This window comes from Agelaius phoeniceus, chromosome 1 (genome assembly GCF_051311805.1).
Source record: "Agelaius phoeniceus isolate bAgePho1 chromosome 1, bAgePho1.hap1, whole genome shotgun sequence".
NCBI classification, from domain to species: domain Eukaryota; kingdom Metazoa; phylum Chordata; class Aves; order Passeriformes; family Icteridae; genus Agelaius; species Agelaius phoeniceus.
Genome location: NC_135265.1, coordinates 71605414 through 71719454, shown reverse-complemented (window position 1 = coordinate 71719454; position 114041 = coordinate 71605414). Strand labels below are relative to the sequence as shown.

Below are 114041 nucleotides of genomic sequence, written 5' to 3'. Positions count from 1 at the left end.
GCTCCAAATGGACCCTTTCAGCTGTATGACCAGGACCTTTTCTGAGTCCAAATTTTCACCACAACCAAGGCATTGAATTCCCACTATTGTGATTGTGCTTGTAGTAAGAGTTCTGGAGGACACACACAGAGGAGGGCAGGCTGATGTGTTTCTCCAGGATATCCAAGAGGTAACTCAGTACGTTTAATATGAGTTGCATAGGTCAGTACCAGAATAGGTACTCCCACTGGAGAAGAAGAAGTGAACTAATCCAGAAACACTCTTCAGTGTTCTTGTTGCTTCAGGATAGCAAGGAGTGTGTTTGCACTACCTTTTAGAAGTCTTAAAAAAATTAGATACACATGCTTTTAACTGACATGTATTTATCCCCGTAAGATTTTAGAGATCCATTCTGGATATTTTCAGTACTTGTGCTCAATTGTAGTGGGAAGCAGTGAACTACAGCCTATGATGGGATGCTTCAAGAGCTGCCTTGTTGTTTTCCCATCTGAGCAAATCAGTTTCTTGCAGTGCACAAATCTTGACTGCATTGTCTTTTGCCCAGGGTAACATGTCCTCAGAGGCAGATCTGGATAGCAAAAAGTTAGCTCCAAGCAGAAGGCTAAGGTCAGTAGTTAAGTGAAACTTAACGTGTTCCTCCTCAGGTCAGTCGTTATGTGAAACTTAAATGCCATGCAGCTGGTACCCAGCCGTTCATAGTGGAATGAACTTCACTTTCTACCACTTGTAGACTCCCATTAAATATTTAGCAATTGAGGAGGACAAAAGCAGGAGCTATAGGTATTATGGGATGGAGAGCCTGCTGCTGCAGAGGGACAACTGCACACCGCTGCTCGTGCAGCTTCAGTGGAGACTTACAGTGCTTGAAACCACTCGGGAATGTTTTGAGGAGGGAGCTTTCTGGTTTTGGCCCAGCAAAACTTTTTTTTTAGGGTGCTCCTACCTAACTTTCAGACAGCCAAAACCCACCTTAGTTATCAGGTCTAAGGGCTCATTTTGTCTTTATCTGGACCTCTTCTGTTCTCCCCATCTGCTCACTGTGCTTGGTCCCAGTGGTAAGGTAAGCATTTAACCCCAGGTGCTGATCTGTTAGCTTTTAAGAAAAATGGGAGTTATCTGAGTGGGCATAAAGAGAAGAATCCCTGAACTAATTTACCTGGTTTTGCTGAACTCCCTTTAGAAACTTAATCCCATCTTCCTTTGTTAGGTTTTAGCTAGAAAAAATACAGTTCTGGGGCTGCTCTCCTCCAAGACCTTGTCTTCTTATTTCACAAAATAATGGCAGAGAGAAATGGTAGTACCTGCCCTACTGCAATGTGGTTTACCTTCTACTTTGCAAAGGTTTAGTAACCTTGCTCTCTGCTGGACAGTTAAATCCCAGAGCCCAGAGGACAGAGTCCAGCATTGCATTCTGTTGTGTTGCCTCTTCTTTCAGTTTCAGGCTGATTTCCTTTACCTTCTCTGTCTTCATGGACACAGAGGGGTAGATGTTTTGCACATGCACCTGAGTTATGCTTGAAAAGCATTAAACTGTGAACTTCAGGCCCTCAAAAAAATGTGTATCCATGATGTCACAGTGCACTCATTTGGCTACAAAACCTTCTCAAGAAGCTGGTTAAATTCTTAAAGCAGTTAAATACTCATTACCTGAACACATTTAGCTATGTTCTACCTGAGTTAAAGCCACAGAGGTTAAAAGGCAACCCCTGTGAATCAAAGGTGAGTTAACAGGAGCCTGTAAGAAGCAAAATACCTAAACACTTTTTGGAAACTTTTTGGAAACACTTTTTGGTCATAACTGTAGGAAACCTTCAGCAGTAACAAAAATATTTCTGTTGCTCCTGTTGAAACTTGCTAATGTGCATTTCCAGCTTGTGGTTACAAGAATGAAAACCATTTTTAGCAAATAAACAGAAGAGCCTTGCTGCACTTTCTGCAAGGCATCAAATGAATAGGAGGGCAGAAAGGGTGACACTGTCCTTGGGTCCCAAAGCGCAGACTGCACCTGGGGGCTGCATTTCACACAGCAGCAGCTGCTCAAACCTGGGTCACTGCATCTTTGTGAGAAAGTACTGGGGAGTACTGGGGGAGTACTGGGGAGTACTGGCCACTGCTGAGCAGAACAGGTGAACAGAACCATCAGGAAGGAAACATTATGTGTCATTTATGGGATTACACCCAAAATGACAGAGTGGCTTTTTATTGACAAATCCTAAACAATGCAAATGCAAAACAAGTATCTCACAGTGTGCTTTTATTATTTTTTCACAATATAAACTAGACAGACATGGAAAGTTTAATGGCAGCATGTTCTTATAACATTTTAAAGACAAAGAACAACATAATCATATTAAATGATGATAAACTGACAAACTACATTACCATACATACATCATCCAAAGGTACTGGATAAACAATATCTGCTTATGTACATTTATGCTGGTGATAATTAAAATTCAAATATTCAGAAGAAAAGGAAAAAAACTGCTATTTAAATTATAAAAATATATAGTTTTTGTGTGGAACTCTTAATGCTGTATTACTTTTTGAAGATAATTTCTTTGTGTGATGAAGCTGCATTAACTTAGTATAGAAGTGTAATTTAAATGAAATACAGATTAAATTAGCTCTTTTGTCTACCTTGCATTTAGCCTTGTTGGAAAGAAAGATAGGAACAAAAAATAAAGCTGGACTTTTGCAATGAGAAAGAATTTTTATACCCATAAATTAAAATATGTATAATTTTTCATATAGTACTGAGCCATAACCTTGTAATAGAAATAAATCATTTTGTTAGTTTGTTCAGAGATAGAGAGAGGAAAAAGAAGAAAGGCTTTAAACATGCTACTTCACGATACTTTAATCAATAGGTTTGTGAAGTGCAGGTGCACAGCTAAGCAGTGTCATGCTCCAGGGTCAAAGCATGAAGTCCAGACTCTCGCTGCCTCAGCTGGGGAGACTGTGTGGACTGGGACCGTGTTCTCTGAACTGCATCACCTTCGTGTTACCTTTGCACATCTGGTTTCAGACTTCTTTTTTCATAATTTCTCCTTCTTAGTGCAAAACTACTCAGGCTATATAATCCCCAATCATAACAGCAAACTGATGAACTTTTACAGACTAGATAATTTTACAATAATTTACCTGTAATTTTGTAATTGCAGATTTTTAGTAATCATAGCCATGTAGTGCACACATTTGTAGCTGCTTTTAGTTAACAGTTATTTTCAGACCATCTTGAGTGAACTCCTGCAACATGAAGATTTTCTTACATACCAATGTCATTCTCCGTATCTTCCAGCTCCCTTTCTCATCTCTATATGTATATCCCTGTTACCTCGACAGCCCCATTAGTCCTTTGGTGGATCCAGTGCTTGTTCCATTAAGATATGTCATCTGTATCACCTCTAATTTCAGAATACTTTTGCACAGTTTTTTCATCTGTTCCTAAGTAACTGATTTATGACAGATCTCAGGTGATCCTACAGATTATTTTTTCAGAAGCAAAATACTCTTCTTCATTATTTTCTTAAAAAATAGAGTGAAAAAGAATTAAGGACACCTAAGCTGAATATAGCAAAACCCAGTACTTCTCTTTGATGCCTATGCATTTGCTGTTTTTAAAAAGTATTAACAAAGTTCTATAGTGAAAAATAATTGTGGGGTCTCGGCAAGCTTTTTCTCTGCCCTTATATCATCCTTTTTCAAGGGAAAGGATGAAAGATAAACAAATTCCAGGTAGCACTCATCTTTAACCAGGGAGATGGTTCAGTGATCTCTCTATTTCCCTCCACTTCTGACCTCTTCCTTCCTTTTTGATCTCTGGTTCTCTATACGTAAACACTTCAGAAGTGTCCCTCTTTTTAATGTTTTTTTCCTCTTTTACAATTTGGATATGGTGGGAGTGGTCAGATGTCTGTGCATACACAGTGACAGAGGATGGGTTTTCACTGAAGCGTGATCTTTGAGCGTGGAAGTCTGTAAGGCATTTTGTGGAGGAAAAAAATCTTACATGGAAGTGTAACGAAGAGTAGGAAAGACAGGAATTATTGCAAAAGAAATGCAGGAATGAGAAGAGAGGATTTTATTTAAGAAGTTCAAGCTTTTATATACATTCAATGTTTCTAAATGTTTTCTTAATAAATGTATTATCAACTATCATTATACCTAATGCAGCCACAATACTGTACTATTCTGCAGTCAGGATGGGAAAACTCCATCAGCTCTTTAATAAAATAAAATCGTCAACAGTCATCATGACTCTTCTCTTTGCCTGGTACTAACAAATACACTGGGAAGTCCAGTGAGTAGACACAAGAGAACACAAAATCCTCAGTATTCATTTAATTGTGTATCATGTGTCGTCTTCATATTATTTCTAAAGCAGCTTAAAAAAACTTTAGCCATTGGAAGGTATTAAAAACCAAAACCCCATTCAAATTATCCTGGTATTATAGCAGCACTGGAATTGATATTTTTTACTACTTTTGACAATGTAAACCTTTAATAAAACAAACAATGTTGAAACAATTTGAGGTCTAATAGTTCATAAACTTTAATGGGCATATGGGCACAAATTGAAACGAAGACTAGATTGTGAAATGAAACATAAGCTCAATAGCAGCCAATTCCAGTTGTGCAATTGGCTGCAAACAAGTTCAGTTTGTAAGCTGAGATAAAAAACAAAGCCCACACTCAATCCACAATACTCCTCAGTTCCTCTGATTTGAAATATTTTTCATAAAACCCCTACATGACCATGCCCACTTCTTAGAGAAGCACTCTGAAAGCACTGCAGTACTATTTGTCTGATGATGGGATTTTTCCTTTTCCTTTAATCAAGCATAGTTCACATTTTTGTCTTCTTAGAAATATTTCCTTTCTACATTTCTATAAAATTAAGTAATTTCAAATCTGAAATGTAAGCTTGCCCCATCTTTGCTCATACAAAGTGTAGGTGCCACGACTAAATAGCAGTAAAAATGCTGAGATGTACAACTCTTAAAAAAACCAACCAAACATAAAAGCAGCTTTGAAGACACAATATCAACTACAGCCTTAACATTGAACATATTACATTCCCGAGTTACTGGAGATATTTTGCATATAATGCCACAAAGTTATTCAGCTGAAATCTTGAGGTTGGAGCTACAGTTTATTCACTGTGTGTTTTTCACCCTTTGAGCACTTATGTATTGTACGGTACATTTTATCCAGAACTTTACAAACTTTCCTTTTATATCTGGACATCCATTTACCCACAAATCCCACATTTCAAAAGTTTCATAGAAAAAATAGAAGCGCAGGATTTAAAACGTTTGAAGCTGGACATTTCCATGCCTCAGAGCAGCCCCTGGGACTCGATGCTTCAGAGTCTTCGGTTTCCAGGGGACTCCTGGCCCCCGTTGAGCTCAGGGAAAGCCGTGCTTTGAACACAGGTCTGTTTATAAAACTGTGTTATGTACTCTGTGTTATTTCACATGCGTTGCGTTTTGTAACAGGAGCAGATGACTTCACGCCTCCCCCTCCCCCTTTTCCTTCACCCTATTTTCACTTGAGATGACAGTAGGCACCTGCACAAGAGAGGTGTCGAAGAGTCTCTGTCCAGAGAGAGGATTTTGAGTTTCTTCATCAGCTTTTCTTCTGTAGAAAGTCTTAGGAGACTATTCGCATGAAAATATTTTGAGGGCGAGGGGCAGGATGATAAATCTCACTTTCCTTTCCTGTTATGAATATGAACTAGATTTTGGTGTCCAGTTTGATAAACAAGGATAGTCAGAGCTAATCTGTAACTTAGCTGAGGTCTGCTTTTTGCCAAATAAAATTAAGATCTTTTTCAAGTTTCAGGGATTTAGAGACCACATCTAATTGGTTTCAAACCCCCAGAGGAACTCTGTAAGTAAGCAGGATTAGTTGCAGATATGAGCCCACTAAAGTGGGACACAGGTCAGGTCTTCAGACTCCAGCTCTGCTCTGTTGAAGCAGGCACTTAAGGTCTCCTGATGTTTCTGTGTCAGTAGCCACAAAAAACATTTTGCTGCTGAGAAAATCATTGGAACAGCAATTTCCTGCGAGCCCCAAAGATTTAACTTCACACTTCTATTAAAAAAAAAAAGTTGACATGTTATGTGGGTATTGTGATTATGATGTGATGGCACAGCTGGTAACTTGAAAACACGTGTTTAAAAGGCATAGGCAATCATATTTCCAACTGTTCTCCTGTAGGGATAGCAGAGTGTCCTTCAAGAAGTTTCTGTCTTGACTGCACATATGTACCATGTTGAATTGTTTACTACATCAGTTCTTGCCAGCAGGACAGGGTGAGAACATTGTTCATGCTGACCTTGTCTCTCAAATCCCTCCCAGAAAATGCTAGGAAATTCAACACAATTTGGCAGTTTTTAGCAGCTCAAGTAACTGCCCTTGTAAGTGTAAGCAGGTAGGTCTTTGTCAGTATATTCGCTCTTCGGAGATAAAATAATCCAGCCAGCGGCATTAATTAAAAAAAAAAAAAGAACGTAAAATACTCTGGGGCTCATTAAAGTTAAGAATAAAAACATGATGTGATGACAGATACAACTTGCTGAGGTTCTGAAAATAGCAGGTTAAAATGTAAATATCTTTTAATAAATAATTTTCCGGCAATGTAAAAATAAATGATATTTCCTTTGGCAGTAATAGCTGATTTAATCTTTTGCTGGGAAGTTGCTTTGCTCATAAAATATCATTGTGCTACAGAAAAAAAAATATTATTTTGTTGTTTTGAAAGACTTTTGTAATCCACAATAAACTGGGTGACTCTACTTATGTCCGAGATAAGCGCCAAGAGTGATGCAAGCTCCCACCAGAACCAGACTCAGGATAGTCTTCAGAGAGATCCAGGAGAAATCGAACAAAGGCCTCATACCATTGCCATACAACTCCACAAAGGCATCCTAGAAAGGGAAATAGTGAGAAAAGGAATATCAGAATTGCAGTTACTGTTTTTTTGGGGGGACAAGGGGAATGGGGAAAGAGAGGCAACTTCTTCACCCTCAGGGGTCACCCAACAATCCTGCTGGCACAAGAAGACCACACAAACCTATTAAAATAGTGATTTGGGAGGTCTGTTTTGTGTGCTTAAAAAAAAGTTCTCCTACCTATTTCTTTATAAATATTGCTGAAATTACTTATGGTTGTGACTTCTGCTTTAGGCGCACCCAGTCTAACAGAAAAGACAGAACCAGAATTTTAAAATATAAGTTACCACTATTTTGGGTCCTAAATGTTGTCTATACAAACACAGACAAAGGAAGTAGATGAACCTTCATTCTCCAAATCTTTCATTTCCACTGGATAAGGAGCATCTATATTGCAGGTCAGCTTCATTGAAAATAAGGCAGTATTTGTTTGGTTCCCTGGGGATGGGCTCAGAAGACTTTGTCATCTTAGCCACAGATGTTTCTTCCATATGAACTGAAGGTGTTAGGGTTGTGTTACACCTATGATAATCTTTCACAACTGTCACCAAAAAGGGTGATGCCATGGTCCAGTGCTCCAGGAAAATCTGGTCGTGCACGTAGGCACCAAATGGAAAAGCTGTTTAAATAGCAAAGATAAAGTTTTTGTGACTTATAAATACAGTGGGATTTGACTGGGCAAATGACTGGATTGGTGATACTCCGCACATAATGCCTTTCTTTCAGGCTGCAATTCCTAACGAGCATGACACTTCAGGGCATTCCTCAGAGACAGATAAATCATACTGTACGGCACGAAAGCAGTAAATAGCCAAGCTGAATGACTTTAAAAATGTGACAAAACTGATAGCATCATTTATGGCAACTCTTTTACTGTGCTGCCAATTAAGGTCTGCTCCCAAGCTATTGCAATAAGCCCATGAAACAGCTAGCTAACGTGACAGTTTCTGTCTCTACTTTTAATATCCTAGACTTCCCATTTTTGGTAGAAGATCACATTCTTTATTAAAGTTATAGTGCCTTTAGCTGTTTTGCAATGTTATTATGCTAGGAGTTGACCCGTCTTCTAATAATGCCTATCTGTCTTCTAATAATGCATATATTGTAATGGTTTACAGCAGAAACTGAGGAGAGAAAGGTGTCCATTATTAATGTAAACCTTCCAACCGAGTTAATGACAATCAAATTCTGTAGTAAAATTAGCTTCCCTCATCAGGCATCTCCAGTTGTCGTCAGAAGAGGCGCGTTTGTGGCTTTACCACGAGAGGGCGTGTAAGGATTTTTAATATTCTGACATCTATTCACTAGACGCTGAGTGAGATTCAAATAAATAATAGATATTTGCTTCCAAATGTGTTATTGCATTAAGTAATATTGGTGCATGTTGTAGGTCAGAGTGGATGTAAGTAGGTAAGGCTTGATAGCAGAACAGCCACAGGCTCTGGCCAAGCGAGTGACGTGAAAACACGTCTGCCTCTTGCTATTTCTCAGCTCAGCTTGTTCCTCTAGGCAATCATTTTCCAACTTGGGTTTCCAAAGGTATATTCTTAAGTGAATGCAGCTTAACCTTTTGTGGGGAGGATAGAATGTTTTAATGCAAACTCTTAATTTCAGAGAGAAATTGGCAACTTTTGCTTAGCTGCCTGTTTTTTAACATAGACATTTGCAAACTCTGGCCTTAATATTCTGCTGTGCTGTTGCAGAGCTGAAAAAGCACACTCAGTTTGCTGTGCAGCTATTTGGAAAGCTGCTTTTATTTCTCCTTAAGGCTATGAAGTAACACAATATCCTAAAATGTTACAGACTGGGCTAAATCCTGTTGTCGCCAGTACAGACTCAGTGACTTCCACAGGAGCCTTCTCTGTATAGGGAGTTCAAGATCGGCCTTATAAAAATACAAGGGTAAAGTTCAACACTTGGTGATATTATTATGGGTCGAAAAGAGAGGAAATGAAAAAAAAACTCATGGAAACACAAGTCATGTGAAAACATTTAAGTGTTAAGGTTTTCATGGTTTCTTTCTGTGGGGAAGGTCTCACTTCTGTATATTCATGACAGTGTATGCATACACAGTATCAATATCAAAATGAATGTATTTTGTGTTTCCCTTCTATCCCAGTTCAGGAACATTCCTCCCAGTTTTTCTGTGAGACCATTTCCAATGATTCCATAGAGCTTCTGGTACTGGGTATGGGAGATGGACAGAGGAGAACAGTAAAACTTGGACACCAGACAAAAATATGGCATAACCTATGGCTCAAAAGAAGAATGTTAACAAAAAATGTGCAGCATGCAGTACTTTTTTGTCCGAGATTACTACAACAATAACATGAACCCAACCTAATGGTGTCTGCACTATATATTACAAGTAGCTCTTTATGATCGTTCCCCCTCCCCTTCTCAAACATTCTGATTAGACCTATTTCCGAAGCTTGTTTGAACAGCCTGTCACTATTTGTTTAAGTTTCAAACCTGTTTTAAATAAACACATGTCCATTTTATGTACTAAAACAAGGGGGGTGGGAGGAGGGAAGTATGACCCGTTGCTGAAAACTATTTTAGCACAAAGAGAACCCTAAACAGAATTTTAACCTTTCATAAGGTTTTGTCTTCTCTAAACCCATGTATTTGTCACTGGATTTTTGTCACCTAAACTGCTCTGTTTAAAATAAAAGAATCTCAGCTAAAATAAATAAGATTAGGAAAATTGTTTGAAACACTCGATGTCCTTTGAAAAGCACTCTTTGTAATGAAAGCAAGGGTCCCCTTGGCAAATAGACCGAGGCAAGTTCTGGCTTGGTCAACCTTTCTGGAAGTCTTACACAATTGGAAAGAAAATCATTGCAGACCTTGCTTTTAAGACCATCAAAATTTAATGGGAACTTATATCCTGGATGTAAAATTATATCAGGGCTGTTAAAAATTATATGGAAAAGAACTCTTCATTCAGTTCTGTAACTTTTTAAAAAGCCATTTCTTAAGAAGCTTTTATTAAGTCAAATCAGTCTGTTGCTGATTTACTGTGCAAATTTGTGTTGACTGTTTCTGTGAAGCAAGAAAGGTGGTGGTGGTGAAGGGAAAGATGCTCTGCCTGAGCTCCTCTTAGGCACCAAAGCTCCTGAGATGCCTGCTTCACCTTGCCTCCTTTGATTGGAAGCCATGAGGATTGCCCCAAGGGCACCCCTCACTGCCTTCTTGCCCATTGCACTGTATGTAGGGAGGACAGAGCATGTTCCTGGCCAGAGTTCCAGGGATTTGCAGGGAGCCCAGGACAGAAGTGAAATTCGTCACTCTGGGAGGATTAGGAGGTGTAATAGTGCACTGAGTCAGGGCAGTCTCAAAACAAAGAGATCACACTATCCCACTCTTCTGCTGGCCCAAATTCGGCAGCTCTGGTCCAAGAAACAAATGTCATTAATTACACGGGCATCCTTTGCTTGTGGAATGAGCCAATTTTGTTCAGCCTCGGTCCTTCCGCAGCTCAGCTTGCACCCCAGCCCGAGAGGCAAGGCACAGCTCCTCGGCCACAGAGGAGGACGTGCTGCCCACAGGCTGAGTCCAGAGCAGCATTATGGATCTGACAGCTCCTCACCAGAAATGTGGAGGGAGAAGGCAATTTCTGCATTTCTGCCTGGCATTTCTGACCGAGGGGGCGGCGGGGAGAGCGAACATGAGGAAGTAAACGCTTCCTTTTTCTACCTGAATCAAACAGCTGGTGAGGAAGTGACTTTATTTCCCTCGTTATCATTGGTTTGGCAGGATATCCTCTTGAGCCACACATTGTATTGAATGAAGAGCCAGAGAGACTTCCATTTTACTGTACGGGAATTGCCTCGCAGCTATTTTACGCTGCCCTCTCTGTGACTCCAAAACAAACAAACAAACAAACACTCACTAGCCCCCCAGCTTTTGAAGAAACTTGTACAGGTGTGAACAAGGCCAGTTTGCCATCCACTACGGGGCAGGAGAGGGAATAGCACACACTCTGATGCCAAGGTTTGGCAGCTGAATGACTTTTACCTCACCCCTGCCTCCACACGAATGACATAAATTCTCATAAAAGCTTTTGTTCCCGCATGGTAACTCATTTCAGAAAGAGTTTGGGGAGGGAGGGAGGGAGGGAGGAAGGGAGGGAGGGGGTGGACAGAGTTGGTTAAATTGTCCCATGTTTTCTATGCCGTGAAACCTCATTAAAATGTCATCTTGCAGCTAACAAGAAAAGTTCTTGGAACACAAAAAGTAGACAAATGTGTAACTGTTCTTTTCCCAAAGAGTTTATGAGTCTTTCATGCAAGCCTAAATCGTGAGTACAAATAAGGGCAGCTCAGCCCCTGGCTGTGCTGTGCTGTGCTGAGGTGTGGTGTTTCACAAGGCCCGTATCTTTAGAGAGGCCGATATCCTTTTACACCTGGGAGTGCCGACATGCTGGTAGTCCTGCCAGGTGCACATTAACAAATTATAATGGGAAGGAAAAGAAGGTGTCACCACATAAACCCTGCTGATCATGGAAAAAGAACCGCCTGGGGAGTGGTTTTGGCATGTGAACCCCTGAACCGATTTCCATCTGGGTTTTTTTCTTTCCCTCTTCACCTTTGCTCATGGTAGGAATTGGGTCTATTTTGGAGACACAGTTCAGTGCTGAACTGAGCAGTGCTAGATTAATGGTTGGACTGGATGATGTTAGAGGTCTTGTCCAACCTGGTATGATTCTATGATTCTGTTTTGAATTCTCTGTTTCTGCAAGACCTGACACAGTCTTAGGTCTGCAGCTGATGTATTAGATGCTGGCTGCAAACAATTTTTTATTTTGTTTCTACAGTGTCATCTGAGGTTTCTGACTTTGAACAAAACTAGTTTTCATCACAGTAGTCTTGCCTAACTTCTTTGTTCCTTATCCTTACTATCTATTCATATAAATTCCTGCATCAGTGAGCCTGTGATTTTGGGGCTCTCACTGTAAGGCTTTGTGAACTGGCATTAGTAGAAATAGTATTTGCATGACTGACTAAACATGTCAGTCAGATGGAGACATCTAAGGAGCAAGGACTGACTGTGGTTAGGTTTGCTCATGAAAACTGATGCATAGGCTTAGAAATATATAAATGTGAGTAGTTACAGTAATGGTGATGACTAGTCCTCCTGTCTATGCTCCTAAAGAGTGACCTTCTGGCAGGTAGGTTTTCTCTAGACCCCTGTGGGATGAAGGGTAAATCCAGGCTTTGAGGAATAGTCAGGCCACATCTTTAAACACAGGATTTGTAAGGTGTTGATCATTCAGCTTGGATGGAAATCCATCCGGTGTTCAGACTAGGCCACATTCTTGTCAAACCAAGTCAGCATGAGAACTGTTTCAGTAATTTAGTCTTGGCATCTCTATTTAATTCATTTAGACGTGGTTCTGCAATATGCAAAAGCCCAGACCTAATGGAGGCTGCCTCGTTCTCTTATTCCTGGAAAGGCCCACACTATAAAATGAGGTATTTCTGGCATTAGGAAAACAGCTGTAATGTCAGTGCAGCAGCTAGCTGTGTTGGTATTTGATGGGTGCCACTTCTGAGGGAGCACTTTTAGCAATTATGAGAAAAAGAAGGCAAGAAGGCCTTCTGGACAAAATACTGTGTTCAAACAACACAGTCAAAGCTGCTCTATTTGATCCTTCCCAAATTTGAGATCTTTTGTAGGTTGATAGTCCTGCTCAAATAATTTGCTGCTTTATTTGATTTTATGAAGGTATCTTACTTAGAGTGCTAGAGATTGTTCTACCTAGAAAACAAATGTTTCCCCACACATGAATCTCAGTTGCACTAAAACCGAGTCATCAGTGGGTCATATTCTTCCCCAAATTATCAAACCCATTCTAAAGAGTTTACATTCCCATGCAACAGTAAATTTAGTGACATCCATTTGTGGATTTGTGAATCCCTTTGAAGGAGAGAGCAAGTGTCACAGAGCTGCTGGGGAGACTCATCTCACGCTGTAACATCGCTCTTTACCTGCATCCTCCGAAAAGAGGCTGGATGCATTAAGACCCTTGTCAAATCTTCAAGAATGGCTTAAAAAAAATAATGACAAAATAGACTTGAATGTCAATGCAGGCCTGTTTTTCCCTAAATCTTACTTAAATTCTCTGTCTTGTTTGTAACTGGCTTTCTATATGAGTGCCCTTATCCTGCAAATAGCCCAGCTAATTTAAAAGCGCAGCTCTGAAGATTTGTCTACAGTGGGTGCTGCACTGACAGCAGAGGGAAATGTGAACACATCCCCCAATACATTCCCTGCCTGCTCCAGCTGCCTGGGCTGTTCTTGAGCTGCCACAGAAGAGTTAAATCACATAACTGCCTGGGAAATGGGAAATGAAAGTAGCTGCTTGTACAAGTGCTCAGGGGGCTGTGGCACAGTGTCTGTCCTCCAGGCCACCGAGGCTTTAATTTAACCAGCACATCCAGCAGTGCCGAGCTCAAGGCACAGGTATGAGCAGAGGCAGAGAGAGGACAGCAAGGTGGCAAAGCTGTCAGCCTGGGGAGGGACCTAGCTCAGGGTGGCCTTTCCCAGAAAAGGCTGAGTGCACGTGTGAACCAGACAGGTGAAATCCAACTGGTCTGAGCAGGTTGTCCCATCGACTGCACCACGAGGGACCAGTCATGCGTTTTTCTGCTGCCTGTTTTAACATCCCTCAGGGATATGCTCCATCTCATGTTTGTTGTTTCAACACTCAGTTCTGATCCAAACTCCTTCGACTTGACAAACTCATGCTTAGCATTGAGCAAGAGTAGCACAGAGCTGGAGTGGTGGTCTGGCTGTTTCATGGTGCTCCATGGTGCTCCAGCAGCAAGAGGCCGTGCAGAAGTGCCAACCAATCCTCATGTGACTTGAGGCAGGCACTTGTTTTTTTCATAAATCTTGTGACAAGCAACTGATTTACAGGGCCTGTGAGACAACGCAGCTAACATTACGCTAAAGTAACCTCATGATAAATCCGTAATTTAATGAGTAAGTGCAAAAAAAGGCCATGCTGTAGACTTCAATGGACAGTTGCATTTCTACCACCAGCCACCTGGAAAATACGAATTTACCCATGTGTTTTCTTTGGCAGCCTACACCTCATTAGTGGCTCAGACCATTTCTGCTCACCTGAAAAAGCCTTATTTGAGGCAGAGAAGAGGCAGCATTTTTTGGTCATTTCTGTCTTTTGCCATTTCCTAAGTCAGGCCTCCCACCAGGAGCTGTGGGAGGCAGACAGGTCCTGGCAGTCTGATGGAACGCTGAAAATTCTCCCCTTCCAATGTGGTGCATGTGAGAATGGGGCCTCTTGGTGTCTCGCTCCATGCTCTCGTCAATTCACAGCTAAGTGATAATGGGAAATTAAAATAAGGGGAAGGTCTCTGCTCAGAAGAGATTGTTTTTAAATGGGTGCCTTCCCCCATCCCACTTTTTGTACTTTCTGTCCTTTTCATCACTTGCACAAAAATGTTTCTCTGGTAGAGAAACTAAGGGTGAAGGAACAGGGAAAGGAATGAGCAGAGCCTGCATAGACTGAGGCAATTAGAAATTTGAACAAAATGAACTAATTGGGACAGAAGAAAACTGTTGTCAAAAAAGCTGAAATTTTAAGCCAAGACAGCTTTATGCGTTGCTTGCTGTATAGATTGGGGGGGGGTGGGGGTGGGACTCATAGGTTAAAGTGGGCTGGTATATCTTCCATTTTTGGGTTCATCCAGAAAGTCCTTTGGTAAATGTTATCAGGTAAGAGCTAACAAGGACCACTTGAAAAAAAAAAGGACCAGTAAGAGTGTAAGAATACAAGCCAAGTCAGAGTAAAGGACTTTGTTTTGCTATTCAAAACAGCTCAAATTAGTTTGCATACACAGTTGTAATTCATTAACTATGACCAATAGATTTATTTAAATGCCACCCAACAAAACCAAAATATGAGGACCTAATAAAAGGCAAACCTCTCGACCTCCAAAACCAACACCAAAACATACAACAGGCATCCTGCAGAAGAACTGGGATCTTCTCCTATTCAAAGTACCACCAGGATGTTGGAAGGCAACACACCTCCTATCCATATCTATACTTTAATTCTTCTTGTAACAAGAAATAATGTCTTGATGATATGAGAAAGGGCACAAATTCTGCATATTTCCTTTTAGCAGAAAGCTTTAAAACTGAAAAATATTGGACACTGGTAGCAGGAGAAAAATTCTCTTCTTTAAGTAATTCAGGGGCTTTGCTGGTGTCACTGTTCTGGCCCTATTCCTTGATGGAAACATGGCTTATACCAGCTGCAGCAGTCTGCCAGCATGGCTGAAGTACCTCCCAAACAATGTGAGTTACACTGGCAAAAGGACTTCTCTCTGGTCTAAGTCTACGTAAGTCTCCATAGTGGGGAAGGGAATCATGCCAAAATAGCTATCTTTGTAGGCTAGGGATGTGATTTTTTCCCCATGAGATAGTTGTGCTGGCCAGACTTTGTCATGTAGACCCTAGGAATTTTTATTTGCAAAATAAGACTGTAATTTATTTTAACCAGATGTTCAGCACTGATCTGTGTCTGTGCATTCACAGCACACTCCAAGTAATTTTCACTGTGAAAGACATATACCTTGGACACTGGTAAGATTTTAAAAACATAATGCTGAAGCTTTAAGACTGTGGTGGGCTTTCCTCTCTTTTTGTTGGTAATGGGTAGCTCCCAATGAAGTAAGCCGGTGTTCTGGGTGTTGAGTTTTGCTCCTATCAATCAGATTCCCCACAGGCCCTGTATGGCAACAGTCTCAGCTCTCCCAGGTATCAGAAATTCACATCAATTGCTGGAGCAAGTCATGTAGTTCCTAATGGTTGCTGGGAGAATAGAGTGAGAGCTGAAATGACCTAGGATCTCTCTTTTCTCAGTAAAAAGCAGGAGGTACAAGTGCCAGTCCTCTGAATAAACAGATCCCTCTTTGTTTTCTTTCATGCCTGGTGTTCTTGAGGGGAGGCAGGGGCTGGTTCTGCTACAGGACAGTGATCATCGGAGTGGTCACGTAGCTGTCACTGGAGCCTGATGTACCAACCACTATCAACAAGTTACACATACACATCCTTGGGAACAGCTGAAATACAGCTTAGCCTGCATTCCTATGGCCAGTCATTCAAAACAGAAACTAAAGGATTTAGCTAACTGCTGCTTTTTTTTTTATAAGCCTGCATGTCCTTGCAGATCATTCACAAAGGGTTGCACATTTATATTTCCTGTTGACATCCTTTGAAAGGGAGAATGCCAATGGAAATTTGATCTTTTAATCAACAATTTTTGTGGACAGCAAGTCGGATGAAAATTTATGAAGGATTAAATTCTATCATTGTGACCTTGAACTAAGAGCACAAGGAAGGAGAATGCTGTTAACTTAGGCAGGAAAGATTGGTAATTACTCCATGTGTTGGCATTTGCAAGTAAGTGGAAATTTCATGCAAAATTTCAGATACTCAAAGGAAAGAATATTAAACAAAATCAGGACTGTCAGCCAAGGAAACAAAAAGATCATCACCTATAAAATTGGCCTTGAAAGCTTCCCCAATTTCTAAAATAAATAAGACCCCACAGATCAGAAACCACAGATAAAAACTGATATGAAGTCCTTCACAAATGTCATAATTTATTTTTTTAATACTTCTAAGAGCAGGTGGGAGCACACGGCAGAGTGCAGCTCTACAGAGGGGAAGAGAGAGCTCACCTCTCACTCATCAAGCTACCTCAGGGTCAGGGATAGGGGTGCAAACACTGAGGGTATATTAGAATAGCACTCTAGGCAGACTGAATATTCCTGCTGTGAAACTAGCACAACCACTGCTCAGAGGCAGCTCCAGAATCCCTGTGCAGCGCTGCCCTGTAGATGTGCCCCGAGGCACTACCAGAGCAAAAATGACAGATCCTGCTCCTGCTTACGGCATTGCCTTCCCCGTAGAGCAGCGTAAGCTGTGACTCCTGTGCCAGCAGCTGCTGCTGAAAGCCTCGCCTCTCCTGCCCAGCCACTTCAATGTAGCCTCAAGAATTTCATTAACACATTAATCTGCAATTAAAGAGCTGCCCTTGCTTAAGAGCCAGAGGAAGTGATTACAAGAGCTGAGGAATTCATGTGTGGTGGAAGGAGAGGCACTAGATCTGGAAGGAGGTGCAGCAATCATCTAGAGGATGACCACAAGTAACTCCTGTGTGCCACCACCTCCCACTTCTGTCCCTCTTCGGGTGATGTCCCTTGTACATCTCGATGCTATTTTCCTTGGAGTTCTGCCACTGCTGCCAAAAGGCTTCCTCTCCCCCTAGATCTTCCATCAGGAAGATCTCCTAGCCTGAATCTCCTAGATTCTATCTCCTGCTCCTAGCCTGAAGTGGGAAGGCCCAAAGATGGTTTCCATCAGTTTCACATCAACAGGGGCTTCCTGCCACAGTGGTAACTCTCAGCTGGCTCTTTATGGCTAGAATCCAATGTATAAGTGTCATAAACCCACCCAGAAGCTGCCTTCATAACCTCCTATAATTAACTGTTGCTGCTATAAGTTTAGACAAACCCAGGAAATCACATGCAAAATTCTGTCTGATTTGCTATCTAATCATCTTCTATCTAGGTTCTTCTACCACACACATTGCTGTGGTATCTGAGCATCTTGATGCCTGGATGCAAGTCAGATAAACCCTTTTCAAGCTATCTAAAGAAGCTGCAGTCCTGACACTTCTACACTCTTTTTCAGCCCACACTTTTGCTACAAGCAGACTGCAAAGAAGCTTCTTCAAAGATTTGCTGAATGTACCAGCTTCTCCTGTCTTCCTTTCCCAGATAATGTAAGGTTGGGAAATTTGCCAAGCATCATGCTAAACTGAAAGAGACATTCAAATTGCAGTGAGTGCATGAGCCAAGGGAGCCCAGCCTGCCAGAATGTTATTGCAGTGTTCTCAAGAAGTTCTCAGCATTAAGACTTCATTTCATTGTGTGCCTGTCTGGTTAGGAGATGCTCCACTGGAGACCAGAAAGCCATTGCTTCCTCAATATCAAATACAAGTGTCTCAGCCAGCTACAAACCATTTGTTAGCTTCAAACTTTTGAGTCAGTTTTGTTTGTTTTTCTTTTAAGACTGGAGGCGTTTGATCCTGCGGTTACCATCACTTGAAACAAAACTTCTGCTTTCAAGAAGATTTTAGATATACCTTTTTCTGATGACCATAGGATCGAAGCAAGAACACAGACAGGGACCAACAGTCAAAAAGGTGATGAAAAAAAAGTGTATTTTTTCTGGATGAGAAATAATAGATATGGGTTTGATTGATTTAAGAACAAGTAAGGGAAGAGAAAAGTTCAGAACTTATCTATACTTTTAACAGTAAAGAAGCAATCCTCCCCACAGGAGGAACCATTTAGACTGATATCAAAGTGTATTCTGACTCATTAACTGAAATATGTTGTGCTGGTGGGACACAGTTGTATCAGCAAGATTTTTTCTGCAGAAGGGTTCACACCACTGTAACTTATATCCATAAAAAAAGTCAGATACATCAGCAACAGGGGCACACAGTAGAGTGCAAACCAGGCATGAAACATAGGGAAGAACATGCAGATCAATGTTTTGGGCTATTTTTCATATCTGTGTTGTAAAAGTTCCTGTATGTCCATAGTGAGAGCAGTTAAAATACAAAGACCCTCAACCCCCATCTATAAAAACACAAACATCAAGAAACTAAAAGAAAAACAAAGCATCTTCCTTTTTTAGGCTGTTTACTCCCACAGCTTTAGTCATAGAGTTGGGGGGAGGGGGGTGAGGGAAAGAAGCTGAACTGAGCTCGTAATCACAGCATTAAGTTGATGTGACTATTAGAAAACTTTAATTTCAATGTTCCCCATGGCATTTCTGGTATTTATTTCCTTATTTACTTCTTGAGCCTATTTAATACTTTGACCTGAAGGAAGAAGAATTTGTACAAGCAAGAAGATTAAAGGTTTGAATTAGTTAAAGATGAAGCAAATCTATTGATTCATTACAGGCCACTGTTCTCACTGTCACCAGTGATGCCGTCATGTACTAATGCCATAATGTACTGTCATGTACTATGCTTGAAGAAGAAGGACATTTTCAAGAAAAGGTTATAGATGGCTTTTGATTGGAAAAAAATACACTGCTGCTTTGCATTCTTTTTGTCCTATCCAAATGGCCCTTCTACATATGTAAGAACCGTGAAAGGGTCAGTGATTCTCTTCTCACACCGACCTGACCTTGTAGGTTGGTCTCAGTCTAATTTTGCCATCTGTGTTCACTCCAAAATTGTACCTCTGAATTTGCATTCCTTTCACACATTTGAGGGCTTTTCATACGCTTTGTTCATGTAGTCGTTTTCCTTATGGTGCATGTTTCTTCTGCCATTTCTTGTGGGATTCCTTCTTCCTCTGGCTGTTTAACCTTACTTCCTTCATCACTTCTCTTTTCACTATTCAATTTCAGGCATTCGGTGCTGCCTCGCAGAGCTTCCACAAAGCATTTGTCCGTAGCCAACTTATGCCTTTCCTTGATGGCATACTGCTTATTCCTGTCTATGGAGCCCAAGTTAGTGGAGACAAATACATGATTGTCATTGTGCCAGCTAATCGTGCTTGAGCCATGGTCCCAGCAGGTTTTAACTGCAGCTGGCTGCTACAATGCTGAGAGTAGCCTAGGTGGATGTAATAGCCAAGTCACCGCAGGCGCTGTGCCAAAGGGACTCTTCAAGGTTGTGCTGTGACACAGCAGTAGCCTGCAGCAAGACTGGCCCTGACTAGTACTCAGTGATAGCTCAAGACCCAGCTTGTGACTCAAAAAACCCAAGTTGAGGTGGTGTTCCTCTAGAAGCAAACAGGAGTTGGGTAGGAATGCTTAAAATAAGGCTTAGTCTAACACCAGTATGCCAGGTTTGCTGTGAAGCCAACACAAAACCATGCTCAGAAAGCAGGGATACCTGGGCACTGTATGGCTGGAGAGCTGCATGCAAAAACCTCCTGTGTGGAAGGCATGGCACACCTGTATGATCTATCAAGGAGCTGGTAGGAGCTGAGCCATGTGAGAAGTTCTCTGAAGGCTTTCACACTCTTGGGAGGAGAAGCATCTCATAAAGCTGTGTTTATTACTTCCCCTCTGGTCAATTTTTAAGGGTAGATTTAGGAGGAGGAAGATGAAGTTGCTCTTTGCTGAATTTTTACATGTTAAAATACATATTTATGTCACAAAGGTTAAAGAAAACAAAAAGAGCATCACCTCAAAGAGGTGAAAGTTCAATCCCTGAACTACCATCCCGAATTAGGTTTCAGGTACACCTAAGTGTTAGTACTCACTGAGTTAGCTACAATCAGTTTGTGATTAATACCCAGGTTAAGAGTAGTTTCTTCCTTCTTTCTCTCATTTTTTCAAGATAGTGTTGTGTCAAGTGTTAAGAAAATTGCTCTTCTAATTTGTGTGCCTCCTGATTTATTTGGCCAGGCTTAGGGGAGTAGCACAAGTCCCTGTTACCACAAATCTGTTAACAATTCTTTTGAGTTCAACAATGCTCATTCTGTTTCCTTTTCTTAAGCTGGATATTAGCAACAAAGACCTGCTAATGTCTTTACTTTTCAAAAGTTGTAAAAATGCTTTGGAATTTCTACTTTAGCATTTATTTATTTGTCTTCAGAGATTCAGTTGCACAGCCCTTCCCACTTACAGTTCAGCTAAATAATGTTCATGTTATCCTTCTATACAGGAGTATTTCCTCTGCCTCTGCGGCCCAGTCTTTCTTTCCTGAAAGAAGGTAGATAATTCTGTTTTTCCACTACATTTCCCTACCACCCATGGCTATTAAAATCATTCTCCATGGCAAAATACTCTGATTGTTCTTTTGCTTTTAAGCTTGTTACATTTATCTAAATAGTTACGCTATTCAACTCCTTTTTCTGATACCTTCCCAGTTTTCCTGAATTCCCTTTTATACATTTACCAAAATTACGACTCTCCAATGGTCGTAATTGGCATCATGTTCTCTGAATTCACAAGACGCTGCCATATATACAGATGTCTTTAATAGACATATCTGACTAATATGTTCCCCAGACGCTCATAACTTCTGGCTTATTTGCAGGATCTACTTCTGTTCTGGTTCTCTCCATTTTCTAGGCTCTCCTTCACTCAGTTACTGTACTCTCTATCTAACAAACCAGAACACCTTCTTGCACAGTCTGTTCTGGCCACACTGAGAACTGGCACAGATCTCACTGCTTCATCAGACTTGCATATGAAACTGGGAACAGCTGAGTCAAAGCCATTTGCCCTTCTTGGACCAGAGTTTTCTGTCGAGCCAAATGATGTTACTTCCCAGACAATTTATCTTACTTACTGGTAAGAAAAGTTCATCCAGTGCCTCATGATATCCATTGTTTTGGCCGAAATTAAGAAGCTTGCTGAGCTCATGTTCGTCACGACTGTGTTCCTGAGAACAACTGGGGGTGTTTGCCTCACCAGTCTCATTCTGAGCAGTGGCAAAAGCCAGCTTTAGTTGCAAAGAGTCACACTGTCTGCCAGAGAAGGATGATCTGACCCTCCACTCTGCAGCCATAGGGGAACTGGCTTCTTGAAGCAAAGCCTTGGCCAGCTCGTGCCTGAGAGCCACCCTTCCCCTTCCAAATGACCTTTCAGCTTCTGAGCTTCCTCAATTTGTCACAGACATTTGTGGGACTTCAGAACATTTGAAAGTAAAGAAGCAGAAGCTGTGTCAAATCAAGGGTCCTTAAGGTAAGATATTTTAACCAGCTCCATAGCCAAAATAAGAGTTACTGTCTTTTTATCTACTTGCTTGCGGTAATAAAATGTTTGGCTTTTGGCTGGGCAAACAGGTGTCAGTACTGTATAGCCCATGTGAGTTCCTTCTCATTGTCACTGGAATGTATCCCACTCACCTAAATATTCAAAAAATATGCTTTCAAGTTAGATTCCTAAACACAGGAGAAGACACCTGAGTAGACTGAGCTTTGCAGTGGGGACCTCCTGCCTTGGTGGCCTGAAGTTAGTTAGGCACATGACAATTACTGGAAGTCTTGGGCAGAGAAATGCACTACAAAGCTACAGTCTAGATGGGGACGGAGGAAATCAGTTAAATTCCTGATCCCATTTCTAAAATCTTAATATTATGCATTAATCAGTGCACTGATAATAATTTATTAAAACTGTTGGAATTTAAGAAATCTATTCTGAAATTGGTGTTTGAATTTTCTGCACTCTTTATTTGACAGGGATCAGAGTAGAGCAATAAGACTATAAGAACACAGAAAACTTTTCCATAGGGAGAGCACTGGAACGAGCCATTTGGGAATGCAGCCATCTAACTGAACAAGGAGTCAATGAGTGACAGGGAGAGAGAATGTGCAGATGGAGATTCAGCACTCCCGGTCCTCATCATGCAAGCAAGAAACAGAGGGATTTCAATAACATAAGGAAGGACAGGAAATTCAAAGCTGGTAAGACAGCATACTTTTGCATGCCATTCTCAATTAGACCATCTTATTATATAAAGTATTTAAATTAGATAATTGCTACAGAATGCTGAGATGAGAGTTTAGTGAGCTTCAAAGAATAAGTAAATATTTCTATAATAAACAAAAGCCATTAACAGTCCAAAATAATAGGGATAGTAGTAGTAATAATAATGGTGGCAATAGCAATAATAGTAATAATAGTTGTTATTATTATAATAATTATAATGAAAGGCTTTTGTTTGAAGGATTAAATAAATCTCTGATTTTTGGGATTATGTGAGATCTTCAAAAGGACTATACAAGACAGCTACAAGGGAAGGGTGGGAGATGACATTATCCTAAATCCATCTCTTGGGGCATTTTTTTGCCTTCATTTGAAGCAGGTGGTGCCCAGTACAGGCACAGACACAGTCTGTGCTAGATTGATCATGATTCCAATAAAGATAGACAATTTAAAATAATTATGTATTAGCTGAGCAGGGGATTTTTGTGTCCTTTTGTGTTTATAAAGACATCCTTCTAATTTTTTTCATGTTCATCAAACAAAAAGACTTTGATTGAGACAAAATCCTTGGATTCCTAAAGTAAGAATTGTATAGAAATTTGAAAAAATTCTATACAAGCAACATAGTACCTTTAACTTAAGAAAAAAATTCCATTATGTTTTTTTATCTGCAAAACAAATGGTATTATTTAATATTTAAAAAATGCTGTAAGTTAAATGCAAGGCATAATGAAGGATTGAGAAAAGAAGTTGAAACCTGAGTTTTAGAATGGGCAAATTCTTTAATCTTAGAAGGAACATTTTCATAAACTATTTAATGAAAACTAAAAAGTAAACAGAACAAAATTTAGGTTTTGTTCACGTGCTTTATCCCAATGGAAGGAATAATAATTCAACATATAATGACTGCATCATAAAAGGAAGAGGCTGTATTAAAAAAAAAAAAAAAAAAAAAAACAGAAAAAAAAAGAGAAAGAAAGGATAGTTCTGGTCCTTACTTAGCTGAAAAAAAGCTAAAAAACCTGGTAACAATACAGATTTTACCATGTGCCAGGGTATAAAATGCTACTGTTTATGTAGGGCTGCCTTCACTCCTTTGTCCAGCCACAAGCACTGTGACGGGTCAGTCATGGGTTTTTAACTGAATTAATCACAGCAGGGGAGGACGCTCTTCCCGGCTGCTCTGAGGACCACCCCTGCATTCCTGCTCTGTTTGAGGTTGGAGTGAATGCTAGAAGAGGCCACAGAAGTGTGGCTGATGGTGCTGGGGCAGAAAAGGATTCACCACGCCATAGATGGGCAACTGGAGGCTGTGGCTGGAGCCAGGGGCAGAGGGGCAGGCTGAGCACAGGTGTCCTCATGGAAGGTGACCCGTAGGAGCAGGGACACAGACTGTCTCCCTTCACATGGTGGTGCTACAGAAGACAGCAAAATCACATCAGTCTGCAGGAGTTTATCAGTCTTTGCTTCTTCTCTACTCTCCCTAGAGGACTCTTCAGTTTATTTTTATTTTTCAGCCTTCCTTGAATCTCTTTCATTTCCTCCCCAGCTTAATTATGCAGCACTGTATTATATAATTTAGACAGGTGTGAGCATTTTTAATGACATCAAGTCTTTCAAAACTGCTTCATGAAAGAAAATACAGCTTGTACATCTGTAGTGTGCAATGGGGTAACACAGTAGTGTCTTTCCCACCAACAGCCCTCCCCCAAGTACTTTCACTCACCCCTTTTCAGACCACTAAGCAACCACTGCCGATCACCCTTCACGCCCCATCCCACCACTTTCACTCTCAGTCATTTGCCCACTGCCTGTGAATCTGTCAGGACTTCACCAAACCATTACAGACACCCACCCTTTCTTAATCACCTCCTGAACCCTTTCATGCGGGCAGGGATATTCATCAGTTGTTCAGCTACAGCTCTCAGTACTGTGGCCAATGCAATAGATTCAGAGAGAGAGAGAGGGAGAGAGAGGAAAGAACCAAGTGATACTGGCACTAGGTGGGAAACTCCTCAGTCAGAAGTTTAAGCAGGTATGAGTCTCTTGAAACAGTTGGGGCGTGCAGGAAACTCATCTACTTGAAGCACTTCTGTAATGCAACAACTACACCCAGAGGCAGGTCCCCTTAGGTTCAGTAATTACAGTGATTGAGAAAGAAACTCTTCCAGGTGATTCAGAGAAGTAGCCCCATAATGTGGCTATTCCCACACTGCCCTCCCATGAAACCTCTCTTCCTATCTATCAAGCATACAGGGGAAAATCCTTGCCTACCTACCTGAACCAGAATCCCTCATTTAGTCTTTGTGTCTCAGTGCATCATCTGTGGGTGGTGGTAACAAAGTGCTTGTCTGGGGCCCATGGAGAAGTGTTCCTGGAAGGTGATTGCTATGGCAGCTGTGGAGGATCACCCACAGTGGGAAATGACAAGTGCCTCTGCATGTGGGCAGAGCTGGGAAGTCCCCACAAATGCGGCATCCATGCCTGCTGAGATCAAGCACAGACACTCCTCTCTGTTTCTCTCATAAAAAGGGTCATGGTATTTCCCTTTGGGAATTGTGTATTGTGGCAAGTCAATTTCTAGCTGTGTTTATCTTAAGTGGTTTTATATTCCCGCATGAGTTTGCTATAGCAAAAGAAACTTCCATGTGCATATCTCCTCAGTTTTTGAGCAGAAAATGACAACAAGAAGAAGAAATTTCTCAACAACTCTTCAACCTGAACACTGCTTATCTTTCCTTTCAGCCTACTGTTGAATGAAGTACCCTTTTGAGCTAAGGGAAGGACTATTTGACAGAACAAAAGGTATCTCTCCATGCCTGTCAAGCTCAAGGATATCTGGAAGGTACTCTATTCAGATTTACTACCTTACAGAAGTATTATGCAGAATCCAAAGATATTTTTGCCTATAAATAAATCTAATGCCTAAATTCTGGAGATATACATATATGTATATACATATGCATATTATACATATGTGTATATATATATACACAACAATACATGTGTGTGTATGTACAATGCTGAGTAGTCGGAAGAACTAAGTGAAAAATCAAGACCCATGCAAGGAAATTAAATCCAGTACTCTGTTACTGTTTTCCCAGCTAACAACCATCCTCTAAAATACTCTGGTTCATTAGTAGAGTCCACCACTGAGTGGTTACCAAAACATCCATCTTACACGTTGTAAAGGCTCAGTGCCAGAGCCTGCACTTCCGTAAGCACCTGCTTCATCCACAGCCCCGAGGTCAACAGAAAGAGTTCCCATGCTTTCATTTGACTTTGATCAGGTCCTCAACATCCTAAAGTGAACCTTCCCACCATTCAAAGAAAGAACCTCCCAGCTGTGAAAAGGACCCCACAGCTCAGCTTGTGTTACCAGGGGTGTGGGGGCAGTATCTGCAGAGACCGGGCAGATCCTGGAAGAGAACGGTCTGGACTGTGCACTGAGGGTTTCAATTACAAGGTTCATTTAACCCAGAAAGCCTCCTGCTGCAGAAGGCCACAGATGTTTTGTTACTCCCCCTTGGTTCTTCCTATCTTGACAGACATCACAGAGACACCGTGCATAATAAGGGTTTATTCGAGTTTTCCGCTCGGGACTGTGCCCTGACCCCAGACCACTGAAGAGCCGATCTCATCCCAGCTACCAGATGCCTGGGTTTGATCTTAGAGTTCTTGTCCTTCACAAACACTTCTTAGTCCCATCTATTGCCAATTCAATCTCCCTATTGTGATGCAAAGAATGATAGCAGCATTTTCTATGTCCACACACTGCCTAAACTGATAAAACGCTCAGTATATGTTAAGAATATAAGTGTGCTCAGTCCATTCACAACACACAATAAGTGCACAATTCAATTAACTAATGCAATTCATATTTCATTAGGACAGAAGCTGTTTGTGACCTTAAACGGACAACAATTTCATGACGGCACTGCAGAATTTTAATTAGATAGAAAAATAACAAAGACAAATGAAACAGAGGGAAAACGCGCTGCCTGGCAGAATTGTTCCGAAGAACTTAAAAACAAAAGATGCAGTTGTTCTGCTAAGTTCTTCTCCTCCTTCCCCCTTACTAATGATGCAGAGAACAAAACATTATCGCCTTTCTTTGCCTTTCATTTGTAGAGAAGGCTATCCCAGTATTGGTGGTATGAACCTGGTATGGTACCGAAAGGCACAGGGAAGAGAAGTCCAAGGGCCTGGTTTAGCTTTTGTTCATGGGTACCTAAGGGAAGGGCAGCTCCTCTAAGAATAATAATTTTTGTATCAGTTTTTCAGAAAAGGCCTAAATATTGGGGCCTAAAATGATCTGTGAAGGAAAGTGGTAAACCAAACAACAACAGACATGATTAATAAAATTGTTAGTAATATTAGGACAAAATAACACACATAATCACAGTATATAAAGGACTCTGATTAAAGCAGAGAAGGATTCAAATATTAAGCTGTGATTGCTGAAATATTTCTTTTTGATCTACTCTTAAGAAAATGAGAAAAGATTAACAAGGTTAGTTATTACAGTCCTGTAGTAATTTCATACTTAATCCAAAGTATTACTATATGTGCTGACCCTTATGTGAGAAAAATGGCTCCCTACAGTCTGTAATTCGGTTTCATTATTTTACCATGCATTACCAAAACTCTATCTCATCTTACAGAAACATAAAAGGATGACATCCTTCAGTTTTTAGATACTACATTTAAAGAGATGACAGAAGGACGAAACTATAGATCAGAGTTCAAATTCTGCAGAACAGGCTCCCCCTGCCCCCTCCTTCCCAGACTATGATTTATGTTTTAAAGATAAAAACAGTAAATACATTTTGTACAAAGCTGGCCAGATTTTGTGTTAAAGGCAAGATGCTGAATAGGAAGCAGTTGGATGTGTAGCAAGATGTGTCTGTTTAATCAGGATATTTGTTGATCTGGGTCAGTAACAGGATGGTTGTTTGTCTCTGGCCAGTGGGTGGCAATGGCAGCAAATGGCTTATAGTAGACCAGGATTGATTTTGATAAACATGTCCAGATGGGTATGATTTAAATCAGTAAATATATTGCTTCATATAAAGAGATATTTTCAAATTAATTTTAAACCAATGTTTGCATCTACGAGTCAGTAGATCCTACATATACACTCTTAAAATAGTATTTGAACCAGGGGAATATCAGTAAAGAAAAAGGAAAATAGCTTTGCCTTCTCCAATTGTAACACCTCCAATGCTTTATTTTTTCACGATATATTAGATCAAAGCCCTGTTGTCTGTATATTAATATTATTTAGTAGTCATTTTCTCAAACTTATTGTGATCTGAATCTAGTTTTACTGGAAGAGATGAAGTTAATTTATCGTCAGTCTTGTAAAGTAAGTTTTTAATGCAATGAAAGTATCATAACAGCTGCTAAATGAGAGAGACCATAAAAAGGGAGTTTCCAGAACTCACTGATATTAGCTGCTCACCCATACATTCCCTTCCTCTCAAGTTTCAAGATGAGATTATTACAAAAAACAGGCTGATTTGTTACCAAAAAAAAAGAAAAAAGAAAAAAAAAAGAAACTGTCTGTACAAATCAACCAGCTTGGGGGAATTCCCATGTCTGTGTCTGACCTCCATGATCAAAAAATAAGGCATCCTTGACCCGACAGAAAATTCTGCTATTTTTTAGTACTCAACTCTTCACCTGAGGGGGTGTCTGAGCATCACAGCTCATGCTCCAGGAAAGCTGTGCTCTAACTGTGGTGGGCCCAGCCTGTGCCAGACCCTCAGGCTGGAGGGGTGACTGCTCAGGGATGAGCAGTGGGAAGCAGGGTGGTGGCCATCGCCAGTCACGGCGGCAGCGTCTCGTCCAGCCCCTGAGCACCACGCTGAGTCTCCACACCATGGAGAAGCTGGGCCCAGGCTATTTATCTGTGATAAGTGCAGCCAGTTGTGCAGTCAAATTGCTCTTTACGGCTTCCTTTTAATTTTTTTCCTGTTAAGTTTTTGGCTTGGCTGATGGAGGACGGAGAGGAAATGCATCCCAGCAAAACTGCGTCTCTTGGATTTGCGGGGGCCTTTCAGTCTGTTGTTCCAGTCTGCTTGCTGGCCTTGGGCTGACTATGAGCTGCGATTGTTTTATTTTTTTTAGCCTTTTCTACACTTCAATTTACAAATCTGATGCCAGATTCTTTTCTTTCCCTTACAGTACTGCAAAATGGGATTCACTCTGCAGCCATTCTGGGATCTGCTCTGCACAGCCAGAGATGCCACTGACAGCTTTTAGATAGGAGGAAGCTGAGGCTAAAGAGCAGAGAATATTTCTTGCCCTACATTGTTCTTGAAGACTATTTTTGGCACACAGGAAGGTCTCACAAAATTACCATCAAACTTATTTTAGCTAATTCCATACGTGACTTGAAGTACTCCAGAGGTATGTGTCAAGCCTCGGAGAACTGATGGCAAGTTTCACTCCCTGATTAGACATAGAAATAAATGTACGACACTCTTGGGGTTGCCTGGAAGTGCTTTTCTTATAAACAGAGGGGAAAACAGCCTTCAAATGATACACAAGAAAATTAATAGGAGCAGGTCCAAATATTGTACTCTAAAATGAACACTTTGATAAACATAACAATGTGGTTTGAAAAGCATCACTTTTAAAGGTCAGCTATACCACCCTCTGCACATTGAAAGCATAGCGGATATATTGAGTCATACATATTGTTCATTGTCATTTGCATTTGGTGAAATCCCTGCATTTTACCCAATTTAGTAAGCAAGCACCGCCTCGGACTCCCTTGGCAATACCTCTAAATGCAGTTACTGTTTGTTGGGCTAAAACAACATCTTGTCCCATCCTGCACCAGTAAATCACTCTTTGGTCTTTTGATCAATGTTTGCCTTTTCAAGCCTGTGAGTCATTTTACATTAATGGAAAGAGAGGGAGTGACACACAAGAGCAATGTGGGTATTTTGAGCTGCACCTCTGGGATACTTTTGTGCACGTTGCTCTGAACAAAACGACCATCTGTATCAGTTTGCTGACAGCCACTACTGCATCAAAAGATCTGACTTCCTATCTTTGTGGATAAAGACTGGCTTAATTCTACAAACACCATGCAGAGTCATCAGGCGACATGTCATAGAAAGGCCCTACTGAAAACAAGCACACTTTTTGCAACCCAGCTTTTTTTTCAAAACTGTCCTCAGCATCTGCCCTCATGGCCTTTTCCATATTCTCCTGCACATCAACCATCAATGTACAACTTCCCAATAGTCATGTCAGTGATGTTTCCAACCAGAATACGGCGGAAGATGTCCTCACCCTTCCGGGGGCTACACCTGAAGAGTAAGCAAATTTTGTGGGTGTTTGAGCCTTTTAAAATTTTCTATGAGCAATGTAAAAATGACTCATTCCTGCTTTGGCTGGAATATATAATTGGTAAACATTGGTGGGGAGCAATCATATTTCTAAATTTGTAAATATAAACAGTGCATCATGCACCAACTCTTTGGTCCTGTGTTTTTTGTGGGAAGGGCAGGGCAGGGGTTCAGCCTCACAGCTGGGCAGGTTTGGTAGCTACAGCCAACAGCAGCTGAGGGGGGAACCAAGAACTGTCCAGCAAGAAGGATACTAGGAAGAGGTGGAGGAAAAGAACAGAGGCACCTTCCCATCATAGCACTGATTGAGGCTTTAAAACCATTAAAAAAATACCAAAACCCACTCACAAAGATGCATGGCTATGCATCTTTGCACAATGGAGCTTAATCCAAAGATCACCACAGGCAAAGGAAGATCCAGGAAAGAAAAGTCATGGATGTTCTGGATTGAGTTCTTCAGGGAGGACAGTCAGAACACATGTCCCTGCAGCATAAAAACTACTTTAAAACTAGTTGGTTTGCTGACTGAAGGAGAATTTAGGCTGTGTAAAAGCACATATATAGCATGCACAAACTCATCAGGAAAGAAGTCACCTTGAAGTGCATTATAAAACCTAACACTTATACAGTGCCTTCAAAATCATAATGTTGCTAATAAGGATTTTTGTTAGTATTCAATAATTTGAACACTAACAATGATGAATTTGTTAGCATTCCATCCAAGAAGGTATGCAAGTCATATGCCTTTCCTTGTCCCTGTTATGGACAAAAGACCAGTGCTCACAGGGTTTCGTTTGGACCCCTAACCCAACCTGCACAAGCAATTCTGATGGAAAATCTGGAATGGGAACCCACTGACTCGCTCCCTTCTCTCCATTAACCACCAGAAGGAGGACACAGGCTGCTGAGGGTCACCTGTGTGTGTCCTCCCCTTCTGCTGGACTGGGGTGCTGGGCTGCCATGCCCAGCACTCTGGTCCCCACAGTTATTCACTGACTTCCCAGTCCCAGCTGAGGATTCATCTCACACAGCATTGCTCCCCTGCTGCTGGACCACAAAGTTTCTTTGAGACTCTGCACATCCCTTCAGTGACGCCTGTTCGGAGTTACCCGCTGATGAGTAATATCGTGTAAAAGTCAATTACACTCATATTCATAGAGCTGCTACTTAAAATGTTAACGATGAGGAAACTTGCCCTACAGGAATGAGGATGGGGGCAAACTTTTATTAGCCCCACATGAGCTTTTATCTGTTTTAAATGTTACATTGTCCCAGGAAAGAAGTGCCATTGTTAACAGCATTGGAGGCAGCCAGCTGCACTCAATTTAAAATTAAAAGGGGAAGAAAAAATAAATGAAAAGGGAAAAAAACCAAGGGTCTGCCTGACGCACTGTAGTATGGCAGGCTATGGGTAACTTGCCCCAGAAACTTTTTATTGAATCCAGCCTTTCACTACAAAAGAATTCATTAACCGCTTCATGATGCAAAGTCTGCTAAAGACATTACCCTCAGTGGCCAGCACGGGGCTGTTCCCACACACTGTGAGCACTGCTTTCACTGATCACTGCTGAGTCCAAGGTCACATCTATGAGTCACTGTTATCCAGTCCTGGGCACCAGTGGGATGTCCATGCCTCCAGCTCGAGATGGCTCCACATCTCTGCCCACTGTAGCCCTGCTCAAGTCAGGTCTGGAGAGCTCAGCTCAGAAGAAGTACGAAGTTGGTGTTTAAATCAGCTGGTATTGAGTCTCTTGCGGGCTGAACTTCCTCCCCTCTCTGCACAAGCACTACCAGGGGTGCACAAAACCCTTCTCCTGCCTTCCCCAGCAAATTACCTGTGCCACACACATGTTGCACAAATGGCACAAAAACCACCGTGCCAACTGTCAGCTCAATTCTGTATGGTGGGGTATACCCACCCTTGGGGTAGGGCAGCGTCTATTCTAATGAAGTTATCCCAGTGTAAAAACTCCATAAACAATAATGCTACGTGAATGTAGCCTCTGTTACTGGGGGAGCCGCACCTTTGAAAATGTTATTTTAAGGGCTGTAAAAAAGGCTGGGGCAAGAGGAGCCAGCCTGACTCTGGGAACTGCTAGAATCTTCCCATCAGTTTATGATTCCCATTCACTATCAGTCAGTTTGCACTTCACTGGTGCATGTGGTGCTGAAAGAGATGCACTAGTGGATGTTTGTTATATTTATGAACCAGGTGGCCCTAACTGCCCCAATTACACTCGCTGCCTTCCATTCATCACGCCGCCTTAATGAAGAGAGAGGCTGGCGGATGTCAAACAAGCAGCCAGAAGAAACAAAAGAGAAGCCAGGCACAGTGTCACCCGGCTTGAACCAGCCCACCGGTACCTCTCACGTGGCTGTATCCATTCAGCTCCCCTGCAAATCCCAGCGTGAATGAACACAGCCACTGCAGAGCAAACAGATAAGAGTCCAGAGGAAGTGATCGATATATTTAGATAACGTGTAACAAGAACACGCAGCAACCTGCCTCCTTTTCCAAGCTTGGATAAAGAGGAGAGGAAAATAAAAATCTCAGTATTGGCTGCTTCAGGCTGAGTCATTCTTTGACATTACGGTTAATCGACACCACTGTAACCATGGAGTTAGTCTAAGTTCAGGATAACACGGTGGCTTTATTAAGAAATTCAAGCACAGAAATACAGTTGGAAAGTCCTAGTTCTCCTCAGCAAATGAATCTTTTGAACTCAGCTCAGCCAGCTGCACCTTCGCGTTCACTGTTTTTACAGAGCAGATGCTGGAGGTGTAAAAATAATTCAAAATATGTTAGTCATGCTTGAAATGGTCAAATGAAGATTAGAGAAAAACCCAACAGTTTAAGAGAATGTGAAGGGACATTAAAAGGTATGTAAATATTTATCCATAATTTTAGAGCAGTATGCTAAATACTGTACTTTTTTTTTTGCTCACACACTGATTCCAGTGCTCATTAATTGGAATTTCTTCAACTCTGAAAAGGACCTTTATGGGATTGAGAAAAGAAAAACTAGGACAGCACCGAATACGAGCTAGCTTTTGAGACAAGAGCCACTTACGTGACCAAGGCTGTGCCCAATTGCCTTTGCTGTTTTCTTGCAGAGAAGCAGCTGAGCAGTTTTAAATAATAGAAGAAAAGAGTCTGTTTATAGAATAAGCTGGAAATGAGACTCTACCTGCAGAGGCTGAGCACACAGCCAGCCTTCCTCTGGGTTCATTTTAGTTTGAGTTTATTACAAAGCTAAGTTCTCAAGCTGAAAATAATGTTTTTCAATCTGAGAGTTGATCTTTGCTAACTAGGGTATAGTTCAGCAAAGAGGGTATAGTTCATCTTTTTCTTCTCTAAATGGTATATATATATATATATATAAAGACACATGTAGGGACACACAGGACGGAAAGAGTAAGTCTGTCTGTATAAAAACCCCTCTATCTTTAGCTGAAAAATTTTCTGCTGTGTCAGATTCATAATACAGTGCAAAACCAAAATCTAGATAAGAGTATTTTGAGACCTATTTAGTTTTCAGGGGACTTTTTTCCTTATAGATAAAATAGACTGTGAGCTCACCTGTGTCTTGTGTAAGTAAGAATCTCTTACTTTTCTGTGACTACATGTCTGTAAGACAAGGTGTTTGGCATGGGAAATGCACCAGTTACACAGACTTTTGTTAATCAAATCTTACAGAAAAACTTAGCAAATTGCCATTCCATTAACATTGTAGGATCCATGTTTGTTCAAATGTATTTTTTGTAAGCACACATTGTATTACCCACCAGAAAAAAACCTCAACCAAGCTGCATCCCAACACTGAAGTGCAAGGCGTGTACATGGGTCTCTCCCTCTGCTCTGTTCCTTTAAAAACAATTTCTCTTCAGCTCACTCAGGTACTTTATTTATAGCCAACACTTCAGCTGTGGTTTTAGCTTCAGTTTTCATCCGAGTCCAGTAGATTTCAAGCGCTGTTCTGGCCTGTGAGGTGTCCATCGTCCATCCCTTGTGCAGATTTACCTCTTGGCAGCTGGCAACAAGGAACCCTTCAATGCCAGCACCATACAGCAGGCCCACAAAGTGATTCATACCTTAGTTGTCATCTTACCATGCCAGCAGGCCCATAAAGTGATTCATACCTTAGTTGTCATCTTACCCATGCCAGCCCCAAATTTAGGCAACCCCTCTCAGTCACCATGATCATTAATGTAATACTTTTTAGGTCTCTAGGTTTGGCTGCCCATGTGGCTTTGCTCTGGCTTGATCTGGTATGCATCTACACAGATCACTCAAGATCAGGCCTTCCAAAAAAAAAAAAAAAGACTTGTGTAATCCTTATGCTGCTACTCCCAAGAATCGAGGTCTGCTCTCTCCCTTGATTACTACAAGGAGTATAACATGACCTGCAAGACTGCTCTATAAAAGAGCATCTATTTTCAAGCTCATCTTTTTCCTATTGAAGGTCTTCCATTTTGTTTTAAGTATTTAAATTAGTCCCTAGAAGATGATGAATCCCACATCTTACATTTGGACCAGCATGAGCCTGCAGAGTCAATCTGCAATGTTTCTAATACAGTTATTGCAGGGAAAATGAAACAGTATGGAGAGGAGATTACATAGATGTGGGCTTGCTGCATAATTCAGGGCCATGGGAAGATTCCTCAGTGATGGCCACTGCAGCCCTCAACAATTTCTTTGTGAAAACCAGACCAATGCATGTTGCTTATGCTTCCAGATTGTAGGATGCAACATTCACAGTAATTATAACCCTAGCATTTGGATTTGTATCAGAAAAAAATCAGCTCGTTGCCAAGTGCAATTGTAAATACCACTTACATTTTTGCAAAACCTAAGCCAACAGATAGATCCCTACAATCCAGAAAATGCTGAGCTACAATGTTCCTCATGAGCCTGCTAGAGCCAGGGATGCCGTAATACCATGATGCTAAACTGCAATCACACACTTTTCCCCCCTGAACATTCACTTTAATGAAACCTAAATTATCTGCAGGCATAGTAATGAGACCAATTGTTGTTTCAATCACCTAGGACAGGCACATTATCACCTGTCTGAGCTAACAGTGTGCACAGGGCTGGGGTTTTTTCCCCAGCTCAAAAATAAAGTCTAGCAGAAAGTACTGCAGAATGACCAACAGCTGTGACAGTCTCTAGTTAGCAAAAACTAACTCTCAGCTTGAGAAGCACTATTTTCAGCTTGAGAAACATTGTTTCCAGTCAGGTGGGGATTTGTGGGGCAATTCCCACACTGACTGAGACACCAGCTCCTTAGAAAGGAAGAAGTAGCATCACACACTAGTGAGACATAAGAGGCCTGTAAGAGAACGTCTTTTAGAAAGGACAAATTCATCCCCAAGCCCTTCTGCCTCCAAGCCACCTGCAATCCTGAGAACATCCCTCTCACACCTCTTTCACAGGACAAAGATTTGAGGAAAAAATACACCAAACAAACAAAAGCACGAGCAACCACCTTAGCTGCATCTTGAGAGAGGCAGAGGGGGATATTGTACACAGACACCCTGAGAACATCTTGCCTTGTGCAGGTGCAAAATGCCCCTCTCCTGCCCATGCTGGGAGTCATTTCCAGGGGCCTGCCCAGGTGGTTATGTGCTGCTACCTGCAGATAAAGAGCCCCCTGCTAAAGTGAATCTTAACTGCACAGCCCAACGCTCTGCATCTGTTCAGCTTGGATGGGTTCAGTGGTTCAGTTAATGTAAGCTCAGGCTAGTCTGAGCCTGTTAAGTGCTCAATTAAGCCTGATCCACTGCACCTCTTTATTTCCTGCGTAGCTGGATTCTGTTTTTTCCATGACACAAGCGTTTCCCTAACCTTTTGGAAAAGGCATTTAGTTGAAAAGCACGGAGTAGTAGGACGTTGTTTGCTCTTGGTATGCTGTGCCGGAAATAAAGTCAACATGATAGATTAGTACTGAGTGAGTGGAAGTTGTTTTTCCCAAAATGTCAGACTTGTGTTTCAGAAATGATTGATCTTGAGCATCAAATAAAGCACCAGCAAACCCACCAAAATATACATCATGTATAGAAAAACAAATGCCATAAAGAAATGTGCTATAAGCTCTTGCTGAGGCCTGCAAAGCCCAATAAACATTTGCTTGTCACAGTGCAGAGCAATGGTTACAGCATGCAGAGGAAATTATGTCTCCACCACAAGAACGTGTGTCTGGACTTAAAACTAGGTGAATGGATCAGATCTTCATCTGGTGTAAGTCAGAAAAGCTACAGACATTTCAGTCATGTTTTAGATGATTACTCCTAATGAGCTCTTGTTCCATGATGTCTGCAGAGACGCTTGGTTTACAAGGCCACAGCTTTGAAAATTCATAATCTTCCTTTTAGGCTTCTCCATCAGGAATTCCTTATACAGATTTGTTGTTTGATCCTCCACAGGAGGAAAAAGCCTGAATAACTCCTGTCTCGTTTGACTACAGCTGACAAATTGACACAGGCACCGAAATTAAAACTCTGTTCCGTTCAATTTGGGAATGAAAGAAGAACCTGCTTAGGGGTTGGGGAGGTGGGGTTAAAAATAAAGCCCACACAGCAGATTGCCTCCAGCAGCTCTCACAGGTCCTACGAGCTCCTGTGATACAGACAAACTGCATCTCCCGAAGCAGGGATGACAGGGAGCTTCCCTTGAGAGCTGTAGCTGTAGTTTATGAACGTGCAACTTCATTAGCAGCCGGTGACCCCATTAGACAGGGCTCTTAATTTCTTGGCTTGGACAAAACTCTCCAGGGATTATCACAGCTGTGTGCCGCGCACAGAGAGAGATCTCATTGCTGGGGCAAGGAAGATGGCTTTCAAAGTCACCTTGAGAAAAGCTCAGCAATTCAAAGACCATCCTGTGGATTCACAGAAAAAAAAGTGTTTAAGTTCAGATTTTGCTGAATGAAATTGCTGTAACTTGCAGGAAACCCACTTGAACTCCCAGGTGAGGAGCTGACACAGAAAATCACATGTAGCCCAACAAGGCTCCTCTTTCTATTATTAGGGAGGAGGATGAGACTATTTATTTCTAATATGACTTCATACTGTGGAACTTTTTGAGAAAAAAAATTAGAAACAGAAGGAAAGCTCATAAGCAGCTGATGACCTGCTCCATGTGGAACAGTTACAGAGGAGCAACTGTGCTCTTCACAAAGGACTTTTGATGTAGGCAGCAGGCCGTGATTTAAGACGGGCTGGGTTTGTGGAGTGGTAATGGCAGGCCCAAACTCTTGTGTCAGTTATCTCAAACCACAACAGACCTCAGAGCTCTGTTCTCTGGGAATGAGGGTGTTTGGGAAGCCCACGGCGGTGTCTGGATAGCTGGGGGATGCTGCCGAGACCCGGTGCTGTCTTATCATCCCTTTACAAAAAAGAGGAGAGGGAATAAGTGACCCGGCAACTAGAGGTCCTAGTGGGATGGATGGATGGATGGATGGATGGATGGATGGATGGATGGATGGATGGATGGATGGATGGAGCAAACTCAGCATATCAGGCACGAAGACTAGGAAGATAGCAGAGATTCAAGTATCTACTGAGAAGAAAGGAGCTGTGAGAACAGTGCGGAAGGAAAGGTCATTCTGATGTCATGTTTTTCAGTATTCAAATCTGTCGGGTCACAGAGGTTTTCAAGCAGCCTGTAATGCTTTAAGTTGGATCGCTCAATTAAGAACTGTTTACAGCTTTGACCCAAGTTTAAATTTTGTCTGGAGGGAGAAGCAACAGTAGTAGTGTTCAGCAAAAGCCTGCAGTGGTAGGAAGATGTGGTGAATGCTGTACTAACAGAGTTTAAACAGTGTGCTCTGGCTGCAAGGCTCTCATATCTATTTTGGACAGAAAGGGGATATATATGTTGTCATTAGTACATGCCATATTAACTGCTATTCCTAATGTGTTCATCTGGCATGATTTTCTGTTCCTTTCCTTAAAATCTCCTTTTATGGCTGCCACGCAGTAGATCTGTTATTTTTAAACTACTGCATTTTTTTCCCTTCTAATACTCATCTGATTGTTCAAAGCCTGACCATGGACTCTCAAAATACACATCTGCATTTTTCCACAGCTTCATGCTGAGTTCAATCTAGATTTTTATCAGCAGAAGGATTTCAGCCTGGGAGGTTTCATGGCTTCAGCCCCAGTGGCTACAGGTGGGAAGCATTGATTCATGAGCAAGCAAGTTCGAAGGCTGCAAAACAACCGAGGCTGAGCAATGAGCTATCTGATGTACTGGAGTTTCCAGTGAAAGGCATTTTTCAAGATGTATCAGCAGTCTTGAACTGCAGGTATGAGCAAAGGGTAGTTTTTTCAACTGCCCCAAAGTCTACCTTTGTCCCACTTTTGTGCTCTTGTTCTACTTGGGAAACTTTTTTCTGTAGTCGGTTTCTTAATGCCGACGCTTTCGTTTAAGAGAGCTGCCCTTCAAGGCAGCACCGTAGCTGATGCGGAGTGGTTCAGCTCCACTGACTTTTCACTGGAGTTGCGCCAGCTTGCACCACCTGAGACAGAGCCCTCCCTGCATTTTCAGAATCAGATCTGCTGTATTTAGAAGCAAAAATCAATTTCAACAGTTTCTTAATCTCGTTAGCTCTACAAAATCATGCAGCAGGGCAGGGAATGGCAGCTGGCAGGCATCTGCTACAGAACAAATTTTACCAGTGAATGGAACATCTCCTCAACCATCTGTTTGTAATGTGTAGAGAGAGGAATTACCATCATTGGTGACTTCAGCCTCAGAGATATTTGCTGGAGATCTCATGTGGTGTGGTCATTCAAAAAATACCTTAGACGGTCATGCACCCAGCACACTTGAGCTGAGTACTGACCTCATTCAGATAGACAAAAAGTAAAAAACGTTTACAGACTGAAGAATTAGCAGGTGGCTGGGCATAATGATGACCATATTAGGATCAAGTAGAATCAAACATCAATCCCAAAAATGTATGAAATAAATTTAAATGCGTCAGCATCCCCAAACTTGATGTATTAGTGTAACTGAGGGGCAACAAAAATTAACAACATAAATAATTGACAAAAAGATGGTTTTATATAAAGACAGCCACAATTCCACAGGCAAATTCATGACAAAAAAGCTTAAAAATACTAGTCTAGATAGAAAGACATTTATACTAAAGAACATACAGAAGCAGTGTTAACACAAGTATAAAACACGGAGGAAAACCAAAAAGACAAATCCAGTTAGTAAGGGATTTAGAAATCACCACAGGAGCTTGGTGTGAAAAGATGAATGCCTTTTTCCATGGTCCCAGGCCAGTGAAAGGTGCATGAAAGGCTTACCCATGGGGAAGCACCACATTTGGGAGCCATGCATGAGACTGCTAGGGTAACACAGCACAGCACAATGTTGTGTTTGTCTGTCCTGACCTGCTCTTGTATTTCCAGGCCCATAGGTAGCTTGGAATCTGCACATCACAGGAGACAAGCCTATCAGAATGATCCATCACCTGTACTGATCATCTGGACTGTATTTCTGGGCCCATCTGGGGATGCTTCATTTTTCCCTCCCTTTTTGGCTTCAAACACTGCAATATAAAATCTTTCAGGCTTAGCAAATGAACAAGTGAGTGAAACTTACGCATGACACACAGGCAAGTAGGCCAGGTGAGTTAATAGCCACCATGTCCCTAACCTCTGCAGATCTAAGGAGACTTTTACTCTTTCCCAGAGATCAGAAACAAGTTTAACTACCCTCTAGCAAGCTCATTTCCCAGCCAGGTTGCAGGTGGCAATGTAAGACCTGCTCTTCATCTCAAGGCAGAAAGGCATGCAAAGCTGCACTGGGGTTGGTCTGGCGGCTGAGGAACTGTGCCAGCCCTAACAAATGCAAGCTGCAAAGTATTTAGATACAACTGCAGGTATCACATCATAAACAGATTACTTTTACTTGACTGTTTTGCAAAAACAAAGTCCAGTATTTACAAAGCTCTTTGTGAAGGCACATGAGCACTCCAAGGAACTTTGCTGACTCACTGAGCCTTTGCAGTGAAAGGAGACCACAAGTTCTTAAGGAGCAGCATACGTGTGGCAGGAAAGCTCTTGGGTCAGTGGATGAGGATGTTTATGGCCACCAGAGTGTCATCATTAGACCTGAACCCCTTTCCAAAGGGAAAAAATCAAAGGCAAGAGATTTCAGCCATAGACTGTCAATAGTGACAGCTCTGCAAGGAGGGAGAGCCTGCTGGATGTTACAGGAGGAAGGGCTAGGCTGCTGTAATCTTAGGGTGGGCAGAGGGAAAGAGTCATGTATTTCAGAGTCTGAAAGCTGGAAGGTTTTGCAATGAACTTCAGGGTTCATCAGCTGTAGACAAGACATGGGTTGCACTGGGCCTGCAGCTAGTAAAACAAAATGCTGTGGCATGGAGATCCTGAGAAGGATTTCTCTCAGCTAAGGACATCTTCACATATCCAAGCAGGGGCTGCCAAATCCACAGGCTTTCTAATCAGCCCCTGGCACTACACATGCCTACCCACCTTGCCTTGGGAGAACCTTATTCGTGACAGCCTCAAGCCAGGAAGCATCTGGCCTTTGAGTCTGGCCAAAGCCATGTGTGGGGCTGGGGTTTCTCTGCTTGGAGCAGAGAGAATTTTAAACATTTAGGAAAAGACTTAGTAGAAATCAGCTGGCTAAGCGATGAGCTAAACCAGAGAAAATGTGGGAGACAAACCATGCCCTCACCCCAAGGCCAAAGTGTGGGGTTAACTCAGGATTGCAGAGCAATGCCTCTGTCCTCAGGGAGTTCAGACACTTACATTTGGAAGCACTTACTTTCCTTCAAAGAAAAAAATATAACCCAGAGGCCTGTGCTTTCCTCTTCCTTCCAAAACTACTTCTCTCTGATCTAATCCAGGGGGTCTGGGCTCACCCCACTCTGCAGGGATATGGGAGGACTGGGGATCGATCATTCCTCTCCCAGCCCTAAGGGATTGCAGCCCTCTCTTTCATTTCATTTCAAACTCAACACTGTGGGTTTGAATATCCTGAGGAGAAAATGCAGCAAGCCCCACCTGCTGTAGTGCTTCCACATCTCATAGCTAATTTGTTGAGACAGAGGGAGGAACAATCCCTATGATGGAGCAGCAGATGCCCTCATTGTAAGATCCAGCACGAATGGCAACAAAGAATGGCTGCCCAAACATGCATCTGTTCCCCACCACCATCCACTGGGGCAGGAATCTTATAAAGATACCACTGCTGCCTACAAACCCTACCTGTCCCACTTTCCTTCACTAGGGTGGGGTAGCAGCAAACTGCAGATCCCCACACTCCCTGTGTGGTACCTTAGCCCACAGAAATGCTGAATAATCACTGGACCAGTCCCTTTACAGGTGTGTACACTGTGCTTTCTTTCCTTTGTTCAAAAACCAGCCAGAATATTTAAAGGAAAATAATTTCTTTATCCTTTGCTTCTGCAAGTAGGATTTACCTTGTGTATCTAGAATGTCCTGTAGAACAGCATGAAGGGAATGTAAAAGAACCTCTTGCAAAAATTATTTATTTTCATATGTCTTTGAGAAAGATAATTTTGTATGTTTGTTACTTCATGTAATCACAAATATGTTACAAGCCAGTAGATACAAGCAACAGAGTTTACTTGATTTAGGGTTTTTTTAAACAATTTTCCTACATTTTTCAGGTTTTATACCTTTATACCTTTTATCAATTCACTTGGCTTAAAATTGGAACTGTTGCTCTTTCACCTAGGACTGATTTGTTTTTCTAGACTTTTGGCCTACATGTTCGTAATACAACAACCCAGGTTATCCAATATCTAATTAAACACAGGTGGAGCTTGAATTTCTTACAGGAAGGCAGCAGAATCCATTTTGAGCAGTCTGAAAGGGAAAGGACTGCGTTGGCAGGGAAGAGAAGATGGTGAGGAAAAGAGATCACCTTGATTAACTTTGTCTGCTACTAGCAAATGTATTCCTAAATAACCAATCTGTATGTGAAATTCGGGGGGGGGGGGGGGTGTTACTAGTATCTGTTGCATTGATTATTTCATTATGGGTGAACAGGTTTATCTGTAACCTTGAAGCATCCCCACAGCACTCACTTGGAAGATGTAGCCAGTTCATCTTTACCCACCCCTGCTTTTTTCTTTGTGCCTTGAATGTATTTCATATTAGGTTACTGCTCCCTGTAAAAGGCGCTGTGTTTCTCACCTTCTCCTGCCTGCAACTTCACCAATGACAAAGAAAATTTTTAGGCTTAGGGTACAGAAAATAGAAAAGAAATGAGTTCTTTGAGTTCCACTTATATATGAAGCTACTTCTAAATAAGAAGAGCTCTATTAACAACCCTGTCCCATATGAACCATCCTCAGGTTCCAAAAGTGACAGAAGCTTTGTCACTGCGACCTTGTCTCATAAAGATGCACTCCAAAAAAGATCTCAAACTCTGCACCAGATTACTGCTGTGGGGCTCAGTTCTGCCCTCAGCTCTTATAGTTTTGCATCTTTTACATATGGAACCACAGAAGCATGGAATGGTTTGGGCTAGAAGAGACCTTAAAGATCACCCAGTTACAACCCCCTGCCATGAGCAGGAACATCTTCCACTACACCAGATTGTTCAAAACTGCATCCAGCCTGGCACTGAACACTTCTGGGGATGGAACCAGTACCTCACCACCCTAACAGTAAAGAATTTCTTCCTCATATCTATCCATCACCTTTGTCCTATCCCTGCATTTGCTTGTAAAAAGTGTCTCTCCAGTTTTCTTGCAGGCCCCTTTTAGGTAGTGGAAGGCTGCTGTAAGGTCTCCCCAGAGCCTTCTCAGTTCTAGATGGAACAACCCCCCCCAGCTGTCTCAGCCTGTCTTCATAGAAGAGGAACACAGATGTAACAGCCTTAAAGACGATTGATTAAAGAGGTGACACTTTCCCTGACACAAGAGCATGGAGCTGGACACCAAATAGGCAATTCCAGAACCATGTTATGATCCATCCTCCCTGCTTCCTCATCCAAACAGTACTGGGGTGTTGGATTTATACAGAGATTACCATCACAGGTAAGCCAGGCAGGTGAACACCCCTGTCTGTTGGCTGCCAGTGGGTGCCTGATACACCTCAAGTCCCTTGACAGTGTTACATCAGTTAAAGGCACACGCTTGCTGGTGCTACAAGACTGAAACCCCTTTGTGCCATCTTGTCTTGGACTGCCTCCTCAGCATTCTCCTTCTGAGTGCAACAAAACAGCAATGGGAAGAAGGGCCATGGAGCCAGATGGGTGAAGGCACTACTGGTGGTGTGTCTTTAGCCAGCTGATGACTGTGAGGGTGATGTGTGACATGAGCTGGGGATACAGAGCTCACTGCCTCACCGCCAAGTGTCTCGTGCAGCTGGACCCAGGATACCATCCAGACAATTCCCCCGAGACCAGAGTGATACCAGCCTTCCTATGGCAGCAGAATGCTGGTATTTGAGCTTCTCTCTATAGGATCTTTGCAATTTGCTATTGCATTAGCAACACAGAAACCACTGGTGATGACAGTCTGTGTTTCTGTAAGGAGGCAGTCGTTCAACACTCATGGACACGGGTATAAGCACCAAGTATGGACACAAACTTTGCCCACATTACCCTGCCAGTGGCCCCAAGACATGAAGTTGCCATGAAAAAATGTCACTGCAGTTCCAGCCATCAATCCTTTGGGACCTCCCCCGTGCTGAGGGCTGGCCAAAACACAGGGATGCCTGCCTGGCTGCCAGGGTACCACCAGCAGCACCACCCCTGCTCAGGGTACAGAGGTGAGGACGCAGCTCTCCTGGAGTCAGGGGTGAGACCACGGGCACTGCAGAGGTTCTTCCCTCCACGATATCCTCCTGGGTGTGCAGGAAGCCTGTGTGATGCGCTGGGGCGATGCGGCACAGCAGGGCCCGCGCCTCCCCCACTTCTGAGAAGCCCGGCTTTCACCACTACCGGCTTTCCGTGAGGCCCGGGCCGCAGCCGGCACAGCGCAGCACCGCACGGCACCCGCCTGCTCTTTTCACTGGAATCCCCTGCTTTGGGCTATTTACATCCTTTTCTTAGAGAGAGACAGGAAGCCAAATGAATCAGAGCCATCTATGGTTACCTCGCCCCAGCCCTTACCAGGCACGGCTCTCGGCGGTCCCTGTGCCTTGATGGAGATGCCTCTCTTCGGGTTCATGCTCAGCCCACCGCTGAGACGGGGCAAGAGGGAAACAGAAGCACCTGTGTCATCCCTCCTGGGGCAGTGGGTAGGGACCAGGAATCACACTGGCCCTGGGGAAACGGGGTGGGTGGCAGGCAGAGGCATCCGATGCCCTGCTAGCTCCAATGGCCCTGCCAGCATTTCCCACAGGAGGCAAAAATTGGGTTCTCCTACAGAAAGCAGGAGACAGTTCAGGTCCCAGGGCAAGCCTGCAGCATTCCTGCTGCTCCAGCCAAAGTTCTAATCCTGGGTCTGCAGAGGTGTGTACCCCAGAGGAAGAGAGGAAGGATGTACGCGAAACATTTCATGGTAAAAGTTGTTCCTCTGAATGAGCACAAAGTATATGAAAACACCCCACCAGAGGAACTAAAGTATATCCTTTGCTCTTCTCTTGCAATACCTGACTGACACACAGGGTTAAACTCCAGCGAGCTCTGCTGTGCATCTTCTGTGGAGAGATTTTCCTCTCTCTGACACTTTGAACAACAGGCAAAGTGCAAAGCAGCAGTTTAAGCAGATGCCTCTGATCAAGGAAATAAACCCCATGAGTGAGGATGGAGCCCTTCCCTCCTGTAAGTGAATCACAGTTACAATCTTCTGCCATCAGATGTAGGAGGCTGCCTCTGAACTCCAGTGATGCATCCGTGCACTCACAATTGCTCTGTTTTAAATGACACCTCTTGTTTCAGGGAATCATTTTAGCTGCCAGAAAAAAAAAAAAACTGCAAGGAGAAAATGAACATAATATTTGGGCTACCTTTGTCCAATCCTCTTGTCTTAGGCCTTATTAGCTGAGGGTCAGTGCTGCAGAGGAACTCAACCCCCACTACCCTGAGCACAGCTGTGCTCAGCTGCTCGGATCCTTACAGGCCTCTTGGGACCCCCCAAAGTTACCAGGATTTCTGGCTGCAAGGCAGGTTTCCCACCAACTCATGAAGGCAGCTCTCTGCTGCACCAAACTCGCTTGTGACACATGCATGGGGTCTGGGACACTAAATCAGAGCCAGGCATCTTCCTGACAGCTTTAGAGCCAGGCTCAGCATCACCATGCCTAGTGCTGCAGCACCTGAGGTGAGGCAGGCGGCTTGCTGGGACTCATAGAGCACAGCAGGAAAGTCAGATGCCTGCAAATGCACTTGCAGAGCCTTGCAAGTAATTCCTACAGAGATCTATCCAATTGCCTAGTGGGCAGCAATGTTCAGGGGGGAGAGCAAGTGATGCTGGGAAGCTCCCCTGCCACCCCAAAAAATTCTTTGTCCTGCAGGCTGCCAGCACATGCTCGCTCTGCCAGCCACAGCTCCCAGACTTTGTTCTGGCTCACACTGCAGGCCCCAGTCTTGTATGGGAAACCAGAAGTGTTCAGGACTTCTGAGGTCCAGGCCCTTTTTGCCAATATAAAAAATTTACCAGCATGCTGGGAAGGTCGGAACAACGCACCCTTTGTGTCTCAGCTGAATCTGCAAAAAAAAGTGTATGTCTTCTCTTTTCCTCTTCTTTTCATTAAGGGAAAAAATTATCCGTAAGTTACGGCAACAGGACATCCAAAAAAACCCTCTCCAACCAAACGAAGCCCAAACTTGCAAAGGCAAGTACTCAAAAGTTCAGAGATGCCAGAACTGAGGCTGCCTGCTCAACAGCAGAAGCAGCAAGCGACTGAAATGAAGGACATTGGTCCTGCCTCTCTCACAGAGGGAAGACTGCATTCCCTGGCCACGTCGCACTGCCATAAAGTACCTGGAGAGAACAAATGGAAATATTTTCTTAAGCAGCAGGAGAATGCCGGGGAGAGGTGAAGCCAAGCAGCTCAGAGCCAGGCAGCTCCAGCCTGGATGCATTCCCTCCTGCACCCAAGCACTGTCCCACTGCGCAACCCAGCAGAGACAAAACCAAGTTCTGAGTCTGATTCAATCCTGCCTTGCTCCAGTTTTCCACCAGTTCAACACCCATTACTTGAAAACAAGCAAGCCCTTAGCCATAAAAGTCTGATTGCTTTTCTTTTTAAGGCAGGGACAGAGGAAAGAAAAGAGAATAAAGGACCCTCTGCCAATAATCCATTATATGGAAGCATTTCATGGGAGCTGCATTGCATAACAAAGCAGTGGTTTTGGTCTTTCCTGAACAGATAGAGCAGATGATGCTTTTTATCAGCATCATAAATATCAAGTTATACTTTTTGGAACTCGCACTTCAATATATTTCTACATTGTGGTGTAGTCATAACAGCTTGGGCTGTCAACTACTCAGGTCCTGTACTAATTCTGAAACTAAATATCCGTGCTTACAAACAAGCACCACAAAATACTCTGGTAGCTCAAAGTCACACAGCTATAGAGAGTGCACCCACCTCCCAACAGCTGATTATGTCACTGAAAAGGCACCGTTTTTTGGAAATTCAGGATCCATACATGTGCAACAGAAAGGGTTTGTTTCAAAGTTTCATTTGCTCCGTGGTTCCAGTCATTTGGTTTATCAGAGGGTGTGATTTATTAGAAAAATACAAACAGTGAATAGAAATAAAAAATGCAGTGACCTTTCACTGCAAGGAACAGCAGTATCACAATGCATTCCTGATTAGGAGACAACATCAAACTACCCACATGCTGGTAGCTGAGCAACTGCAAAGCTGACTTTTTGCTATCTACAAAATCATGGGATTTTTCAATTTTTTTTAAAAAAACATAAACAGTCCTGTGTTCATGTTCCCAAGTGGAAAAAGTGTCTGAGGACCTTATTTACAGACTTGGAAGGACAGCCTAATCCCTTGTCCTTGCAGCCAGTTTTAGGAACTTACAGGTTTTTCTTGGCAAATACTCAAATGCAACACTGCTGTCTTGCTCAGACTAGCTTTAGTCAATATGATTTCTGTTAAACTCACCTGCAGCGTGAATCAAGCAATTGTTTGGCCTTATTGCTACCAAACATTGCTATTTTAAAGAGCAATCCTTACAGTTTACGAAATGACAGTGGAGGCCTTGGCTTAGATATGCACCAGGAAGAGAGCATTTTCTTAGAAAAGCATAGTTCTCAGTAAATGATAAACCACAGAGCTACTGCTGTGCACATTAAACCACAGAGCTATATTTATATAGAATTAAGGGGCTGAAATCCCACCTCCACCTCCACTCCCCAGCTCCTGCCATCCAAAAGCAAGGATTTTGAGATGCACATCTGGCATTTGGACTCCTAACACAATCTCCTGACCCACCTATAAGGCATACACATTATAGCCATGGGGAACACAAACTCTTTTTCCATATGACTGTTTGATTTAAGGCATCTGAAATGTCTTCACTATTTATTATTATTGATCTTCTGGGCTATGGTGATGCCAAGAAGCCTTACAGTGCCAGCTTCTCAGCAAACTGAGAGTCCCTTCCTCACAGAGGTGCAGTCCAAAGAGACCACAGAGGCATCAGGAGTCAGAGGAAACAAGTGCTCTGATCCCAAACACGTACAGGAGGAAATAAATCAGCCTCCAAAACAAGCAAGCATCCCGATTCAGAAACACACTTTAAAAATGCCCACACTTAACCCTTGGCAGGGACCTGTGGGACTAGTGAACTCCACAAGCTACTGCTTGTCTGGGCTTCATTATATGTCCCAGGCACAACCAGTGCTACCACCAGCACTGCCAGGTTGGCAGGGACACTTCAGGCTCACTTAATTTTTCCAGTGGAGAAGCATGAATAGCCCTTACAGAGTGTTGGTATCCAAAGCTGGTATCCATAGCTGTGCAGCTGCAAAAAAGTATTTGGCGAAGCAGCTTCTGTCCTGAGGGAAAGGCAAGGCTCATGGAATGGGACAGCAAAACAGACCATGGAGATGTTTTCCTATGCCTGATCATAGAGCAGATTGTCCTGGAAACTAGACTGAGGCACATGGAAAATAAAGAGGTGGTTGGTAACAGCCAACATGGCTTCACAAAGGGAAATCATGCCTGACGAATTTGGTGACCTTCTGTTATGAGGCTACAGTGTTGGTGGATGAGACAGAGGAACTGAAATTGTCTATCTGGACTTATGAAAAGTGTGTGACACTGTCCTGCATGGTATCCTTGTCTCCAAGTCGGAGGCATGGATTTGGTGGATGGACAACCTGGAGATAAAGAACTGGCTGGATGGCTGCACACAAGGAGTTGTGGTCATTGGCTCCTTGTCCACAGGGAGACCAGTGACCAGTGGTGTCCCTCAGGGGTCGATCCTGGGGCTGATACTGTTCAGCATCCTGTTGGTGACAGGGACAGTGGGACCGAGGGCACCCTCAGCAAGTTCACTGAGACACCGACACCGAGCTGTGTGGGGCGGTCGCTGGGCTGGAGGGAAGGGATGGCATCCAGAGGGACTGGACAGGCTGGAGAGCTGGGACTGTGCAAACCTCCTGAGGTTCAACAAAGCCAAGTGCGGGGTCCTGCACAGGGTTGGGGCAATCCCAGGAACACGCACAGGTTGGGCAGGGAGGTGATTGGGAGCAGCCCTGAGGAGAAGGACTGGGGGCGATGGCTGATGAAAAACTCAGCGTGAGCCAGCAGTGTGTGCTCCCAGCCCAGACAGCCAATGGAACCCTGGGCTGCATCCAAAGGAGCGTGGCCAGCAGGACAAAGGAGGTGATTCTCCCCCTCTGCTCTGGTGAGACCCCACCTGGAGTGCTGCACCCAGCTCTGGGGTCCCCAGCACAAAAGGACATGGAACTTTGGGAGGGACACAAAGCTGGTAAGAGGACAGGAGCCCCTCCCCTATGAAGACAGTCTGAGTTGGGGTCTGTTCAGCCTGGAGAAGAGAAGGTTGCATGGAGATCTCAAAGCAAACTTCCAGTACCTGAAGGGAGCCTACAGGGAAGCTGGAGAGGGACCCTTCATCAGGAACTGTAGTGCTAGGACAAGGAGTAATGGGCACAAATTGAAGGAGGGGAAATTTATGTTAAATATTAGGAAGAAATGCTTGGCTGTGAGGGTGGTGAGACACTGGAACAGGTTGCCCAGGAGGCTGTGGATTCCCCAGCCCCGGCAGTGTTAAAATCCAGGCTGGACAAGGCCTTGAGCAACCTGGTCTGGTGGGGGATGTTCCTGCCCATGGCAGCAAGGTTGGGACTAGATGATTTTTAAGGTTCATTCCAACCCATTAACATTCAATGATTCTATTATTCTATGTGATAAACTGCCAGCAACATTACTTCTGAGGTTATTTTTTCACAATTTCAGATAGACAAGAAGAAATAGGAGTTAAGAGTGCTGCACCTGCACGATGCAATCCAAATCTGCATTCCAGAAACACAAACCCTCCTCAGGAGAGACTTGTGGGGCACATCCTGCATTTCTCCAGGTTTACATGTGTCTGACCCTTTCTAAAGAAACCAGGGGAGGAGGCAAAGGGCACACAAGTCTTGTCCCAGTACAGCTTTCTTGAAGGCATCTGGTTGAAGGAGGGAATCAGGAGGTAGAGAGACTCAGCTGAGGCTCTGTTAGCACACTCTAACACTTTAAGAGCAACACAGAGCTTTCTAGATGACTGGAAAGACTTCTATTCAGTCTAGGTTTAATCCTGCTATCACATATCTGAAGGCAAAGAGCAGCTTCACTGAAGCACTTAGGGGCAGCACTTCTCAAGAGTCAGGGGGCTGTGTGTTACCATGAACAAGCCCCACTCTCAATCCCACCTTGCAAGGACTTTGCTCTCCAGCTGACAAAGGGAAGTCAAATAAACCTTGTCTGTCAGGAGAGGCTTCAGGTGACCACAGCTGGACAGCTTCTGGCCTCCATTGTTAGGTGAGTGCCAGGATTCAGCAATAAATCCAGCAGAATTGAAAACTGTCTCAATACTTCTAAAGTAATATGTAAGATACTCTTTACAGAGTAAGGTGGCCACTGGCTGTACCAAAGCCTCAGAGCAATTGCTGAGATTTTCCTTGAATTTATTTGCGATTTTGGGCAGTATTAGCTGTAAAGTGACAACTGCCTACATCTTAGTGGTATAGAGTTGTGCAGGGTATGCAAATACTAGTGAGGCAGGGCCTGTGATAAGCAGTGAGTAACAGAAAAATCAGTTTCCCAGCTCCCTGAGCCCTCAAGAGAGTTAACAGAGCTATGATCACAGAGGACAGAAACCAAAACACAGTTATAGGCAGGACAGGGGCTGTGTAAAAGCAGGATGTGCAAGCTCAGCCTGGCAATGCTTGCCTATGGCCCGGGGCAGAGCTGGCTCAAGGAACAGCCCTGAGGAGCTATTCAGTAGTTTGTGCCATGATCTAAATAGGCTCTGGGCACCACTGAACTGCATAGTTACTAATTACTACCCTCATTGGCTTCAGTTGGGCAAAGATTTCATGCACTCCTCTCTGACCCCACAATGCTGACAGCCCTGGGAAGAAAGTGGAAAGACTCCAGCAATGACTAGGAAAAAACCAAAACCATTGAGTGACTCACTTTTCCATATCAAACATGATTATTTTGTATCTATAAAGATATTTAATCCCACAGAGACTCCTACATCAAGTTCACTCACTTCACAAAGCAGATAATAATTTTCCCCTCTCAAGAAATCTGATTTGGGGGGCACCTGTTACCAAAGTACAAAGGGCTGGAATAAAGGTGCAATTGCATGTTTGACCTAGGCTGACCAAGTCAAAATATTACACACTACAATTTTCAGGCTGCTGAGGAATCAGGCAAACATGGGTTAAAAGTACTCAACTGACCCAGTATGGAAACAGAAGTATAATTCTGGTACCAATGAATTCTGTATTAGCAACGTATTCACTGGCGGGAGGAGAGGAACATTTCTGTCACATCTCAAAGGCAAGTGGGAAAGCAGCCTTATGCTGGAAATATAAATACTGCTTCAATTACCCTTACTGTATCTGAAGGGGTTTCTGTTTGGGGATAATTATCTTTCTTTCCCTCCAGGCACGGCCTTAAGTAAGTGCTTTGAGTAACAAGGAAAACAATGACTAAAATAGTCACTGTGCTCTCTGTAAGCTCACAGTGCTCCATAAGCTCCCAATGGGAGACACTTTGGACAAGTTTTATTCCCCGATCCGCACCACCTAAAGTCAGTGAGTGCTCTGTTTCTGCTCCTCCAAGAAGAATTTCACCCATAATATTTAATTACAATGAGCAAATCCATCTTATTAGATATTGGTGGACTGGAAAAATGCCCTAGGTATTTTCAGACGGCAACCTGGAAGGACACTCCAGATCCCAGGGTTTACCGTGGCTAAGCTCTAATTTATGAAGCAAGAGTTTGGCAAGAAGAACAAAAGCACGTGGACACAGCTATTGCACATCTCATGATCAGTTCTTAAATGGAAAAATGGATGAGATACCTGAGCTTGGAATAAAATTATTCCAGCCAAAGGAATACACAAACTGAGTGGGTCTTGAAAAATTGCAAGGCATCAAGAAAACATGAGGATACCAGTCTAACGTTACATCACTATATATTACACAATTATTATCATAAGAAGGGGTTTACTAAACAAGGGAATACTTGTTTCTTTTATTCATAACAAATCAGAGTGGAATAAAAAGCCACCTAACAGATGAGCAGCTAAAAGATGAGGAGAAGATTAACAAAATCTCCTGCTCATGGACCCGAAATTATGAGTTGGATAGAGCAAGCCACAGAACCAGTTTCAGATGAGGAACCAAACAGTTCATGCTTGCCACTCAGATTAGCCTGCACTTAACATGAAAAGTTTAAATGCTGCATAAAATTAATGGGGGTGTTGGTGTTGGTGGTGCTCTAGTTTATGTCTCTAGACCAACTGATGATATGCTCTTGGCATTTCTATAACCTCAGAAACTTGCAGATATAAATTTTAAAGAGTTGCTTAGATCTGTAGAAACTTTAAAATATAAGTGCCTGGGGAAGTGAGGAATCCCTTTTTTAAAGGAATGGGATTACACAGAAGAAATGTGAAGAGCTGTAAAAGGGAAAATATCAATGGAAGAGTAGCAAAAGCCTTCGTGGTAAGTTTAGCTATAGAAGGAGTAAAAACACTACCACTGGATACATATAAAACTTTACTAGGCTGTCATAGATGTCTTGCATACTCACTCACAACCTTTTCTGGTTAGAGTTTCCTTTGTAACAGATGGATAGGCATGAAGGAGCAAAGTGTTTTCCAAACGCTTCTCTTACCAAAAAAGTTAAGGCATAAGACAGCAGAAAAACTTCTCACTCTTGAAAGAAACAAGCTGAACAAAATCCACACCACCACATGACTTTTCAGCAAACCCTACCAATTTTGCACAGAGTAGAAGAGGTAACTTAACCTCTTTGTTCAGGTAGTAACAGATGGAAAAGCTGGGAGAAGAAAAGCTACCCAGCTGTCTCTGTAAACTTTAGCGGCATCAACAAATTCTTAGCTTGATTCGCCCCCATATCACCAGCTCCAAATATTCCTTCCTTTACTGTGGCACTGGAGGATCGAAGAAAATCTCACCTCTGTACAACTGCGGCAATTGGGAGGACCTTATTTGGATTCCTCCCCCCAGCTCCACTTTGCGCTGAGAATACATGGCTTCAAGAGCATTCACGAAGGGATTTTTTTCCTCCTCTGGCTTAAACAGTGAATGGCAGAGCTCCGAGTCTGAATAAACAGTGTGGGTGGTGACTGCTCTGTGAGGCCCATGTAAAGGATGCAATCATTTTCTGACTCTGTTCAGCATTAAATCATGTGAAACTAGCTTGATTACCACACATAACATTGACTCTGTTACAGACTATAACAAACCGTGTATCCTTCCCTAACTTTGCAGGGGAAAAAAATAACAATTAATTCTCCTAGCTTCAAGTGTTTAATTGTGTATAAAGTTCATTGACCTCACTAGTTGCTGTCAGATGATCTTGCTAAGGCCTGTGAAAAACATCCCAGGAATGCAGTGATGTGGGCAGAAACAAAGTGAGTTCATGCCACAAAATGCTTTAAATGGAACAAAATCAGCAACCATCCGGAGAGCCTGCACTGAAAACAGGACTTCGGAATAATCGTTGATTTAACCTCACCTAAGCACAGCTAGTCCTTGAAAAGGGGCTATTATAAATCATAGCCTTTAAAAAAATAAATCCTTTAGGGATCCTGCATGTGACTACATGAAGTAACTTTGTTTACTGGGAAATCTCTGCAGCTGACTGGGAGGCAATGTTTTGGAATGACTGGAGAAACTGGGGCACTCAGGAGATAAGCTGGGAAGTGGGGAACCTGCTTTTGTGCCCTGTCCAGTTCCCATTAAGGGCAGTTGCAGATAAGACGTTTTGCCTCCGTGCAACTCAATTTCTTCCTCAATAAAAATGGAAATAGGTCTGCTTATCTACATGAAGACATGCTATGCTTTTTTCTGTGGAGGGAAGCCACTGTTAATTGTGTATTTGACACATACGTGAACATCCTGCATCGTTTTTGACATCTCTCTGAAATGTAGCTTCTGAGCTGTGTTTTAAGAAATCTTTCCCTCAATGACCCCAAAGAAGTGTGTTGTGTTACTCATTTCATACACTGCTTCCAAATGAATAATTCAGCATGAGTTCTGCTGGTAGTGCCCATTAAAATGTAAACTGCTCCTCTTACCTACTTTTCACAATTGACCTATGCGACTTCAGAGGGATGTCACAGCCCAATTTTCTAGGGAAGCAGTGCAAGAACCACTGATTAGATGGCAGCTTTTGTTAACCCATAAATCCTAGCACAACTTAAAAGCACATCTGCTCTATCTCTGTCCCACGCAAGGCCTTTGGGATGGAAACCAAAGGTATCTATGGACATGGATGGAATTTTTACCATCCCCACTTTCATCTCAGGGTGATGCAGCCAGATGAGCTCCATACCTCACCAGGGCTGGAAACTGAGTTCTCCCCTGCTTCTGCTGTATTCTTGGGAGCATCCAGCAGAACCTGACTGTTCAGTAGCAAGTTCTTTAAGTGTGACCAGGCAAACATCACTGCAGGGCACTTATTCATTGCATTTATTTCACATCCCCTCCGGTACTCCATTCCTTCCCTCCTGTCACCATTCCTTCCCTCCTCCTCTCCAAAGGCTGATGTACACAATGAGGGAAGACTCACAGACAGTAGAAAGGGAATTGAAAAGCTGGTCTGCAGTGATGATCATGCTTTCATCTTATCCAGAATGATGCTTAACAGCAGCTGTCTCTTTGCTTGGTGGGGGGTACCATTGGCCGAATCCTTTCCCATATACTCCTCATAATTTGCATATCTTATGGTGGCTACAGCAGATAAGCTTCTGAACAAATAATTCTGGTGAGACCATTTTGCATTTGGTTATTTGGTTCATTTTGGTGATCATAACAGGCTTGGATTATAACTTCTACCATCTGGAATTTAATCTTCTTCACAGACAGTTAAAACCAGATAATAGCCATATTAAATTGTGGATTATGATTTCTCCTGGTATTAAGTTCTAAAGTCTTGCCCCAGAAGAGTATGGGATTAAGACAACCTCTACTATTAAGTGCACTGGAAAATATGTAGTTCATAATTTCTCATATCTACTTTATCTGGTCATTATCAATGACAACAGTGGCCTTAAAAGATAAGAAAATGCTCCAATCAAGCTCTGTAACCCAAACAAAGTGTCTGTGGGAGAAGGGGGTTTAATTAAGTTATTCTTTCCATTGCCCCATTGCAAGTGTTTGGATGGGAGGGGGATAGAGAAGGAAAAAACAGAAAGTATGATGCAACTTCATGTTTATGGGAAAAATATTTGGAGGACAAGATATCTATGAAATCAATGGGTTCCAGGCCTCAGCCAGCATTTCATGCTTTTCCCAGATGGTGACATATTGGAATGTTTTCCCAAACAGCAAGAAGCCAAACTGGGGTTTTTGCAGCTGCAAATAGGTAAGAAAACTTTAACCCAGTTCTTCAAAAAGCTACAAAATATCAAACAATTTCAAGGTATGTGTGAAAGACAACTGTAATATACAATGACATACCATTCTTCTGGATTCTATTTTTACTAATAGCAGAGCAAACTACCTTAGTAGTAATATTAAGAAATAGGCTTCTGAGCAACACCCACACATTTAAAAGCAATGCTAAGACTTGGGTTTAGTTCAATCATTTCCAAAGTTCAAGATAAATAATCTTGAACAAAGGACTTCATGTAAGTGCAACCCTATTTTATTACCCAGAAAACTACACTCCACCAGAATAAACCAAAGAGAAGTTATGGAGTTTGCAGCTTGTCAAAAATGGAGAAGACATTAAACTTGCCTTAGGGGAAATACACATATGTATATATTATTCACTGTGCAATCCTTGGCCATTAAGATTTCCTCTTACCTGAAAATGCCATTCTCTCTTGTTAGGAAATGAAAAATACAACACTAGTAATCCAAGAACAGCTGGTGAAAACCAAACAAACCTAGGAAACCATCTGCATATCAATTCAGAAATTCTTATCACATCATTCCCTTCCTTCAGTTTCATTTCAGGAAACCCAACACATACTGCAAGCAGGAATTTTACCTGAGAAAATCAGGTACTTCGGTCTCATTTGATCCTAAATAGAACCTTGAATCCTCTCCTTCTATCTCCTCCCTGATGTTTAAATCCAAAATTATTTTATCAGCCCAGTAGCTAAGATTTCCTTGGACTAGCAACCCTTGCTTTGCAGATTCCAAATGCTGAGTTTCTGAACTGTATGAAGAAGGGGGTTTTTATGTCTGATAGCTCCTGACACAATCGACAGCAAAAGCATGCTGAAATTTGAATTAAGATGACAAGTATTATCTGTATATACATGAATAAAGACTTTTATTTATATAAGGTTAGTATCCTCAGATAGTATGGAGCTAGAACATTGTTTGGATAGTGGTACAACAATATAATCCCAGCGTTCCTGTGGGATCCAGCATGTGTTTCTATCCCTGGTGATTTATGAACTATTGGACCTTAAAACTCTTGCTGCTTCTTTCCTTTAGCAACCTTTCACTGGCACAGGTCCAGCTCTGAATACAACCAGTCCACAGCCTTTGACTATTAAAAGTATTTGGTGCCTGTTTGTGTCGAGGTGAGGGTCTGCACAATCCACCCTGCAAGGCCAATGCTGCACTCACTGAAACAACCCCACCATGTTCAGCAGTGATTTACACCCCTTCAGTATCTTATCCACAATCCCACAGCAAGCCATTAAAGAAACACTGAAAAATCTAAGAACAAACAAACAAATCAACCGTGCATTCCCATTAAGATAAAAATGTGAAATGAACATAAAATGAAGGGAGATACTGCTGTCACTTCAAGGAGTGAGGATTAAAGGACTCCAGCCTCATCAGATAAGACTCTGGATTTTCTTGTCTAGCACTCTTGTTTTAATCCATTTTCCAGTTCTATATGAAATGAATTATAGCTAGATCTGCATAGCGTTTAAGGACATAAATCTATCCTACAGTGTATTTGAATTTAAAATACACACAGACTAATATCTTTCATTCCTGAAAAAAATGGACGTGAAATCTCAGGGGGAGCAGAGCAATTACCTATTTCAGTCAACGTGTGAAGAATAGTCAAATAAATGGGCTAACAGGCCAACCAGCTGGAAAAATTAAACTGAAAGCCTGCTTCTGAATATATGCATTATATCACCCTTAGCCAGAATGGCTTTAATTATTCTTAAATATAGCAGTGGAATGAGAAATAGGAAAATCTTACAGCCCTTTTCTCCCACAATGGAGAAAGAGATGAAAATTGCCATCATTATAATTTTTGTTGCCATTAGATAAATGGGTAGTCTTCAGGTCATGGTAATCCTCCTTAGCTTTTCATATTATCTATTTATCCCCAGGATCCAAAGATATTTTTTTGAGTGCTTGTGGATTCTGTCACTCATACGTCATCTGCTGGTTATGGAAATAGAATTGGGCCCATTTTGCAGGCAGAGACAAACACAGCTCTGCCAGTGACAAAGCATGACACTGGCTGAGCCCGTGCAGTCAGGTCTCTGTTCAGACCATGAAGCCACTCAGGGAAGTCAGGAAAAGGAGGGTAGGATGCATTTTACCTAGCTTGAGCTGCCTTAAAACTGCAAGTCTAAACAAAGTGTTCATGTAGATTTGCTCCCTGGATGATTCATCTCATTTCTCACCACCAATCTTAGGACCAGATGAATCACCTTTTGAAAGTGTCTGTCTGTTGGATGTCTAACTTTTAGATACTGAAATCCATCCTATGCAGAAAAGCATCATCATCTCCACTAAATACTTGATAAACTCTAAAATGCATCTCTCTAAGGCTAGTAACAGAAGAGTTTTATCTAGTATTCTTTGACAGAAATTACAAAAATACTGAATGCTTAATTTTCATAATCTCAACAGTTTCTCCTGACAGAAAACAAACAAAAGAGCCACTATGTTTTAACGGAAAATGCTTCAAGAAGAAACTACTACTTTCTCAGGCACACCACACAATTGAAATCAAGTCTTTCCATTGAGAAGGTGAGGAAGACAATGCAAACACATAAACAAACTTTGCAGCCAGCACGCCTTTTTCTGTAGTTCTAGCTTTGTACATATGTCTTAGGAGGGGCTGAAGTTACATTTGTGTTTTCTTGCCAGTCATATGCCAGATGGGTTCCTTCTCAAATGTGTGCTGTTTTAAGACCCAATCTTGCCTGAAACAACACACAGCTCCTAGGTCAAGCCCACTTTGATGTTACAGCTGGACACAAATCTCTGCTGCTTCTGTCTCTGTTGCTCACTTTACTTTTAATGTCCAATTCCAAAGAAGATGGTGGAGCTCAGTACAGATCTAGCTGCAGGAATTATTTGCAGAGATGACAGAGTTTCCCCTCTCGGGGAGACTCCCCAGTGATTCCCATGTGACCAAACCCCTTCCAAGCCATCAACTTAAAAATAACATGTTGGGTTTTGGAAAAAATATAATTCCAGGGGGTTTGTGGAGTCTCTGGTTTTGACTCTTTTAGGCTGCACTGGTGTTGAGTTTTCAGAAGACTCCTCCACAACCGAGAAACTTCTCAGCAGCCAGCCCCAGAAGCAAAGGTCTTAAGGAGACAGGTCAGGATGAGACTCTGCCCTTGTAAGGAAGGCTTGGCAATGCTGCCAACACATGTGGTAGCCCAAAAGGCCTCTGAAACCCAAGAGGCCTATCTGAGCAGACCTACAGACAGATAAAAAGCATCTTTGCTCCCACAGCGACAAGTGCCTCAGGTAAGCCAACAGATAGACTGCCTCAAATTCAAACTGTTGAGTTTCTATTTCTTGACTGATTTCACTCTTATGGGCAATCCCCAGGGTAAAAAATTCTCCTTGTTTTATGCCAAACTGCTACCAACAGGTTTTAGGGAGGTTCTGCACAGCTTGGGGATTTTTATTCAAGTGTTTTAAAGCCTACATGATGAAAACCAGAGTGACTAAAACTAAAAGCCTGGGCATTCTGCACCATATGTTACTACTTTGCTATAGAAAACTTCAGGGCTTTAGGGTTGGCAACTGGGAAATGATGACCTCCTGCCTGTGAAGTTGCAAGTAATTAGTGCACTTGCACAACTGCACTGTTCATTCTTTGATTTCATAGGCAGGAGGAATAGAAGTGGTTTTTGTTGTTAAATCTCTTTCTCTAAAACAACATATTTTAAAACCTCTGAGCAAAAATGGACTTAGTGGATGTGCAGAGGTCACAGATGGACTGCTCCCCTTTGCCCCAAAGTGCAGTTTCCTTGCTTCAAACAGTCAGGTCTTACATTGTTCAGTTGCAAAGCAAAGCTTCTGGATGTGACCTGATGTGACACATACAGTCAAAAAAGATCAAAGCTCTGGAAACTGCTCCTGTTGAGTTATATGGACAACTTTATTGATAACAGCATCAAATTACTGCATTGCTGATGATAATAACTGAACAACTCCCTCGCCAGGTGTACGCACAGGGCCAGTAGCTATGGGTGAACCTGAATATAGCTATGCATCTTTCCACCAACACCTAACCTTATAATATTTTTTCTATATAAACAGCTGACAAAAAATATAGAGGCCCTGGAATCTTCCTCTGCTTAAGTTCTGAAATCTAGAAAAGAGATTATATTACATTTTACTTTACAATGAATTAACTCCTTCTCAGCATGTCCATTCCAATGCCAGGTTTGTGAACTATGCCATGATAGAAAAACTGCCAGTAAGTGCTAATTTAGTGTTAAGGAAGACATTTCTCTAAAAATGTGAAGAGAGGGTGATAAACCCCAAAACATTGTAACACAAGTTTTACTGAAGTATGTAGGTAAGTAAAAAGTAAATAAAGGGTGATAAAACTGAAGGCACTTTCCCTATTCTGGGCGACAAGATTATTTGGGATTAACTTCTGTATTGGATGGATGACTCTGAGTACACTGTGGCTAAGAAGGAAATAATACACATTCTTGTGGCTACAAACACTAAACCGAAAAACTAAACTGTCTGGCTTTATATTGCTAAAACACTGAGTTGAAGAAACATTGCTAAAGTTTTGTTGGTACAGACCATGGAACTAATCTTGTCTCTTTCTCAGTGTATTTGTCTCATGCTTTTTATCTTTACTTTCTACTTTCTCCCCCTTTTCCTTTTCTTCCACCCCTCCCTCCCCACTCAGCATTCAGTTTCTTTGTGTCTCAGGTACAGCAAGGTTGGTAAGCAAGAAAATCCTGATGCAATCGTGATGCTTTCCTGCCACCCTTCATTAGTCATTAAGGTTATAAAACCATAATGAATGACATTGTTATTATTAAAAAAATTCTGCACAGATTAGATTTCAATAGCTCAATCTTCCCCTTTTGCTTCATTCTTTAAGAAAAAAACATTTCCTTTTTCAGTACAGTCCAAGGAGGGCACAAGAACATCTACAGATTATCTCTGAACACAATTTTTTTTTTTCTTTTTGCACTGCTCAGGCTGCAGTGGTGACAGCCCATGAGGCCACCTTGGTGGCACAGGGTGCTCCTGGGATACACCTGTGGGGCATTCCACCCTCCCTTTGACCCAGTGGCACTGTCCCCTCTGGTGGGACACTGAGGTGGGCAGCTGCTTCCTGAAGGCTCCTGAGATAATGGACTGCATCCCTCTGCCTGCCTGTATCCACAGGGAGAGTGGGAACTACAGCTTTGCTGCCAGCACCACGCTCAACAGGAGGGCAGTGATGTCCCCACCCCAGGATGCAGACAGAGATGGGGTCACCATGTTTCCCTGAGTATCTGGCAAATGACTCAGAACTTCGAAGGAGCCATAAGTGGAGAGGATTTTGAAACTCAATCCAAAGCTTGAAAAAGCAGGCCCTAATATCTCCTTTTTATTTTCATCCAGTGTAAAGCTCTAAGCACACTAAGGCTGGCAAGATAAAAGAAGAGAGACTAACATACTGTGTCTACTGCTTCCCCTTTAGCACCCTCCTACTGGTTCCATACTCATTTCCATCTGTGCAAAGTGCATGTAAAACAACTTCACCCCTTGCCAGCTAGACATTGAACTGTGGGATTTGAATCCTTCTGGGTTCCTGGGCCTCCTTAGGTACATAAAAGCCGCGTCTGCGCCTCGGGAGGCGGCTGAATCGCAGCCTTTGTGTGCCGGGCACAGGGGAAACCGAGCCTGACCGTGGGCATGTGCCAGCCCCTGCCGGGTAAGAGCTGGCACTGTCTGCCCAGCACAGCCTCGGCATTTCCACCAACCACACGGAGTAAATTATCAACGGCAGGATCAGGCTGTACATAGTAAAATGAACAAATCCAAATTTGCTAAAAGAGGGAAGGTCTGTGATCAAACCCGCCACAGAAAGACCTGAGTTTCCTAGCCTGGAGCATAGGGCAGAGAGAGCAGCAGCACATTTGGAGCATCCTCAAACGCTGAGTTTTAGACCATCCTCAGCTGCAGCAACCCATGCCTAAAAAAAGGGCCAAAAGATGCTCAGCATTGCGTCACTGATGGGTGCTCAAGGGGGATGTGCCAGCAGGAGAGTTTTGAATGAAGCAGTTCTATGCAAAACAGCCTTTTCTGTGTCCTGTTTCCCATGGACAGATGCATCTCCCTGTCACAGAGTAGTGAGGGGCACCAAGCACACTCTACACAGCAAAACAAAAGCCGAGGAGCATTATGGCACACCAGCAGTTCCAGGTTACATCTTCCAGAGTAATAAGAAAGAATAACTTGTAGTCTGCTACATGAAAAAGTCTGTCAGCAAAGTTCTTCCTGCTACAGCGAGATACATATAGCTACATATTTACAGCTAAGACACCAGGGAGATAATCTATGTACGTATACTTCCAAAGTAGCTTTGGACAAGAACTGGAATTTTCCTCTGCAAGTAGCGTAACAACTAAATATTTAAATGGTTAGAAGGCCAAACAATTGCAAACAAGTCAGTAACAACCATATTTCTCTCAGTTCCTGACATCACCCAGTAAAGACAGCTGTAAGACAGGACCTGAGTAAGCTCCAAGTTATTCCTTTAAGCTGAACATCCTACCCCTCCTGCTCCTCCTCCTCATAATACTAATACTAATACTAATAATAATAATAATAATGTTCAACCAAGCAACAGCTATATGAAGTAGAAATATGTACGCCTCTCTCAGAAAATCTACAGAAAGCCAGTGCTTCAGAGAACTCACCACTTTTTCATGTAGCAATCAATAAACACTTCTCTGATAAATTGTTATGCAAACTGATGCTTGATGGAGTTTGGACTAACTAAATAGTCTTGTGTCAGAGTCAGACTCATAGAAGAGCCTTATATAGGTACCCAGCATCTCAGCAAATGCTCCCAGTGCTGTCTGCTCAACTGGTGCTGTGCCCTGCAGACAATCCATGACTGCTGGCACCCTCACAAGCCCACACGTGGTGAGCAATGGCTGAGCAGGCCAATGAGAAGCAGCCAGTGAAGTTTTGGGGTGCGTGGCTGCTGCCCTCCCCAGCCAGGGAGGGAGATGGGTGCAGGGCACAGGGAACGGCATCACGTGAAGGAAGCAGTGAGGCTCTACAGATGTCCCGCCGGGACAACGCCACAGTGTTCCTGCTACATCCCCAGCGCAAACGTGGTCTGTGTGCATTCAATGAAATTGTTTTTGTATACAAAGAGGATTTCAGCTGCTGTGAGGCAGATGGAAGGCGCTTTTGGCCGCGCTGAAATGTCTGGTACTGCCTGCGTTCGGAAGCATACACGGGGCAAGAACAAAATACACTACTGTGCAATGTAAGTTGTCTAGTAAAAAATTAATTCAGCACAGAGCTATCTGAACTACAGGAAAACAAGGAGGAGTGGATGGCTTACCCTGCCACTCTGCCCGTTCCTTTCTCTTAGAAGAAAGAGAGCTGCTCACACTGCTGATTGTGAACCCGGGCAACTCAAAGAAAGGTGAGGGGGTGGCAAGTGTCACAGGGCAGCAGCAACCACAAGAAACTTCATTTAGTTGAGTTTAAACTTGGAGTTAGAGAGCAGAGCAGAGCGAGCAGGGAGCAGCCACAAACAGGGAACCTTAACCTTGGGCAGAGCACCACTCACCTCCTGTAGTCGCTGGCAGCAGCTCTTTGCCCTGGGCTGGGGGAGGCACCTCCAGTCAGTGACTAAAGCTCCCCCTCCCTCTGTTCTCCTTTCCCCCAGGAGCTGAACTGCTTCTGCATGCCTTTCAGGGTGGCACAAAAACAGGTGAGGCAAAAGGCAGTCCTACTTTCAGAAAGTTTGAGAAACTCTTTACTAGACCAGCTAGTTCATCCTACTAGGGTGATTGCATCACTTAAATATCTGGTTTGCTAAACTCTTTTTAATTGGCAAAGTGTTTTTCTATTAAAATTTGCAGGTCTCCATAGATCATTTACCTTCCAGTACCCCATGCCTGTTAAAAATCTTTCTCCCAGCCCGGTTTTGTATGGTGCTAATGTCAATCCACATCAAAGTCCACAGGAATTCTACACATGTGAATCCAAGTTTAAGCAAGAAAAAAAAAAAAGGGGGGCTCAGATTTTTATTACGTGAATTTTATTGGAACATTCCCTTCATGTCCCTACATACAGAAGAGCGTCTGGATTGAGTTACAGCTGCATTTACTCCCACACATCTGCTCCCTTATTGTTATAGTTACCTTTTCTCAGGGGATTTAAGAAACTGCTCCCCCGAAAAAAAGCCCTTCACCTTTAGGTCCATGATGACAAAGATCAAAAAGCCTTCAGCATTCCTGCACCATGACATGAATTATGCTCTGCAGCAGTTTAAAAATTGCTTTTCTAATTTGAATGCTGCTGCCTTGACCGCTGGGTTTCCAACAGCGGCGCGAAGCAGGGCCGGTGCCCTGGCTCTCCATGGAGGTGTGCAGCTTTGCTTTATAACCCACAGCACGTCTGTGACTGGTGCTACACTGGGAGGGGTGTGAGGCAAGGTATAGCAAATCTCCCTAGCAACAAACATGGAAACAGAAAAATAAACTTTGGATGCACAACACTCAATTGATTTCACAAGTTGCTGGGCTGGCTGAGTGATGGAAAGCAATTGGAGGACAGCTGAGCCCGCCAAGAGGGAATGCCAGCCAGATTAAAGGTACCCAGCACTTAGAAACATAAGGGCCCAATTGTGTCAAAAATCTTATTTTAATGGAATAATACAGTATGAAGCAAGATACTTCCCTACTTTCCAATTGCTCTATTGTGCAGACCCTCAGGAGAGCTTTGAAGACCAGATTTTATCTTGGTCTCACTGCAAAGTTGAATCCCATCCCAACTGAAGGCAGGAGGAAAGTCCTGGTTTATTTCAGTGGTAATGAGGTTGGGCATTTAATGCATATGTTGATGGACCTCGTGCAGGAAGGCAGACAAGGATGCCGGGGACATCAGGAACGAAGCCCTGCAGCAGCACACCTAAACACACACCCTGGCAGTGGGGGCTTGGGCAAAGGGGGAGAAACCACTGCTCCACTGCAGCAATTACAAATGACAAGGCTATTACTGACATGAACAAAACCACATCGATTGCTTTCATTAGCTGGTTATGGCCAGCTAGTGCATATTTGGGGCTGGAACTTGAACTGGTTCAAAGAGAGACACTGACTGCATTTTCTATCCAGAAAAACACAAGGTAGGTCCCAGAAGTACTCATCTTCCAAGGAGACAGTTCAGAATTACTTGGTTTTAAGTATGGATGGATATGATTTCGAAGAACCAAACTGGTATATCAAGAAACTTGTGCATGGCAGGGATAAAGGCTAAGACCAAGAGAGGCACAGCTTATCTGAACTATCTTCTGATAACCTTGCTAGTGAGCTAACGTTACTGAGAGCAGAAATGACATGGGCAGATGGGGTGCAGGCTGCAGGACTGCCTTTGCCCTGCCCAGCGTGATGACTGCCCTGGGAAGATGCTAGTTAGTCTCAACAGCAATGTGCACATTATCCTCCCAACCATACAGTAGCAGTCCTATCTGAGACCTGTAAGTAAGGAGAAACAGCGTATTCCTCAGCTTGTAAATTAATTTAATTCCTGGAGTGCACTTATAGAGTAATGCCTGAGGCTTATGAAGGCAAAATGGAGCTGGAGACAGCACATTAGTCTCTGGAGAGACATACCAGCTGTTTCGTGTCCTTATGGGGGTAGGGTGGAAAACAGTTGTACACAGTCTGCACCATCCACTTAAAATCAGAGTATTTTCCCCTTACTTTCCCATACTATTAAAAATCATATACCTGAATAAACACAGGGAATTGGCAATTCACAGAGATGCGTTAAGTCCAAATCTGCACCTCCGAGGTGCAATGCTGAAATAGAAACAGCAGCCTTCTCCTCTTACAGAGTATTATCAAGAAATAATGATTCTTTCTGATGAAGAAACAGATTAAGAGGGAAATTAAAGTGCAGATTCAATTTCAATAGTAGTGCACCCAAGTCAGCCTGTAAATAAGCCAATCTCACCACCTAAATTAGGCATCAATAGGGAATTAATGCCGACCTTAGGAAAACTTTAGGCCTTAAGAAAAGGAAAGGGTGGATGAGTGCACCCTTTTCAAACATAAATCTATAATCAACCCTCTCAAAACCAGACAGGGGCTGATGGCAGGCAAATTTCATTTTAGAAGTATTGGAAGAGTTTTCATCTTACTGAAGGGGAGGGTTGGCCTTAAAGCTGGGATCCTGTTGCTCCTAAACTTTGTGGAAGCCAAAATTTATATCCAGATGTTATGACTAGCCTATATATCTTTAATAAGCTATATCAAGAGCCTGCATTCAGATACCTTATCAAGTTGAAACACCTCAGATGCAAAGCTTATCTATGGATCCCAAGTGTTGATTTCCATAAAAAATCCCCTTCCAAAAGGTTATAGTACCTGCTAGGAGGTTCTGCTTTGGTGTCCTCATTTCTGCCTCCCAATGAGTGGTGGTTGGTACAGTACTGAGTCAGAATATGATGTCTCCAGCTCAGCTTGAATCAGCCAGGTAAGACACAATGCAGCTGATCGCTGAGAGCACATAATTATAGCATCCATGAGCTGCTCGGAGGATGCTGGCACTGACAAAGTAGGAAAGGCTAAAAGCATCATATTAAAATGTCATAAAACATTCATTTTACATGATTAGAGAAACCGGTAATTAGCATTTTTCTTTTAGTGCTTGACTTTTTATTCCAGCTGCTCTAATCCAGCTTCTTTCCATGGCAATTATTGCCAGGAAAGCTGAATTTGGCATTCTTTTCATGTCCACTTTAAAACCTGCTCTGTAATCCGTCAGCTAGGCAGGTCTCACATGCAGTATTTGAAGGTAAGTGAAGGGGGTTTTCACCCTATAATCAAATTACATTTATAGTAAGGCTTAATTGTAGGAATATGTCCATACACTATTAAACAAATCATATCAATATGTTTATTCTCTGTTAGTCTAGATTTATCTTGCCAAGGCTGAAGCTTTGTGTAAAAGGACTGACCCCAGGAGTGCATATGTCAAGCTGAATTAAGGAAGAGAAAAAAAAATAGAGCCATATCTAAACTTCCTTAGAATAATAGGATGTTGATTAAATTGTTAGAAACTTAAATAAACAAGCGATTTTTTTGTAATTGTCCTTTGAATGCCTCAGACTTCCACTCTGCCTTAGCTGTCTCTGAAGGTGAGGAGGAGAAATGGCCCATTGCTGGAGGGCACGTAGATTTCAGGAGGCAGCCGCCCTGCCAAAGCTTCCTGAGTGACATTGGGTAAGTCGCTAAAGCCTGGGGCATTTTGACATCTCATTTCCATCAAACTAATTGAGTTGTTGTAGGAGTAAATAGAGAGCAGAGCCCGGGACTCCTGCAGCAGAAGGGCAAGCAAAGGTCTGCTTCAATGGGCAGGGCAAGCAGCCACGTTACTCCAGCCAAGAGCCCTGCTGGGGCCCTGGGCTGGACTCCTGGAGAGCAGGCACCAGCACCATCCTGCCAGGAGCACGGACAGAAAACCTGGGTCAGGAAGCTCTGAGAAACAAGCCATCACATGGCTTTGGCTGTGCACTGTTTCGAGAGAAAAAGACAAAAGCCATCAAGTAATCCCTAAATCTTCTGACCAAGAAAGGGTCAGGTGATATTTAGACTGGGGTAACATGGCCATGTCTGTGCCACAGACACAGAATCACTGCTGTGTGGGGTAGAGAGAGTGTCCTTCAGAGGCTTAAGCCATCATCCATCCCTTTTTGGGGTCATCACTTCTTGGTCTGGCTTTAAAAGAGCAATCTACATTCATGATTTGCAAACTCCTTGCCATCTTTCACTTCCCTGAGGAGGCAATACTAAACCCTCAAAGCCCTTAATGTAGCAAGGCACTTAAGCTAAATTTTGGCTTTTTCAATGTAATTTCTGCACCTGCTGTGCTTTGACTGTCAGACCTCATTAAGTGAGTTGTGCTAACCAAGAGTCAGTGGCTCCAGCCACCCATGGCTGAACTGCCTCCATACCACTGGAAAGCCACGCAGCCACCTTTGTGTGGCACCATGCTCCAGCCACTGTCTCCACTGCCCAGCAAGTGTGTTACCTTGGGGACAGCCCCACAATCACCCAGAGACACGGATTTTGGTCTGGAATTGACTCAACCTTCAAGCTGCCCTTAGTGGGTAGGTAACCCTGGTCAAGTGTAGGGTTGTCTGCATCCCCTCCCCATGACCCACAGCCACTTAGAAAAACAACAGGCATCTTTCCTCATACATGTCCTTTTTAGCACTCCCCCACTAACCTGCTTTTGTTCTTTCCTGAACCCCTGCAGAGCTATCAATCTCTCTCTGACAAAAGGTGTCAATTTTTCCAACTGCAGCAAAGTCATACAGAAATGCAATAGCATTTCTTGGCTCATTAATAATTCCAGAGAGGTAGCGACATTTTTCCTCTTTTGTATGACTGACAAGCTGGTTTTTCATTTCATATTAAATACCATAGGTAGACATTAACTAGCTAAACAAAGATACTCTTATTTCCCTAAAATGACTCTTTAAATATTTCAAGTTCCAACCACATTTCTGGTGCAACATGAATTCCTAGAAAAACCATTAACTAATAAATGCTCCTCTCTGATATGTTAGTATGAAGTCTCAGTATGTCCATGTGTTGCCATAAAGTTCTAGAGAAACTTAGAAAGATGCTTGCATTATTTACTCTTAAAAGAATCTCGCCAGTATTTGAGGAAGAAAAACATGGAAATCAATATCAAGGAACATAAACACAAACAAGGAAGATATTAAATTAAGCCACAGTTGAAAAGTTCCTTCTCCAATGAGTACATGGTGTGCAGCCAAAAGCCTATTTTTATCCTACAGAAAGTATTTAAGTGAGCACATCTGCAATAGGCTTCTGTGGGAACATATACGGGGGAATCTCGTTCGCACAACGCACTCAGGTGGATTCCCATTCAGACAGCAGACTTCCAGAACACTGCAAGTGGCTTCTGCCCACCACCCCTGCCACACACCACTACAGAAAACTGGCTCAGCCCGGCTTCCCAGCATTTTCAAGATCTCTACACATCTGGCAGTGGCTTTTCCTATTGCCTCTCTGGTTTTGCTGAAAGGCAGCGTGACTTCCTACACATCAGCTTTCCCCCACTACTTCCCTGTGGCAAGCAGGCAAAGGTACATCTTTTTTTGGCAAATCTTGAATCTGCTGAATGCATCTGAGGAGGGTGCCTGCCTTGCTCTCCTCCAGCACATCCTCTCCTTTTGGGAGCCCCTGGCTCTCCCAGACCCAACCCAGAATTCTGGATCAATATGAAGGACCCCTGCATTACAAGCAGCTCCCCAGCAGCTGAAATTGTTCCAGAAGAGCCAAATGCAATGCAATGCCCAGGGGAAACGGCAATTCCTGACAGATACCATCTCCTGCCTTCAGATACAATGTCAGCAGTGCACTTCTCTTATCTTAGTGACTGATAAGAGGAAGTGGCAAGGTGATGTTGGACCTCACAGGAAAAACCTGAAGAGTAAAACTTTCACAGCTGAGCAAAACCAGTCCCTTTTAGTCCTTCTTCTCTTTAGCTTGCAGAAATGGCGAGCCCTGTAAATGTTTTCAATAGACTGCAATTGCTTTTTGTGCAATTATAAATATTTTAACATATGACATCAGTACAATATGTTTTCATTGTGTTTAGATCTCTTTAATTAGGATGGGGCCTGAGTTCTCCTTGCTGCCTTTGGTACTTGGACTTGGCAACCAAATTTGTTTTGTCTCAACTTACTGTTCTTTCTTTCAGTGCAGAAGGAGCAACACGCACTTTTTTATTTATTGTTCTTGATAATTGGCTTCATTTTCAGTCAGAACTGATCTGATCATCATGGAAAAAGAAATAAAACACATAAAAAAACCATTAAGGGATATTTATCTCCAAGTTAGAAGGGTAGTGAAAATATCCAGAAGGATGAGATAAGTGGTATTTCTAATCTAACGGATAAAATCCCCACTTAAACATCTACAGACAACGATACAGCTTTCAAATGCAACTATTTATGCCCTTTTATTTCTGGACTTTGCACTTAATACGGCAGTTAATTTATTGCAAGCAAAGGCAGAATTTACAGGACTGCAATAAACCAGGAGCCCATTCCTGACATAAAAGAAGTCACTGACACACCGTCCGTTCCCTCTCCACCACACGGGCCACAGCTGCATGCTGGGTCACACCTGGACAGTGTCACCAGCTGCAGCGCTGGGCTACCCCAGGTACCCACCACCCCTTCCCCCTTGGGTCAGGACAAGAAGTGTGTTCCACCCCACCCAGTTGCTCCAAAAAGCCCTCAATTCCCTCCCAGTGACAACTCTCCCACCACCGTGAAGCCATACTGGGAAACTTTGGGATTATTCATCCCATAGCTGGAGCCCCTGTGTGCTGCTTAGTAATGTGAGAAGTGCCAGCAACGGGGACTTTCCATGGCTTGTTTAATGTTTCCTGGTAATAGCTTAGGTGACAAGCAGGCCCAGAGGCTGGGCAGAGGGGACTGCTTCACTGGGACTTATATGAATATGGGCAGGAAACTTCTGTTTGGGTACGTCTGACTACCAGAATTAGTCTACAACTTTTGCTTGCTTATTTGTGGCCATCAAAATTGAGCTGCTGCACCGCATTATTAGTCAAGGCTGATACTAAAACAACTGAATCTCTAGAACATGGAAACAAGCTAGTTAGAATGAAAGATTACAAATTAGTAAAGTACATGGAGTAAGAATGCAACTCCCTTTGCCAGCCTGTACAGCAAGGACAACTGTTTTCTTCCCCATAAGCAAGCTGATCAGGAATGCTAAGAAGGGCTCCATTTGCTCTTGAGAGAGAGAGGCTTTTAAAGTAGATTTAAATGTATTAACTAGCATACCAAGATGCTTTATGAGAAATCCTGGCAATAGAATTACTGAGGTTGACAGCACATTCGAAGTGAGAAATTAAATCATAAACGGTGTTCCCATGTCTAATCCCATTCATTTCAATCAGTACAAGAGCAAAACTTGTCATAGAAAGAAAAAGAACTAAACTATCATGATGCTTGGGGACTCTCTGGTCCTTTTCTTGATGTCTTCTAGAGGCATCAAGAGGAAGTTTCATCCTGTGACTCAGCCAACCGGCCAAAGACTGCATGTACCTGGGCCTGATTCTCTGGTCCTTGCCTTACTTCAGGCACATCAACTCATGGTCTGATCCAGAAACATCAATTGCAAGCATTTAAACAGGACATGGCCTCTTCATGCCTCTGTAAGACCCACAGTGAGAACCAGAGAGCCCAGCTGGGCACCACATAGCCCTGGAGCTAGGGAAGTTGCTGGGCTACCGCAACTTCACTTTTCAAAGCAGCCCAACCCAAGGTAGGATCTATTAGCTATGGCGCCAAAGCAGCGGAGCATCCCTACCCATGCACAAGATCAGCTCCTCCCACCTCACACAGCTCCTTTCTTTTCTCTAAGCACAGAGCAGTGGCCATCTCCAGGCCAGCAGTTAACTTTCACCTAGGGAGTGGTCCTCTCTGCCTCCAGTCTGATGGAATTCAAGGTGTCCACCACCACGGAAAGCAGCCTAACCATCTGAGGCAGGGTAGTGAAAAGAGCTCAAGTTTGGGAAAAAGGAGATAGCACATTACAAGCACCAATGAACACCAAGAGCTGAACTCAGTACTCTGTACAAGGTGCCTGGGAAATCAAAGCTTACAGCATGTTCTCCTGGAGAAAGAACAGTGCTGTGAATGTAACAAAAATACAAGCTCTGGGTCTCTTTGAATTAAAAGAAAGGAAAGGATTTCACTATACATTAAATACAAAAATATGACATGTGAAAGTACTGAAGTAGTAACATGAAAGAGATGGATATTTACATTTTAAAATCTCCAACTGTTACACAACTTTTTTTTTTTTTTTCTTTAAGAACACAAAATTTGCATACAGAAGAGGGGAAATGTTTGGGGGATAAAAATAAGGTGGAGTAACATGATCCTTAGTTCAGATCTTCCACGAAGTATTGAAAGAAACCAGAAGGAAAGCAGAGGCAAAGCTTCCAACAATACTGTAAGTTACTCAGTAAAAGTCTTCAGGACCACATGTCTTTGAAGTACCACGGGGAAGGCTCAATCCTATTACAGCCCTCCTGAGGAAGTGTTAATCTTCTAGACAAAGAAACCAAGGCTCACTTTTTATGAACTCCCATGTACTTTTGATTGCTTCTGGCTTGGTTTATTTGTTTCTTTAAGGCTCATCAAACCTGATTTTTTTCCTGAACCACTAAACCTACAGTTCAACTCAAAGGCAAATGGAAGCTGCTATGAAAAATCAGGCCACTTTATTTTGGGAAGGGTGAATTTACGGGCCTGTATTCTACTGTTATTGATGAAATGCCAGCATTGTGGAAATCAATAAAACAGCCTATCACCAAAAATGGCACTAGCACTAGGACTGTATTCTTGATTTAGAAATTGCTGGCTATGATAAAAAAAAAAAAAGCAGAAAAGAAGACAAAATGCATCAAAATGCATGTTTTGTGGGTTCATAAAAAAGGCAGAATGCTAGGAGATAAGCTATATTGATAAAATGTAATCCTTTTATGTTGGAATTATAAAGGATTCAAGGTTTATATTTCTGGTGCTTTAGACTGCCTTTATCATAAATACACCAAAGTTAGTATAACATCGTGGCACTGTCTGTTGGTGAAAATTTATAAATCTGCCCGTTTATTAGGATTACTGTTATTACTTTAGGAGGAGGGCAATAAAATCCAAACTCTGGGCTTTTTTTTTTATCTTCCAGAGACAGACGAACAGCTTTTGGTTGGGGATTTTTTTTTTGTATGAAAACCAATTACTGGTCTTGACTGAAGCTGAATTCAATTCTTTTTTTGATGTTCTGCAGTGCACTTCTGAGCAGCTTTTGCAAGCTATGACTAGAGTAGAGCATTTGCAGTCCCTCCAACAAAACAGAAAAAGTATTTGTAAGCTCATTACTACCAGAATAACAGCATAAATATGACTCACACAGTTTGTTCTTGCAGCAATGATGAAGAGAATTCACAGTATGAGCAAGGGGGAAACCACAGTGAACAATTTCTGATTTATACAATCAGTTTACGGGGTTTTTTTTAGTTTAGGTGTGGATACATTGCATCAGATGTTTTTCAATATCTCCACTTTCTTGCAGAAAGGTTGGCAAATCCAAAAGGCAAGCTGTCCCAGAGGGAAGCATCAATCTTATACAAACCCATACCCCTGCTCAGGAGGCCTTCAAAATGGGATTAAAGAATTGAAAGTCATTTTGCATTTCCTCCTCCTTTGCAAGGATCAGTGGTGCCATCTTCACCCTTGCTCTCAGTGACCAGGGATCGGCTGCCTGTGGTTTGCCCAGTGTTTCCCCCAGAGCCCAGTCCTGCTCCCAGGAACATCATCCTGCTTCCCAACCAACAAGAAATGCTGCACGCCAAACCATGGAGGAGAAGGATTTGTGACTTCAACATGGACTCTACCTGGTATCCAACACTAGGGCCAAGACTCAAAACCCAGCAACTGCATTTGCTGTGGCTCTACTGCTGTTCTGCATGCACACCGCAAGCTGCTCCAGAGTAAGTAGAGAAAAAATGCACTATGGAATTTAATTATTACATTAATTTGATTTTGTTCAACAGCAAAAGGGAATAAAAAAGGCATACAAGAGCAGCTTCAGACATAAACAAGGAGCGTATCCCATTTTGGAGCGGCTCACGTGCTGTGTATGGCACAACATGTAGTTTTCTTCTTTTTGTTTGTTGTTTTCAGTTTAGGTTTTATCCAATTATATATCTATTGTGTGACAGGCCTGGCATGAGAGATCCCATTTACAGGAAATATTTCTGAGATCACAGGCCCTGCAGGCTAAATGCAAACACTGGAGCAGATGGTAACTGATCCAGTAGAGCTGTACCTAGGGGTGCTGGAAGGGGGAAAAGACTTGGAAAGTAAAGCCGCTAACAAAATAACCTCGCATTATTAAAAACTACAACCCAAATCAGCCCAGTGAGCAGCTAGGGACCTCATTAAGGGTGCCTCTGACCACTGCTGCTGACCTGATCGTGGCAAGGGGCCGAGGGTGGGAGGGAGGGCAGGCAAAAGAGGGTGCTTGCTTGTGGAATGACTTGCTACCTGCCCAAGAGCAGAGCAAAGGGGGTGTTCTGCCCATGGAGTAATCACCACTGAACACAGGTGAAAGTCATAGAGGAGAAAGAGGAGACCTAAATGTCCATCCACTCTTTAACACAGTCGTTCCCAGGCTCTCCCTCTGGCATGGCTGCAGGATGCCGAGACCAGCCCTGTGAGAGGAATTCCCTCCCCTCCCTAACACAGTGTCTGTGTCCTGCCAGCCCGCTGATGCTCTGTTTCAAGCAGGTGCCCTCTAGACTGCAAAGCCTCTTGGGTTCACAAAGCTGTGCTGAGGCTGGGGCAGCAGGAGCAAGAGCTGACCAGGTTAACAGGCAGCTGCATTGCACAGGTGAGCTCAGGTGGTGAGCGGACTCTTATCCTGGGGAACAGTGCAGATTAAGGAAGGAAGCTTGCATCAATATGCTCCCTTTCTTGCAGCAAAAAAAAAAAAAACCAAACCCTTTTGATGATAAATCTGCATTTATACTAGGGTTGTAGAAATGCTGTTAAAAGAAATCACAGCCCTAATGAATCGTACTGTAGCAGGAAAACAACTCAACTACAGACCTGCAGATGCAGGTAACTTTGTCACCCCATATATTTAAGTAGCATCTATCACAGTGCATTTCCAACCTAATTCATACTCTGACAGTATCTCAGTATCCTGACATTAACCTGGTTTTGAACACATGAGGGGAAACTCAGAGAGACTGGATGATAAAAGTGAGATTCCAGACCAGTAAATGGGAACAGCTGACCAAAGCCCTTGAGAAACACTGACTCATTCACAATCAGTATTTCAAAGATTGTTAAAAGTTACATCATTTCACAAGGCAGAGTGCAAAATATCAGCTTAAGTACTTCACCTACTTTATTTTCTGGAGAGGGACTAATTATACCCACTTAAAACACATCAATTGCACCGTTCCATCTTTACTAAGTTGGGTTTCATTAATCTAGCAGTGATCCTTCACCTATGTGTTTTTTGTCACTTTGTTCTTGTCCCTTTTGCTCTCTGTCTGCTTCTCACTCATTTGAGGAGTTATCCTTCCATCCTTTAGCCTTCTGCACTTTCTCACAGAGCAAACAAGCAGGTTTGCTCTGGCTTTCCTTGAAGATGATGCTCCCCAAGCCATGGGGGAGTCCCCAAGACTCCCTCTCACAGTGGTCAGCTGCTTTTTTGTTCGAAGCAGGGCACAGCATCCAGCTGAGACTTCCCCAGCGTGGAGTCGCTGTATAAAGGTTTCTTCACACGTCTTGCATCTCACTCCCCTCATGTGACTTTTTCACCCTTTGGAATGCAAAAATAAGCCTTGATTTACATGAGCAGTCCAATTTTACCAGGATCCTCTAAAACAAACCTCCCTGCTGCTGCTGAGTGCTGTTTAAATCAAGAGGCCTTCACATGGGTGAGGATGTCTTAAAGAAAGATCGGGATGTAACTCTGTCACAATTATTATGATTTGGTAACATTTAGCAGCTGTGGTTTTTTGCTGCAGACATCAGTTTTATAGCTGAAACTGTTCCTTTAATTTTTTTGCAAGAGTGTTTCACTATTTTTTTGTCATTGTTGTTTCCTGGACTCCTAAATATAGCCAAGTGGAATAACTAGCACCTCTGTAAACTGTTGGTTAAATGCCACACTGAGTTTCATTTTGCTCTCTAAAAGGCCATTTAAAACACATCAGACTTGTAGAGCTCAAAATTTAGGAAATTATTTACATTCTGGGAATAACTCCTAACCATTTCCGCAGGCTTTTCTGCCTTTAATACACATTAATGCTATTCCCACCAAACAAAAGCGTGGCCTGAAAAATACCAGGTATCAAAATAAATGGCACTTCAAAGTTTAAGAAACGCAATTGAGAAACAAAAAACTGTAAAGGTTGCTCTGCTGTCCTGAGGTATTTTATCACCAGGGTGTTAAACAGCAAGTGGTCTGCTTTAGGCTTCACGGGACATTTCAGGCAAACTCACTGGTGGCAAATGAAGTCACTGCTGCTCTTAACCCTATGGAGCTGAGCTCATTTATGTCATTATTTAGTATAGAGATGCACTACTTCAAAACTAAAAATGCCACAGAACTGAGTGCCACATTCCCACCAGAAAGGGAAGTAAGACGTTCATCCCTCTTGTGTTTATGTGCCACAAGGTGTTACATGGTGAATGACACTGCTGTTGGACACAAGGCCAGGAGTTATGGAATCACAGGTTGAAAAAGAGCCTCAGGATCACCCAGCCCAACCACCACAAAGCTCTCACTCCATCCTGAAACAGAACTACACACACAAACCAGAAAGCTGAGGTATGGGGATCAGTACTGAAAAACACAGTAAGCCCTCAGAGATCCAGATGCCTGTGCTACATCCCTTTACTCCAAAGTCATTTGAAATAATGGAAGCTCTGAAGTCCCTCTGAGAATAAGACTGCCCACAGAGAATAGAACATGCTTATTTACTCAACTTTCTGTCAACATTTAAAAGGAATTATCATTCCCATTTTGCAGCAACTAAGCTGTTTGCCTAAGGTCAGAGAGTGAATTAACGTTAAACTAGATTACACAGTATCGTAGTTCCCATTCCTGTGGTCAACCAGTCACCATCTGATTAGGTCACCTCAGCACATTTAATTTAAAAAGAATGTTGAATCTAACACTTTGCCGAAGAAGTGCTTGGGTCTTCAAGAAAAAGTCATGTGAAAGAGAGAGAGAGGGAACAATAAACAAGAAAGCTTCCTACATCTCAGTAACTTGCAAGTCCAAAGAGACAAAGAGTAATTCAAAGTCCTGAAATACCATAATTTGCTGCAGAAAAAGTCACATAAAAACTCTTGGCTTTTGGGGCGGAACTGCAGCCCACAAGGCCTGATCATTGCTGCAGCTCAGGGCCAGGGCAAGCAGCTTTGGGGAGGCTGAGCTTAGGGGAGGCTCAGCAGTTACACTCCCATAGCCCCAGTCCTCAATGCAAAGGCATTGCAGCCTGCCCAGAGGCAAGATGTTATGAAAATTAGATAGAATGAATACCACTCAAAATGACTTCTTGTATTTTTCAGCTTTAAAACAAGCAAATGGGCTGCAAAACCTCTCCAGACATTCACATGAAGAGAGCCTCTCAGAAACACCAACCATCCTGTGCTGGAAGGGAGACTGGAAAGGTTTTAAATTATGAACTGCATTCCTCTTCCAGGTGCTGATGAAACCCATAACACCAAAACAATTAAGATGTTTTCTATTTTTTTTTATATTTGCTGAAAGAGCTGGAGCTTGTCAAAAGAAGAGAAACACATGTTTTTGCAAGGCCCAGCTATTCCTTCTGTTACCACTGGCAAAGCAGCAGATAGCTGCCTGCCCAAGCAAAACTAAGGCACCTCACAAATGAGCACTGTTACCCCTGCACTTTCAATATTCTCAAAGCATCCTGATCTCTGAATGTGTACTCTGAAGCAGTAGGAAACATATTATGATTTTGCTGAAAATTCAATGTCATTTGCTGACAATTCCAAACATCAACTAGCCTTCTACACCTGTGTGGTTATTTAAACAGAGCTTGTTCAGTCTGCCTGCCAAGCTAAGTGCTCCTGAAGTCACCTTTCAGTTGACCACTACGTAACATAAACTGTGACAACAGGTTTTCAGCAGGCCCAACCAAGCCCTGCAGTACATCCACAGAGTCCACTGAAAGAACAGAGCTCAGCTTCATGTGGGATGGCTGAAGAGCAGCTATTTATGAATTAAAAAAACTTCCACAAGTTGCCACTTTTTGCTCAGCAATAGGAGTGCTCTGTTCCTCTTCAGCCAATACCAGCCCTGCAATACCCAAAAGACTGTTGAGGAGCAATGTGGCCTCTTTCCAAAAGAAAAAAACTACTGGTTCATGGACTTCTTCTGGAGCAACTGCTCTTCCATACCTATTTCTGAATAACATGAGTAGAGAAATCATGGGATATCTATGTCATCAAAAATGTCAAGCTATAGTCTAGTGAGATATGTTAGTCACCTGTGCACAGGTCTCTACAAATATGAACAGTACAGGTTAACTGGATGAGCTGCATAAAAAGCTGTTAAGAAATCGGAACAGCCACCTCAAAACCTTAACAATCAGAGTCTCTGCTGGCAGAACCACCACATGTTTCCCAAAAGAGATCTCTCTGTGGTATCACCTTCCATCTGTGGTGGTGTATATTTACATATATATGTATTTATATATATATATATATATGTATTTATATAGATATATATGTATTTATATATATTTTTATATATATATACAGGGTTGCATTTCAATCAAAGAAATTATAATTATGTAAAGAAACTTTTCTTAATGGGCAGGCAGCAAAAAAAAAGTATTCATCCATCCATGTGGTCTCTGCATGCAATGTGGTCTCTGCCTATGAAAATCAGAGGCTTCACAGTTGCATGAGGAGGATGTGGGATGCCTTTCCTCTTGTCCACTTCCCCTGGCTCCCATATTCTAAAAGGTCTTAAAAAGCTCTACAAGCTTTTTAAGACCTTTTAGAGTCTACAAGCTCTACAGCTCCGGTGGTAATTTGGCCAACCAGTTTTATTGAGGCTCTCCCCCAAACTCCCACACACCAGAAGTATCTAGCCTGCATCCGCATCTTTGTGTGCTAGCATGGAAGAGAGCTTGAGAGCTACTGCTACACCCACAGCTGTTTTCCGTGAATCTGAAGAACACAATCAACTTAAATGTTTCTTTGAAGATAGACCATCCTTTTCCTGTGGCCTAATTTAGACTCAACATTAAAAGCATATCAAGCTAAAACTGGAAAATCAGTCATAATTAAACTTGTAAAATATAGAATCTATTTTTCATGAAACAATCTCATATTCTACTTTATCCCCCTCTGATTCAGACAGTTTCCTACTTCAAATGGAAAACATTATAGCAATGACCTACTCAGTTATGAACTCCAGTATTTCTGATCTGTAGCAAGTAGGACACCACCCGGGGTGAAAAAAGATGGCTTCGAATCTGACTCAAATTGTACCAAGGTCAAGTGAGAGCCCGCTAGGACTGGGATGATGCCCACAAGGACTGCAGGTCTTCTGAGACAAGAGCACGAGTGCAGAGGCAATAGCAGGAGGACAGTAACCATTGGCCTTTCGATGAAAACAAGCAGCTGTTGGGTGTTAGGATAAGCTGCTAAATAACACTGTTTACCACCAGTGAGTAAGCACTTTCAGGGCATGCATGGTAGAGGAAGTGTCATAGTGTCATAGTGGCAACATGCACAATTTTGAAACATGCGACATCTTTGATGCAGCAGGAGAAACCAAGGTTGTGATATACTCAATAACCAGTTTGGCTCAGAGCTCAGGGCCCAGGTTGAGCCCAGCTGACAATACCACCTCCACACAAAGGCCGGTGTGCAAGGTGCTCCCAAAATGCCACAAGTCTTAACGGGTCCTTGCAAAACCTGGGAACTGTGCTATCCATTCTTCAGCACCATCTGCTGGTACCATGCCCAGCATCGAACGGGTTATCTGCCTGCAGGCCACAGCTGGCACCCACTTGCCCATTCCTTCAAGACAACCATGGACCCCACTAGGTCTAGGGTCCCTCTGGCACTAACAACAAGGTGGATATATCCCAATGACACTGCTGGAACCTACCAAACTCCTTCCCAGGCTGAGACATCTAAAGCTTAGACTTGAACCATCTTATGTGATACCAGGGGCCTGGAAAAAGGCTGTTCTGGCTGAAGAAATGACATGATGTATTCCCATAATCAAGGAGTTCCTGACCATACATGTGACACTGACCTATAAATATCCTTGGCTCTGCTGACCAGAGTGCTATTTGACAAGTGCTATCTCTCTTCCTCTTCACACCTTTATCACCTTTTGGCCTTCTGTCACATCTAAGTGGCATGATCACACTGGAGTGACTTGGATGCCACTGCTTGACTCATTCTAGAGTGGCTTCAGGAAGACAAGAGTCCAAGTGCAAGGCACAGCAGCATCCCCAAGGGTGGTGCCCATGTTAATCACATGGAAACAGACCAGACTTGCATGGAGGAATTGCAGACCACCCCAGCTGAGCCTCTCCTGATTGGAAAGGTTTGTGTCTCACTATGCAAGCTCTGAGCAGTGCTCAGGAAAACAGCCCCCAGCAAATACTGCAAGTGCGGGTCACAGCTGGTTAGGCTACTTCTAGAAAGCAAAGCAGTTGAAGGAAATATTCCCATTAATAGAAAGACACTTTCTGGGGCCACGTGGACAGTTCTGGAGAGCGGAGAGCCTGTGCATTGTACAGGCTCTCATCTCTGCTTCAGTGTCCCCATGCTCTGTTGTTTCATTGCTTTAGCTAATGTTGGAAAAGTGCTGACAGGGATTTCAAAGGGAAGTTTCTGGTCTAAACACATTGTTGAATCCAGGCCCTTGGTAGTTGTTTTGTTGCACAAGAGAAAGGAGGGAAAACATTGAATAAAAAACCCACTGCAAGCACTTTCCCAGGGCATGGACACAGTCATGCCAGGGGCTGAAGCCCGGTCAGGGCTGTGCCCTTTCCAGCCCAGCCACCAACTCCTGCACAGCACCCCAACACCCCTGCTGCAGCCTGCCCAGCACCCAGCTCCTCGTGGGGACACTTCCCAGCAATGGTTACTGGGGCACTTTGTAGAGCACAGTCTGAAGAGAAGATGAAAACTACCGCTGGCAAAAATAATTCCAACTGGGATTTTTCAGCCTGTTTCGGGAAGACACAAAACATGCAAAGACCAAAAGAAAAGAATCATCTTTCTTATCTTACTGCCTAAGAAAGCACCTTTGAAGAACCAGAACAAACAAAGTTTACCCAAAAGGGGAATAAAGGAGGACTCAAATAAAAATGATAACTACTGACATTCTACTGTAAGCCAAGTTTTTAGATCTGAACATGGAATTTAAATATACCATACATAATCCTAGGAGAAGTGAATTTCAACCTCTGTTATCCATGTTTTTTTCCTGTTTGGTTCAGTCATTTAAAGGAACAACTTTCCCCTTGAACTCTAATCATTTTTGAATGAATTATTAAACAGCCTGACTTTACAAGCAGATTTCCTTTTATATACAACAGCGCACAAATAAAAGAGGAAACTGATTAAACAGGGAACATGACAGTATTCACTTGACAGCATACTTTGTAAAAACCAAATTGGGCATATGTGGTGCATGTGTGCACAACTGCTGGCAAGGAGGGGTGGTTTCTTTTTCCAGTCTTCCTTCTCATTTAGAATAACTGTGCGCTGTTCTGGCACTTTTAATTTTAACATTATGATCCAGCTAATTATGATAACTTTTAAAGTGGGCAGTGCCTCTTTAAAGAGATAAAATATTTTAGCTTGAAATTATATTTATTTCTATAGATTTATTTTTAATTAATGGAGCTTAAGTTGCATTCCTGAATGGCTTGCATTTTATCTAAAAAAACACTAGTAACTACAGAATATACAACTTACTCCTTCTCTTTGCAAACAGATTCTATATATTATATCCATATTAAAAACCAAGAGGTGCTGCCAGCTCTCTTTTGAAAACTTGTGGCAATAGGAAGTCTATGTTCTGCAACTCCATGTACTTACTCTTGACTGATAAAAGACTCTTTTTGAAGTCAATTATAAGAGTGCAGTACATTGAAGGGACTAAAATGGAGTAAAATATCTAAATACCACTAATTTTTGTGTGAAAGCAACCACTTCTATAACAGCAAGGACATAGCATAAATGGGAAGAGTTTTCCCCTATCTCCACACCTTAAAGCAAAGCTGCTCTCAGAGTGGGTGGGCACATGGGACCAGCCACAGTTTCATGTCTGCCTACACTGAGGCTCCTCATTGATGGCCAAGGAGCCACAACCATCCACCCCCCTGTACTCTTCATTTGGCATTTCTCACCTCTATTACCTTTGCAACAAAGACTTTGCCCTCCAAGAACAATTCAATCTAAAATGCAACAGGCAAAGTTCCCTTAGCTCTGCGCTTCCTCTGTAACACATTTTATTTTCATATCCTTTCTGTCCATTTCTGCTGAGGGTATACACATCCAGTACATTGCATGTTTGTCTGTATTAGACACTTTTAGCTTCTCACATGACTTCCATTAAAAAGAAAAAAGTTAAAAAAAAAGATTTATGAGCAGCATGAACATACCAGCCAGCTTGCTTTCAGAAAATTACAAATCTATGCAAGAACATGATGACAGGATGATTTTGAATGAAAATAACACCAGCATAATCCAAGCCTGGGAAATCATTCCTCTGAAACTATGTTCACAAAACCCCAAGGCTGATTTTTTTTGGGTGCAAATTGGACTGTAAATCTCAAACTACATGGCTACTCAGAGTAACCTTGGTTACCTCTGTAAAACTCTGCTGCTCTCAGAGGACCAGCACAAGAGTGCCCAGCACCAAGTGCCAGCTGAGGCTCGCTGGGAGAAGCGCCGTGATGCCGATGCCTCGCCCTGAGCCTTGGCACCGGGGTGAGCTGTGCCCACAGCGAGGAGGGGACCTGCTGCCAGGTGCTACACCTGACACTGGGCTGCCAGGTCACATTCCCTGGTACCGGCACGGAGCACGGGACATGGATCCTCTCCGGCGCACGAGCCTGAAACCATGGCTGACGGGGATGTCCAAGGACTGCCTGCCAAGATACTGACTGCTGCACTGGGCCCTGGGGTCATACATCAAATGTTCACATGCACTGACAGATGTTTATGCTGGTCATCCTGATTTAACTCCCATTACATCATTTACCAAGCTACTGATGTTATCATAAACGATTAAACAAGCCGGCAAAGGCAATTCAAATACAAAGCTGATTCCCTCATGGTATGAGGGCATTACCACTCCAGACTGTGTCTTGCTCTTATATCAAATTGAAAAACTGCACAGATTCTTTAATTCATTTGAATTCTGTATGGAAAAGTGCTCTTTTTTTCCAGAAGACTAATTTCATTCATAATTTGACCATCACACGATGAATGAAAGGTATTAAAAGGTAAAGGGGGGAGGGGTCAGACTTGGAATCACAAATTATTAATGTAAAACTAAAACCAGTTTTGTACTTTAATTAAGGAGCTGCTCAGGCTGGGATTCATTTAAACTACCTTAGTTCTTCAAAGTCTGCTGCATTATTTAGTGCTTCCAGTCACTTCTGGTTTGTGTCTGGACTATTTTAACATACTGAAAATAACTGAAAGTTCTGAGGGAGCAAAATTAATAAGCAGAGGAAGTCCTCAATCTAGTGTGTACATAACATGCTTGCTGCCTGCCATTGAAATACAGTATTATCAAATACAAGGGGTTAAATTTAAACTCCGTGACCACCTCCCTGCTTGCTTGGTTGTCATTAAGTGTGGGGAGGGAATAGGAAACACTTCACACATCTTGTTTTCCGCTTCTAATATATTTTTGAGTTTTCTAGTGCAGGCTTTGCTTGGATGTGTAATCACTGTGGAATGGCTACTATACTCTTGCTTCACTGCATAATACTTTCCCTTCCTCCTTCTGTAGGATTCCTCATGAAAATAGGCACTTTGTGTTTTTGGCCCTAAGGACAGAACATAATGTACCGTCTCTAGGAAAAAATTAAAAAAAGAAAAAATCATTAAAACATTTTCCACTACTTAAAAAAACCTCGACACACGAAGTACTACTGTATTTCTGTTACACACATGACCTCATAGATAGATGTGTGCATCCACACACACAAGTGCATTCAATTTTCAATTTTGCTATTTATAGAACTCTATAATTTTTCCTGGCTCAAGTTTTAGTAAGTCTTCCCCGATGGGGTTCAGTTCACACGGTTTCACAGTCCTTCATTTTGCTTCAAGTTCATATCCATGGAATGCCCCTCCCCGACCCTGTTCCTCCTAGAACCCCATTTAATGTTTTGCTGATTGAATTGGCCCTTTGCTTTACTGAACTCATCACAAAAACCAGCAGGTTTTTTATCTCCTAAGGAGCTCTGTGTGTCTTTACAATTTTTCTTGCAATCTCCTAACAGCAAAGCTCAGGGATCCAGTTGCTTCTGTCCACAGCCACTCCTTTCTTGCTGATGAAACATGCAAAGCACACCTAGGAGGTCTTGGCAGAGAGGCATATAAAGATCTTCCAGCCATGCTGCTGCTCCCTTAAGTAGGAATGATGGAGATTTGGGGAGTGTTTGAGAATCATGGAGCCTTTGTCCAAGCTGGCAGCAGGGCAGAAGTTCTGGCATCTGGCATCTATACGATGCTGTTCCACTTTGCTTGTTCCACTTTCAGTGAGATGGGCAAAAAAGAATGAAGTGTTCAGAGACCTCAAGGCAGGAGAACCTTTTCTTCCCTGTCTTCAGTCCCCTCATACTTGAACAAACTGTCCTGTCCCAGGGTGAGGATGCCCCTAGCTGATTTAGGATAGATGGATCTGATGGTACTTCCATCTCTTCCCATTCTCCATCCTCTTTCCAGCTTGCCAGGTGGGAAGGCAAGGCTGAACTGCGCTGCAGCCCAGCAACTGTATGAATGCCCACTGAGAGCTAAATGCCCATTTATGTAACTTCCAGCTAAGCTCTGCTTTCTTTTGGTAAGAAAAGCCATCCTGCCATGTCAAGGTGCAGTGCTGGAATGTACAACAACGACAAAAGGGAACTGCCCCCTCTCCCTCTCTCCAAAGCTCAGCTTACTTGGGCTGGGGGCATACAGTCTGCATAAAGGACAGAGAGGCAGTGCTCAGAAAGTAAAAAGTCATTAAAGAGAAAACCCATGAGGCAGATAACAGCTTGCTGCCAGACTTCTCAAAATTTAAGTGTTGATTGTTCAGAATTTATGTCTAGATTTTTCTTAAGAATGCAATTTCCTGGCACATGGTACAAGTCACTCTAGACCTGCATGTCAGCACAGCAGGCATCCTGTTGCAAAGGTTATTATGGAACTATTGAATGTTTTCATGCCAAATTTGTCCAAATTAAGCCGAGGGGAATGGAAATACTTTCCCTGGATAGGTGGTGGTTGCATTAGGTGGGTTTGTTTATAAGGAGAATAAAAGTTACAGCTAAATATAAAAGCAGATATATCATAATATTGTCTGAGAACTTGAATAACATGTCATTCAGCCTGTGTATTGTGGAAAGAACACGAAGGTCAAGTCTAAAATAAGATCAGTGACTGTTTGACAATAGAAACATGTAGGAGGTAGAGCTGGAGAATTTTCCACATTTTTTTCAAATGGCATTTTTCTTTCAAAAAATATCCTTCTCTACCTTGCAACGAGTCTGATGCAAAAAACCTGTTGAACTTTGTGCAAAACATACAGCTGAATTCAGTGTGTTTTTGATCAGCCCCCTGGCAAACCTGTATAAGTAATTTGTGCCAACTGTTTACTTTTTTGCATTATGCTTAGTTGGGAAAATGAAAGAAAGCTGCTCTGTCGCATTTGTGTTTTTAAAGAGTTTCACTTTCTGCTTGAGTCCTCTCATTCTGCTTCCCTGGAAGTCAGAGACTTCAGTGCGTCTATTGCTACCTTTTAAAGGTAAGCACACCTGAATTCCCAGCATTGGGGAGCACACAGAATCCTTGCCAAGGTCAAAAAGAGAGAGAAGGGGAGAAAAAAAACCCAGCCAAACTACTACTTGGAAGTATTTTATAAAATCTAATGCATTCCTTTTTTATTTTGTTCATCCACCAAAATCTAGGGTGAAGACATGATGTTAAGGTCTTGGCATTTGCCAAAGTGCAGTGGAGCTGGGGATTTCAGCCTCTGCTCTGCAGCAGGCACAACCATACCTCAGCAAGTCTTGCAGGAGAAAAGGAACTTGCAATCCCAGTCTTGACAGACATCCAATTCCCCCTACTTTTACTTCAGTCAGTGATGTCAGACATACTTTTTATTTGTCCCCTACATTCACTTTCAAATACAGTTACAACCACTTCCCTGTAAAATGTGTTACAAAAGGAGTCTTACAAATGCCCTAATCCCCCTGCCAACAGTTCCAATGGCAAAATCCCATGACTTTAAAGCAAAGGCAAGAAACAGAGCCCAGCTCAAGGCTAAGGCCTGAAGGCAGCTGCCCTTCCTTTCCCTCTGAGCTGTGGTACACAGTCCATGTAGTTTCCAAACCCAATGTTGAAAGATTAATTGCCAACTTGTTCCTCCAGGGGAGGACTCTCAGGGTTCCTGGGAGGAAGGGCCTGATAGAGGAAGGAAATGTGGGGGTAGAGCATCCTCTCCTCAGCTCCCCCAACCTGTCCCTGTCCTCTGGAGACGCTGCACCAAAGCTCAGGGGGGCAAGGTCCCTGTGCAGGGGAGGACTTGTCCCCTCTGAGGAACCTTCAGTGAGGCTGCAGGAGAGCTGGAGGAAGGAGCCAGTGCCTTGTGGCACACCAGCCTTACCAGGGGGTCAGAAGAAGTCCCAGGCACAGGCTGGCCAGAGCCCACTGCAGGGACAGGTCCTGCTTAGGTTTGTGCTCAATAGCCCCCTTCCGCTTGACCTCCAAACCCAGGGGCAGACATGGCCAAAATTAGTGTCACACTGAGGGCTGGCACACGGTGGCTTAGACCCTAACGATCCCACTGGGAATTCAGTATTGTTCTGGCCCTATTAACAATAATTTGCATGTTGTCTAATGGCCCTGGGAGGAAAAAAATAAAAATAAAAATAAAAAGGGTGGCAGGCCCTGAGGGAAGAGAAGAGGAAATGGGACTACTGCCATTTTCTTCTGAAACCTGGCAAAGTAAGAAGGCTGACTTTCTTAAGGAGCCAGAGGTAAAACCATTCATTGCAAAATTATTTAATCTCTAACTTAATCATTCAGCCTTCATTGCTTCAAGGCAGGGTTTTGAGAACCCAAGCCATTTAACTACTCTGAAGAGCTCCTGTCAAACCAGCCTGATGGGGACCTTGATCATAGGAAACTGATTTTAGCAGGACTCTGGGTCTCTCCCAAGGCACTGGTGACAGTGATCTTTCAGGATGAGGAGGTGCTCTCAGCAGAAAGGTCTGAAGTGCAGAGGCAAGGGACATCTGCACACAGTGCTTCCCCATGGAACTTGGAGCCTTACAAATAAAGAGCAGTCAGTAACACTGAACTGCCACAGTTCCAGTCATTATTTCCTTTTGTTAAGAGGAGTTTCTTTTGGGATCAAAGTCTCCTGAAAACCAAACAAGCTGCCTGTCCATCCCTTCCAAAAGAACAGGTAGTTTATTCCAGCTGTCAGCAATTGCAAACCAAACAGCTCCTCTCCCACTGTCAGTTTTTGCTCTAGGCCAGTTATTAAAGTTAAACAGTTGCGTTTGCAAGAATGATGTATTGTGTCTGCAGGGGGGGAAGAGAAGGGAGTAGAGAGACAGGGGGGAAAAAAAAGCAAGCAAGTTTTCTAAAACAAACCCTAGGCCAGTTTGCATAGTCTAACAGTGTGCCAGTGCTGCCTCTTCCTTCAGTCCATTGAACTCCCACAGAAGTCCCAGCCTGCAGGATGTACTACCATGTCACAAGCATCCTTCTCACTGTGTTGGGGAAAATAATTGTTTTTTTTTAAAAAACAGGAAAAAACCAGTTGCTTGTAAAATAAATATACTATTCCCTTGTAAAAGAATCCACTTCATTAGGGATGAAAAAAGGTACAGGTTTCCCCACAACCTGTGCCACCCAGACTGAGAGCAGAGTGGAAAGGCCCCTTCTCATGCTCCTAGAGCACACCAGGGAGGCTCCCCAGCTTGCCCCTGGGGCTGAGGAACAGCTTCATTGGCCAAGCTGAGCAGGACCAATTTCTAGAAAGCTGTTGTGGTCCTGGTGGGACACTACTACCCCTGTTCCGCACAGCACAGTCAGAAGGATCTGTGTGGCATCCTGGGCTCCCCTTACAGTGGGGATGCCTGGGCAGGCTGAAGAGCACTCTCAAGGAAAAGGCAGAGGCAGCCTTGCTCCAGTTTTCCACCACTGCACAGCTGTGCCCAACCACCCACTGTAACCAGGGCTCTGCACAACACCTCACTGGTCCCTTTCTGGGTCTGCCCACATGCTCACTGCTGTGTGAGGCTAGACACCACCAGTTTTAGCACCCATACTGAAAAAAAATTGCTGTTGACTCCGAACGGGCAAGGATTCCACACATTCAATCCAGAGCCAAATACGTGGATTTTCTACTGCAGGGATTTTTTTTTTCAGACAGCCATGAGCTACTGCAGAAGCCTGAACAGACTCCAGGCCAGCTCATTTACTTGCAGCCTTGATTGCCACCTGACATTTCAAGAGATTGGTTTATTTTCTCTCTTGTAAGGGCGCCCTGCTGCGGGACTCCGGCCCCGTGAGGAGCAAAGCCTTTCCCTCAGCCAAGCTCCACAGCAGTGCTGCTAATTACTGCAGATCTGGAAAACAGAGAAAGGAACGGGTCAAGGTGGAATCTGGAAATAACACAGGCATTAGGATTCCTCCTCAGTTATATCTGGGACCTTGCGCATCCAGCAGCAGACAGAGGATTAGATATTTGGAGAGTGTGATTTAATGTGATGTGCCAGATCACTTCAGGAGAGGGGCTTTGGATATGTCTGACTTGAGGAAAAATTTGCAGACACTTGGAGCACAATGTAGAATTTGCTTCAGTTATGAACAGGGAGTCATTACTACAGTTTTTCTCTGTCTTTTTTTTTACTCAAGCTGTGAGTTCATTCTTGAGAATGAAACCTCAACAGGTTTTATCTATGTACAGCACTGACCATCTTATTCTGCTAATGGAAATACCAACTCATTTACTAGAGTATTTATCTTTGATTTATTTCTAACTCTTTTTTCTCTATTAAAAATAAGAGATTAGAAATAGGATCCTCTACTACATCTTATAACAAGTCTGAACATGTGAAAAATATTCTTAAGAAAGGAGCTCACTCTGTTAGAGAAAAGCCTGCAATAGTTATTCCATCACAAAAACAGGCTACAGGACTGACCCATAGATTTCACTGGCCTGCTGTCTGTGGTCTTATTTCACCTTTCTAGTGACTCATGCAAGTCTCTCCAAGGCACATAACAAAAATTTTGTCTCCTAAGCCTCAGTTCAGCAAGATATTTAAGAGTAACTTCAAGCTCATGATTATGCCAAAAGGTTTGATTACTACTCACTTTTAAAAAAAAATATTTTAAATCGCTTTTGCTACTTGCATCTGAACATTTAATGAATCTTGTGAATGGAAACACAAGAATACAAGTGTATAAAGATACCTCCTACGGGTGCATATGATATACCTATGCTACTCCTGAAATGCCACAAACAGCTTTTTCATACAGTGGGAATAGAAAAGGAAAGACAAATTCCTTCTTGAAACACCAAATGAATGGTGCTGATACTTAAAGGAAAACAAATACTATCACTTGCCATTTCTCACTGCTCACCCTTCCCCTACATAAAAACTAGAAATCAACACCTGAAACCCATCTTTTTAATCTGCTTCCATCACAAGGATTGCCAAACATTCAAACAGTGGAACTGAAAAAGTTTAAGCCTAATTTCCATTTGACTTTTTTTTCCTTCTTTTATCTCCTCTCCACTCAAATCTCACCCAAGATACTTTCACAATCTGACTCACTTTGCTCTTTCCCAGGCTAGCAAGCTCCAGCAATGACAAAATGTAATGCTACAGATTTGAGCTTTATTCTAAACTCCAAATTACTAAACTGGACATTTTGTTCAAAATTGTACCTTGTATCACTCCTTTTTTTTTAATTATAGATCATCAGCTCAGTTCATGATAGCATGATGGCAGCAACAAATTTCCCATACCTTGTGTGCTATATAGCAAGAATACCTATTTCATATATGGGTTAACTGAAAAAGAGAGATATTAGTGATTTGCCCCATTTCCTATCGTACACTCACTACTAGAGCAAGAAGAGGAAGTTAAGTTCTGACTCTTAGTTACTTTCTCAAACAACTGTGTGATGGCCTCTTTCAGTCCCTATGCGGGGTAAAATGAGGCCTTTCCTTTTTATTGTACCTGGCCCACATTCTTAAATTACTCACCAAAGTGTCCTGAAACCCACTGAGCTGCCTTTTCAATCAACAAAGCAGAATCATTCTTTTCATGCTTCCTAAATAAAATAGCAATAAAATTATGTATGCACTGAAGGATGCAGCCTTTCAAAATCATAGAATCACAGAATCATTTAGGTTGGAAAAGACCTCTAAGATCATCAAGTCAAACCACAGTCAAATCCAGCTCCTGGTTCTTTTTGCAGAACTTGGATGACAAATACAAGGAGGATTGGCTTGCAACTTTAAATGAGAAATGGCAATGCACAACAGAACCCCAGTCAGCACACGAATAAATTCTATGATGTAGGTGCAGAAACACATCAAGTGCATTTAAAATTACCTTAACAAAACACATGCAGGAGTAAGTTTTCCCTGGATGGATGAGCCAGCAGCACATCCATCCCAGTATCCCCAGTCACCAACCAACACCAGGTGCTCTGGGGGAGAAATAATGGAATTGATAATTTTGAAATAGCATTACCTGGAGAAAGCTCTACACTCAGCACCTGGTGATCTGATTTCAGCAGCTGATGTTACATTTACCCCAAGGTGTATGACTGCCCTTTCCAACAATTTGACTCAAACAGCAGCACAGATGTTTTCCTTACTCTTATAAATAAATATCTAAACTTTTCCTGGATGCAACTCAGTACTTTCACTCACAGCTTTCCCATGAAAACAACTTCCAAAGGTTAATCATGTGTTGCAGAAAAGGCTGGTTCTCTCTATTAGCTGAAAACCTGTGGCTTTTTCATTTGATCTTATTTTTCTTGCCATATATACAAAGTAAACACAACTACAATTGTCCAATTAAGTGCCTCTTCCTGTTCCTATTGAAGTCAATGGCAACACTTTCTAACATCAGATTTGTTTTCTTACTCATTAACTGTAAAATCCAGAAACTGGCAAGGAACTTTCCAGCAAGGGGGAATTTTGTAAAGTCTATCAATATACAATAATTATGACAGCAAACTAACATTAAGATAAAATAACAGAAAATAAATTCCAGACTTTCAGATGCATTTGGAAAAGTTATCTGGTTTCATAGTCTTTTGGAAGCCAAAAGGAAAAAAAAAAAGGCAAAAAAAAAAAAGCCATCAGATTGTTAATGAGACTGAAAGCCAGAGTAAAATAAAAATCCCTCAAATCTGTCATCAGCATTCATGTTTGCCAAGGCCTGGATGTTATCCTGCTGGGGAAGAGAAGATTTATGGCATTGCACACCTTCATCCATCCTATTATTATATATGAAATGGAAAATAAAACAGGCCGGTACTGCCCTTAGAAATAATCAGTATTTTGCTGCCACTGAGTAACAAATGTTGTTATTATTATTACTAAATCAGCAGGAGGGCAGCCACGAGGTGCTCATAAATAAATTATTTTTAAAAAACCAACAAACCAAACAGGGCTGGGCTCCACCCTCCCAAGGGTGTGAAGGAAAATAAAACAAGGATGGAGGTGGGCAGGGCAAGGCCAGAGCTGGCACACATAGCTCCTGAGGGCCAGGAGGCAGCGCCCAGCACCCTGCCCAGCACCCAGTGCCCAGTGCCAGCAGCAGGGATGGAAGGGGCAGTCAGGAAGCTGAGGACTGCTGCTCCACCTTGAAGCAGAAAGTAAAAACAGCCAGAGAACCAGAACGTCTCACCATAACCCTGATCACCAAAAGGGATGGAAATGAATCAGGCAACAAGTAAAAATCCTCTTTGCTAACAGGATAGTCATTATTCAATCAGATCTTTTACACTGTTTTTTGGCTCCATGACTGCCCAGGCTGCTGACCCAGTTTGGGGCTACCCAGACCTCAGGTCAGAAGCCAGTGGCCACTGCCTTGCCAGAGCCCTGGGGCAGGATTGTGGTGATAAAAGGCTTTGGGCTGGTTCAGTGAGCGGGCTGCAGAGCAAGATGGGAGACAAGGACACAGCACAACTGCTGGCATCCCGCACCAGCAAGCAGAGAGCCACCACTTCAGCCACCCTTAGCCCAAGCCCCAGCCCAGCACCGCTTGGTGGTGATGGCAGAGCCTGGCTGGCTTTCTGTGCACCAGGCACAAACCACCACACGAGACCAAAACCACAGCAGAGGTTTCAGAGCGACACATGAGCACCACTCCCGTTTCTGCATCCACCTCTCCACCAGGCCCAACCTGCTGAGAGATGACCCTCTCTCTCTCATCAAGGACACCTGTATTGAGCACCAGGGCTCAATGTTTGCTGGCCATGCAGTACAAAGTTCCCATGCTGCCTTAGGAAGCCCGGGCCCTAGGATCTGGCTGCTGGGAAAATGCTTCTGCTCCACATGCAATTTCACACATCACTGCATAGGTCTTGTGATTCTCCTGCTAGAGCCGTGCTTTGCCATCGGAGGAACGCTTGTGCCTCGGCAGAAAAATTCAACTGGATTTTCTCCATGGATTACCGACTCTGAATTTCAAGCTACATACTCAAAAAACTAAGCTCCTTACTGTCCAGCAGAGCGAACACAGCAGCTTGGGAGATGCCTGTGTTAGTGCAGACACAGAACAAACTTATTTCTTGATATTGAAAGTAAAGTAAAACTTTTTAATAGGATTGCTGTTTGAACTTTACAGTTCTTTGCAAGATCAAGGCAAATGACATCATCTCCAGAAGTGAGACCCCTGGTTCTGAAATTTTAAAGGTCACAGTCAATACATTTTTTTTGTTTTTTTAGAAAAAAAACAGACTTCTGAGAAAATATGCAGCCCACTGTTTTTGCAAGTTACAGAGAAAGCTATTATAAATGAAAAGGACTAGAGAACCACAATCATTTTCTCTTTCTGCCCTAGCACTTCTCCTTGCTTCGGCACAGATCCTCCGCAGAACAAATTTCTTTTTCTTCAGCAACAGCAAAAAGAAAAATATTTTGATAATATTTTGAGAATTTGATTATAAACCCACAAAGCCACAAAAACTGGCAAAGGACCTAGAAGGTGCAACACTTGAAACTGCCAATTCACTTATTTAACTGAGTGGATTTCAGATAGTTTCCTTTACCAGTCAAACAGTGACTTGGGGTTAGCCCCACTGGGGATTGAGTCGTTACAAGGCCGCGCATCGCCGCTGAAGAAAGCCAAAGCTCCTCTGCTCCATGCTCTCCTTGGCAAAGCACCTGGCATCCCTCTGCAAGCCAGGTGAAGTCCTGTGCTGACAGAGCAAGAGGCTTTTGCTTGGGACTTGCACAAGAAGCAGCGTGTTGTGCAGGAGGGTGCCTAGCAGAGCAGCCCAAATCCAGAGCCCAGAAGGGATGGGATTTTGGTCAGTGCCCCACGCACAAGCTCCGGAAGGGCCCTGTGCCACACTGGTCCATGATCTCTAGCTCTGTCCTGGAGGCAGATGCCTCTGCCATCCCTCACCTTCATGACACAGCCATGGACCACTGCAGGGCACAGAGATCCTCCCAGCTTCCTTTCCAAGGTGTGCCACCAAGCAAAGAAAATTAATTATTTAACAGGCACAAAATAAAAGAGTAAAAAGAGTAATAAATCATCAGTGATTAGGACAGTCAGCTCAGGAGAAGAAAAAGCTGGGATCTTGTTGCTCATCTAAGAAGCATTTATTCATTTGGCTGTGGACAGCCACCTGAGAAAACACATCAGACTGCAGGAATTAGACACCCTAGTTCTTCCTCCTCCACCAAATGAAATCTCACCCCTGCAGAATTAGAAGGAGACCTGTTGTCAGAGGGGAAGACACCTCAGCAAAATCAACAGCCACCTGGAAGGTGAAACCTCCAGAGATGTTGGAGATGTGATGCCCCACTGGCAGGCTGGAGAAAGAAAGTCTCATTGCCAAAGCTCAGGAAAGGCCTAAACTAAGGAGCTGCCAGGAAAAGTGGGGACTTCTCCTCAGATGCTTTTGCAGGTGAGGATGGCACCTAAGTGACAGCAGCTGGGCCAAAGGGTGTCTGCCAGCTTTGGGACATGGAGATTCTTGGGAATGGTGTCCCATACAGCCCCGAAGTCCCTCCCTTCTCTCAAGGCAGAATCAGCTCCTGACGAGCTCGGGTGAGGAACAGTGAGAAGCCAGGGACTTCCATCACCACTCTGGCTAGGCAGGCATTTGGAGGATGTAAGTGCTTATGTTCCATCTAAGGTCCTCTTCAGATATCTAAATCCTTCTCTGTATGTGGCCTTAACTCTTGAGCAGAATATAAACAACCACAACAAAGGAACAGAATCACATGAAAGCACATGGCCATTGCATTCCTGGTTCAAATGTAAATACAGTAATTTAAAATTAGGTGTTCTTGGCTGAATCTTCTCTCTGGTTCTCTTACCTGGGCTTCTTCTCATACTTTATATCAAAATGTACATGTCTATGTAAATATGATGGTACAGAAGGAGTTCTGTAGTGCTCATGCTCTTGTTTTTTTCTTTAACAGCTTGGGGAGAAAGCCATATGTTGGACTACAAGTGCCCAGAGCCAAGCATTGATCCCACGTCTGTTAGGGTGTGTGCCCAAAGAGGGAACCCATCACTGCAAGACAAACACAGTTGTTTCTCCCACACCAACTGCATCCCTTCAGTGTTCCCCACGTCAACGTCAAAAAAAGTTGCCAAGTGCGACAGGCCACTGCCAAGCCAGTCCTTCTGTAGCTCTGGAAATTAAAATGAAGCCATTAAGTTTTTAATCAGAAAGCACATATTATACCAAGTACCACAAAATTGCAGAGATGAGCTAGTTCTCCTCTTTTTTTCTTTTTTAATACAATTAAGATGTTATCAGGCCAAAGTACAATATTGCGGTATCCTGGCCAAAGTGAAAATCTTTGAAAGCAGCATTTATTTGCCACCAGAACCACAAGCTAATAATGCAGATTACGTGCAGTCCCCATCTGTTGCTTTTTCTAAGTTTTGAACAAACCCATGAGGCTGTGTATTGTAAGGGCATTAACAACCCCAGACACCATTATCAGCAATGTCTAGTGCCTAAAATTTATACTCCACCAGCTATATACCCCTCCCACCCTGCCCTTCGATATGTTTTCCTTCTTTGTTTCCCTTGCAATATAAAGAATTCACATCCTGAAAACACACTGTCAACTTATAGAATGGATTCAGACCAAACAGACAAACAAGAAAAACACATCAACCAAATTTCAGACCTGAGTGTAAGACACAGGCCCATTCATGAGACACAAGGCCCATGCTGCCCAAATTACCTGCTGTGTAAAACATGCTCTCATGACTAAATGTGACACTCTCTTCTCTGGTACTGTGCAGCCTCTAATAAACTTACCACTCCACAAACTAACAGGGAGCCAAAATATAAAGGAGGAGAAGGCTACAGCAGCCAGGGCTCCTGCCTGTTGTAGCACCCTGCATGACAGGGAGATCTTGCAAGAGGCTGTCCTGAAGTCCTACCAAACATGACCACATACAAAGCCACTCTGGAAAAGCCATTTATGAATAAGGTTCATACATGGGGTATGGTGCAAGAGGCAAGTTGAAGACCAAGCACATGTATTAAAGCATCCTTTTACACTGACAGATCCTGAAATCAAGAAAAAAAAAAAAAAGATAAAAAAGAAAAAAGAAAAATCCACTGCCTCATGTCCTCCTTGATTTCTTCTGCCTGAAGAGAGGATCCCAAAAGCTGTGTTTGCAACTTCATGTTAGTCTTTTGTTCTTTGTAACCAGCTATAAGGTTTTGCCTGTGTTTAATAATGCTAGGGCTCAAAGGTACCAGCCATATACCAGAGAGACAAGCAAAAGCCACCTTCAGGTAGTATTTTGCACATCTTCCATGCGTACATTACAAATAACAAGAGACAGTAAACAGTATCACGTGCATCCAAATTCTGGAGCTTTTGTTGACAGGAAACCTCAATAAACAATTAAATGGCTATTGATAAGAAGAATCCTTTCCTTTTAAGGGCAGTGATTGCTTACAGTCTGAGTTTCTTGTACTTCTAACTGTCAAGCAACAGCTCCAGCACTCGCCTCCTCTGGCCAATCACGCCTGGTCACACCTGTCTTTTCACATTCTCAGTTTTATTCATTATTTATGTTTCTCTTTACACAATACACCCACAGGACAATACATCTCCAGCGTGCTCACGATTTGATCCAAAGCTCACTGGAGTCAACAGAATGACTTCACTGGCTCTGGAGCTAACCAAGGGCCCCAGCTCTGCAGACGGGCTTCCAGCCTGAGGAGGGACTTACGCACAAGTCAGGCATCCCAGCCCAGAAGTGCAATTCCAAAATCCCTAACCCTTTAGCTGCTCGTCTCTGAACAAGCCAAGCTCTCCAAAAGCCGGAACCATTCAGGGTTTTTTTCCTTCCCTCCAGTTATCTGTTTTGTGAAAAAAGACCCCCACAGCACTAACAAACCCTCTGTAGTGATCCATGAACTAGGGGGTCAGGGGATAGACCTGCCTCTCCCAAGTGTGGTCCCAGCAACCAAGTGCTGGAGTCATGCTGTGTGTATGTGTGTATATACGTAAGTGTGTGTCTGTGTATGTGTGCCTATTTGTATATAATACACAGACACACAGACACACACACACACATTTTTTGCTCCCCCTTCTGGCCCCATGAATCTTGATTTTTTTTTTTCTTCTTGATGGAAGCAGAGGAGAGCAGGAGAACAATCCTGCCTCCAGTGTGACTTGTAGGCAGGGATCAGCAGCACTCCTCTGGGAGGTGCGCAGTGTGGATTCCTGGTGAGAAAAGGGCCCCAAAGCCTTGCTCCCTCTGTTATAGCAGCAGGAGATGTCCTCTGCATCGCTGGACATGAATCCCCTTTAGTCAGGCAGGTTCAGCAGCAGGGAAGGCAACACCTTCATTTTTTAACAGAGATAGTCAATGCAGGCAGCACATTATTTAGCCTAACACTGATTTACCAAGAGACCCAGTGCTAACAAACACCAAGCTTGAAAAACATGTTAACTGGGAAACATACATGTAATTTACATTTTTCTACATACACCTCTTAAAGGTGTGCTGTGTAATTGAGTCAGCTTTCTGTATTTCACAGGAGAACCTGAAATTGCCAGTGTCCTACCTAGCTGACCTCCATTTCTAGGTGAGTTTTGCCAGCTCTCAACATAGGTTTCTTCTTCAGTATAACTGTTGCCATTTCTCCCTCCAAAACAGTAATATCATAAGCTCTACACATACAACAACAGGTTTGGTTTGTGGGAGAGCAGCTGGGACCACATTTTGTTCCAGCACATCAACTAATAAAGGAAAAAAGGAAATAAATACCCTTCTGATTCAATGCAGTTACTTATTCTGGAAAGAGAGGGAGAGAGGAAAAGCTTTTAACTGACTACAAGTGAAAAAGCTGTCCATTTTCCACCAGTGGAAAGCTTCCCTCTCTAGTTGATGCTGAAGCCTGCCCCAGACAGAGGTGATCTCTACCCTAGAAACACAGCCACTCATCAGATCACAACAAATACTCATTTTCCAGAACAAGCCCACAGACACGTCTCCCAGCACCTTTGTTTCATCTCAAGACAAAGATTTTTCACTCTAGACTTATTTTATCCCATAAAACCCCACTCCAGTGACAACCACAGCTGCAGACACTGTCACTGATGGCCACCTGCTTGCTGGCAACACCAGCATCCCATGTTTGTTGCACACCAGTCTGGTACATCACCCCTCGCAGGTAGGGATACTGCAAGCACACACACACAGGTGGCCCCTGCTGTCCCGACACTGCCTGGGACCTACTGCAGTGTGTATGCCTCTTCTGGCATGGGCATCCCTGCTGCCCCCTCCCACCCCACTGCACAACACTGCCTTGGCTAGGAACCTGCCCTGGCTAGGAACCTGCCTCCATTCTGCCAGCAGGTGAGGGTGGACAGGAGAAGTGGAGACCACAGCAAAGTGGAGACCGCAGATGAAGACAGAGCCTTGACCACCCCTTTTGTTCACAAGCTGTAGCAGTTCCCCTCAACTCAAACCACTCCACCCTACCCTGCATGGAGGTGAAACTTGACAACTGGCAAAAGGCCTGCACTGCTTTGGCACATTGCACTGCAGACACCCCCTGGGCAAACCTTTTGCTGCCACGAGTGCAATCCTGGGCACTGCCCAACCTGGGGTCCCACCAGCCACAGGCTGGAGCCGGGAGAGGAACCGAGCAGTCAAGGCACTTACCCAGCCTCCATTGTCCTGGATCCAGTTGTGCAGCTGCCGGTTCAGGTACTCGGTCATCCAGGCGGCGATGCTGTCCACGAGGTGAGACATCTCCCGGTTGACGCTCTCCACACACATCACACCGCCAAACTCGAAGAAGGCCACAATTCTGCCCCAGTTAACCCCATCTCGGAAGAGCTCCTCCACCACCGCCACGAAGCGGCTCCTGGCCGTGAGGGGCGTCAGGTGCAGCTGGCCGGACATTTGGGCAAAGTCCCTCTGGTAGCGTCGGGAGAACTCATCCCCTGCCTGGCGCAGGACGAGGTGCACGACCTGGGGTGCGGGGCGCAGCCCCTCGGCCGGGGGCGCATGGCTAGCAGCAGCCGAGCCGGGGGGCTCGGGGTGCGGAGACACCAGCCCAGTGTGATCAGAGGAAGTCCCAGCAGCAGCAGCAGCAACCGCAGCAGCAGCAGGAGCAGAGAGACCTGGAGGCAGGGATGCCCTGTCCTCACTGGCAGGCCAGTCGTATCCCCTCTGAGAGAGTTTATAGTGGATGTACTTCAGCACTATCTCCCGGTTATCGTAATCTCTTCTCCCCGGATGAGCCATAATTCCCACGAGGAAGCAGCAAGAGGAAGGGAGAGAGGAAGAAGAGGAGCAGGATGAACCCAAAAAAGTAAAGCAGCCAATAATAATAAAATTAATAACACCAAAAATTATAATCCAGTTATTGTATTGGACACGGTTTCATTCATGCTGGTGTGGGGGAGCTCTCGGGGTCTCGGAGGTACTTTTGTCTTCTCAGTGTTTCCTCCTTGGTTTGAGATGCACGGCATAAATAGGGATTAGAATGCTGCAAATACTTTACTTCCAGGTGCACATTTATTACTTATTATAAATTTACTTTAGGACCATTTCCTCCTCGGTGTTGAAATACATCTTAAAAAATATTATACCGACTCAAAATCAGGTGCATTTTCCCCTAGGTGCTGGACTACCACGGACACGAAAGAGCGGACGAACACACACTGTAAAAATTGCAATTCAACACAATTTGCTAAAGCAGCCTTGGATGGACGTTAATCCAATGCACTTTATGCTAGAAACCTCAACATTAGGTTTTGGGTTTTTTTGTTACACAAACTAAATTTCCTCTGTAAAGTACTTACTTGGACTATAAATATGTTCCTCTGTCAAGTTTCCTCTAAAAGAAAAATAGCAACAATAAAATCCAAACATCACAAGTCTTCAGAAGCGTGAAGTTCTGGTTGCTTTGATGCTTCAAGTCAACAAGGGGATGGGAAAGGGGCAAAAAAAAAATAAAATTCTACGATTTCAAATGTTTTTTCCCAGACTCCTGTTTAACAGACATCTCCAAAGATGTGTCAAAGCTCAGAAAATCCCGCCTCGCAGACCGGGAAGGCGAACAACCCCAAAGAGACGGAAAATCCTGGAGACCAGATGAACCACATTTGAATCCAAGCTCTCGCAGAAGTGCTCTGTTTTTCCCTCCAGTGCAACGTACAGACATATGCATTTACGTAGTTTCATTCAGACACCGATCGCAGGAACCCGGTGCTTCCACACACACGCACGCACACACCCAAAAAATTAAAAATGAAAAAAAAAATTGTATGGATTTAGGAAATTAATTCTTTTTCACAAGAAAGAGCGCCAAAAAATATTAATTAAAAAACGAAAATAAAAATAAAGAAGGAAAATTGCTTTTGACTGCTGCCATTTCCCGAGCAGCTTTGTATCGGCGGAGGAAGAGCCCCTGGCGCTGCCGAAGAGGGGCGCGGACGGGGCGTGTGTGCGGTGTGACTGGTGCCGATGGGGACCGCGGCCGCGGCGCCGCTGCCCGCCCGCCCGCCCGCCCGCGCAGCCCCGCGCACCCCGCCGGCCGGGGGCGGCTCCTCCGGGCGCTCCGCGCTGCTGCTGCCGGCGGCGGCGGCGGCGGCTCCGGACGGCGGCGGCGGCAGCGGCGGCTCCGAGCGGCGGCGGGCGCGGGCGGGGAGCTCTCCCGGCGGCGGCGGCGGCGGCGGGGGGAGCAGAGCGGAGCGGCGGGGGCGGGGAGAGGCGGGGAGGAGCGGAGCCCGAGGGGTGGCTCCGGCCCCGCGCGGCGTAGCCGGGCGCGGTGGTTTCCTAGAGCTCCGCCTCACGCTTCATTCAAGAAAAGGGGGAAATGGGGAGGGGGGGTGCTTAAAAGAAAAAAAAAGAAGAAGAAGAAAAAAAATATAGGCGGCGGCGGGGGGAGGAGAGCAGCCCCCCGCGGTCCGGGCCCGCCCTCCATCGCGGCGCGGGCCTGGGGCCGGCGGCGGGGCGGCGGAGGAGGTGCGGAGAGCGGCGGAGCGGCGGGCGCGGAGGGGCGGCGGGCTCCAGGGCCGCGGGTGCTGCTGCCGGCCCCGCCGCCACCGCCGCCCGTGCGGAGCAAGCGGCGGCGGGGCTGGGGGCTGCCGGCTCTCCACGGCGGAGCGCGTCCCACTCCGCGCCGCCGCCGCCGCCCCGCGCGGATTCATTTAAATATTTTTTTTTAAATAAATGAAACGGGGAGGGAGATATTAAAAAAAAAAAAAAAAAAAAAAAAAAAAAGAAGTCCGAATGCACCTTTTTAAAAAGCAAAGTGGCCCGCTGCAGGCGTGCGGGGCGCCGTGCATTTTGGTTGGAGCGTGTGCGCGGCCCGCGGAGCGGTGCGCTGCCGATGCCGCCGGCCCGGCTGTCCGGGTGCCCCCCGCCGTGCGGGCCATGCGGGGTCCCGCACACCTGCTCCGCGCAGGCCGCCCTCCCGGCCCGTCTTCAGGGACCGGCAGGGAGTTAGGTTTTAGGACCTTTTGTAGAAACGGAGCTCAGAGCTCGGAGTTTGTCCCTGTGCCCCGGCCTGCAGAATTTTTTTACATTGAAGAGCGGCATTGAGGAGCTGCTTGAAGATGAGGTCAATCAGGAGCTGACCAAAGAAGCAGAGTTAACCTTTAAAGCTGATTAAACCCACAGAGCTGGGAAATAGCGGTGGCTCAGACCCCTTGCCATGCCGAGCCGCGACATTGGGGGCCAGGGATGTGTAATGCTGGGACTGCCCCAGCTGAAATAGGGCACCATACCGGGGAAATGCCAAGCCGAACGGGAGAAGGTCATCCCCGGCGCCTTTCTCTGCTCAGTACAGGAGGGGAAAAGAGACGTTTGATAAATTCTTACAGTTTTTGTCGATATAAGGGTGATTGGGATGACAATCTCATCTGTAAACTCCCCCGAAGCTAAAAGGAATAAAATGCATAAACAAAGCTGTGACCATGAGTTCTCTTGGACAGGGGGCACTGGGAATGAATGTACCCTGCCTTCCAAGTATGCTTTTAGAGATAGTTCCTTCAGGCACGGACTGGTCACGCGTGGTTCACAGCGTGACTGCTCCTCTGAGGAAAAGGCACTGGTGTGGGAAGGGTGAGCAGGTGTCCCTCCAACAGAGGAAGGGGAACTCTCCGCGTCCAAACGAGACGGATTCTCCTAAACGGAGCTCACCTGTGCCCTCGGTGATCCGGGTTTTGTTTCGAGGCCGCACCGAGGAATTGGTTTCTGCCATGTACGAAACAGCACCTTTCCAGGTGCCTGAGGCGGCCTTCAGGGTGTTTAACCCTTCTGGCGTCTGTTTTTAGGGGGGCACGGGGAGACACTCGGCACCATACCTAGTGCCAGCATCTTCCCCTCTCTTCCTGTCTCCTCTTCCTCTCCCTGCTCTCTCTCCTCTCCGGCGGGCGGCTGTTGCCACCCAGCGGCCGCCGCTCGCCCCGGGCTCGGCCCCGACAGCCCCCGGACCCCGCTCCGTCCTGAGGGAGCTCGGAGCTCGCTCGCCTCATACCCGCCCGGGAAACTGCGGGGGCGAGGCGGTGCCCTCTCATCCGTCCTGTGTGCATTCCTGCCGCCGATGTGTGAGACGGGGATGGCTGTGGATGGTTGAGTTCTTGAGGGTTAAGAGGGACAGAGATTGCAGGACAGCAAGTGAAATGAGTTCAAATAAGACTGATGATGCTCTGTGAGATCGTGGACTAAGGGCTGTACCTGACCAGGGTGAGTGTGTAACTCACAGCATGGTTTAATGATAGACCACAAGCGCATCTCATCTCCATCCATATGAAAGACTCCCAAAAGTAAAGTGCTTGCAATGAGCTGAGGGATGGCTTCTGATGGCAGAAATGCAGACAAGGGATCTGTCAACCAAGTAACAATATCACCTTCATATTCATTCACCGAAAGAGAACAAAGAACGAGAGGTCTCTCAAAACTGAAAGTAACCTGACATTTCCATGTAACATTTCCATGGTTTAAATGGGACAAGTGATAGAGGAAATCAGAACGGCCATAGCCAACCTGGATGCTCATTCAGTCTGTCACTGTGCTGGTGATTGAATCTAATGCAATTGGTCCTGCAACTGAAAATGCATCAGACAGAGATGTTGAGTAACACAGAAACCCTGTCTAGGTGCACAATGAAGTCCTAGCAAGATCAGTTTTAAAGCCCAAAGAGTAAATCACTATGAGATGGATACAAAAGGTGCATATAAAATCAATGGGATTTTGTAAGGAGGAATTGAAAATATCACTGATTTTATGGTATTTAAAGGTATTTTGCATGTAGAAATGCAAGTGAGGGCAGCTAAATGAACAGAGTGTACTGAGGACACAGTCAGTAAAATAGGAGTTTCATAATTTATAACTGATTCCTGATGGAAACAGGTACAGCAAAATTTTATGGGATACCCTGTTTGAAAGGGATTTAGTGATGATGCTTTTTCCTCACCAGCTCCACATTCAACACTTTGTTATGGGAATGATAGCTCCCAGCTTTTAAAAAAAGTTTAATAGGAAAATAGTGGTCATGGTTCACCAGAAAGCTTGCTAACACCAAACACAGCTGAGACTGTACCAAAAAATATAAAAAACACAAGGGAAAAATCCCAGGAAGCGTTTGCTTTAAGCAAGGGTATTAGCATTGGGTGATGGGAAACAAAAACTGTGCCTTGAAGAACGACAAATTGGGACTCTGTAAAAAAGCAAAACAAAATTATGCACACTTGAAGCCTTGTTCTTAACATTAAACATCAAAAGCATTGCATCTGACCTGTATGGCTCTAATTGAAGGGAGCGGCATCTTAAAAGCAATTATGCTACCTGAATGGGTGATAAACATCTATTACAGTGTCACGAGTTTGCATCACAGCACTGCTTTTCACCTTGCTTGTTTGTCTGAGCTCAGCAGGATAAAACAACAGTTAAGAAGATATCCAAAACAAAGGCAATATGGTTTTGGAGGCAGATGGAAGAAATGGCAAGAGAAGCTCAGGATTTCTTAAGGAACATGCAATCAGTGCATAAAGTCAGCTTAAGAAATCATGGGGCATTTAGGTAGCAGAATAAGATGCTGCCTACTCAAGATCTGATCCTGCAAGTCCTTCCACACACATTTACCTTTATGTGAGTCAGCCCACTGAAGTTAATCAGACTTAGAAGAATTAGCTGTACGAAGAATTGGAACTTGATTAGGAATACAAGCAGCAGCTCACCTGCAAGAAAGCTCTTTTGACACTGAAGAGAAGTGAAAGCATTGCCATTTAGGCATCAGTCAGGTCTGGTAGCATGAGGGACAGATTATTTTCTTGAGACGGCTTTCTTATCCATGCTTGGGCAACTGACCAGACAGGATCCTGGAAAGCCTGCTCTTTCTTCAGTGGCCTCCCAGATGCCCCCTGCTACATCATTATTAACAAATTATGTAGAAAAGTTTGTAATGTCTGGCAACTCTAAACTTCCCAACAACCTGAAAGCAGACACCTTTTCCCTGTACCTTTGTGTTAACATCAACAGGCTTTCAGCAGCAATCCTGGTCCCTGGTGACCTGCCCACCCTTTCATTTCCTTGGCTCATGTGCAGGGAAGTTAGAGAGAAGCAAATGGTTGTTTAAAGCCCTGCCTGAGCAGGCACGAAACAAGCAGGATGTGTGTTTGCACTCACAGTTAGCAATGACATTGCCACATTTTTTTTCTGAAAATCTGCAGGGGTTTTCTATTCTGGAAAAAAATCAAAACCACCATCACCACCAATCAAAACACCCAACAACAGTAAGCTAAATTGGAGTGACCTGAAAAAAGCATTTAGAGCAACATAGGTAAATACACCTATGACATCAGAAGAGATCCATTGCCTTATGGTGTTGGAGTACAGCTTAAATACTGGTGTTACTGAAGGAGTCCACTAAGACCGTGCCCACAGGTGGGGAATTTGCACATATGCAAATCACCAAGCTGCTCCTCACACAGCCAATGGCTCTGTAAATGCTTTTTGGTGCCATGTCCAGTGAGGTATTTGTCTGTGCCACCCACCCTGCTTCCCTCAGTTCCAGGCATTCAGTGCTGCTCCCTCCCATGCCAGCATTCATTTACTCTGCATGCCTTTGTTCCTGCAAGAGCTTTCTAACTCACCCTGAGTAAAACTAACCACCAACCACATGACCTTCATGTTTGTTTCTGTCCGTGAGACCACAATACCCACAGAGGATCTATGGTATCTCTGCCAAGCTGGATGAAATGTCTTGAAAGCAATATTCTTGTAGAGACTTGCATGGATGCACATAAATCTCTGCTATCAGGTGCCACCATTTATTGCTTAGACTCTCTCAGCTGGTTTGCTCAACGCGTGGCCCAGCATTGCTGCCTAGGAAGCAGCTGGCTGTTGTATAGCACGCTTTAAAAATCAGTTTTCTGCATGAAAAAAAGCATAGGAAAAGGTACTACCCTTGAAGCCTGGATGCATATTTTCCTCATTCTTAACCAGGATGATGGCAGGCTAACCTGAACAAACTTTCTCGCTTCTTCAGAGTGCATTCCTGAAATGGGAGATTGCCTTTTATCTTGCTGGTGTTGCAAATGCTGCAGGTGTGGAGTGGATCCTTTTTGGCTGGAAGCGCTTACAGGGCAGATAATGCTACTGTAAAACACTTAAAGTACGCCCAACCTGCAATTATGGTTTATTTCATGGGGTTTAATTGCGCTCATCAGGAAAGGCAGCTGGATGAGATACTTGGATAATATCCTTAGGGTCCAACATAGCAAACAGCTCCTGGCTTTCAGATGCCTTTTACTGTACTCATCCCTCAACCATCTTCACTTCTTGTCAGGATGCATAGGCCCCATGGTTTGGATTGGAAGGAGGCAAACAGCCCTGGATATCTTTTTCTCTGACATCTCTTGTGGCAGTACTCTTGCACTTCTCTATGTGGCAATAGGGTCTTGCCTTCACAAGAGCTGAGCTGTCTCGTCACCTTTCGCAAGACACCAACCTGTGCTGGTGACTGAGGCAGTGCCGCCCATGCCCTGTCTTTGTGCTCTGTGGAAAAGGATTGGACACCAGCTTCCCAGATGAAACTGCAGAGGAGCAAAGCAGGCAGGTTCTGCACGAAGGAATAGGCAATCAAAACAGTCTTCTAGACAAACAGGAACATCCATCTCTGCTTCATAAACTTTTATTACACCTGTTAAAATTTCTTAAAGCAAAAAGGGGGGAAAACACTTTTTTGAGTAAATGCTTTGAAATAAAGACCAACACACTTCATTTTAACAACTTTGAAGCACCTGTTAGCTTTGAAAAGGCTGTTCCCCTCAGCTGCAAGTAACCTGTGTCATTAAAAATTTCATTTTAGACCTAATTTTATATACTTATTTACAGTTGCTATCTTTGCAGATTTAACACCTTTTTTGGTCAAGGGAGTTGATTCTTGGTGCTTGGTAGCATGACTGTGTTAATCATGCATGTTTTGCTCTTGCCCCTTATGTTTATTTACGTTGCTCTAGCAGCACAACTACAGAATCAACTTGAGAGTTAGAACTGGAAAGGTTTAAAATTAACATGGGGATTCCCCTCCAAGCTGAAAACAAACTTGTTTTTAACCTAAAGAAAAAAAATTTCAGACTGGATTGATGGTATTCTACCACAGAGGAGACTTAGTATAATATTCATCAAGGTTTCCCCAAACAGCAAACCTTCCCAATCAAGTCTATGAAATGAATCTCCCACATCAAATTAGATTCTGCCCCACCCCCCCTCCAAAAATTAGATACGCATCTTTTGGGTTAAAAAAAAATAATTTCACTTTCCACTTCTGTCAGTGCAAGTTTCATCCAAAAGCTTACCAGCATTTTTTCCTCCCACTGCAGACCATCACCCACATTTAACCTTTTCCACCAATTTAGAGCAACTTAGGTTGAAAGTAGTAAAAGAGAGGATGAGAGGCATGGCAAGACAGACACCTTTTGAAGTCTCCCTCCAATGACAGAGGAAAGGAAATTACTTCATGAGGTTTTTACTACCAGCTTTTGACAGACAATCATGCACATACCTACTCTACAGCATGCCTTGTACTGGCTGGGCAGGAAAAAACCCAATTAAATGGAACCACAAGATAATCTTATTTCACTTACAAGGCTAAATTATGAAAAAGATTGAGGAGAAATCTAGTTTGGCCTGCTACTTGTACTGAAGTGGAAAAAACAGGAGCTCCAGTTGCAAAATGGCCTTCTCCCATTTAAAACCTTAGAATGTTGGGGAATTAAAAGATTAACGCCAGCAACGCATTTTAGACAGCATATGCTTTCTTCAATCCATCTTTGATTCTGCCTCTCTGATAATTTAATACAAATGTCTCTTTAAAAGATTGAGCATTTACAATTTTGAATTTACTTTGAGAGTAAGTATCTTAGCACTATTTTTTCCTCACTATTATGCTGGGGGCAAGCTACACACTCAAGCCTGTGGTTCCTACCACAGAACTCCAACATAATACAGTGATTTTCTACACAGCTGCGTGCTCAGTGCTCGTACAGAAAGACATCTGCCCTAACTATTACTTCTATTGTTTTCTGCTAGGAAGAATGAGCATCGCTTGGCTCCTCAGGATTCTCAAAAGCACTTCCAGAGAGCACAAGCACTGGTTACATACTGGCAATACCTCCAGCAACAAAGGCAGGTTTTGTCAATTTAATTTCACTTTCATTATAGTTTGAGGATACTGGGTCTGCTGACAATGCTCAGTCGAGTTTTTTTACATCTTTTTTTACCTCTGCCCTAAGCTGCTAAAATGGAAGGATATGTTGCCCCCTCTGCTGTCCTAAAATTTAAGAGACTCCTGCTGAGCTAATCTCGGGTTCAAAAAAAGAACTACCCAAACTAAAAAAACCACCACACCAAAGCCCTGCAAATGAATTTATCCATTACTCTTTATCCTCTCAAAGAAGTTAAAAGTTACAGGCTTTGTTGATTCTCCATTTATTTTGAGAAATATAAAATATGAAAACTAGTTTACAGTTCTGGCACAAAAGATGATGTCGCAATAAGCACAAAGTTTCTTTTTACAAATAATGCTATATATCTTTAACATTTAAAAGTGCCTAGAGTTTTTCACAGCAAATAAACTTTATTCACCTATATATTTTTCCTTATTAAAATATTAAATCTATTTAAATTGCACGTGAACACCTTGGTGAAGTAAACTAGAAGTAAAATTATAATAAATCTGTATACAAAACAAACAGTCATTAGAAACTACATGGAATGGAAAAGACTATCAAAGCCTAAATTGAATCTTAAAGGCTGGCCAAGAAAACAAGAGACAAGACAGCAAATGATATGGCACAAGTGATTAAATTATTGACAATTAGACAGTAAGTAGAAAGTAAAGCCTATTTGAAGATTTTCACGGGTCTAATACACTGCTAAAACATTTCGATGCAGAGGTTTTGTAACATTTAAACTGGCAAGAGTTTTTCAACTGCTAAACATTTTTCCACAAGATTACAAGGCATCTCCTTCACTTTATATTGGACCTTAAAATGAGTACATTGGTAGATAGAGAATGTGCATAAGAAAACAAAATTTATACCAAAGGTTGCTGTAGTTGACAATTTACCTTGTTTTGACAGTAAAACAGTGGAGAAGTTTATCAGCTAAAATTAACATCATTGACTTGCAACAGCAGAAACTGGAACAATGAAAAAGATTATTCTTCTTGCTTTAAAAAACATACCTTGTTCCAACCTCCACAGTTGCTGAGAGTTCAACCTACAGTTTCACTGTCATGACAACCACTTACACTATGCAAAATCAGGTCTGCAAAACTGAGGTGTCTGTAGATCAGGGCCATAACTTTCACCTGGTAGTCTTACTTATCCAGATACTTGCACTGAATTCTATCAGTCATGACTGGGAGGTGAGTGGCAATCCAAGATGTCCAACCTGAAAGCTTTAGAGGCCCAGCTGCCATAGTGTTGCATGTGCTCTGACCTTCTGGGTCATGTTTCTTAAATGCAAACCCTAACATTACAAGTTGAAGATCCAAAAATTCAAGTATCCAACGGCTTACTGGTTTTAAGTCCTGACCTTCAAGCTTGTGCTGGTATCAAGTCACATGCATAAGCATTTCTTTCAAACTACAACACAACCCATTCACCCTTTTTGGTATCTTTTTCAGGTGGTCACAAGAATATTTGATTTGCATCTAAACCAGAATAACATAGATCATAGGGTCTGAAGAAGTGTTCCAAGTCCAGGTTGGATGGAGCTTTGAGCAGCCTGGTCTAGTAGAAGGTCTCCCTGCTGATGGCAGGGGGGGTGGAATGAGATGATCTTTAAGGTCTCTTCCAACCCAGATCATTCCATGATTCTATGAATAGCATTGTTATGTTGCTTTAAGAAACACAGCAATGTTGACAATGGATGTATGATAAATGCTCCTTTATGTCACTCACATTAAGCAGCACAGGAAATACAAATGCACACTGGATTTCTTTGCACTGAAGCCAAGCTGTTTAAAAATGCAGGAATACACTATAGTCTCAAAATTAGTATTATATTATAGGCATGCACAACTTCACATATCTAAACAAAATCAGGAGGCAGGACCTAAAACACAGACTTGGTGAAGAATTCAACAGCGCCTCAACATTTGCAATCTAATGAATTTTCACCACTTAAAATGAGAGCACCAGTGTGATCCTCTCCAAAAAAATATGTTTATAACCAGGTATTAAAGCAAGTTTAGTCCATGTGAAGAAAATTTGAAAAGTGATCAACCTAATTCAGAGAGGGAAAAAAAACCAGCCTCAATAAATTACATTCTAAGGTTTTCCAGTTAACCACCTATTAATTTTTATCTCAGTTTAATTGAATACATCTTCTTAAATAGATATAGAGAATCTCTTAACAGAAGCAATCAATTTTGCCTATTTTGGTTGTTAAATATTACTGTCAAAGAAGTGAAAGTGCCCGGTTTTACACATAATTTTCGATTCAGAATACTGAATGAAAATGGAAATATGACCTTGAAAACACACCAGTGCTAACAAATACAAAATATGCAGCTTTTGAAAAAAAAAGCAGCTCACAAGGCACTTATACTATAGTGGTCCATTAAATAAACTGTATACATAGTGCACCCTTAAAACATCATTGTTATGCATCAAGCTTTTTCAGTGTTAAACGAGATTTATTAGAAACAACCACTGGGTTCTGTATATTCTGAAGCAGTTATTGAGCAGCCTTGTTTCAGATAATGTAAATGAAACAAATTAGAAGTGGGTCATATAAGGAGAGTATTTTATGTAATTTCTCATGTGAAAGCTTTTCCGTGCGGTGATAAAATGCAGTGTGGAAGGCCATTCTGACACACACCTCTCCCCCCGGCTGACCCCTCTGCCCTAAAAAGCTACATTCCTGCTACTGGAAGAGCCCGGCAGTTTAATTACAATTGATTCCATCATCACCTACTGGTTTGGCTCATCATTTGCAGCTTTGAAATTAATGTGCATAACAGTAGCATTAAGCCACTTCCCTTTCCAGAGCAAAAACTGGCAGATTGGGTCTCTGTAAAAATTCTACATTGTTTCAATGGCTTAAAATGCTGAGTTATAACTGACACACTTGATACTGGTTTGATTTTTTTTGTTGTTGTTCACAACATACTTCAAAGGCCAGAAGAACTACAGACCCGACCACATCTCCTAGCATTTCTCTGTGGGAACGGGTTCTTCATCTCCCTTTAGAAAGTATGCATATATTAAACCATACTTTTTAATTACTCCCACACTGAGAAAGCTTGGATCATACAAACATATTTGTGATCTTCAGGTTTCCAGTTGTATGTTGGACAGAATAAGGAAAGCTGTCATTGACAGAAGGATCTGTAGATTGGCCAAAGGAAAAGTTAACATTCTAAATCAAAAGCAGTCCCAAAACGTTAGCAGAAGGTACCAGCTTGTTCAGGGGACTTCAATCTACTTCAGCCCAGTCTGTCATGGTACTTATTTCATCCATAAGCACCAAAGTGAGAAAACTTAAGTATTTGTCCAGAATTACCACACATTGTCCGTTCTCAAATTCTACTCTGCAGATCACTTACGAGCTCTCCAAATTCTTTCCAACTCAAATCACCAAAAAAAAAAAAGATATCTAATCCTCATTCGCACTTTTGCATAGTTTGGCATTTTCTGGATTTGTACTTTTGTTTTTTCTTTCATAGCTTTTGAGGGGACTCCTCTGTCATACATGCAAGTACTTCCAGCCTATATCCTTCAGGAGCAAAACTGAGTCCCACTTAAGCAGCAAGCTGTCCAGGACTGCTTGACATTCTTCTTTCCACTCACAGTAAAGATTACTCAGTTTTATCTGCACTTTCAGATTTTTCCCTTTGCATCATGCAGCGACGAACTATGCTGTCAAAACTTCCTAGGTAAAATAGGCCAATGATGCGAAAAATGCCCATGCAAACAACCTGGAAACAAAGAGAAACAGCTTTCAATTCATTTTGGATCCCAGATTGCACCTTATTAATGAGTCATAAATTTTTTTTTAAAACCAAGTTCTAGGCAGGCATGTTATATAATCTTCAGAAAACAAACTTACCAAACCAAGCCAACTATGTAACAGTTCAGGACTGAGTAGCAGTGAATACTCTCAGCTCAGTCACCAACTTGCTGCTTCAGCTTGAAAAAACTACTGCAGTTTCCTAAACCCAAGTGCCACAGTATTAACAGCCATTTGATGAAAAGATAATCCATTCTTGCATCACGTTCTACACTCTGAAATTATTTTGAACTACGAGAAATATGACAACAGGTACTTCCCAAATCCTACCTGCTGAAGACCTTCAGTAATAGAAGTGACTGGTGACATTCCACTTGTCAATATTGACAGCATGTAACCATCTGATCCAACGGAGCTGTTGAAGTTCCCTTGCTGGATAGAAGGATTAAGAAAACAAACAGTAATTTCCCCATTTGTGGCAAATCATGATGTGTCTTATTTCAACAGCTACTCTTGATCGACACAGATAAGTGATATCACTAACAACAAATATTTTATTGTAAAATATATTGCCACAATTAAGAAGCAAAATACTCCAAAATATTTTGGGCTATACAGCAACATTCCAAAAGGCATTCATTTAAAAATGGAAAAGGAAGCTAATTTCTCTTAAGACAGTGTGCTAAATTACTGCAGATTTTTACAAGATATAAAGGCTGTAAATTTCTTCTTGAGGCATTCTTACTTCTATAGAAAATACATTATAGTCTTCACAGCTATAAGCATATTTCAGAAACAGACTGATACCCTAACTCTATCAGATCACCAACCACTACTGTAATTGTATGACAAATACAGCTTGCCTTTTGTTAAAATTAGCTTGCTTATCACATGAGATTTGCAAGGGGGTGTATTTCAAATGCTGGGTAGCAGGTTCTCTTTCACCTACATCAAGGATTTTTAACTGCAAGACACAGCTTGCTAACCAATTCAGAGGAGAGAAAAAGGGGGGAAAGATACCAGGAAGAAACCCCAAACAACCAAACAACTTTAATTACTTTACAGTAAAATTGCAGTTCTACAGCTCTTACTCCCAGGCTTCTCTCATTTGTTTTCATTTGACTTTATGCCAGACAGACTTTCTGAAACATTGTGGGACCAAGTCTGTGGAATGTGGAAGTGAAAGGAAAAGGTGGAGTTCCTGATTCAGGGTTAGGGGTAAATCTATGCAAAGTAGTAGAGGTTATTAGATCTTATTATTTCCCAACACACACCTGAGAGCACACAAACACCTTCTTGTTTCTATTTCAGTCTCTCTGCTGATGGCCAGAGTGCATGAAGACCATGTCTGAACTAATATACGATCCAAAGTGTAGAAAGTATGGTATAAATATACCAGATACTTAAGATGAGAGAGGAGACCAATTTTCCTCAATCACCAGAGAAGAATACTCTATTGAGGTAGTACTTGCTTTAAAAACAAAATCAGACATAATTTTGTGTTTATGTGCTGTATCTGTGAAAACACTGTAAAAACTTCACAACTGAACACCTGCTCTAGACGTAAACCATGTTGAGGATCAAGAGTATTTGGAACTGCAAAGTAATTGCAGATTTTAGGATTCAACTGGTGTGCTTTATGATCATGAAATTTCATGTTTGCTTCTATTCTGAGGTGCTTTATTAAGCATGCAGGCATTCCCTAGCACAAAACATTGAAAAAAAAAATCCTCAGAAAGGCAATACACTAAGAACAGCATTTAATGTATTTTAATAACTCATAAATCACATACTTCAGATATTAAAAACCAAAAAAGGTCAACTGCCTTCCTTTATTGTAAAATTATTTTTATATGAACTCATCTTCAAGAAAAATAAGAGTACAACAAGCTTTTGAGGTTAGACAAATGGTATTTGATACATAAAAAGTCAATAGTTCAGTGCTTTCAAGTCAGTCATAATCCATCTTTGAGACATTGCATCATACTGATGCATCATTTTAATCTGTCTATGTACAACTTCAGATACCTTTTACTTCTGAAAGACTATAAAATCGTTTGTGGGCACAGTGGCAAAAGAAGAATTAAGAAAACAGCTCTTGTTCAAACTACCCTAAGAGAACTGTTTTGTGTTAATTGCTTTTGCATTTAGCTTAGCCATTATCTTACAGTCTCAGTCCCAGTCTCTTCACCACAGAACATGCTCAAAAAACACAATTTACTTACTATGGCATCTTTCACTATAACTCTGGCAACTTGCTCTGCTTGGCAAACAGATGAGGTTTCAGAAATCAGCTTCGTCTCTAAGGGCTTTAATAGAAAAACACCAGTTTAAGTTTGACTAAGCACACACAGGAGAGAAAAACATGAAGGTCAAATTTTGGGTCTTTTGTCACAGATGACATCACTGCTAGCAAGTGTCACCTAAACCAGCCATTTAAACAAAGGTATAAGCATGTTCATAAATAATAGTCCAATTTTACAACGGGAAATGACAACTTTTCCTCAAGTAGTACTTTTTTGTATATACTTTATTACTACCATGAAAATGAGGTTTTTTTCTCCCAAGTATTTTATTTTCAGTAGAAGCTATCAAAACGCTTTAACTATTTTTCCTCAATACTTACACTTGTTCATTAATGTTTTTTGCCAGAAATTAAGTATAAAATGGGCCTGAAATATTTTAAGATCCTATAAAACAGCTTGCTTTTTTTTTTCAGGCCTACTCTAATACTGGGATTAGTTTAATTCTGGATTATTATTTTTTAAAAAAGCTCTTCTAGGGAAAAGTTGAGCAACTACAGGTTTCTCATCACCGAAGTACTACAGTAATTAAATTTCATAGAAAAGGGCCTATTTCCCAACATTTGGAGAATTATGAGTTTTGATTTCATCAACCAAGCTCACTGATTTTTATTTTTTTTTACTATGTGTATTTTAAGGGTGGCCAGGGGCACATCAGTGCCTTTGCCAGCACAAAAACCTGTCACATGCATTCCTACAGTGACATGGCTCATGTCATCAGATCTCCATTTCACAGCCCCTTATTTACTTTTGAGCTGACTGGCCAGTATCAAACAAATCTGAATGAGCTACAGGAATATCAACAGTAATTCAAATACTCTAAATCTGGGAAAAAAATAGCAGCTGTTCAGGAGTGACAGCTAAAGTTAATGACATGTTGGGAATAAGGCAGGCAGAAATCAGCCATTAAATGCTTGATATGGCTACTCAGCTGGCCAAGGCATGGCTGTCATTTGTGAGGCAGCTACCTCAAAAAAAAAAAAAACAAAAAGCTTACTGAATAAATACAGGAAAGCTATATCCTAGCTCCTGACATTTTCTTTCACTACATTCAATAATTACAGAGAAAAATAAAGAGATGCAAGATAGAGGCATATGATCTAATTAGTATTAAATATTAATATTATTTCAGTAGTATTAAATAAATGCAACAATAAATGAGTATCTGGAATGTCAGAGCAATGCAATATTGCAGAGATTTAAGGTACATTATCATGCTAAGAGCAAGTCATCCAAAGAGGTCATGTAGGCTAAAACAAAGCATAATTCTCTCCTAAAAGACAAAACAGACTTTTTTGACAAATAAGATAAATCTCTCAATCTCTTTCAAAGAGAAATCTTAGATGAACAGTATATTCTCCTGGTGCCTGCTGGTGCCCTGAAATAGGCTGAAAATCCTAGAGAATATGCAAGCTATACAAGTATCTGCAGATGTCTAATTCTGGCACTTTATGCGGATGTGTGGGAGTGTACATTTAATACAGAATATCTGTATCAAGAAATGATGAAGTAAGAATTGTGTTATACAATCCCTGCTGATTCCTATTCAAAGGGTGAAAGACAAAATGGAATTCAAACTCAATTTCCAATTGTACGTGATGGTGCATGTTGAAAAGATGATAGCCTTAGATAGCAGATTTCTAGTTCACAGTATGCAAATAAAAAATAAAGAGATTTTTTTTTCTGGT

The 114041-nt window shown here is 42.9% G+C and overlaps 2 protein-coding genes and 1 long non-coding RNA gene across 4 annotated transcripts in view; 1 reads left to right on the top strand and 2 right to left on the bottom strand.

Moving 5' to 3' along the window:
- Nucleotides 1-2237: 2237 nt before the first annotated feature.
- BCL2 (BCL2 apoptosis regulator) lies at nucleotides 2238-99282 on the bottom strand. 2 transcript variants are annotated; one of them, XM_054647445.2, is made up of 2 exons: nucleotides 97235-99274; nucleotides 2238-6935 (listed from the first exon to the last, which is right to left on the bottom strand). In XM_054647445.2, the coding sequence occupies exons 1-2, from the start codon at nucleotides 97820-97822 to the stop codon at nucleotides 6801-6803; spliced, it is 723 nt and encodes a 240-aa protein (XP_054503420.2). In that variant the 5' UTR covers nucleotides 97823-99274; the 3' UTR covers nucleotides 2238-6800. The 2 variants fall into 2 exon arrangements, with proteins under 2 accessions (XP_054503420.2, XP_077037852.1); XM_077181737.1 differs by lacking the exon at nucleotides 2238-6935 and adding an exon at nucleotides 93488-93720 and having other exon boundaries at nucleotides 97235-99282.
- LOC143694537 (uncharacterized) lies at nucleotides 22227-29709 on the top strand. The gene is made up of 3 exons (XR_013183106.1): nucleotides 22227-22444; nucleotides 25212-25311; nucleotides 28656-29709. It is a non-coding gene; the product is annotated as an uncharacterized LOC143694537 (long non-coding RNA).
- A 7221-nt stretch (nucleotides 99283-106503) lies between the features above and the next one.
- KDSR (3-ketodihydrosphingosine reductase) overlaps nucleotides 106504-114041 on the bottom strand; it is a 24547-nt gene continuing 17009 nt past the window's right edge. The window contains exons 8-10 of the mRNA XM_054631252.2: nucleotides 112276-112359; nucleotides 110381-110482; nucleotides 106504-110018 (exon numbers count right to left, since the gene is read on the bottom strand). Of these exons, the coding sequence (XP_054487227.1) occupies nucleotides 109899-110018; nucleotides 110381-110482; nucleotides 112276-112359 (306 nt within the window). The 3' untranslated portion in view covers nucleotides 106504-109898. The remainder of the gene's footprint in view (nucleotides 110019-110380; nucleotides 110483-112275; nucleotides 112360-114041) is intronic.

What these genes read in the sequence shown, in the direction of transcription:
- BCL2 (XM_077181737.1), bottom strand. Translation starts at nt 97,822, where the DNA reads ATGGCTCATCCGGGGAGAAGAGATTACGATAACCGGGAGATAGTGCTG. An exon ending in TCCAGGACAATGGAGGCTGG is followed by an intron (nt 93,721 to 97,234) that starts GTAAGTGCCTTG and finishes TTTAATTTCCAG; the next exon opens with AGCTACAGAAGGACTGGCTT.